Source organism: Epinephelus fuscoguttatus, linkage group LG15 (genome assembly GCF_011397635.1).
Source record: "Epinephelus fuscoguttatus linkage group LG15, E.fuscoguttatus.final_Chr_v1".
Lineage (NCBI taxonomy): Eukaryota > Metazoa > Chordata > Actinopteri > Perciformes > Serranidae > Epinephelus > Epinephelus fuscoguttatus.
The window spans coordinates 2,692,664-2,817,203 of NC_064766.1; the positions used below are offsets into that span (position 1 = coordinate 2,692,664).

General features: G+C 41.0%; 2 protein-coding genes across 4 annotated transcripts; both read left to right on the forward strand.

Annotated features, from left to right (window-relative positions):
* The first annotated feature begins 25,037 nt into the window (after nt 1-25,037).
* lg15h5orf22 (linkage group 15 C5orf22 homolog) lies at nt 25,038-75,110 on the forward strand. 3 transcript variants are annotated; one of them, XM_049599432.1, is made up of 10 exons: nt 25,038-25,284; nt 30,961-31,106; nt 32,018-32,167; nt 52,511-52,644; nt 56,214-56,503; nt 61,547-61,609; nt 63,839-63,960; nt 65,855-65,921; nt 68,899-69,038; nt 74,643-75,110. In XM_049599432.1, exons 1-10 carry the CDS (start codon nt 25,216-25,218, stop codon nt 74,797-74,799), a joined length of 1,338 nt encoding a protein of 445 aa, XP_049455389.1. In that variant the 5' UTR covers nt 25,038-25,215; the 3' UTR covers nt 74,800-75,110. The 3 variants fall into 3 exon arrangements, with proteins under 3 accessions (XP_049455389.1, XP_049455391.1, XP_049455390.1); XM_049599434.1 differs by lacking the exon at nt 74,643-75,110 and having other exon boundaries at nt 68,793-68,926; XM_049599433.1 differs by lacking the exons at nt 63,839-63,960; nt 65,855-65,921.
* A 16,995-nt stretch (nt 75,111-92,105) lies between these two features.
* LOC125902823 (uncharacterized) lies at nt 92,106-105,001 on the forward strand. Its single transcript, XM_049599450.1, has 7 exons — nt 92,106-92,368; nt 96,167-96,311; nt 96,417-96,512; nt 100,367-100,511; nt 101,774-101,919; nt 102,217-102,356; nt 104,311-105,001. Exons 1-7 carry the CDS (start codon nt 92,269-92,271, stop codon nt 104,457-104,459), a joined length of 921 nt encoding a protein of 306 aa, XP_049455407.1. The 5' UTR covers nt 92,106-92,268; the 3' UTR covers nt 104,460-105,001.
* The last annotated feature ends 19,539 nt before the right edge of the window (nt 105,002-124,540 follow it).

A 124,540-nucleotide genomic window follows, 5' to 3' on the forward strand; every position in this document is an offset into this window, starting at 1 on the left:
CTCGACAATATCTAATACAGATTCAAAGGCTGCTATAGTGCCTTGCACGTGATTATATAGCTCTTTTGTTTCCCAATCACTTAGATATCTTAACCTTGTTATTTGATTTACTAAGCACAAACTTTTACACTACAATGTTCAACAAATAATTTACAATTAAACTTGATAATGTGTAATAAATCATCTACATATAATTTATAAATGTTAAACTAGTATATTTACAAATTATGTCTTAATCCTTTATAAATGTATACAAATGATTAGTTCATTATTAGTGCATTATATTTATAAACACTTAATAAAGGCTTTATAAATGTTTAACTAGTATATTTACAAATTATGTGTTAATCCTTTATAAATGTATCTAAATGATTTGTTCATTATTAGTTCATTATTAATAAATACTTAATAAAGGTTTTATAAAGGATCATTATTGTCAAGTGTTACCTAATACTTTGTTACAGTACGTATTAAGTGTTTTTTGGGAGTATCTGTACTGTACTGGAGTATTTAAATTTCTCAAGTCAAGTTTTACTTTTCCTCCACTACATTTCCTAAATAAAATGTATACTTTTACTCCATTATATTTCCCTTGAGCATCTTAGTTAAAAAGTAAAATCAGAAGAAAATTGCTAGCCTGCAAGCAAGCAGTTTTGGTTAATCAGCGCTCCTAGCATTCAAGTTACATTAAACTATGCGAGGAATATGACCGCCTTTTCACAGGTGTAAGACATTCCTCAGCTGGAGGCTTTATGTGAGTATGGTAGTGGTGGTTTATGCTAAAATGACTTAGTGGCACATGCTTCTCTATACATATCACAAGAAATTAAAAAGCTATTTTTCTAGAATTGCATCTTGTTTTATTGTGGAATACTGTGGATTCTTCCCAGAAAAATTCTCATAGAAATAAAGCTCAATGGTATTGTGTCCAGTGATCAAGCAAAAAAGAAGTGGGAAAATCTTCAAAGAAGATACAGGGTAAAGCAAAAGATAGCTTTGAACTAATCTGTTCAACATGTGCTTGGTGACTCGGGCCCTTTTTCACTGATAGTTCAGTTGGGGTGGTTGGTGAATGTCATTGGTGTAAGAACATTGTTTCCTTAAAGGACCAGTGTGTAATATTTGGCATGGTTTATTGTCAATCTGAATCTGAATCTGAATCTTCTACCCATTAATATGTTTATACAAGTGTATAATCGCTATAAAATAAAATTTGTTTGGTTTTCGTAGCCTTATAGTTATGCTTTTATATATATATATATATATATAGCAAGGGCCTTGCTTTAGAGGTCGCCATCTTGTGCCGCCATGTATGTACGGCAGACCGAGCGGACAATCCAGCCAGCCAGAGAACGCGTTTCGCATGTATAAATGAACCAACGAAGACAGCGGAAGGAAGGAAGAAGGAGGAGGAAACAGCAGAGAGTGTTAGAAGTTCATAGATAAAGAGTAGTGAAAAGTTTTTTTAGTTATAAAGTTTGCGAATGGACCACACTTACCACGCAACAGGAGAGAATGAACCCGAACCGTCATCTGCGAGGAAAAGAAGACGCAACTTCACTCCTTGTGATGCACTCTCTGCGGCGCTTTCCCTCCTGATGATATATCTCCCCAAAGATGGTAGCAGTAGCACCGAATCCCATTCTGTGCATTCAGCCTCTCTTCTCGCCTGCTCAGCATCAAACACATGGAGTTCCTCATCTGTATGCTCCGGCTCAAACAGGTATGGCTCTGGGTCTGTGTCCGCTACAAGAAACTCTTCAAAATCGCGTTCAAAGTCGTCCATTGCAGCTACTATAGTCCGGAGATATCGCTAGGCTAAATAAACAGCTGAGCTCTGTTTACCGGCTACGCTGTCAGTTAGTGCGGGCTGGAGATTGAGCAGAGAGGGGAGAGGAGTCCCCACTCGGCATGGTAAACGAGTATGAGTGTAAAGTTATGAAGTGTGTCTGTTACGCCAGAAGAGTCAGAGTTTGGGACGGAGTCTTTTACCCCCTGGAGTGTTACCGGAGTTTCTGGAGTGCTCAAATAAACTGGCCTTTTTCCCGAACGCTCCTCTGGTCTCCTGCTCGTGAGTGATTCATTACAATATCGTAACATGGTTTAGATTTCTAAATAAACATACACCTCGTCGCTAGATAGACCTACTCTTGAAAAACTCGTGCGCAAGGCTTTTTGTCCCTACGAGGCCGCCATCATTTACCCGACGGGAGGGGTGAGCGAGTGAGCCCTGCAATCTAGAATTTGGCCACTGATGTCACTGTTTTCAACCCATTTTACACACTGGCCCTTTAATATTTTTTCAAAGGGTTTACTTATAATTTGTCCTCACTTTTTTTCCAATGTTCCATTTTAATAGGAACTCATTCTGCCAAGAACTGGGATGGGAACAGAGGGTGGTGAGACCACAGCAGCTACCTGGAAATTCTTCCATGCTATGCACATTGCCATGGGCAATAAACACAGCATTCAACCCCTAAACTTAATATCCAGTGTGAGGGATAAAACATCAGACTGTGAGGAAAGTCATCCTGATTACACACACTGCAGTCCTGACCCCTCCAATACTGAACACTCTCCTAGCACTTCACCAGAACCACCCAAATCACCATTTACAGCTACATCATCCAGCCATGCCTCCAGCAGCCATGCCTCCACCAGTCAAGGATCATCCAGCCATGTACCTTGTAAAAAAAGAGAATGTAGTGAGACACTGGATTTTCTCAGGGAGTATACTGAGCAGCAAATGAAAAGGCAAAAGGAGCAAGAGGACTGGGAGGAAAGGAGACCACACAACAAGTTGACAAATTAATTTCATTGTTTGCAAAAATTGCTGAAAAGAATAATTGACTGTCATTTTTTCAAGCCATGTAGTTTATTTTGATTTGAATTCAGAGCTGTCCTTGATCTTTATTTTGATCACCATTGTTTAACTTTTTTTGTAAGAAAGCAATAAAGGACAACCTACATTTTGTGAAACACAAAAATTAAAAATGTCATGGCATGAAACTAAGTTTGTTCCTTTTGGTTAAATTCGCATTCCATTAAAGGTGTAAAACAAAGAAATAAACTGCACAGAAAAATCACACATTTTACAAAGCTGCATAATCGTGGTCTCTCAGCATGATTGGCAACTGAACTGGTGCTGAAATCTGGGCAGCCAGTCTGTCCCTGATGTGGACACCACTTGTCTCCATGCTGTTGTGGTTCTGGTGGTCCAGGGTCCTCAGGAAGAATGTTCTCCTCAGTGGTATCTCCCACCGTGATACAAATATTGTGCATGAAAGCACAAGCCAGGACAACCTCAGAGCAAAAAACGGTTTCCACCTCCAGAGCTTTAAAGAGGGTTGCCCTCCACCTTGTCTTCATGACTCCCATGGCCTGTTCAATCACAGAACAAGCCCGAGCATGGTATTTGTTGAACCTCTTTTGGGTTCTATCCTTAGTGGCTACCTGAAAGGGGTTATGATTGTGATGGGACTTTCAAGACATGGATAGCCTCCATCACCTAAGAGGAAATAGCTGGGTGGAGGATAAAGGGCACCAACTTACACTTAATAAAGAGGATGCGTGTATCGTGTACTGAACCGGGATAACCAACAAATATGTCCAAAAACAGCCCTGAAGCGTTGCATATTGCTTGCATTTGAATTGAATAATACTGTTTGTAGCTGCAATAGGAAATGCAGTTAATTTTTGGTGGCTTTATTCTAATGTGGCACCCATCTATGGCTTCCACAGCTTTGCAAAAGGCATCATTATGTGCCAGGTGTGAGAATCCCTGACCAACATCAGCAATGGTATTGAGGTTTGGAAAAAAGATGACCTTGTGTTTGTGCTGTCTGATATCTGCAGCAATTCTGTGTATGATAACACGTATAGTGGATTTTGGGACATCAAATACTTGAGCTATGACTTTATGACACTCTGTGAGCAAGCCACTAAAGAAAAATTAGGAGCTCTAAGTGGTATCCCCAGCCACGATCTTGGTGCGCATTGAGGGTGGTGAGTAACATGTTGAAGGCTGCCTGCCCTGGAGATTCGGAAAGTTGGTTTGAGGTCTTCATTTTCATCCAAATAGATTTTCAATAACGATGTGTTTGTATTTAAAGTTGTGTAAGGGGCCCTTGTCTGCAACGAGAGAAAAAGAATAAACAAAATTACCAGCTAATATAAAGCTTTAAAATTGATTTTGCAATGCAAATTATTATTATTATTATTATCATTGTTATTGTTATTAATAACATCATTGCCATCTGTGAGACCCCAACAGCCATAGGCTAACACAAACGTCATCATAGTAACTTTTCACAATCACTGCCAAACTCACGTGTGTGTCTTGCAGAGCAAACACCTGAATAACTGGATCAGGTAAAACAACCCTCAGCCTCTGGTATCTTCTAAGGAGTAGAACAATCACGTAGGCGAGTGCTGCAGTGATCACCGTATACATGATGGTCTCCTAAATGTTCCCACGGAAACAAGTGAAACAGACTCCAAGCCTGTCTATTAGCTCATTTTATAATGCTGCAGACTCCCGCTCTTGCAGACTTTATGTGATGACGGTAAAGGCGTCACAGTATATACGCCTGAAGTCCGCAAGGGCTAAGTTCTCAAGTCCAGAGGGTGGACTTTTGGTCTCAGCCAAAGAAAGAGGTCACCTGCCCACCTGGCTCTAATCATCTGACCTCTCTTCCGCTACCAGTCAGGATCTCTCCCTGACTCCTCACTACTGCCCTCTCATGACTCTCATTCTTTAACATAGTGCAAATCTCCTGCTGTGTTTTTGTTTATTTTCTTCTGTCTTCCCACTCTTTCTTCAGTTCCCCCCACCTACAACAATAATGCTGCTATACTTTTAATCTGGCTTTTTTCTCTTTATTTCTTCCTTACTGCACTCATCACTCTGTCTGGGTTGCTACCTCCACTCATCATCCTGCTGTCATCTCCTATGGGCTACAGTCCAAACCAAAAGGAAGAGAGATGAAAGGCTCCCATTGCGCTCAGAGGCCACCAAGATGGATACGTCCCACCAAGGGTGGATATATATGCACACGCTCTCTCTATCACACACACACACACACACACACACACACACACACACACACACAGATAGACATATACTGGATGAATCCCATCACACATCTATACAGAAACACTGGTCCAACTGATAGAGGTGGTCTAAGATGATAGAGAAGAAAATGTTTTCAGCAGTTGAATTTCGTGTGTGTGTGTGTGTGCCTATTTGATGAGTTACTGATCACACAAGCTGATGGGAAACTTTTTTCTTTTTATGATGTATTTTCTGCATGTTTCCTCTTTGTCTCCTAGTTTGGAATGACCAATTCCCGTTGCACTGTGGTTGGTATCACCACCAGCTCTGTAGGCCCAGAGAGGGTGTACACAGCCATCTGTCTCCTCTGATATATCGTCAAATTTCCTCAGTGTTAACTTGCTGAAAGTTTTGCTTAAAATGGATTACGTTTTCTACAAATGACAGAGTATTTGTGACATTTGTTTTAGATTATATATATCTGTGTCATAAAGGTTGCAGCATTTCATTTATTATCAGGACTGGTCAGGATTGGATTAAAACATTTTCAGGTAACCTATAGTCTTAAAGGTCTGGTGTGTTGGATTTAGTGGCATCTAGTGGTTGGGGATTGCAGCCAACTGAAACTTCTATACGCAATGTAGGAGAATTATGGTGGTCAACGCATAAACGTGAATGGCCCTATGAAGATGTTACAAGCCTCAGCTGAGCTATCTGTCGACAGAATATGTGTCCTGTTTTACACAGGAGAAAGGGAGACAGGAGATGTCAGTTGTTGTCATTCAGCAGGCTTTATTAAACAGAATTTAAATGATCCTCTTTCGTCTTCATTTGACCATTTTTTCACACTATGTCCAAATAACAAATGTCCATTTCACAGTTCATATTACACATGAACATGAAGGTACAATTTCTAATAAGCTGGCATAATATAATCCACAATTTACAAATATATGACTCTGACATAAATCTGTGCTGCTTGTCAGCATCAAAAAAGTATATTTGTTCAGCTTCAAAAATACATTTTACCAGTGGCTTTAAAACTGTACTTAAGCTTTCTTATCTAACATTTTTCCTATAAACACAGTAACAAAATATAAACAATACATCCCTTACATAAACACTATTGACCATGTCACATTATCAAAATGTATCAACAACTCATTTCCAACATCATTTTAATAACATGACCAGGATGACTGACTATAAAAACTTACTGTAAATCACCTTCAGTACGGTATTTCAGAACTAGTTTTAGTAACATAACTGAAGTAAGGGCAAGGAGCTGCAGTAACAATGCATGAGGTTATCAGTAAGGCCGCCATCTTGCTACATTATCAATATAGGAGCTAGCAAAACATTGCAGTGGGCAAGGAAACTTTCTCATAACACCAAACGTTTAAAATGCATTCTGATGAGTTAACACACACTACTAACCTGTTTCACATAAGAGAAAGGAAGACAGGAGACAACCTGTTGTTGTTCAGCAGGCTGCTTTCTGTCTGCAGGGTAGAGGCCCTTAGCAACCACACCACAACCAGCACTCACCTCTGCAGACACTCCCCCTTGTGTTGCAACTAGGAAACTGCACTTTTAAGTCTACTTGGTAAAACCACTGTGCTATTACATTAAAATGTGGCCTTTTTCACAGAAAGTGCATAGAATAATTTAACAATTGTGACAATACATTTGTAGGTGCCACATAGAGCCAGTTTTGGTTTGTATGTTCTGGGTTCTGTGGAAGAGGACCTAATCCGAATGTAGATCATGGATTTACAAAGAGAAATGGATAGAGTAGTGAAGACAGGGCCACGTTTTTTGCTATGAAAGTTGTTCAGTTCCTCATTATATATCATATATTCTATATTATAGAATAGAGTGATTTTAATTAAATATCACTATTTTAAGCTCAGATTTGTTTTTAGTTTTTTTTCCTGGCGTAAGCGTACATCACACATGATGGGTCTCGTTCATGAAACATGAGCGTACCGAATTTTTGTGTAAACTGCAGAAGGAAATTTTCTTGCATTTCGGCATTTATCAGTATGTTAGTAACTCTGATCTTTTTGTAGTTACTAATAAAATCTACACCTGCTTCTGACTGCTCGTACTGCTTGTGAAAATAAGGAATGCACATAAATAATGCTTGTCATTATTTGAAATTACAATTTTAATTCACCCTTCGCTAAGGCTTGGTCCCCTTAGTTACTGCTGCTAAGTCCAACAACTTCCGGTTTCGGAGCTAGACTGGCATGGCGCTCCCACTGTCGCTAACTGCACTCCCTGGAGAAATACTCTCAAATTTTTGGAAAAACAAAAAGCGATTTCAGACAGAAGCAGACAGAAGGGTCTACAATATGCAGTTGAAGGATATATTCAGTGTGTCAGACTGACACAGCAGCAAAATCTAGGTAACAAAATAAAGATTAAAGCTAAAGCCTACAGATCACAGAGTAATAGTAAACCACCACATCACTGCTGATCACCACAGAAGACAATGAATATAAAGGGAAACTTTGCTGATATTGAACCAGCTGTGTGGCATCACAGTAGCCTGGAAATCCAGACCCAGATCTAGAAAGATTTAGGGTCTGGCTATGAGTAATGCAATTGGACCAACTCAAGGGGCGGCACCAAGCATACATTTGAAAATATCGCTGCATGCAATTGGATAACACTATGACCAATCAGAACAATACATGGGGTGACATATCCAGATCGCTACCAGCAGAGCTAACTGGTAGATTAGACTCTTGCCGTATCTGGTCGGCAAAACAGCAAAAACGTCCTTCTTGCAAAGGAAAGACTCGAGTGCCTTTTAGAGAAAAAGCCAAGTCTAACTCGTTCATTGTAGCGGCCAAAGCTGTTTCAAACAACTGGTGTTCATCCATAGCCATCTTGCAATGTTTACTGACTGATTCCGGACTTTGTCGTCGCAGCGCTATCGTCATCTGTTTAGCTCGCCTCTGGCCCGCCTATATCAGATACACTGATGTGATTGGTGCAGCTCGGCTCCAACAGCATGGGTAATGAGCAACATTACTGATTGCCAGAGTGACTCGCTGAGCAAATTCAAATTGTGCTCTAGCAAGAACTCTGGATTTCCAGGGTAGTATCACAGTGTGAGCAGATGAACAGTGTTTAGTTTCACCCCCATGCTGTTCCCAGCACCCAGACTGGCAGCTGGACTGTCAGGGGGCTGTGGAAGAAGTCAAACAACGTTCATCTGCGCACGATGCGTTGACACACAGCTAGTTGAATATCAGCAAAGTTTCCCTGCTTCCCTTCACTGGTTCCTGTACAGGAGGGTCAGCCTTTTTTTCACTGTTATAATCATTAAAAAGCAAAAGCAGCATGTGTATACATTCAGTAGGCTATATCTTCAGTAGCTAGCTAGCTAACCCTAGGGTGACCATATTTTGATTTCCAAAAAAGAGGACACTCGGCCCGGCCACAAGATAGCCTACTTAAATGATACTTGCAGTTTACTCAAAGATGCCTTATCATTTTAATATATTTAAAGTTTATATGTACGGATAGAAAATTCAGTTATATTACAAAATAATATCTCTCAAAGACAGAAATTCAGATAGCCCCTATAGATAGGGGACACATACACACACTAGAGTGTGGCTACCCGATCTGAGCCCGATGGGTCAGGCTGGGGTCGGTCAAAAATGTATAAATTGTATTCGGGCTCGGGTCGGATTCGGTCAGCTTTCAGTGAAAATGTAGTGTAAAAATAAAATAAAATCCTATTGTCTTTTATTGCTTGGGGACTGTTATTTACGTGACAATACCTGCACATAACGCACACACACATTGGCTGTTTGTTACCTCTCCCCTCACTGGAAGCCTCGGACCTTCCGTTGCCTGCCTCCGCCTTGACTAAACGCTGAAAATAAAATAAAAGAGGGATACAAGTTTTCCTATTTTATCTTATTTTGTTATATTTCTCCCTCTCCCCTCGCTGGAAGCCTCGGACCTCCCGCCGCCCGCTCCCGTCTCAAACAAGGAGGTCTCCCTCTCCACGTGCGGGGAGATCCAGAGCAGGCATGGTTTGGTGGTGTAAATGTGGGGCTTACTGGCCACTTTATTAGGTACACCTGTGCAATCTAATACATTCCAATACAACAGCTCTGCCACACATTGTACGTTTACAAAGCTTTTACATTTTCATGTCCCCCTCAATTAGACAAAATGAGGAGGCCACCCCAGTACACCACCACCATTCACTATGACCTCAATAATAAACAAAGTAGAATCACCACGTTCTAGACGATGTCAACAATAACCGAAAATTTATAAGCTTCGGGGAAAAAATCATGGTATAGTCATTCTACTGGATTGCATTAGATTAGACTGGTGTACACAAAGTGGCCATTGACTGTATGTTACAAACATACAGTATTTCCTCAAATAGTAGCCGGGGCCACTATTAACAAAAAAATAATTTGGGACCAGGCTACAGTAGGGGCAGGCTACTGCTTGAAGGAGGCTTTTAATAAAAGAAAAAAAAAAATCACAGCCAAATTTGAAAATACAAATACTGTATTTTTTTTTAGTTGAAACAGCAGAAATATGTAAACTTGTCTTTACAATAAATTTTTTTTTCTAGTATTATAAATAAAGTACTGTATTATTTACAGTAACAAACTTTACTTTAACAGTAAAAATAGTTTTTGGTGTTTTTGTAAATCACCACTATTTACTATTTACTACAGCACAGTGTACTAGTTGTCCTGCCTTGAATCAGTGAATCATCTCATCCTCTGTCCCATCTGCAGCCACTGTGATGCCACACACCTTACAAGACAACATGCCACAAATTAATTTGAAAACTAGGCTACATTCATAATTATGATTTTTTTATCTCACATTTTTGATTAGGATTGGCAATTTTTTTCCATTACTGGCAAAAATGGGCTTCCATAGATAAAAAGATGGTTACGGTAAAAATATCAGTGCCAGAGGCGGTCCTGGCTAGTTTTACGCCCTGGGCGAACCATCCCTTGGTGCCCCCCAACTCCCCAACCCCCCACCTCTCCCCACACCCCACAGTACGATACCAGTGAAAGTATCACGGTTCTGAGTAGTATCACGAAACCACGGCAAGAATGAGGCAGATGTGCCTTTTGTCATTTATAAAAAGATAAATCACTTTTCTATAATATATCAATGATATTTCAATGGAATAAATTAGTTACTGACTTATTCATACTTCAAAAACAGCATCAATAAGTGATTAACCCTATGGGCCCTAGGAGTTTTTGGGGTATTTTTACTGCCTTTAATTTTAAGCTCATATCACAGTCATTATAAAGGCTACATACACATGCAATATCTTGTTTTTTTTTCAGGACAATCTGGGCTATCCAGATTTGCTATCATTTCATGTCCTTCTATGTGCCTGTATTTTATATAAATTTTTATATCAATGAAAAAAACAAATTTGTGTTACTAAATTCTTACATTTTTACATGTATCTCAGCAGAGCAAGTTGGAAAATGACATATTCTGCCATATCTGAAGAGGGGAGACTCTCTGGAATCTGGCATTGATATGGTGACTACGGCCCTGTCCTGCATGCATAGGCTACTGTTGTCTGGGTGCGCAAAGGTGAAGTGGCTGGTCTTGTCATACAAAGTTTGATGGAGTGTCAACTGGACAATATGGAGATATCTGCATCTTGAAAGCCGGACTACAAATGTGGATAGACAGGGAGAAACACACGCAAGCCTAAGACATGGTAAGATACGATATTCCTCACTATATGAAGTGACTGATAACAAGATCTGTATAATGGATTATAAAGAAATTTGTCAGGTTTTTATTTTGTAGACAATTAATCTGTATTTATAGCATGATAGGATGATAGCACAATGATGTGTGTGGTATCACTGGAAAGTTCTGCTCCTGCGCATTCATGTGATATGTGTGGCATTTCTGTGCGAGCCTGCATTCGCAAGTAATCCATCCAACAGTAATGTGTGTGCAAAGCTGTATAAAAGCTCTGTTATACATCATTTTAGTGTAACTTTATCTTTTTTTCGCTGAAAACATTGGACTATCGACAAGTGCTTGGCCTTGTCGGAAAGCTACAATTCCGCTGTTTCGCGTGTTTCTCGCTATGATGCACGGTCGCGGAGAAAATCAATAGAGAAGAACAGGTGTGAATTTGGACGCACTATGCGTTTTTCGGGCCCATAGGGAGGGGGGATCAAAATAAAATCAAAAAATAAAATACAAATCAACCAGCCACCCTCCTCCCCTGACCAGTAACGAACAGTCCCTAAAGTGCAGTGAGGTTTGTGGGCCGTTACTGACACAAAGACAGAAATGTGAAGGGCTCGTTTCTCCTCTGACACGCCACATACCTGTGTGCCGCCACTGCTCGGTTGCCCAGGTACTGGGCAGTCATGACACCAACCAAAGAGGAAATTACTGGACCTGGAGACAGGCTTGTGTGTCGCCGATAAGCCGTTATCTTGCGTTTGTCAGCTGCTCTCATGTTCCCTCCTTTTGTGAAGGTCTTGTTGCCGTCCTCTGCATACGAGGCGTCATATGCCTCGTGGCGTATTCTCCTGACATTTGTTCAGAATATTTCAAAACTTCTAGCTTTAAATTAACACTGAAGTTGCGTCTTGTCGCCATCTTATCTGTTTACAATCAGCTGAGAGCGCGCAACTGCGCATGTGTCTGGATGGGGGTTGACGTGTGTGGATGTGCCTCTCTGTGTCTGTGGATGTGTGTAATCCGGGTCTAGCGCTCTATAAATGACAAAAACGTCACATAAACACCACCAGTTTATAGAAGAGGCCGGCGTTTATTTATTAAATTTTTTTTTTAAGAGGCCGTCTGCTAATAGGGCCCGGTAACGTTAACGTTGCAGCAGAGAGATGCTGAGCACAATTAACATTACACAACGATCACTTACCACGTCTGCTCGTTTTGTGATGCCGACAGATGAAAAGACAGTATCTTTCAGGAAAAGCACTTGAACCATTCCTGAGCTTCTGTGCTCCATCCTTTCACTGTAGTCCTCGTAAACAAACATTTTCCGGACCATTTCCACAGGCGTGTTGGGATCGATGTCCAGCACAAATAGCAATTGTTTCATCCTGTCCTACGTCACTCTGCTCCACGTCTTCGGCTTATTACCGCAACCTTTTACAATACGTGTGTAAACCACGATTAACAACAGCACTCTGTAAACTTTTCTCAAACTTTCTGCTGCGTCCAGCTGATGATACCGCAAATGCAAGGCTGCAAGCAATAACTACGGCACTGTCTCAGGTACGAACTGTGTCACTCCGCCCAGTGGTTTACTGAAGAAAGTAGTTCCGAGTATTTGCTTCATGTGTTGTAATGTTACTTAATTGTACATTATTATTTCATAGCGTGGGGAATGCGCAAGCCGTGTGTTTTCCACTAGAGCGTTTTGGAGTCATTTGATGGTGTAATTAATTAGTTTTGAGGGAGAGAGGGGGCTGTATCACTTCCATTTCAGCTGACAGCTCTGTCCCACCGATCTAAAAACAGCAGGCACTGACATTTAAAGGTATCAGAATCAAGAGCTCGCCATTCTTGACCTGTGTATCAATTTTCATGAGAATATGATGTCACTGAAGCCATCAAAAAGCCAAACGTATTTGATGGCGAGGGCGGCGCCATAGCGGCCACGCCCCTTGACATAGATAAAAGCTTTTAATAACTTTTGATCAGCATGGTCTCAGGGTGATCTGTACCAAATCTGAAGTTGACTGGACAAAATCTGTGGGAGGAGTTCGTCAAAATACAAGGTGTCGAAATCACAAAATCGCCACCAAAATCAACTGTTTAAATCAAAATGGCCGACTTCCTGTTTGGAGTAGACCATTGGTGGCAGAGACTTTTTTGTGCGTCTGGGTGACATACACATATGTACCAATTTTCGTCTTCCTACTCCAAAAAAAACCCTATGGGGAGGGTTTTTTGGAAGTTTCAAGGGGGCGCTATAGAGGCATTTTGTCCCCCCCATTGGCGGCGCCCCTATCAGATGTAAGAGCTTGCCATTCTTGACCTGTGTATCAATTTTCATGAGAATATGAGATCGCTGAAGCCATCAAAAAGTCAAACGTATTTGCTGGCGAGGGATCGATAGTCACCACGCTGCCACATGGACACCATTAGACGTAGCTTCACAATGTTCATAAGGTAGCTTCATCAACTTGTTCTGCATGCATTAGAAGTGGAATGAAGTTGATGCGGTCAAGTTTGTGTCATCAGTACATGTTAAAGTAAAAACTGGTCACCTCCTGTTACCACCAAGGGGCGCTTTGAGTAAGGTGAGATATTAATATATCTGGCCATTCAGGGCGGAGCCATTATCATGTCCAGCAAGTTTGAAGCTGCTGAGATCAAGTATGTGGGCGTGAGGGTCGTTCCAAATTCGATGGCAAGAAAATGATAAATTGCCAAAGTTTGTCACGCCCTAGCAGCCACGCCCCTTCATATAGAGTAAAGCTTTTAATAACTTTTGATCAGCATGTTCTCAGGATGATCTGTAGCCAATTTGAAGTCGATCGGACAAAATCCCTAGGAGGAGTTCGTTCAAACATGTCAAAACTTCAAATCAAAATGGCTGACTTCCTGTTGGGTTTACAGCATGGGTCCAAGAGGATTTTTTGTGCGTCTTGACATGTTCTAGGAGCCCACCAATTTTCATGCGTGTAGGTGAAATTCACAGGCGGGGCTCGAGGGACAAAATTTTTCTAGGGGGCGCTATGTTGCCATTTGGCCCCGTCCACATACAACACTGCCGAAATATCAAATTAAACACGTGTGCCAAATTTGGTGCGTTTTTTAATTTGGGAAAGGGGCCAAATTCGGGATTATATTCTCGTAAGAATAATAATAATAAATAATAGCTAGAACTGCAAGCAGTTATGAACGGGGGCCAAGACCCCCGTGCGACTCAGTCCCCGCATCCCGCGGAGCCCATGGAAGTTGTCCCCGAAGGACGACGGGTTCTGGGCGAGCGCATGTTTATGAATGTGTCATTTATAATGTGGAAGTTACAGGCAAAACTGCCTTTGCATCCGTTATAGTGCCACCTATAGACTGATTTGCGACGAATTTGGCACAAAGCCTCTGGATGACCTCAGGAACGAGTGACTTAAGTTTGATGTTGAAAGCATCTACTTTGAGCGAAATATGAAACAATGTGTGTTTTTTAGCTAGCAAAAAAGATTGTTTGGTTGTAACAAGCGCATTTTTTGGAGTGCCAAAATTCTTTTGATAACTTTTCATCAGACACATCTGGAGATTCTATGTGCAAAGTTTCTGGCATCTCGATATAACAAAGATTGTTTTCTCGTGATAACAAATTAATTATCTCGTTATCTCAATATAACAAAGATTGTTTTCCCGTGATAATTGTCAAGTCTGATGATTGCGCACTGGTTAATGTGATCGTCTTGATTTCAGCCTACAAGAGTTGCTGTGGTCCTGCCAGATGCCTCCTGCTGCTGCTGTTATCATTAGTCACACTTTTACTGTTATTATACACATATGATTATTGTCACATACTGTATATTTCCAAATAGTTGCCCGGTGGCAAATAGCCACCGGGCAACTAATAGCCGCCAGGGGTTTGACCTCATTTTGCATATTAAACGCCGGCCTGATTAAACGCCGATTATTTCCTCATTCATTGCCTCAAGGAGGGACAGCCCTGCCTGCCTGCGGTGGTGAAGTGGCGCACATGACTCCTGCTACGGACGGACAGACGGACAGACAGCCACGTATCTAAAACAGGTAATACATCTGGCTACATCTTTCCCACATCAAATATCCGTGATTACCTACACCCGTGTGCGTAAAAGCGCACACAATTCCATGTCCTCTCACCGCGGATGCTGTGATTTGATGGCCCAGTACTCATTGTAGCCCACTCTTATAAGACCCAATAATAAAAAATAATATTAATAATAATAACAGTAAGCTACTGTGGACCTATATGCCATGCCTTTTAATAAAATTACCAGAGGAGCTCGCTGAAAAGCAGGTAATGTCAGCCTGAATTACTCGCGTGCATCCCCGGTGAAAATCGTTGACATACATGGGAAATACGGCTTCTACAGGCTCGCTATAGCTCACTGTCAGGACTCAGGGACCAGAATTCGGGATGGTGGACCGTCGGGATGGCGATATTTCGGTGTGGTGGCCTGTAACTGTTGGTTAAATGGCCCGTTCGGTTGGTATTCGGATAACTGGGGCTTTACTGGTATAATGCAATAGCACCACCCAGCGTTGAAACCCGTGTACACGTGTACAGGAAAAAAATGACCCACTCTAAACGTTTAGAGATTTTTGTACACGAACTCACCCCTACCTTATACAGTATTTTTGCGCTAAAAACAAACTGGACAGGAACTGTAACCAAATAACGGCCTGGTGCAGGTTGGTGCAAAAAAATAAAAATAAATAAAAGCCTTCAGCAAATAGGCCCTGGTTCTTTTAAATGCCTGGGGTCAAAATCGATATAGTGAAATAAACACCCGGGCTGCTATTTGGAATTCAGGCTGATTTTACCTGCTTTTCAGCAAGCTCCTCTGGCAATTTCATTAAAAGGCATGGCATATAGGTCCACAGTAGGTTATTATTATTATTATTATTATTATTATCATTATTATTATTATTATTGGGTCTTATAAGAGTGGGCTACAATGAGTACCGGACCATCAAATCACAGCATCCGCGGTGAGAGGACACGGAATTGTGTGTGCTTTTACATACGCAAGTGTAGGTGATCACGGATATTTGATGTGGGAAAGATGTAGCCAGATGTATTACCTTTTTTAGATACATGGTTGTCTGTCCGTCCGTCCGTCCATAGCACGAGTCATGTGTGCCACTTCACCACTGACCCGTGCGTAAAAGCGCAAACAGTCCCTCAAGGAGGGACAGCCCCGACTATTTGGAATTTGAGGCAATGAATGAGGAAATAATCGCCCCGGCGTTTAATCGGCTATTTGCCACCGGGCGACTATTTGGAAATATAAGGTATGTGACAATAATCATATGTGTATAATAACAGTAGAAGTGTGACTAATGATAACAGCAGCAGGAGGCATCTGGCAGGACCACGACAGCTCTTGTAGGCTGAAATCAAGACGATCACATTAACCAGTGAGCAATCATCAGACTTGACAATTATCACAGGAAAACAATCTTTGTTATACTGAGATAATGAGATAATTAATTCGTTATCATGAGAAAACAATCTTTATGTCGAGATAACGAAATACTTAATTCATTATCATGAGATAATAATCTTTTTCATATCGTTATCACGACATAACAGTGCACAAAAAAAAAAATACATGGCCGACTGTTCCGTCGTCTATGTCACCTCACATTGCCTCACGTCGCCCTGTGTCAATACATTTGAACACACTGCACAGACTACATCTGATGGCCAACCGGCCAACAGCCAGTTCTGCACATGCATGAGAGGAAATAGCTCAGGAAACCGGAAGTTCAAACGAATGCATGAAATATAAACAAAGAAGCTAGTGGTTGCTTAGCATTTTCACGCCACTCTCGCTTGCCACAGACGGTTTCGTGTAGCTGATAAAATGTCTGATAAGTTGCAAATGGCACTGGCATTGTCAGCCCTTGGTCTTTTGCTTGTGGAAGAAGAGAGGAAGATGCAGAGAGGAAAAATAAGGAGAAACGGCACGGAATGGGTGAAATCATGGATACTGCAGCGACAGGCTCAAGGGGCTTTCCCGAACCTGTGTCGAGAGCTGGAGACAAATGAAACCTCCGATTTTAAAAATTTCGCTTGGCTCTTTCCTGTCCAGTTTCACATGTTGAAGGAACTTGTCAGTCTGATCATCCAGAGGCAGAACACTAACTACCGGGATTGTAATAATAATAATAATACATTTTATTTATACAGTGCTTTTACAGCTCTCAAAGACGTTTTACATTTAAAACCAAAGAAAAGAAGTACATCCATGTATGTGCAAAGACATAAACAGAAGACAAGGACAATATAAAACAACATGGTGCAAAAGCATAGTGGAAAACAAAGAAAAGGAGGGCACATGAGGAGCCCAGAACGAAAAGCTTATGTTAAAGGTTAAAAGCGGATTTGAAAAGGTGGGTTTTGAGGAGTGATTTGAAGGTGGATGGATTTGGACAGTCACAGATGTGTATAGGGAGGGTGTTCCAGAGGGAGGGGGCGGCTATGGAGAAGGCTCTGTCGCCCCAGGTTCGGTGCTTGGTCCTGTATCTCTGTATCTCCGTTGGGGAGCGGCTGATGATTACACTGCACTTCTTGGCAACAGGTATGCAACACGAGCCAAGCAGCACAGGGATGAACTATGCTGTTACTTCATGTCTGATATCAGTGCAGTGCCTTTTAAGTGGGGCAAATGAAATGTCTATGCCTATTGATGGTATGCTATTGTAGTGTCTGACAAGAAAACAGCTTGGCTGTGTGTTTCAGGTCTATGGCTGTAGTCTAAAAAATACACAATAAAGTTATTTTGCATGATACATTCTTGTCTGGAGTTCAATCTATTGAAATTACACTCTCTCAAAGTCAAAGTGTTTTATTACCAAAATGTGCAGTACAATGAAATGCTTGTAAATGTAACAGTCAACTACATAGCACAGCATTAAAAGGAACTATTTACATCTGTTACAACTTCCACATCCAACATTACAGATTGCTAAACTGTCTGTCAGAGGTTTCTGATGCCAGGTTCTGGTCCACTGAATACTTGAAGAGGCAGTTGTCCACATCGTGCTGGAAATATGGCAGTAAATGTGGGGGTAAGTTCCGCATTCTGTGCTCAATATTCTTGCAGTAGGCATGGATGGCATCATTGCTCTCTTCCTGAGAAGCTAACTTCTCCAGGGTTTGACCAATGGTGTGCATCAAGTGAAATGACTCCTCACTGACGGACTCGTCCAGCATCTTCCTGCTGGGCTTCACCTGAGGCCTCAGAGTACTTGACTGGTTGGAGGTGCTTGGCAATGGGTCTTCTCTGGTGGGTGTAGCTGTGGACTCTGCTCCACAGATGGTGGATTCTGCTAGGGGAGTGCTGGGTCTGTGTTCAGCAAAGAAGCAGGGCTCCTCTGAGGTGCTGGTCCATTCTGAGGGTGTCTCAGAATCAGCATCAGCTGAAGGTTCCTTATAAAAACAAAAAATAAATTCACAATTGTGGAAGATAATGGGAGAGTGAAACCAAGTTAATGTACGAAAGGATACATGTGGAAAGAGGGGTACAAACTAAGGCTGCTCGATTATGCCAAAAATCATAATTGCAATTATTTTGGTCAATATTGAGATCACCATAATTTAACACGATTACTTTTTGACTCCTATTATGCATCCAGGTGTTTCCTCCGCAGGCTCCACTTCACTCAGCTGCCTGCTGCTTCTTCCCACTTTAATCTAAATAACAACCAGGGCTCGGTGCTCCGGTTGGATACAAACAGCTAGCTAATTCACAGCTAGCCCCGGCTCTCAACGGAGAGAGCCGCAGCACGACCGGAGGGAAACACAATTAGCTTCCTCTAGCTTCCCAGGTAGCCCCGGCTCTCCGTTGAAATGACAGAAGAAACAATGTTTTCTTTTTACTCAACAAATAAAAGGGTTTAGTTTAGTTAGGTTGGAGGAGGTTTCCTTCCTTTTTGTGTAGGGCTCCAAAAACTGCAGCCGGGTCAGTATCCACTGCTGCCTGCCAGTCTTCTGTGCTCCAACACTCCCCAAGGGTGCAAGTTTCTTGTACCGGGTATACTGGGTTCGCAGAGATTCCCACCTCTTCCTGAGCTCTTTCTGTGACAAAGAAAAAGAAAGAACTTATTCATCGTGCGTGAGCTAGCAAACAATTACAAACAGTTCCTGCTAAAGAGCTCAATGGCCAGAAAGAAAATCTTACCCGATATAACAAGTTTATTTTCAACCTCACGCCAGAGCTCTCTTTTCACCACTCGGTTGGCATAGCATTTTGCTGTGATGTCGTACAGAGCTGGCCTCTCCTGAATCATTGTGATCAGCTGGTCTTCAGTGTCTTCGTTCCAGATGGCCATGGCGTTGTGAAAATATTCACGAAAGTTCAGATGAAATGCAGATCAAAAATAAGCCTTCTGTGTGTGCCCTCTGTACTTTATCATTTGTTTTCTTTCGTCACTTCCGTTTCTCTTCGTGTGCACTGATTCGCAAAGCTGAACAGCCAATCAGAGTGATCGCTCTTGTTGGGAATAGAATGATTTTATGTGTTTTACTATCAGTTGTGTTTCACTATATAAGTTTTAGATATGTGAACAATGAGAATACTGAGATGATTTCAGCTGATCTGAATGTGTTTGCTTTGCAGAAGTGGAGAAGTACAGGAGAGGAAGAGACATGAAGTCTGAGGAGCACATATTGCAATGCTTAGATAATTAGTTTCATATATGGTAAAAAGAATAGAAAGTGATGTACAGATAGTAAGGTACAGCACGTGTAGGGAGTTGTGTTGTTCTCTTGTCTTTCAAAACAGGAACCACGCCCCCACCGCCAGCGGGAAGGAGTCAGATTAACACAAGGCAGGGGCGTGGTGTGGTGAAGGAGGAAGTGGAACTGCCAATGAGAAGAGGACAACGCCTTGCGTGCACAATGACACTCTGTTACGCTCAAATATACTGGGTCAGGGAAAGGACAGGAGGTCAGACTTCGTGAACTGACACACCTTTGTTGTTCGTCAGGGACGTGAAGTTGAGACCCAGAGCTCTGTAATTTTATTCCTTTACTGCTTAATAAACTACATTAACTGAGACCGAATATCTTCTCCTATTGCTTCATTAAAGAACACGCAGGACTGAGCTCACACATAGCACATTAGAGAGTAGGATGAGACTCTTAGTCCATCACTCTCACCTGAACAGCCAATCAGAGTGATCTCTCACCGACAAGCCCCGCCGCTGATTTTACAGTCCTATTGACTTTGTCGTTTGCTTTCTTTTGTCATTTCCATTTCTCTTCTCGTGCACTGATTTGCTAAGCTGAACAGCCAATCAGAGTGATCTCTTTCACCAACTAGTTCCGCCGCCGATTCAACATGCTCAATCGGCCAAAAAGCTGCCGACGCTGACGCGGAAATGCCGACAGTGCAGGACACACCGCAAAAACTAGGCTGACAGACGCTTCACCGACGGCCTGACAGCCGACCGTCGGCTTGGTGTGTCAGGACCCCCCTACTTTGGATCAACTCTACATTGTGTTGAAAGTGCTATATAAATAAAGCTAAGATTAAATGAAATGAAATGAAAGTAATGAAAAGTACCATTCTTTTATCCATAAATTTGTTGACTTTTTCTAAAGTGACCCAAAATACACAAAACTGAAATTATTGCTATATTCTATACTTTGGTACATTTTAAATTCTTTGTACACTGAGGCTGTTTTGGGTCTAATGTATTGGGATGGATTTTAGGTCTATCTAAGTGTGATTATCCAAATGTGGATTTTTTTTTTTTTTTTTTGTGATCAAATGTTTTAGGATTTGAAGGACATCTTCATACATTCAACAGCTCAACACAATAATAATAATAATAATAATAATAATAATAATAATAATGTAAAAATAAATCAATTAATTAATTAATAAATACAAGTAACAAGTAAATAAATAAGATAAAATGTTATAAAAGCAAATAGATAAAGTGCTAACTATCTAATTTTACCAAACTGTTAGATGCCATTAATAATTTGTAAACGACATAATACAAAACCCAAACAGGGTGCGGGTCACATCAAATGGCCTTTGAGATCCACCACTGTTTGAGTCCAGCACATTATCACTTCCTCCTTGGCCCCATGGATGTGTGCTGTAAAGTGTGGGTCAAATTAAGGAAAAGTGTGATTTTAGGGAGTCTTGAAACTACGAGACAGCTATGTTTGTGTGTGTCTTTTACAACAGTGTTGACAGAGTTGAAGGGGGACCTCAACACTGTCACAAGAGCTGTCTGTTTTCACACCAAGTTTACCCAGGTTCTTTCAGATACAGATTTGTCTTTGAAGGGGCTTGGGGGGATCTTGAAACAGTGCAGAGATCATGGTAAACAAAGGGGACAGGAGTCATTCAGAGGTCAGAGGGTGTCTTGACACCACAGACTGTATCTGCACCTGCAAGCACAAGCAACAATTTAATACAGTGAGCTACAAAGTAAAAAATCTGAATCAATTCAGGAGGGTGGTGGTGGGTGTTCCTAACATTGTAATGGTACCCAAGCTGACATAATTGGAGCAAGTCAAGACTGAGTGTGAAAAAGGCCCTTGATCTGATCTCCCAAGATGAGGAGATTGATAGTGCCTTGGAGGAGGATGTATCAGTGCAGGAAGACAACATGAAAGAAAACTGTGAGACCACAACCAGGATTGTTCAAATAGCAATAGACAAACAAAAAAATCAAAAAAATAAAATAAATACTAAATAAATACATAAATAAACACCAAATACCAGATCAGTGTTGTTAATGACATTTTATTTTTACATGACGTCATAACTATTGAACTGTGTGCGTTTTCTGTGTGTGTGTTAGTGAGGACTGAACATTTGGCCTGTGATTCAAAGATCCTGTTTGTCCTTTTTTCTCCTGGGCAGAGTGAATTTTTCCTAAATACATGTGTTAGATGGCTTCTGAAACTCACTTGGTGTGCGTGTATTTAATCATTGGACCACAATAACACTCATATTAACTGTTGCATAAAGACAGCTGTTAAAGACCACTGTGGCCAGCTGTACATTGCTATCTGATGGTTATTTTATGTTAATCATAATGTACATGGTGCACAGTAAAATATGACAGTTCAGAGGGCTTTTTTTCTGAAATGCTACATCAGATTGACCTGATTTTTTCTGGGTGTCATCCTGAGGTCGAGTTCAATCAGTCTGAAGTGCAACGGTTTAGTAATAACGGGTAATTTAAAAAAATAAAAAAATTAATCCTATGTACATAATGCACAGTAAAATATGACAGTTCAGAGGGCTTTTTTTCTGAAATGCTACATCAGATTGACCTGATATTTTCTGGGTGACACCCTGAGGTCATGTACTATCAGTCTGAAGTGCAACGGTTGAGTAATAATGGGTAATTTAAAAAATAAAAAAATTAATCCTATGTACATAATGCACAGTAAAATATGACAGTTCAGAGGGCTTTTATTCTGAAATGCTACATCAGATTGAGCTGATATTTTCTGGGTGTCATCCTGAGGTCGAGTACAATCAGTCTGAAGTGGAACGGTTTAGTAATAATGGGTAATTTAAAAAAATAAAAAAATTAATCCTATGTACATAATGCACAGTAAAATATGACAGTTCAGAGGGCTTTTATTCTGAAATGCTACATCAGACTGACCTGATACTTTCTGGGTGACACCCTGAGGTTGAGTACTATCAGTCTGAAGTGCAACGGTTGAGTAATAACAGGTAGTTAAAAAAAAAGAAGAAGAAGAAGAAGAAGAATCCTATGTACATGATGCACAGTAAAATATGACAGTTCAGAGGGCTTTTATTCTGAAATGCTACATCAGATTGAGCTGATTTTTTCTGGGTGTCATCCTGAGGTCGAGTATTATCAGTCTGAAGTGGAACGGTTTAGTAATAACGGGTAGTTTTTTAAAAAAAAATATATTAATCTTACTGTAGATGGAGCACAGTGAAATATGAAAGTTCAGAGGGCTTTTATTCTGAAATGCTACATCAGATTGACGTGATATTTTTTGGGTGACACCCTGAGGTCGAGTACTATCAGTCTGAAGTGCAACGGTTGAGTAATAACGGGTAGTTTTTTAAAAAAAAATATATTAATCTTACTGTAGATGGAGCACAGTGAAATATGACAGTTCAGAGGGTTTTTATTCTGAAATGCTACGTCAGATTGACGTGATGTTTTCTGGGTGACACCCTGAGGTCGTTTTGGAAGCTTGCTTTTACTTTGAAATCAGTCCTTTCTCACTCTTGCCGTAATGTGTGGTGTATGCGCGCACCGCAAGACAACGTGAGGGCTGGCTTGACCAAATGTTTCAAAGTGAGCTGCAGGTCAGATAACTTGCAGCGCTACAATATGCTATGTTGTCATGTGGTTTTTTCCACCTCTTTGCACACCTTCCTGATGAAAACCTGGGGGCAGCACTAAATTGTTGATCCTGTTTGATTTCGATGCTCGAGACCGTGACGTGATGTCGATCGATTTCAATATAAAATCGAGATTGTGAAACCCCTGCTGAGCACTAGATATTTTTCAGGCATACATGCTTAATTATGTCAGAGCTGACTGGTATTTTGCATGTTGCAGGGCCAGACCCCCGAAAAGTCAGAAGATCAGGAGGAGGGAGAGGACACAGAAGATCTGGAGGAGGTAGGTGCCACACATCAAGAGTGATGCCACAGATTCAAGCAGGTTCTCAAATGGGTAGAGGGAGAGAGAGAGTAAAAAACATGTTTGGTGGTAAGCACAATGTTACACAGGTCTGTTCACATATTTCTTTACTGTAATATATCTTTAACTGTATGTAGCCTACATTTTTGTTTTTTTTCCACACTTGCTTTGGCAATGCAAACATATGTTTCCCATACTAATAAGCCTTAGTAGCTCAGTCCATAGGGACTTGGGTTGGGAACCGGAGCGTCTCCTGTTCAAGTCCCCTTCCGGACCAAAATATGGAGCGTGAACTGGTAGCTGGAGAGGTGGCAGTTCACCTCCTGGGCACTGCCCCCCAACCACTCAGAGCGCCTGTCATGGGCAGCCCACTCTGACATCTCTCCACTTAGTGCATGTATATGTCCAGTTTGTGCATGCACACCTGCGTGTAATTGACAAACAGAGTGAAAAAATTTAATTTCCCCTTGAGGATTAATAAAGTATATAAAATTAAAAAATTAATTAAAATTAAATGTATTGTACTGCACACAAAAAAGTCAAAATCATGGAATAATGTGAAAATTTGCTTGAAAAAAGATACATTTGTCTAGAAACAGGTCACTTTTTTTTGTTACTAGAAATAAGACAAAATGTACTTTTACAGTGTAGCAGTCAGACGAGGAATGCAAACACTTAAATGAACAGCAGTGAAGAGAGACATGAACTGTAATTTTCATTTGTGTCATAGCGGTTCTAAAGCACAAATAATATTATACATCTCTCTCTGGCTCTGTCTCTCTGGCTCTGTGTCTCTCTTTATGTATCATTTTGACATATGGATTACTGCAATTCATTATGTTGATCTGTTCTGTACTACATCTATTGCATGTCTATCCGTCCTGGAAGAGGGATCCCTCCTCAGTTGCTCTTCCTGAGGTTTCTACCATTTTTTTTCCTGTTGAAGGGTTTTTTGTGTTTTTGTTGTTTTGTTTTGTTTTGTTTTGTTTTGTTTTTTTCGCAAATCCACTTCCATTTTCTAACATTTCATAAATGAGACATGAGATGTGTCCAAGGAACGTCAGGAATTTGAAAATACAATAATAATTTCTGTTTTTACACTTTCTGAATGTAATATCTCGTGTAATTTTGGCAATTTTTGAAGAAAAAATGCCTTCCAAGGGCAGGATTGTAAGGCATGTTTTCTTTTAAAATCTGTAGTACAACAAACAAAATCCAACCATTTAGATTCGAATGTCCCTTCCCTAAGCCTATATATATATATATATATATATATATATATATATATATGTATAAACACAAGCCCCATCCCAGTGCTTATGAAATTTTTTGACATGCCTTTTATGGAGTGTCTTATTCGCCACAAGTCTCTGAACTAAACAGATTCTTTTTAGTAATGCTTTACAATCTGCCAAGTTTAATAAACCTTTTTTTATGTCCCCACTTTTCATTCTAATATATTTACGAATTTCGTCTAACACAAAGAACTATTGTTTTTCTCCTGCCTCTTGTTTCTACCCGGACATTAAAAAAAACCCACCAATGCTTAATTGGCGTTACTTCCGGTGGGTGAAGGGCTTCAGCTGGATCTGCCGTTAAACACTTTGTCACGAAATGGGATGAACTATGTGCTGCAGAGGGAACGATGTGAACGGGACGTTAATTATTTAAAGTCCAGTGTAATAATAATACCGTTACTGTCACGGACGGAATAGACGTAACGTCACACTTTAAATATGAGCTGTGTGCCGCTGAAGAGGTCCTACAAGGAGCTGCCGGTGTGGATAGTGGAGGACCACCACGATGTAAGTCTGGCCTTTCTATAAAACTGCTGTGATATTGCGTTATCTTTCGACACTTCAACTTGGGATCACCAATATTACTTCCTGTGTGTTTACATACCGAGCTAGCTAACGTTACAGCTACAGCGCTCTTGAGTTTAGAGAGAACGTTGTCACACATGTAACGTTAGCTACAGAAAAAAAAAATTAATATGATGACACATTTCCATATTTTTGCTCATTATTATGAAGTGTACATACTGTTACTGTGACAGATCCATTTGAGTTTATCTTTAATTGACTGAATTGAGATATTGTTTTTCTTGTTGTTCTTGTTGTTTTCAATAAAGCGTGTTTTCTGTCTGTTTTACCTTCAGTTTCACAGTGATAGATTTCATTTGTGTCACTATCAAGTCAGTGTTGTTGTCATCATACCCTACCTGTCACCTTTTAGCCAATCTCCACCTTTTAGCAAGCACTGCAGTGACTGTACCAAACACAGACCGTAGCACTGGTCACATATCAGACTACTAAAACATGTTAGAGGTCACAGTCCTCTTTCTTGAATATTTTTAATGTTGAAGAACCCCAAACATACAGTCATACAGAACATGATTAGATTCATGAGCCTTTATTTACACTTAACTGTCCATCAGTCCTGTAGGCTACAGTACACTAGAGTTCCCCCTATCCCCCAGTGAACTGATAATGGTTCCTTTCAGAAGACAGAGGTGTCACCCTCTATATTTTTGCGAATATTAGGCAGGTTTAAATTACAGACCTGCTGTAATGTGAGCCCAGATGTATCTCAAAAACTCAGCAATCAAACTGTAAACTTCTGCTCTGAAAAGTTTGGCACCTGTAACTGCTGTCCCAATAGAGAGACAGTTACTGCTCCTATTAATTCTTTAAAGCATTAATGAAATATAGCTGCAAGCGGCAGTCCAAGGGTTGAAGCCCTCTCAGCAGGAAGCAGCTTCTGTTGGCCTCAGCAAGTGGGTTTTCAGCTCCATGAGGCTGAGCAGAGTCACTTCAGCTAGTTTATTTCTGTCTAAAGAAGGAGTAAGTCCAATCACAAAGTGTTCCACCATTAGAATGTATGCAGAAGTTGAATAACAGCACACTCAAAGTCCCAACATTTGCCCTCACAGAATTTAACAAAACTTGGTGTGCATGTTCCGATGTTAGTACTTGAAGTGTCCATTGAGTTTAATAAGGATTGCACAAAGGAAACTCAAGTTGTGCCCTATTTCTTGCTAAGCCTCGCCCTTGGCGAGGTTTTTTTCATTAATAGCAGCCATGTATTTGAACGATTTTATAATGGGAAGGTCTAGGCTATATTCATCCAATCACGCTGTATACCATGTTTCGTTTTGATAAACTCAAAATTCATCAGGTTCTATTCATTTGACTGTTTTTAAAGCTATTAAAAATGTTGGAAAATCTGATAGATGGACCCTAACTATAGGCCATAAGGTAAATCAGAAAAAGTCTCACAGAAACTGATTTCCGCTCCGACATCTGGGGACTACACGATCTTTACTACATAAAAAAGATAGATACATGTTCAGCTAATCAGCGGGAGTTTGTAGCTCATAAGCCCGCCAGAGTCCTGTGAATGGGGTGGTAATTCGGGACTTGTTCGTCTGAACGTAATGATCAGTTCCGCCTGAGCGTAATGAGATTTGGTACGTGAGTGGTGGCACAGCCGTCACGTGATCGCGCTACACCAGTAAGGTACCCACATTTCATGTCGCCATGGTTTCATTCAGCAGAGGAAAATAAACCCGGAAGTTCTCAAAAGTGAGCAGAAATGAGCTGAAACAGCGCTATTCACATTGCCGTGTCCATGAAACACGATGAGACAAATAGACAATAAGGTGAACTAAGCAAAAATGTCTTAAAACACATTTGATTCAATACCTGGGCATAACCAACGTATTGTTACATTGACAACATAGCTGTCCAGTACGGAATACGAGAACGGCCATGTATTTTTTTTTTTGTGCACCGTTATATCGTGATAACGACTTATTATTTCGCTATCTATCTATTTAGCCCACTCTTGTAAGACCCAATAACAACAACAACAATAATAATAATAATAATAATAATAATAATAATAATAAGCTACTGTGGACCTATATGCCATGCCTAAAATTACCAGAGAAGTTCGCTGAAAAGTAAAGTCCTGAATTCCAAATAGTAGCCCGGGCGTTTATTTCACAAAATCGATTTTGACCCCAGGTATTTAGAAGAACCAGGGGCTATTTGCTCAAGGCTTTTATTTTGTTTTGGGGTTTTTTGCACCGACCTGCACCAGGCCGTTATTTGGTTACAGTTCCTGTCCGGTATGTTTTTAGTGCAAAAATATTGTAAGGTAGGGGTGAGTTCTTTTACAAAAATCTCTAAACATTTAGAGTGGGTCATTTTTTTTGTGTACACGGGTTTCACTGCTGGGTGGTGCTATTGCATTATACCAGTAAAGCCCCAGTTATCTGAATACCAACGATTGGGCCATTTAACCAACAGTTACAGGCCGCCACACTGAAATATCGCCATTCTGATGGTCCACCATCCCGAATTCTGGTCCCTGAGTCCTGACAGTAAGCTATGGCGATCCTGTAGAAGCCGTATTTCCCATGTATGTCAGCGACTTTCACCGGGGACGCACGCGAGTAATTCAGGCTGACATTACCTGTTTTTCAGTGAACTCCTCTGGTAATTTTATTAAAAGGCATGGCATATAGGTCCACAGTAACTTATCATCATTATTATTATTATTATTATCATTATTATTATTATTATTGGGTCTTACAAGAGTGGGCTACATTGAGTACCGGGTCATCAAATCACAGCATCTGCGGTGAGAGGACACGGAATTGTGTGCGCTTTTACGCACGCGGGTGTAGGTGATCACGGATATTTGATGTGGGAAAGATGTAGCCAGATGTATTACCTGTTTTAGATACGTGGTTGTCTGTCCGTCCATCCGTAGCACAAGTCATGTGCGCCATTTCACCACCGACCCGTGTGTAAAAGCGCACACAGTCCCTCAGCCCTGCAGGCAGGGAGAGAGCAGCCCTCGCGAGCTGCTCTCTCCCTGCCTGCAGGGCTGTCCTTCCTTGAGGCAATGAATGAGGAAATAATCGCCCCGGCGTTTAATCGTACTGGCGTTTAATGCGCAAAATGGGGTCAAACTCCCGGCGGCTATTAGGAAATATACGGTATGTGACAATAATCATACGTGTATAATAACAGTAGAAGTGTGACTAATGATAACAGCAGCAGCAGGGAGCATCTAGCAGGACCACAGCGGCTCTTGTAGGCTGAAATCAAGACGATCACATTAACCAGTGCGCAATCATCAGACTTGACAATTATCACGGGAAAACAATCTTTGTTATATCAAGATAACGAGATAATTAATTCGTTATCACGAGAAAACAATCTTTGTTGTATCGAGATAGCAAAATAATAAGTCGTTATCACGAGATAACAGTGCACAAAAAAAAAAAATACATGGCCGTTCTCATATTCCGTACTGGACAGCTATGTTGTCTATGTAATAATACGTCGGTTATGTCCACGTATTGAATCAAATGTGTTTTAAGACATTTTGCTTCACCTTGGTTCACCTTATTGTCTATTTGTCTCATTGTGTTTTATGGACACGGCGATGTGAATAGCGCTGTTTCAGCTCATTTCTGCTCACTTTTGAGGACTTCCGGGTCTATTTTCCTCTGCTGAATGAAACCATGGTGAACGAAATGAGGGTACCTTATTGGTGTAGCGTGATCACGTGACAGCCGTGCCACCACTCGCATACCAAATCTCATTACGTTCAGGCGGAACTAATCAATACGCTCCGACAGAACAAGTGCCGAATTACCACCCCGATCACAGGACTCTTGCGGGGTTATGAGCTACGAACTCCCGCTGATTAGCTGAACATGTATCGATCTTTTTATGAATTAAAGATCGTGTAGTCCCCAGATGTCGGAGTGAGATGAAACGATAACTGTGTTCACCTTACGGCCTACTATCCATTTTTGTAGAGCAAATTGAGCTGGACTTCTGTGTCAAATTTCAAATCATTTGGGCTTATGGCATGAGGGGCGTGAATTAAGGCCAATATTGGAAAATCTGGCCAATTGGGGTTATTTTTGGTAGACATTTTCAGTACACCACTACACATGTCTGCAGTGAGTTTCATTAGGACTGGTCAAAGTCATCTTGAGTTAAAGGTTAAAATTTAATAGGCCGCACCCACTTTCACCAGTCAGTATGGCACTTCAAATTTTGGTTAAAACTTGGCCCCAGAGCTTGCATACTAAATTTGGATAAATTCTAACCACTGCTTTTTGGAAAACACTTGTTTTCATTTGATAGGACAGATATACCTAGAGTGAAGGGGGGAGATAGAGGGGGCATGTCATGCAGCAAAGGGAACAAATGGAGTTGCATTATGGCAGGGAAATTTTCATTTGCTGATGGTGCCGATGTTTTTGACTAATTTTGCTCATTTATGATAGAAAGTTGTACTTTCACCATAAGATGGTAAATACCAATTTTGATGATGATACACTCAAAATTCAGTTTGATTCATTTAACAGATTTTCAAAAAAAATCTAAATGGCAGAAAATCTAGTAGGGAGAACTTAATGGTATTGAGGCTTTTTGTAGAGCACATTAAGCTTCATATGTGTGCCAAATTTAAAGTCAACTGGACTTAAGGTGTGAGGGGTGTGGCCTTTTTATTTTATTTTTTTAAAAGTTACTTATAGCGCCACCATGTGGCCAACTTGGGTCATGTTTCTTGGGGAGCATTTTCGTATCAATTCCAGTAATGGTGTCACGTTTCATGTTTCTAGCTCATTCCATCTCAGCAAACTCACAGTTTTGGTGTTAAATCCTAAATTACATGTAAAGTCCAGTACAGCCCAGTGATTTGCGACGAGACAAAACCATTTTACAATGTTGCAGAGAAAAGTGGCAGTGGTGTGAACTGGCTGGTCTGAGCTTGACTCAAGACGGCTGATGGTGTCACGTGCAACTCAGCAGATCAAATCGCCAGCGGCAGGTTTTAGAATACAAGGCTGGTCACCTGTTTAAGCAGTCAACTGGCTTGTAGTAAAGTCCGCTGGTCAAGTTAAAATGACTCCAGTCAGTGTTTTGACTGCTGGTGCTCTGTCTCCACCGAGCTCTCTGTTTCCGTATTGAAATTATTTGGGCATATTTATTATGAATACAGTCCATCTGATGCTTGTTTTGTTTCTGTTTTTCGCTGTTTCATCACCTTTACAAATGCAACTGTAGCCAGTATCTCACTGTCACTATCCTAATTCATATTTTAAGGAGCTACAAATTTAATTTAGCCACAAAATAAGCTTGAAAAGATGGAAATCAGAACCGAAGTGCAGTGTTGTTGCATAGAGATGATACACTGTTTCATCTAGTTGGTGTGAACCAGCAGATTTTTGAACCGCTTCAGAACAGTGCATTGCTAGTATTTCCATGTTTCAACTCATCTTATCTTTGGTCTGAACTGGACTTAAAGTGTAAAGGAGAATTTCTTTGAAAGATTCGGTGCTTCCAAAGACTGGTATCCAAAAGAGCTCACACATTAAACCAGTTTTCTCATTACATAAGACTGAATCAAAGATCTTAAAATTGCTTATTTTACTGTATCTTCTCCAGGTGGTGCGTCACATATATCGTGCCATTGCATCAAGACACCTCCCACTAAAGAACATAAAGATGGTTCATTTAGACTCCCATCCTGATCTGCTCATCCCTGTCAACATGTCTGCTGACACTGTCTTTGATAAAGACAAACTCTTCAGGTACGTTTTGTGTCAAACATACAGTATGTTACAGTCCAAGCTTTCCCTTCAGTCTGCTTCAGAGGGCTAGGACAGTCCCATCATGAAGCTGTGGCTTGTGTCTGTCCGAACTGAGGATTACAGCTGATAGATGTTAACTAGGCTTTACTCAATTGAATTTAGGTTATCTGTGATCACTGCTATTGACATGACCGTGGTTTCATTTACCTCTGTGACATGTTGCAAAAACTGCCTAAATCTATACGGTTATATGGTTACACATCATACAGCTAACATGGTTGACCGAGGTCACAGCTGAGGCTTCTTCACAATAAAAGCCCCACCATGGCTGGCCCATTAAAAGGCTTTAAAGAGTTGGATGCCCAAAATCCAAACTACCCCCTACAGAAGATTGTCACTAAAGCTGTTAACAGCATGTTCTTTGAATTATTCAGACACAGCCTCTAGATAGACATATTGCTGTTAAGTTTCCCAGATGTTTTTTTTTAATGCTGGAAGCACAACAAAAAGTCTGCAGACATGAATCTCCAGGAGACCTGTCAGTCTGTTTAGTTCAGACAGGCTTTTGTTTGTACAACACCATTTAATGCACCTGAAAGTACAACAAAAAATCATCCAACCTGGAGAACAAACAACCAATCAAGTTGAGTCGTCTTTACGCCACACAGAACAGCAATTTAAATCCATGTTATTGATCACGAGTGTCCTGACTAACTCTGATAGAGAAGGAGAGATAACAGAAACTCTCCATGTGACATATATGTATAATATGACTTATTTTTGTAATACAGTTAGTGAAATATAAGCAGGGTTCCCCTAGTCATGGAAAACCTGGAATAGTCATGGAATTCGAAAGTCAGGCTGTTACATTGTATTGGACTTCCCCAATCACTGTATGTTTTTGTTTTCAGTGAGCTGAGTATAGAAAACTGGATAATGCCCATGGTATATGCTGGCCATGTGTCATGTGTGGCATGGCTGCATCCATACTGGGCCCAGCAGATCAGAGAGGGGGAGCACAGGATGGCTGTAGGACGAGACTCTTCCACCACCACCATCAGGTAGGACATAGACTAAAGAGAGTCGTACTTCTTTATGAAATCCTCTGTTGCTTTATTAAGTGTATATCTTGACTTAAAACCTCACACATTCATAGTCTATGCACACAGGTGTTTTCAGTTTGTTGCCTAATTAGACTTTACTGAACTGATTGAACCAGCGTGTAAAAGCTGGGCTTGATTGACGGCTCCCCCACTTTCCTATTAGTTTGCACTAAGTTGCAACCTCCAGGGCTAACAAAATGAGGCCAACATGGAAGTGCCAAAAACTGCAGCTCCTTGAATGGCCACTTGAGGCTGGCTCTTGAAGCAACTCACTACCTGTATAGACCCGATCACAGTTTGTACACAATGATGATGTAGTACGTATGCGTGCGCATTTTGGCAATGGAAGTATGGCAGAGATCAACAGCTTGTCAAGCTATGCAAGGGGATTATCAACAAAAGATCGGGAATGTTACCTTAACAAGTTGACTTTGACAAATGGTGTCTGACTTCCAGATCCGTGTGCTATTGATGAGTTGGTTGAAGACGTTAAGTAGCCGAATATACAGTGGCCAGATATACAGTACAGGCCAAAAGTTTGGACACACCTTTTCATTCAATGAGTTTTCTTTATTTTCATGACTATTTACATTGTAGATTCTCACTGAAGGCATCAAAACTATGAATGAACACATGTGGAGTTATGTACTTAACAAAAAAAGGTGAAATAACTGAAAACATGTTTTATATTCTAGTTTCTTCAAAATAGCCACCCTTTGCTCTGATTACTGCTTTGCACACTCTTGGCATTCTCTCCATGAGCTTCAAGAGGTAGTCACTTGAAATGGTTTCCACTTCACAGGTGTGCCTTATCAGGGTTAATTAGTGGAATTTCTTGCTTTATCAATGGGGTTGGGACCATCAGTTGTGTTGTGCAGAAGTCAGGTTAATACACAGCCGACAGCCCTATTGGACAACTGTTAAAATTCATATTATGGCAAGAACCAATCAGCTAACTAAAGAAAAGCAGTGGCCATCATTACTTTAAGAAATGAAGGTCAGTCAGTCCGGAAAATTACCAAAAACTTTAAATGTGTCCCCAAGTGGAGTCATAAAAACCATCAAGCGCTGAAACTGGCACACATGAGGACCGACCCAGGAAAGGAAGACCAAGAGTCACCTCTGAGGATAAGTTCATCCGAGTCACCAGCCTCAGAAATCGCAAGTTAACAGCAGCTCAGATCAGAGACCAGATGAATGCCACACAGAGTTCTAGCAGCAGACCCATCTCTAGAACAACTGTTAAGAGGAGACTGCGCGAATCAGGCCTTCATGGTCAAATAGCTGCTAGGAAACCACTGCTAAGGAGAGGCAACAAGCAGAACAGATTAGTTTGGGCCAAGAAACACAAGGAATGGACATTAGACCAGTGGAAATCTGTGCTTTGGTCTGATGAGTCCAAATTTGAGATCTTTGGTTCCAACCGCCGTGTCTTTGTGAGACGCAGAAAAGGTGAACGGATGGATTCCACATGCCTGGTTCCCACTGTGAAGCATGGAGGAGGAGGTGTGATGGTGTGGGGTGTTTTGCTGGTGACACTGTTGGGGATTTATTCAAAATTGAAGGCACACTGAACCAGCATGGCTACCACAGCATCCTGCAGCGACATGCCATCCCATCCGGTTTGCGTTTGGGGCGATCATTTATTTTTCAACAGGACAATGACCCCAAACACACCTCCAGGCTGTGTAAGGGCTATTTGACCAAGAAGGAGAGTGGTGGAGTGCTGCGGCAGATGACCTGGCCTCCACAGTCACCGGACCTGAACCCAATCGAGATGGTTTGGGGTGAGCTGGACCGCAGAGTGAAGGCAAAGGGGCCAACAAGTGCTAAACACCTCTGGGAACTCCTTCAAGACTGTTGGAAAACCATTTCAGGTGACTACCTCTTGAAGCTCATGGAGAGAATGCCAAGAGTGTGCAAAGCAGTAATCAGAGCAAAGGGTGGCTATTTTGAAGAAACTAGAATATAAAACATGTTTTCAGTTATTTCACCTTTTTTTGTTAAGTACATAACTCCACATGTGTTCATTCATAGTTTTGATGCCTTCAGTGAGAATCTACAATGTAAATAGTCATGAAAATAAAGAAAACACATTGAATGAGAAGGTGTGTCCAAACCTTTGGCCTGTACTGTATATACGTATTTAATTGAGAAATCGAGCGTGTACACCACAGAGAAATTACGAGCCTATAAGTCACTGGATGAGTATGTTGTCTGTGGTCATGTACAGAACGTCAAATACCATGACATAGACTCAAAGTTTTGTGTGCTGAAAACAGAAATTCTCCCTAGTCAAAGACAAGTCACAAGACAACGATGTATGAGGCTTGGGTTATTTAAACCTTTATTTTAACTCGTTGGTCACTGAGGTTTCCCTCATTTACAGGGACGACGAGTTTACAACAGCAACAAAGCATTAATACAATTACAGTGAAAAACAATCACAAGGCGATTTACAAAAGTCAGACACCATACATTTAAAATCAGCAAGAGAGGGTATATTCTCCAGCCCCAAAGCATGTTAGAGAATATTTCAAGAGTTTGGAGCGTCAAAAGAAAAAGCTGATTTGCCGAGCTCTGAATGTACAAAAGGGACCTTAAGAAACATCAAACCACTGGATCGAGTTGAGTAAGATCCAGAGTGCCATTCTAGTAGGGGTGAAATGTATGGAGGCTGCTTACCAGTAAGGGCCTTGAAAATAAACATATACCAGTGCTTCATGCATCTGTCAGAAAGAGAGGACCCACCAACTTTTTTATATAGTATACAATGTAGGGCTGTCAACGAATATTCTAAATTCGAATTTAAATTCGAATTTGAAAAAAAAAAAGGACCTTCGAATGTGAAAATTGATATTCAATTGTGGAGAGAAAAAAAAACCACCACCGCAGCTGTCCTCTTTGCGAGTGGGCGTTGGCATCAGACGCGCATTTCTCCAGCCTGGTCGACAAGCGGTTCTGCTCCCAGCTGTTGTCTCCGTCACCCGGCTTGACACATTTGCTCGCGGCTCACACAGAAAATAGACCAGACGCTAAAACGATCGCTGCAGGGCGCAAGCCGGTCACAGTCCGGTGCTTCGAGGCTATTCACAGCGCTTCTGTGGGCAGTGTGGCCATGGGTCAGAGAGGGGGGTCGAGCGAAAGGTCCGTGGTCGTTTATAACGTAATGTTATAGATAATTGTTTTATGTGTTTTAATGTGTAGGTATGTAAATGTTTTCAAAGACGTTTATGTTGAAATAAAAATACCTACAAGTAGTTACGTTCCCTTGCATTAATACATATACAAGTATGTTTCCTTGTATTAGTTTGTCCTCTTGTGGACATAATGTGGAAAAAAAAATATTCGAATGGTTCGAACCTATGAGTTATTTTTAGAAGGAATATTCGAACGTCATTTTTGAGAAATTTGACAGCCCTAATACAATGATGGGTGTCATATCTATCCCTGGTAATAAATCTAAGAGCAGAGTGATAAATGGAATCCAGAGGTTTGAGGGTTGTAGTTGCTGCATGTCTGTAAATAATATCACCGTAGTCCAAAACTGATAAACTGACTGACTCAACAATTCTCGTCCTGCTGATTAATGGGAAGTAAGATTTGTTTCGGTACAGGAAGCCAATCTTCTGTCGCAGGGTGGAGGCAAGAACATTAATATGAAACTTAAAAGTTAATTTTTCATCAAGCCAGAGGCCAAGATACTTATATTCAGGGACTCATTCTATGAGTGAGCCATCTGTGGTTGATAAAAGTGTGTTGTTGCAATCCAGGTTTCGAGATCGAGAGAATAGCATAAATTTGGTCTTTTTTACATTTAAGACCAATTTCAGGCTACTAAGAGCCTCCTGGAGAACATTAAAGGAGAGCTGTAGTTTCTCGGTGGCCAACTGTACAGAGTCAGCAATACAATGCAGAATTGTGTCGTCTGCATACAAATGGGCATGACAGTCATTCAGAGAAGAAAGAATATCATTGATGTAAATGGTAAAAAGGACAGGACCCAAGACAGAGCCCTGCGGCACACCTTTGGTTACAGATAAGAATTCAGAATTAAAGTTACCAGACTTTACACACTGGCGCCTAGAAGATAAATAATCAGCAAGCCAATCACAGGTACTAGCATGTAAACCTATGTTGTGTACTCTATTCAGCAGAATTTGGTGATCGACTTTGTCGAATGCTTTTGACAAGTCAACAAACAAAGCAGCACAATGTTTGTTTTTTTTTGTCAAATGCTATGATTATGCCATTGGTAACCAGAGTGGTGGCTGAAATTGTACTATAATTGGCTCTAAATCCTGATTGATGGGGACTAAGTACTGAATAGGTAGAAAGAATCCCTTGAGTTGATTGTTTATCAACGTCTCCAGAACCTTAGCGAGGCAATGTAACTTAGAAATGGGCCGATAATTATCCAGGTTATCCCTGTCACCTCCCTTATACAGGGGAGTCACCTGGGCAGATTTCCAGACAAGGGAAAATTTACCAGAGGAAGTGGAAAGATTAAATATATATGTAAGTGGCTCAGCAATAAATGGGGCTGCCAACCTGATGAAAAAAGGTTCTAAGTTATCCTCACCAGTAGAGCACCTAGGGTTGATTGATAGTAACTGATGAAGTACCTCTTGCTGGGAGACATGGTTAAAAGAAAAACAAACAGAAAACAAGCAATCAGGGCTGACAACTGATGGCGTTACTGTAGACTTGAATTTCTGATCAAACAGAAGGCCATGTCTGTTGAATGCATGACAGATATTGGCCTCACCTGAAACGTCACGATTATTTACACATATGTGTGTCAGCAGAGCAGTGGAAGCTTTAGGTTTAAGTAGATTTACTGCACTCCAAAATTTAGCTGGGTTGGAGAAAGAACTGGAGATAAAATAGTCATAATACTCGGTGTAAGCTTTCCTTACGGCTGCACTACAGCGATTTCGAATTTGTCTGAAAGTGAGCCAATGGTGAGGGTTACCAGAGTGCCTGGCACGAGACCAAGCTAAATTTCTGTCTCTGAACATGCTAGACAGTTCCTGTGAAAACCAAGGTGTTACTCTGTTCTTAATTTGAATTTTTCTAAGGGGAGCATGTTTATCCACTAAAGAGTTAAATGTTTTCACAAAGGTGTCTGTAGCAACCTGGACATCAGTGGCTTGAATTATGGAATGAATATTAATGGAAGCCAGGTCACTGAGGAAAGCTTGGCTATCAAAGTTTTTGAAATTCCTCCTGTTAACAGTGTGTGACTTTGTTTTTGGCAATTGCAGACACATGCTGTGGGGCAGTGATCACTTATACCTTGGGCAAAGACCCCACAAGCAGAGATTCTGTCACTTGAAAATTTGAAAAAATCAGATCAATACGGGTAGACCATGAATAATTGTTAGGATTTGGCCTGGTAAGCTCAGTGACAAGCTGACATAGGCTGAGATTCCCACTAACCTCCTTGAGATAATTTGAGGCACCACTTAATCAATTGAGATTAAGGTCACCCATTACAATCATTTCAAAATCTAAGTATAGTGAAAGTATCTCGGCCAGACAATCAATAGAGCTTGAATCAGCTGAAGGAGGTCTATATACACCAACAACACACAAAGTATTATTCTTCCCCAAAGCAACCTTTAAAATTAGCAGTTTGAAACATTTTGGGATGGTGACAGATTTTAGGACTGAAACCTCAAAGTTGGATTTGACATATATTGCCACACTGCCTCCCTTGCCAACCCTATCACATCTGAAAATATTGAAGTGATCCAGAGCTACTGAGGGGGTCACTGACAGATTCTTTTAGCCAAGATTAAGACACAACTAAGATATCAGGATCAGTCTGTGACAGGAGAATTTTAATATGTTCTAATTTATCATGATGTAGAAAGCTTCTTATATTCAGGTGAATTAATCCTAAACCTTATTTTTTGCTTGAAGGTTTGTGGATTATTAAGTAGGATTGGGGTATGGACTGTGTATGGTGGCAGAGATATGGTAGGTTGTGCGGACACTGGTAATAGGTTAAAAGGATTAAGAGTGAATAAGCTAGATGAGTATGAAATACGTTTCCTGGCAGTGATCACAGTAGTAATCTGTGAGACTGTTGGTGGGGTAGGAAGATTCACAACAGCAGGGGGCATTATCTTAATGTTATTGAGCTGGAGTGAAATAGTGATTTGATGGAGGTTCTGTTAATTCACAGCTTTAAAACTGCCACACAAATGAGGAAACCTTTCAGACACAATAGTTTGAATTGGGAAACCAACAATAGAGGGTGTGGGCAATGTAGGTTTGCACATGACTGGGGAGGAGGTAGTTTGCACTCCAGACCGCAGGGAGGAGCTAGAGGGAGAAACAGTACTCGGGGCTGCCGCGGCATGCAGAGAGGAAGAGAGTGTGTAGTGGGTGAATGTTGACAGTCAGGCATATGGCGAGTCCTGGACACTGATTTTGAAGTTAGTTTTTAGCATAGTGGTACCAAGGCAGTTTGGGTGAATACTAGGCATGTAACGATATATTGAATTTCGCGGTGTCGTGATAAAATAAATTCTCGTTACCGTCGTGGGAATGCCACGGTAGTTATATAGCTGCGTTCTCCTACAGAGCCGGTAATATGACTGTGTGACTACATTCCCCATAATCCTTTGCATGCAACTGTGTGCGCAGGTGAGAGCAGACTTGTGCAGCTCAGCCTCTCCGACTCTGACATGTGCGTGACCGGAGGAAACAGCGAATAAAAGTAAAGAGATTGATAGTTTTTCTCCGTGGATTTTCTCTGCGACTGTCAAAGCAAGAAGCCACACATATCACGTGAAACAGCAGAATCGTGGCTTTCCGACAAGACCAAGCACTTGTCGGTAGTCCAATGTTTCCACAGCGAAAAAAAATTGATAAAGTTACACTAAAATAATGTATAACAAAGCTTTCATACAGCTTTGCACACACATTACTCTTGGATGGATTACTCGCGAAGGCAGGCTCGCACAGAAATGCCACGCATATCACATGAAAGCGCCGGACCAGAGCTTTCCTCTCCTCATCCCCTGTTCTGAGAAAGTGTTGATGTCAAGATTGTCAACCTGGCGTGAACAAACTGAGTGAATGTGTGTTTTTGAGTTTTCCTATGACTTCCAGAGAAATGGCTGGGCTTTATTTATTTTGGTTTTCTTTTACACACATCTCTACCCACCTCTCTCTCTCTCTCTCTCTCTCTCTCTCTCTGTATCTGTGAGTGAGGGATTGTGTGTTATTTAGTTAGTTTACATTAATTCTAATTTGTTAATTTTGTTGTTGTTGCAGGGTCTGATTGTTCTAAGTTCAGTATATTTGATGAATATTAAGACTACTCTATCCTAATAATTTGATGTCATTCAGATGACTTTCTAGTAATAGTCCTACACTAGTAGTAGGGGGGAAATGAAAGCACATGTTCAACTGTGTGTTGATTTGTTTATGATACGCTTCGAAGTTAAAAATAACATGCTGTACAGTGTACATGCACTATTGTTGAATAAAATAGCTATTTTTAACAATAAATTTGCTCTTTTTTTCCTCTTGTATAAATATTGTGATATATATCGTATCGTGGTCTCTTTATCGTGATAATATCATATCATGAGTTTCTGGTATCGTTACATCCCTAGTGAATACCATCAGATGTGACGAAGGCTGAGTGGCTCCAAAACAAATTGAAGTTGTCTATAAACCCTAAATTGAGTTCTTTGCAAGTGGAGAGCAACCAGGTGTGGATATAAAAGACCCCGCTGAATCGCTCCGAACTGTGTGTCAGCGTTGGAATAGGTCCTGAAATGAACACAGATTTGCCGGTGCTGTGCAGGAAACTGAGGAGGTGTTTAAAGTCAGCTTTTATCAGCTCAGATGGCCTGCAAGTGGTGTCATTTGTTCCAACGTGCACTATGATTTTGGAGTCCGTGGAGGGAAGGGAGCGCAGAAGCTCAGGGAGTTTTTTTAAAATGACAGGAACTGTGCATCCAGGAAAGCAGCGGGTGATTGCATTGAAATAATGGATGTGTTTGATGATTGAATTCTCCCATGATGAGAGTGGTGGGCAAGAAGAGGGGATGAGGAGCTCGCCGCTGTGCCCCATGACAAGTGGATGGCGAGGGAGGAGTGCACTCATTTCCAGGAAGCTGAAGATGTTGCAGCTGAGGCTCTGTGGACTGGCCAGGTGGATCCACACCAGCGTCAGGTGGAGGAGAGACGGCAGCGGCGGGAGGTGTAGCCGCTCGATCCACACCAGCGTCAGGTGGAGGAGAGACAGCAGCGGCGGGAAGAGCATCCGTCCGATCCACACCAGCGTCAGTTGGAGAAGTGACAGCTTCGGTGGCAGCTGGTGCTGTGTAGGCATTCGCAACAGACCCTGTCTGCGAAGTGGACGGGTCTGGTGGTGACAGCTGCAGCAGCTTCAGTGGACAGGAGCCCATAGCAATCTGAGAGCTCCAGACAGAATCTGGGAGCAGATGGATACCTTTTAGCACCCTGAACCACATCTGTCCAGAGTGGCTGGGCTACTGGCTGGTTTGGAGTCAAGCAGAGGACCACTGGGACCTTTGGTTTAGCTCCAGCTTTTGGCGTTGAGTAGCCGGACGGGTGTGGACAGGTAGAGGGTTCCCAGGGGACTGTGTCTTGGAAGGCTGCGGAGAGCGTGGAGATCTTCCATGGCTGGTTGAGAGCCAGATCTATAAACTGTCACTGCAAGGATTCACTGGTTTTGAGCTCTGCTTTCTTCAAGCAGGTAAGCGATCCTTTTGTTGGCTTTGGTGAGCAGTGGGTTTTCTACAGGTGACATGGATGTGGCCATGGAGGCAGCTGGGGAGACAAAAACAACTGCCGCAGCAAAGGAGTAGTCTAACAGAAGTGTGTGGCTTGTTAACTGGTGGTGCTTCAGGGGCAAGGCAAATAAAAGAGACTTACGCACGAGGACTCCAAATGGAGTCCACGGTGTCGGGATGAAGTAATTCAGAGAAATCAGCTTTTGATCACCCAGGAGTTTCAAATTTACAGGCAAGAGCCCAGAAACTGGGCCCGGTGAGATGTCTAGGCGTCTGGTAGCTGTGGAGCTGTCACGCCAGCACAGTCATGCAGAATTATACAAAAAAAAAACTTGTGGCCGGTCCGTCCAATGATTAAGAACAACAGCCCAATTGAATGGAATACTAATTAAAAAAGCAGGGCTTGAGCTTAAATTATTTTAAAAAACTATAGAAATTAGTTAAAAGGGTATATTTCTATGAGCCAGAATGACGGAGGTCTGTCAGACGCCACGAGGTCTGTCCTGAGACAGAAATAACAACAATTGGTTATAATCAACCAACGAGAAAACTACGTCCTCACAGCAAATTGCACCTGTATGGCAGGGTAAGTAGCCTATTATTTGGTGTTGTGGGCTTGTAGCTAACATAGTTCAGAGCTCTATGATATAGTTGTTATGCAAACATGAATTATGCTTCTGTGTTACTGTCCTTTGAGGTTTAACTTAGGCTGTTTCTCTCCTTTCCATATCAAAAGTCGTATGCCTTGCCCCTGTAACTTTCTCATAACCAGGGTTTGAAACTAACATTTTCATGAACTACACACTGTGGCAACAGGGTTCAAAATGTCAGCAGCCAATATCATTCAGATACATTCAAAACCTGATTAAGCTTAGGTCGGATACTTGCTCACATGTCTAGTAAGTCAGATGTTTACCTACTTAATAGCCAGAGCCAAAATTTGGCTGAGAGCAAATGTTACTTTCAAGCCCCGGTCATAACATTATGGATCAGCCAGTATGTTTATTATGTTTTTGTGAAATTTCAGGCTTGGGTCATGCTGCAGCCATGCAGCTGCAATATTATTCAAAGTTGAGCTCTATGTTAGGATGGGAAGGACAGAGAAAGCAGCGCTTACTTCTGGAGTGTGCATGTGGAAAGACATCAGCAGGAAAGAAGTCAGACCAGCTCCACTGAGGGAAATCAGCTTCCACAAACCAAAGAGGCTAGGCAGGCAGCTTCCAGCAGCTTCAGCATCTGCTAGGAAGAATAGTATCACACCCAGAGGCATGTAATAGTTGACAGAGCCTAGATAAGTTTCCTTTTGCCGTAGTGCATTTAATTAATTCTCAAGATTTCTCCTCAGTGTTTTGACACCATAATGTAGCCTGAGAAAGGTGTTACTTGGTGATGCAAAGATGAAAATCCTAAAGGCCTACAGACACAGTTTGAATAATGTCAGTATCATTTGTTATGTTAGTTTGAATATGTCTGTGCATTTGTCTTCAGATTACTGATTCTAGAAATTAGATTGTTTGTTATCTATTGTACACCTGCGTGTTTAAAGCTCTGCATAACTGGTTTAAGAAGAATTCAGTCAGTATTCTTAAAATGTGAATATTATGCAGCACAATAATTGTGTCTTTTTGTTGCTCTATCATCAGTGTTGACAGATGATGATCTGGGAAGTGCAGGCTGTGGACCTAGGTGCTGCAGTGTTGACAAGCCTGGAGAACAGTGACACTGACACTGCATCATCTGACACTGATTCAGAGGAGCATCCAGACTTACCTGAGCCCTTGATCTCTAGTTTTTTATCTTTTGATACCCCTCTAATCCCTGGCCCCTTCTCCTCAAGAGGCTTTTGCCTTTTGCCAGGCCGCTATTGTAAATAAGAATTTGTTCTTAATGACTTGCCTGGTTAAATAAAGGTTAAATAAAAATAAAAATAAATAGTTTCCCAGCAAGGCGCAGGGTGGCGAACCCTGCGCAGAGCTAGTTTTGAGCAGCACAACCGGAGGCATGCTCGGTTTGGTAGCTTGGCAGACCGAGGTGTGCTGAGATGGGTGTGGCAGCGCAGCAGGGGGAGGTGTCGACAGATCCAGGGCTTCGCCGAAGGTGTGCTAAAAGCTCGCCAGCTGAAACCAGGTCTACTGTCATCGCAGGCGGAGCGCAGCCATTGTAAGCCGAAGTTTGGCTGACCGGCGGACAGTGCACACGTCAGCAAAACCTCACAGGCAGGTTTCCAGAATATCAGGCACATTAATAATGCAATAAATACCCAAAAAACACTATTCAATGCAACTATCTGCAATCAGCACATACGTGTATCTTTATATCGACTGTCCCATCACATCTGACGTCAGATCAAAGGGGACTGGCACCGTTTGGCACGTTTGGCACGCGTAATGGAAACCCAACCTGATTTGATTAACACAGCTGCAAACTAATGAGTTCACACCCCTCTCAGCCAACCACAAACAGCCACAGCATCAGATAGGGAGTATATATTCAGCATCTGTCATCTTAGAAAAGTCAAAAGAAAAGAAACACAGTGAGACTGCGAGAGAGAAAGAGAGAGCGCACGCACGAGAGAAACGCAACATTGATTTACAAATGTGGTGACCTCTTCCCAGGCTACCTTTGCATCATCAGCCCGTGGAGGTCTGCTCGCAGTTCGTATATTCGGACACTGCGAGCAGACCTCCTGGACCAAAACATCAGTTTCCTCCTGGGAGAAGTTTGGCTGTCTGATGCTGTTGCTCTCTTCTGCCGTGGCAAATTGAGTAAACTCTCCTTACGTCTTTGCGGGGCGCATTTAAGGGCGAGAAGAGGGGCTCATTTGATTGGTGTGATGTGTGTAAAACCCACTCCATGCCTTCTCTCCTCCCTCTTTCCGACTTGCGCAGGTAGGAGGGACGGAGGTGGGAAAAAGGAGTAGCTGCGCCAGCGTGCACGGTGTGCCAAACTTGCAAAATCCGCCTGGCCTCACCCAGTTGGCGAAGCGCAGTGCACCGTGCCTCTGCCTCACCCGGTCTGCGACACTAGAGGCCCTTGACTGCTTTATTTGATGCAACACTCAGGGAACTCTCACCACAGGAAATGCAGGTGAAATGTGAAGATACATTTCACAGACTAAAAACTACACTACAACCTCATCAATGTGAGAAACTGGAATTTGTGTCACAGCAGTCACAACAGTCAACGTCAAAGGAGTGGCACACCTATAGGGCTGGTCGGATCACAAGTACCAAATTTCACAATGCGAGCACAACTGACAAGATCAGCAAAACATACCTAAATGATATAATGCAGTACAACAAATCAAAAATGTCCCATCTGTGCTCTGGGGTAAAAACATGGAGGAAACGGCAAGACAAGCCTAAACTGCATTTATTTCCCAAAGCCATCCAGATTTCAGCATCAGCTCACGTGGCTTAGTAGTGCAACCTTCTGAGCCACACCTTGGATCATTGCCAGACGGGATAGCAAGATGTACCTGCTGTGGCAAAGGGGTGGTAGAGATAAAGTGTCCCTACAAATACCGCGATAGCCTTCAAGGATGTATAGAAGACAAGCAGTTTTGTCTGGACAAGTCATTCTCATTGAAACATTCACACCCATACTACTATCAAGCTCAACTTCACATGTTTGTGTGTGATGTTAGCTACTGTGACTTTGTGTTGTGGACGAAGGAGGAGTTCATTGTGCAACATATCCTAAGAAATGAAGAGTTTCTGCAGGAGGCTTTGCCAAAAGCACAAGACTTCTTTATCTCAAGTGTGTTGCCTGAACTACTGACAAGAAGACGTGACCTTGTCTTGGTGTCACAGAGAGCCTGCAAATACTGTGAAAGGCCAGATTTTGGCAAAATGATAATCTGTGTCAAATGCAACAACCGCTCTGACTACAGCTGTGCACAGATCAAAAGGAAGCCAGCAACATGGTCATGTAGGAAATGTCTGAGAGTTGAGGCCTGAATGCCTTCATTTAGAACTGGGCAATATATTGGTATTGTGATATGAGACCAGATATGGTCTTAGATGTTGGATATGGATTGTCTTTTCCTGGTTGTAAAAGTTGCATAACAGTTAAATGATGTCACCTACCAGACCTACCAGACTGCTCTGTTCTATTATTATCATTCTTCTTCTTCTTCTTCTTCTTCTTCTTCTTCTTCTTATTGTTGCCTTTAACACCTTAGTCATTATATCCACAGTACTGATTATTATAGATCAAACATCTCATTGTGTAAATATTTTGTGAAAGCACCAATAGTCCTCCATATTGAGGTATTTTGGTCAAAAATATCAATCTGAATGTGGTCCATATCACCCAGACCTACATTTATTAAAGTCTGAAACAATGAATTCATCAGCAGCCTTTTCTTTACATTTTATGTTGTTGTTATTGACTACTGTGTGTAGATGCACTTCAGTGCAACAAGACATTTAAAGTTTTATTCTGTAATGCTATATATGTATCCAAAGAGATAATTTGCAACCTAAAATTATCAAGGAATATTTGACAGATTTGTTTATTTGCACTACTGTTTACAACATACAGAACCAGTTTGATTCTAATATATTGTACATATTCTTACTTTCCATGTATGCACTTTAATGGCACCTATGTTGTTTGCATACATTTCTCAAATGGTTATTTGGGAATTAAACTCTGTTAATAACATCATTACAAATAAAAGTGATACTGTAATTGTTATAGTCTGAGATGACCTGGGGGGAAAAGGACCATTAGACACATCAGTGGCAGCCAATGTTGGGAGGTTTATTATAATTCATTAAGTTTTAGTACAGTAAATACATGTTTTACAGATGTAAATCACTTTATAACTCATACATGGTTATGTGTAACTCATTTGGGAACAACACTCTTACAGAGGTTTGTGAGGGCACCACATACAGTCACAACATCATCTAGTATGTCAACCTGCGACACTGGAATAACTGTTTGCAAAATCTTAAAGTTCTTCCACCGACCAATAACTCGTTCCACATGGATCCTCACACGAGAAAGTTGTCTAGATGTGTCCACTTCCTGTGCAGAAAGCTGCTTTTTTCCTTTTGTGAAATGAGGGATACGAAGGGTTGCACCATAAGCCACAACCTCATCTCTGATGAGAAACCCTCTGTCTGCTAAAACCTCATCCTTAGGCTCCAAAAGTTTGAAGAAACCTGACTCTTTAGTGATCTGCTTCTCTGAAACCCGTCCACCCCACCCAGGAGACAGAAATGAAATGAAGGCAGTCAGATTACTGGGTCTAGCTATGAAAATTTCAGTGCAATCTGTTATGCACCAGCATCTTTTAAAGTTGCGCTTGAATATTTTTGGCATATTTTTAAGTATTGCCCCCTTACTTGGCCATTGAATGAGTGGCTTGAGGAGCACAGCCTAGCAGAGACCCAGCTCCGCAAAATATTTGATATGCTGGTTTTTGATACCTTAAATCTATATGCCAAGTCAGTATTACTTAGGCGCAACCTTAATTTCATCAATATAACCAATAGGCGGTCCTCTACTTTTTGGCTAATTCTTTCTACGCTGCCCGTTATTTTTGTAAGCAGCCACTCAAAGATCACGGAGGTCAGTCCTGTGAGAAAAATCAATTGTCCTATGTTGCACTTAACAGTGGTGTAGATTTTTGCAGCTCCTCTTTCAGCTTTACATTTTCAGCTCGTAGTGTGTCAAACTCCTGTCGCAGGTTGACATAGTCCTCCTGAAGTTGACTGTGTCTCAGGTTCAGATCATCGTACTCTTTCCTTGGAACTGGGATATCCTCCTCAGCTTTAATAGAGAAAAGTGAAAAATTAGCATGTGCTGCAACCAATGCAGACAAGTTCACAATCCAGGGTTCTCACACATTTTTACCAATGAATTTTCAAAACTTTTCCATTATGTTTCCATTATACTTTACCCCATTCCCATAACTTTATTTAAGTACATTAAAATAAGTAGGCCTATATTGTAGTATGATTACAAGGAGAGTATGAGAACAGGAAAAGAGGAGGAGTAAGAGGGGAAGAATAAGAGAGGAGGAGGAGGTGAAGCGTGGGAGAAACAATACCCAAAAACTGTATATTAAAAACTTTTCATAAACATTGTTAATTCCAAAACCAATTCAAGGCCTGGAAAACTGTTCTAATTTAATAACTTCTCCTGGAATTTCATGACGGTGGGAACCCTGACAATCAATCAGTTAATTGTAAGGTGAAATATATTCATACCATGACAATGATCCATGCTGCATTCTTGTTCTGGAGTTTCAGAATGAGCAGGTTGATTTGCTGCAGTGTTAGGTCTGTTATCTCTCCTCCTTTTCCTATGGTACCTACAGTAAAAACAGCAGAAATTTACAGTTAGACTGATCCATATTACAAAACAGCAGCTGTAGGCACCAAAGCTTATGCCTCAGGGTTCTGGCTTTGTTTTGTGTACACAAACACAGAAGGCACAAAATCAGGACTACTAGAGTCCAATGACGCCTCACCTGCAAATAAAACACACATACACACACACACACGTTTGTTTCAATTCAATCAATCAATCAATTTTATTTATAAAGCCCAATATCACAAATCACAATTTGCCTCACAGGGCTTTACAGCATACGACATCCCTCTGTCCTTAAGACCCTCACAGCGGACAAGGAAAAACTCCCCAAAAAAACCCCTTTAACGGGGAAAAAAAAAGGTAGAAACCTCAGGAGCAACTGAGGAGGGATCCCTCTTCCAGGACGGACAGACGTGCAATAGATGTCGTACAGAACAGATCAGCATAATAAATTAACAGTAATCCATATGACACACAGAGAGAGAGAGAGAGAGAGATGCAGGTAATGACAGTAGCTTACAACAACATTAATGAAAGTAATAATATTATAGTTATAGTTCTGGTTACTGCGGTACAATATGTTGAAAGTATGTATTAATACCTGGCAGTATACATGTGTGACAATAATCATATGTGTATAATAACAGAAGAAGTATGACTAATGACTAATGATGGCAGCAGCAGCAGGAGGCATCTGGCAGGACCACGGCAGAAGCACAACCACACACGTCACGCTGTCCAGGCACCGCTGTGATATGAGTTAATCTGAGAGACAGTGGAGCACAAAGGCTCCGGAGAAGAAGCCGAGTTAGTGACATCCAGAATGGCCGAGTTAGCAAGATGCAGTAATAGAATACGAGAGAGAGAGAGAGAGAGAGAGAGAGAGAAGGAGAGAAGGGGCCCGGTGTATTATAGGGGGGTCCTCCGGCAGACTAGGCCTAAGTCAGCCTAACTAGGGGCTGGTACAGGGCAAGCCTGAGCCAGCCCTAACTATAAGCTTTATCAAAGAGGAAAGTCTTAAGTCTAGTCTTAAATGTGGAGACGGTATCTGCTCCCGGACCGTAACAGGAAGATGATTCCACAGGAGAGGAGCCTGATAGCTAAAGGCTCTGGCTCCTGATCTACTTTTGGAGACTTTAGGGACCACGAGTAACCCTGCGTTCTCAGAGCGCAGTGTTCTGGTGGGATAATATGGCACTATGAGCTCTCTAAGATATGACGGAGCTTGACCATTTAGAGCTTTATAAGTTAACAGTAGGATTTTAAATTCAATTCTGGATTTTACAGGGAGCCAGTGCAGAGAAGCTAAAACAGGAGAGATATGATCGCGTTTCTTAGTTCCTGTTAGTACACGTGCTGCTGCATTCTGAATTAGCTGGAGAGTTTTTAAGGACTTACTAGAGCTACCTGATAATAGAGAGATACAGTAATCCAGCCTTGAGGTAACAAAAGCGTGGACCAATTTTTCTGCATCTTTTCGGGTCATGATAGGCCTAATTTTCGCAATATTACGCAGATGAAAAAATGCAGTCCGTGAGGTTTGTTTTAAATGAGAATTAAAAGACAGATCTTGATCAAATATTACTCCGAGGTTTCTTACGGTAGTGGCAGGGGCCAGAGCAATGCCATCTAGAGAAACTATGTCATCAGATAAAGAGTCTCTGAGTTGTTTGGGGCCAAGAACAATAACTTCAGTTTTGTCTGAATTTAACATCAGGAAATTGGTGCTCATCCAAGTTTTTATGTCTTTAAGGCAATTATGGAGTTTAGTTAATTGATTGCTTTCTTCTGGCTTCATTGATAAATACAACTGAGTATCATCCGCATAACAATGGAAATTTATAGAGTGATTTCTAATGATGTTACCTAAAGGAAGCATATATAGAGTAAACAGCATATATAGAGTAAACAGGAGCACAGAACCTTGCGGAACTCCAAAACAAACTTTAGTACGTAAGGATGGTTCATTGCGAACGTCAACAAATTGAAAACGATCAGATAAATAAGATTTAAACCAGCTTAGTGCTGAACCTTTTAAGCCAATTAAGTGATCCAGTCTCTGCAGTAGAATTTGATGGTCAATTGTGTCAAACGCCGCACTAAGATCTAATAAAACAAGTACAGAGACGAGTCCTTTGTCTGAAGCAATCGGAAGGTCATTTGTAATTTTAACTAGAGCTGTCTCAGTGCTATGATGCACTCTAAATCCTGACTGAAATTCCTCAAATAAATTATTATCCTGGAGAAAATCACACAGCTGGTCTGCGACTACTTTCTCAAGGATCTTTGACATAAAGGGAAGATTAGATATTGGTCTATAATTGGCTAACACCTCTGGATCCAGGGTGGGCTTTTTTTAGTAGAGGTTTAATTACAGCTATCTTAAAAGACTGTGGTACATAGCCTGTTAATAAGGATATATTGATCATATCTAATATATGAGTGTTAACTAAAGGAAAGACCTCCTTAAGTAGCCTAGTTGGGATGGGGTCTAAGAGACACGTTGATGATTTGGATGAAGAAATCAATGCGGTCAATTCTTGAAGAGAAATTGGAGAGAAGCAATCTAAATATATATTAGATTTTACAGCTGTGTTTGAGGTTAGATAGGTACTATCTGAGGGCAAGAGGTCATGAATTTTGCCTGTAATAGTTAGAATTTTGTCATTAAAAAAGCTCATAAAATCATTACTGCTAAGGGAATACAAGGCTCAATAGAGCTTTGACTCTCAGTCAGCCTGGCTACAGTGCTGAAAAGAAACCTGGGGTTGTTCTTATTGTCTTCTATTAATGCTGAGTAATAGTTTGCTCTGGCATTGCGGAGGCCCCTCTTATAAGTTTTGAGACTGTCTGTCCAGATTAAACGAGATTCTTCCAGTTTGGTTAATTGCCAATTCCTTTCAAATTTTCGCGATATTTGTTTTAACTTACGGGTTTGACAGTTACTAATGTAAACCAGGCTTTCCAGTAAAATCAAAGAGTAGATAGATAACCTTACCTGATATAAAATGGGTGCTGCAGACACGAGCATTTTTGATTATGTCCTCATTCCAGTCAACACGTTGAATCGCTTGCAGCCACAGATGCCGCCGGTTGCTCTGAAATGGTCGTGATCCTGTCGGAATCCTGTAAAACTTAAGTCCGCCGGTGGAATATCGATTCTGACTACCGTATACTCAACAACCAGACATTTTTGATGCTGGAAGCAGTTTTTATCCACTTTTAAATGCTTGCTACCTCGTCTGTGTCGGTCAGAACGGCTGGGGAACAACACCACTTGTTCCATTGCCAAAGTGCGCGCGCAACTATATGATGACGTCGGCTGTGAAGGGGTCTATAACCACACATTATAAATGCCCAAATTTACTGCAGAAACTACAGACTACCAGGCACGCACATCAAAGTAGGCTGGTACGATTTGATGCTCTAAAGGTACACATATTGCTCGATCTCACATTTCGCCGGTTTAAGGCTATTGGTCTATGCAAGTTGTCACTCTCAAGTTGATGCCCGGTGAGCATAGACGCGTAGGCAGAATGACAAGATTTCGACCAATCAGAGCGATCACAAAATTTTGGATTTCTCATACGAGTGCTGTCGGAGGGCTTTTATTTTGAAACAGGAAAGGTAGAGCAAAACAGAGGTATTTATTTCTTCGTGTATGTGACAGATATAGACATTGAAACTGTAGTGAAAGGTAGTGTAATGTCATGATTAATGTATAATGTATGATTATCAAAAGACAGTTTTCACTGTCTATTTTTGCCGAGAACTGCATGTGTCACACGGAAAAAAAACAATGCACCTATGAATTTCTATATGAGCAGCAGCCAAGCTGTGCCTTAGCAGCACTGCTCACACAGGCAATGTGGCTGCTCTAACCTGTTAACACAGGCACTGAAATAAAAAACAAAATGTTCCGCCACACACAGGTGCTGTTCACAAAGGCACTGTGGCTGCTCTAACCTGTTAACACAGGCACTGAAATAAAAAAACAAAATGTTCCGTCACACACAGGTGCTGTTCACAAAGGCAGTGTGGCTGCTCTAATCTGTTAACATGGGCGCCAAAATAAAAAAACAAAATGTTCTGTGACACGTGCTGTTCACGCAGGCAGTGTGACTGCTCTAACCTTTTAAAATGGGTGCTCAAATAAAAAACAGAATGTTCCCTGACACATATGCACTGTTTACACAGGCAGTGTGGCCTGGGCCGAAGGCTCGCTGTTTTTTAGCCCAGCCAATTTCCAGAAAACTTGCAGCCCCTACCAGCCAGTTTAAAGGAGTGAGGAGTCAGCAGTCAATGACGGAATAAAACTATAAAACAATTGTGAATCACCACAATCACCAGACGTCCTTGAGCTATCAGTCATAATTGTACACACAAAATATGAGACTGATAGGTCGAGTACTTTGTGAGATTAGCTGATGACAGACGGATACACACACTCACCAATGCCCACACTCACTTAAACACACATACAACCAAACGCTCAATCCCTTTGAGTGAGTGAGTTGAGTGACAGATGGGTGCCATCCGTTGACAATTTGCTACCACAGCAAGCAGTATAGGCGTAGCTGTCACTATTTCAGTGTGTTTTCATGAAGGTTAATTGTAAATGTAATCGTCTATAAAAAGTCTTGTTTAGTATTTGATTGACCTAAAAGACATTATGTTTTTTCCATCAGTATATTTTGTTTTTAATTGTTTTAAGCCTGTTTTTAGCTAGTGAAAATAGCTTTAGCATTTAGCATGTCACAGTTTCACCTACCATAGCTGTAAATTCACTGTTCCAACCAAGCTAGCAGCTAGCATTAGAGTTACTTTCACACACTCATCCAAATATGGTCACTTCTGGCTCCAAAAATCCAAGATGGTGATGGCCAAAATGTCGAACTGAAGGCTTCAAAACGGGAGTTCACAAACCAGTGGGTGACGTCATGGTTGCTACATCTATTATTTTATACACTCTATGGGTTGCACCTGTTAGGTCATGTAACTCCAGGACAGCTCCACCCAGCTGCAGCCTGACTGGAGGTCTAATCAGCCAGAGTTAATAAAAACACCTGTATGGGGGCACAGGACCTTTCAGTGCAGAGCTGATTTTTCCTTCCTTCTCTTTGGTTGGTCATGAAATTCACTTCCTCTCTGTGTCTTCTCTTTCCTTTGTTTCTCTGTGTTTCTGCAGGGTGACCAGTACGGACAACTACTTTCTCAGCGATGGCCTGTATGTTTCAGAGAAGCAGCTGGAGAACTCTAAGCCTCTCAGGCTGAATGTGGTCAAAGTCAATCCTGTGAAACCAACTCACGGCTCACTTCCAGGTGTGTACTTTAGTCACTGAGGGTGGGTGGGTAGTAGACAGGGGCTGTGTCCAAAATCAATCACTCATTCACTCCTCCCTACTCACTATGTAGGGAGTTCTCAGTAGAGCACTACATAGTAAGCTCACCTGTAACATGAAAAAACACTTTCGCACACTACTCAGATCAATTCTCTGCGCCGTTAATTACGTCATTGCCGTCCAACAATTAAAACATGCCATGTCAACGTCGACTGGTGAACCATATCCAACAAACACCCACATCCATATTTGAGATAAATACATTATATTTTACTGAGTGGATTATTCCCAAATTAATAAATAATGTTACAAAGTACTTTGTGGCCCTTTGTGTTGTGATGCTGCTCTGCTCACATTAAACTGTACCCTATTAATAACATTACACTGGCAGACAGACAAGAGGCGAGAGGGCAGCACCATTGCAACCTCTCCCACTAATCTTACTGTAATGACGAAAACTCTGTCTGTGGGTGTGTCTGTGTGTCTGTTCCACGTTTTTCTCCTCACTGACTTGGTCAGTCCATGTGAAATTTGGCACAGTGGTAGAGGGTAATGGGAGGATGCGAATGAAGCAATATTGCATCAATTGGCCAAAGGGGGCGCGATAGCAACCGATTGAAATTGCAAACTTTGAAGGGGCATATCTTATGCCCTGTATGTCGTAGAGACATGAAACTTTGCACAGAGATGCCTCTCCTCATGAGGAACAAATTTGCCTCAAGAACCCATAACTTCTGGTTATATAGATTTTCCGCCATTTTGATTTTTTTGAAAAACACTTAAAATCGATCTCTTCCTAGGAAGTTTGGTTGATCTTCATGAAACTCTGTGAACATAATCTAGGGACCAATATCTAAAGTTCCCTCTTGGCAAAAGTTGGAAAACTTACTAAAACTGAGCTTCTATGAGGCAATGAATATTGCGGAGGGTGTGGCTCCTCACATAAAGGTGTATAACATCTCAAGAGTTTCACCGATGACCAGGCAACTTTGTAGGCATATGACCACACATAATCTGAGGGGACCCCTCCATTATTGACCCCATCAAACAAAATGGGGGCGCTAGAGAGTTCATTTCCTATCTAGGCCTAACAGCCATATCGATTTTTACCAAATTTGGTAGATATGTAGAACAGGATGCCTCAAGGTGACTGGAGAAATTTAACTCTAATTGGCAACTGGGAGGCGCTACAACAACAGAAAAATGCTTAAAAATGGCTCAAATGCGACTGATCGCTGTGGCTCCCCCTGTGGCCGAATGTTGTTTTTTTTTTTTTGTTTTGAGTTTTGGTATGACTAAGTCATGGCATGGTATGCTGTACATAATCACGGAAACTGTCAGTGTGTCATTCTGTCAGTCAGTCATTCTGTCTGTCCCACGTTTTTCTACTCACTGATCTACTGTACTTTCAATAAAGCAATCATACTATCAAATTCACAAAAACTCTGTCAGAATACATTGCTCTTCTTAATGGGTTCACTTGACTATTTAATCTGCAATTTCCTATGACCTGTATCCCAAACACACACCATGTGAAACTCTACGTGGGCAACTGTGCACTCAATGGGTATGAACTAGTTTAAGTAATTTTTGGTTTTACATTCAATATGTTGAAGTTTGTTTTACCAGTTAGTCACGTAATAGGCTACCTGTAGATATAATGTGTAATGTTATGTGCCATTACAGCACAAATTACAGCTAGTAGTGACCTAGCTCATTAATGTTAGCTAGCGTTAGCCCTTCTTTGTACATTGTTAGGCGCTAGATAAATATTAATTGCCAGTTTATTTATAATGTCATCAGAGTCTGACGATGTACAACAGTTTGTAATCGAGCTGCTCTCTCTCCTCTCGTTTGTCTTTTTGTCCGTCCCATATAGTCCATCTGAGCCTTCTGCGCAATGCATGATGGGATGTATTGCTTGGTTAGTGACCACCTATTGTACACTACATTTTACATTGCCATGTGGGATACCTCGAGTCCACTATATAGGGGATAATAATTCCTATCATCCATTCAGACAGCACTACAAAATGGCAAAGCCACTATACAGTGGACTATGCAGTCAGTAGTGAGTGATTTGAGACACAGCCAGTATAGTAGATTTAGCCACATTGGCAATTGGATTACTTTAACATCCAACTAGAAATGGTTTTGTGCCTCAGTTTATTGAGCTATGTCAGAGAAATGTTCTTTTAAAGGGGACTGTATCTCGCACACACACACGAGAATGCATGTACCCAAGTGCATGGCAACGCATGCACTTTCCTGCTGCCAGCTTAAGGCTGTTCACTGGCTGGGTTTAGTCTATAAACTACTGAAAAATGCTTATTATAATTTCACAAACCACAACTGACATCTTCAATTGTCAGACCAGCAGTGCTACACTCAAAGATATTCAATTTCCAATGAGATAAAGCAGACTTTTTCAGCAACTCCTTTAGAGTTTTAAGAGTTACTTGGTGGTGCCTGAACACAGCTGCTGTTGATAGTTTTTACTAATGCCAGAACTCAAGTGACTCCTCTCTCAGTGTCAAAACAACATTAGGGCCAGAGCTGCTCATTTGAGTTATACTTTGCTTTGAAGGCACTCTTTAAGGTTGATCTTGGTGATAAGAAATCTGTTCAGTCAATCCAGGCCTCAGCAATAAACATGCTTAATAATTACCTTTTCCTTGCAAAACATGGGATTTTCAACAAAACAATAGCACCACCTTTTGGAATTTAAAAGGTCTATCAAAATACTGAATACTTCTTCTGCCTCATTAAATATTTGCTTTTATGGAATATTATGGAATATTCTAAACCTTGATTGTGTACCTTAATTGTGCAGTGGGTTTTTTCTGCTCTTTAAAGTGTTGGCATGGTGATGCAGTGGTTAGAATTGTCGCCTCACAGCAAGAGTGTGTCTGGTTTGAACCTGGGGTTGGGGAGCCCTTCTGTACAAAGTTTGTATATTCTCGTGTCAGCCTGGGTTCTCTCTGCATACTGCGGCTTCCTCTCACAGTCCAAAGACATGCAGGTTAATCGGTGACTATAAATTGGCTGTAGGTGTGAATGTGAATGGTTGTCTGTATCTGTGTGCCCTGTGATAGTCTGGTGACCTGTCCAGTACCCCACCTCTGGCCAATGTGAACTGGGACAAGCTTCAGCCCCCCATGACCCTCAAGAGATTACAGATTATGAATAAATGAAACAATGAATGTATCACAATACCACACCCCAAATTCATCTTAAACAAATTAAGTCCTTGAATTGAATTGGTTTCTATTATTCAGTTGTTTGTGGTGTTTACCCATGTACATTTATTAACTCATTATCTTTCATTCATATATATCTACATCTATATATCTATATCTATATCTGTATCTATATATATATATATATATGTGTGTGTGTGTGTGTGTGTGTGTGTGTGTGTGTATGTATGTATGTATGTATACACAGACATACATATATAGTCTTTCATCCATTGTTTTAATTTTGATTATGTTCCATGGACATGCTTCCATTTAACACTGTTCTCTGCTTTTCTGTGTGGCATTGCAGGAGAGAATGTTGAAGAGGACATAGAGAGGTGGTTTGCCAAGAGAGCCCATACAGAGTATAATACAGATGGGGAAGCCAGCTGCTCTGAGCCCCTCTTAACATGTACTGACACACTGCAACCAGCAGAGGGCAGCTATAGGACAGGCCTGGAGAACGATGATGAAGAAGGATCCACCACTTATATTATTAAGAGAATATCCACATTTCTAAGTGAGACAGAGCCATACATCTTGGACATTGATTTGGATTTCTTCTCATGTAAGAATCCCTTCAAGGAGTTGTACACACAGGTATATACCCCACTGACATACCTCATATTTTACTTCTTTAGCAGCACATGTGATTATACTTTTTGAATCATAATCATATATTTAATCAAACATATGTTTAGAGAATGTAGAGATTTTTTTTAATCATTTTGATCATTGTCCTTGGTTGGAAACACTTTCTAACAGTGAGAAATTTTTGCCTTCCTGAAAAACAGGAAGTTACATTTACAATAGAGTTTGGAATCTCTCTGGCTTAACAGGAAATTAGTCATATCCAGAAAGACTCGATGGGGCTTTTCAACTAACAATCCAGTATCCAAATAGAAACAAAAGGGTTGCTACCACAGAAATAATGAACACAGGGCTTGAACCTGATACAGTGCCATCCTCAAAGTGTTGGACAGGTCCTCCACACAGTGTCAAAAGCCCCTTTAACACTGCCAGATTTTCGGCAAATGTTGGGCCGTTTTGCAGGCCAGCTGCGAGCGTTTAGACACACAGAGCCGGATTGGCGAGTTGATCCGAGGTGCCCAGTTTTCCGCCGCGTAGGGGTAAACATTGGTGGAACCTTTTTGGTTTAAAAAGAACGAGGCGCCCTTCGGCCGCGGGAGGAGCTGTTGATGAAGTTGCACGTGCGACCCACTGGCGGTAGACTAACAGGAAACAGCTGATAGCAGGAATGAGCAGCAAGTAGCGAGAGGGAAACACAAACCTGACAGACACTATAAAGATGAGCAACTGGGGAGACAAGGAATTGCACGCCCTCCTTGCCGTCGCAAATGTAGAGGCCGTTAACCGTCAAATAGCGCGAACGGTGAAAGACTGGCCAACTTATGAGAGAATCGCTGAAGGACTGACTCACTGTTTACATCACATGCTGAGCTACACGTTTTGTTACTTGCTCACGCCCCCCATAGCCCGGAAAAAGGCACATTCTGTATGATCAAAAGTAGGCAGGCGGCATTTCGCTGCACTCCCCGATTTTGTTTTTATATTGCTGAACGAAGACTGATTGGGCTTTCCTGCAAATTTGCACAATTCCCATTTAAAAAGGGCTAAAGATGCATTAAATTAATCATATTTTCTGGTCCTTGGTTTTTATCAGTGATTTAAGTGGCTGTAGCTCAGGTAATAGCATGGGTCTGGCATTGATCAAAGCACCGGTTCCCAACATGGGGGTTCCGAATGTCATTAGGGGTTGCCAAAGCTTCACGGGGGATTGTGAGGCCTTCTTGATTTCAAGTGGTGGAAGAAAACTTTTTTATGCTTCTGTGCCTTGATAACTGTGGCCAGAGGCACTGTGTTTAATGGTTGTCCGTCCGTATGTAGGTACATTTGTCCCATGCGTGTGAACACAATTTCTCAAGGGAATTTCTTCAAATTTGGCACAAACGTCCACTTGGACTTAAGATGAAGTGATTAGCTTTTGATGGACATAGGTCAAAGGTCAATGTCACTGTGACTTTGTCATTTCTCTTGTGAAAAGCGATATCTCAAGAACACAGTGAGGGAATTTCTTTACATTTGGCACAAACGTTCACATGAACTCCAGGATGAACTGCTTAGATTTTGGTGGTTAAAGGTCAAGATTATTGTGACCTTGCTTCCATCTCATTCTCATAAATGCAATAACTTAAGAACTCCTTGAGGGAATTTCTTCACATTTGGCACTTATGTCTCTTGTGAATGTGATGTCTCAAGAACACAGTGAGGGAATTTTTTTCAAAATTTGACACAAATGTCCACTTGGACTCAGCAATCAACTGATTAGTTTTTGATGGTCAAAGATCAAGATCACTGGGACCTTGTCTGTCTCATTCTTCTGAATATGATATCTCAAGAGAACCTTGAGGGAATTTCTTAAAATTTGGCACAAACATTCACTAGGACTGAACAATAAAGTGATCGCAATTTTGTGGTCAAAGGTCACAGTCAGTATGACCACACAAAACATGTTTTTGGCCATAGCTCAAGAATTCCTATGCTAGTTATGACAAGACTTTACACAAATGTCCAGTAGTAAAAAATTATTAAGTAAGGACATTTAATGTCCGAAAGGTGAAAAATCAACTTAACTGTGACATCACAATGTTCTGCAAAAACACTTTTCTAGCCATTATTCACTGTCATATCATGGAGACATTTGGTCAGATACTGAATTGGTGACACTAATCTTGAAACTGTGCTGATTGTATAGATATTCTGTGCTGTCGGCGGTAAGATGTTTGTGAAGCATCCTTGTTTTCACAGACATGGATGTAAACTGGAAGAGAAACTTGAGTGGTGCCCTGGGGCATACATCCGGTGGTAATTCTAGTTTAAATATACAGTAAGCCTTTATCTCAGCATTTCATTAATTTCTGTGAAGAAAACTACGTTAAATTGTTATTTTTAAAAGTACCTTAGTATTCAAAATATAAATTAATAAAAAGTCTTACAGGAAAAGGGCACAGTGAAGAGCTGAACACCAGCTATATTCATTATTTTTTTTATCATTATTTATTTATATATTGTTATCATTATTTATTTATATATGTGTGTGTGTGTGTGTGTGTGTATATATATATGTATATGTATATATATATATATATTTTTTTTTTTTTTTTTTTTTCTTTGGTTCTCCACCCTCATTTTTTCACTTGGATACACCTGGTGTCTGGCCAGTGGGTGTGTGCCTTAATAGGGAACTTCCCGCCTACTCAACTCATCAGTGTAACACAGCAGAGGTGTGCAAGTTACTCCTGTCTGACCCTGATGAAGACCTATGTTGGTCGATACGCGTTGGTCATTTTTTAACACCTTTTTGATTCATTTTGCCATGTAAAATAAAGGCATTTTAACTTTACAGACTTTACAGTGTGCCTTGGTGTGTTTTTGAAGGAGCCATGCATTTTTTGATTTTTTACTGAGACTGTTTGACCCATGCAATGAGCCCTTCACCTGAGGAATAAGTGCAAAATACCTGAAGTATCCAAAGAGCACCTGTATTGTAACCAACAGAAGGACCCAGCAGCGCTTCCACATCTGTTGTCTTCATATTCATAGAGCCTTCACTCTCTGCTAAACAGCTTTGTCATGCATAAGAGAAGTATGCAATTAAAACAACCAAGGAGCTAATAAATCAATGGTCAAGTGTCAGGGAAGAGAAAACACTGACTTTGTCAAAAAAGAAGCCTGTCAAGTATGTATGATTGTTGGATGAAAAAAAAAATAACACTGAGAATCGTACAAAACCATCCTTAAAATATCAGGAAAACTCATCTCTGACGCATTCACAAGAAATAATCTGCTCAAAATTCACCAAATCGCTCCTTTAACACAAACCTCCTGTGGTTCTTGTGATCACTTTTTGGGTCAGTTGTAGAGTTTATCTCATCTTCTGTACTGTTATACACTTAATATAGTAAGAAATATACACAAAAAATTTTGTATAGTTAGAGGTTGTCAGTTTACTCACTAAAAGAAAAGGGGTCCCTTAAGGGAAAAAGTTAGGAACCACTGGATTTAACTATTGGTGTTCTGATGTCCAAACTCCACCCATTGCTGTGATTTATAGGTAATGTATGTAATTGTTGTTTTCACAGGAGTAAATAAAGCCTATATTTTTTCAGTAATAATCAGCTGAGAAACACAAGCAGGTCCTCAGTTACATACCTTAATATATAAGGTTCATTAATGAAACTTAAAATAAGGGTACCAAGCCAACGGTCTGATGCCTGACATTGCCAGACCAAATCGCAAATCTGTGTTAGTCTGGAATATTTCTGTTCATTTTTTTTATTTCTGGGGGGTGTTGTCGATGGCTGGAGACCAAAATGCTTCTGGATGCAACTGGATAGACCTAGATTCAATCAGAGCAGTGAAATGTGACGTTGTGCTGAGCGACGGGCAAATGTAAACAGGCTACAGCTTGCAGAGATGAGCTGTGATAGCATAGCACCAGTATGTCTATGAAAAAGTGCTGACATTTTTGCCATCAAAACTTGAAAGTGAGTTTTTAATCACTTTACTATAATACTTGAAACAACTTGAAAGATTTTGATCACCAACTCCTTCAAAAATGGTTTGGGCCTTTCCCGGATTCCTCACCCTTCAAAAATGCCTCAGTGGCGCTCCTTTTTACAGTCATCGCCTCAAACAACGCCCCGTATTAGATAAATGAATGTGATCGGCTCGTCAGATCTCAAGTTGCCATAAATCTGTCCAGAGCGGACACAGAGCAGACAAGTCTGCCAGGACAAATAAAACACGAGTTCACAGTTTGGTGTGGTTCCCAGGCAACCCGTGTGCACCACATCATAAACAAAGATGAGGAATGCATTCACTCTGGTGATTACGAAAAGTTCACAGGTCTATTGCCTACATAGTTTGCAATAAACACAACAACTACAATACATAATTTTAGTGTACTGCTTTTACTGTATAGAAAAATTGTATTTGAAATGTAAAAAGGCAAAGGTTTAATAAAATAAACCTTCTGGAGTAACTTTTTTTGGTTGTGAATAATTCCATGTGTAAATGTTTAGCTACATTTCCCATCAGTTAGTGGACTGATGGGATATGTAGCTATACAGTTAGGTGGACAGTTAGGTGGACTAGTAAATGTCTTCAAAAACAAGTATTTTTACCAGTGGCACTATTTATCAGTCTAGATAGTTTTGATGTGAGTTGCCAAGTGTTGGAGATATCGGCCTTAGAGAGTCTCGCCTCTTTCCAGTATAATGGAACTAGATGTCACTTAGCTTGTGGTGCTCAAAGTGCCAAAAAATACATTTGAAAAACTCAACAGCAATGTCTCTCCCAAAATCATGACTTGGTTACTCAAGATAATCCACAGACCTTGTGAGCAGTTCCATGTAGGAACTATTTTCTTTCTTTGGTTAGAGTGTGAGGTGGTATGAAGTTCCAGATAGACTCCTTAGTTAATGACACAGAAATCTAATCCTCCATGACCTCCTTATGATGCTTGTCATTTACCTCACATACACAGTTTAAATGCAAAACATGTTTCCTTGAATTAACCTCTGCTCCATGATGTCTGTCTGTCTGTTCGTCTGTTTCAAGGAAGAGTACGCCATCCTTAAGGAGCTCTACAACTTCAGAGGACCCAGCCTCAATGCTGAGGAGGTCAGACTTTGTTTTATCAACGGTTTCCATCCTAAGATTATACAGTGAGTGAGTGAGTGAGTGAGTGAGTGAGAATATCATTTTTAGGTACAATAAAGAGCACATATAAACAGATATTTCAGAAACACTTCCAAATGTGACTCAGTCATGGTAAAGCACGAGTTTACTTAGACTAGCACGTTAAGGGTTTAAAATAATTTCATAGAATGCGCCAAAATATCCAGGACTAGCTTGACTTAAAGTGTACTCCTCTGAAGAAGAAATCTAATTGAACTTACCTTACTTATTTCATTTTACCTAAAGTATCTATACTCAATTTCACTTTTAACGTTAGCAGGACATGTACCCTGGCATGCAATAGTATGAGCACCCCAAAATTTATTTTACTGTGACTAGTTAGATAAGTAGATGAACTAATCTCCAAAGGGCAAAACATTTAAGATGGAGCATGCTTTTCAACATTTTAGGCAAGATTAGTGTATTATTTTTGTTTTGTAAAACTTTATAGCGAAAAAAGAAATGGAGCACCATGCAAAAGTTTGGGCACCCCAAGACATTTGAGCTCTCAGACAAGTTTTACCAGGCTCCCAGACCATAATTACCTTGTTAGAGCTCTGGCTTATTCACAATCATTATTAGGAAGGGCCAGGTGATGCAAATTTCAAAGCTTTATAAATACTCTGACTCCTGAAACCTTGTCTGAGCAATCAGCAGCCATGGGCTCCTCTAAACAGCTGCCGAGCACAAAATTAAAAAAAACGAATTCCCACAAAACAGGAAAAGGCTTTAAGAAGATAGCAAAGTGTTTTCAAGTAGCTGTTTCCTTAGTTCGTAGTGTAAGATTATGCTTGTAGGATCGTTAGACGGGCAAATCATAACCCCCATTTGACCGCAAAAGACCTGCAGAAAGATTTATCACACTCTGGAGTGGTGATGCACTGTTCTACTGTGCTGCAACACCTGTACAAATATAATCTTTATAGAAGAGTCATCAGAAGAAAACCTTTTCTGTGTCTTCACCATAAAATTCAGCATCAGAAGTTTGCAAAGGAACATCTAAACAAACCTGAGGCTTTTTGGAAACACGTCCTGTGGACTGATGAAGGTTGATAAAGGCTGAAGGTTTTGCCATGGCCCTCACAGTCCCCTGACCTAAACATCATTAAAAATCTGTGGATTGACCTCAAAAGAGCAGTACATGCAAGACAGCCCAAGAATATCACAGAGCTGGAAGCCTTTTGCAGGAAGAATGGGTGAAAATCCCCCAAACAAGAACTGAAAGACTTACCTGGCTACAAAAAGTGTTTAGAAGCTGTGATGCTTTCCAAGAGGGCACTAGTAAGTACTGACCATGCAGGGTGCGCAAACTTTTGCTTCAGGCCCTTTTCTTTTTTTTTTTTTTTTTTTTTCTTTTTTTGAGACTGGAAAAGATTGAAAAAATGTTAATGTTTGGGGTTAGAGATTAGGGTTAATTGTAATCTAATTTTAAATCTTAATCTTGCTTAACATATTGAAAAAATGTGTCATCTTTAACTTTTTGTTTTTTGGAAATCAGGTCATATTCCCATTTTGGACGGGCATGGGCTGGCTTGGCTTGGCTTAGTTTGGTTTGGTTTGGGCCATCAGATCAGCACAGTAGGGATTTGCATTTCCATTACAACAGGGCTACCTTCTTGTGTGTCTTAAACTGATGACGGCTGTTCTTGTGTGATGATGTTTTAAAGTAGTGGGCTGATCCATGGTTAAGGTTGCCAGTTATTTTTGTTGCATGTGTTTTTCCACAGCAGGGCAGGTAAAAGACGTTTACCTGTTGGAGGTGCAGTGTGTTTTCAGAGGTGCAGTAAGAGTAAGAGGTGTTGTCTGCTGCTCTTAATCTAATTTAACTTAACCTAGCTTTTGACCTACTCCTGAGAAGATCCATGCGTCACATGGTGTGTCTAAACTGGCAATGAAAACAAAAATTGGTGTAGTGTGACTTTTCTTGATAAAGCCAAGAGTGGCAGTGGAAAAAGAGTAATATTTTACTTGCTCACCTACTCATAGTAAATAGATTTTGATCAGGGGTGCCCAAGCTTTTGCTTGCCACTGTACCATGATGACAGCAAAGAAAGCTTGTAGTGTAATAGCTGTTTTTTGTATTTAAATAATTAAAACAATCAAAACTAATTAACGTGTGTGTGTGTGTGTGTGTGTGTGTGTGTATGCGTGCATGTGTGTGTGTGTGTTCAGGAGGAGCTTGATGAGTGTGTGGATCGCCGTGTTCGTCAGTTAGAGGATCTGGAAGCAGCATTCGCTGATCTGTTAGAGGATGATGGGGATGAGACAGTGACACGCTGGGCCAGCCACCCCGGGTAAAGTTTCTCTGACTTTGTTTCACTTTAACAGAGAGACATACAGAACTGGACAGCATGCTTCCTTAGCACTGAAGTGAATGTTACTTTAAAGGGGCGCTCCACTAGGGCTGTAGTCAACCAAAGAAAATCTTGGTCGACTAAAGTCGTACATAATCTTAAGCTAATTGATTAGTCGTGGGGAAAAAAAATATGCACGTTATTTTTACTACTGCGTTGGTGTGTCTGTGTCACTCTGCAGTTACACCTCCAAAACGCTAGTCGGTGGTGGAGGACTGTGTTTAAGTGCTGTAAAGTTGATTCAAAACACACATTATATATGGCTTAATAGAGACAATTTAAAACACAAGTACACAGATTGGCTTCACTTAAAATCGCAGAATTGACAGACAAACACTTGTCTTTATCTGGACCACCATACAACATGCTAACGTTATTAGCACAAGTCTATGGCATATTACATTGTATAAATTAGCCTAGCGTCTAGCAATCTTTCCCTCTTCTCATATAAAACCAGGGACAACAGCAACATTTAACAAAAGTAATGGCACATAATTTGGCTCCATTACAACTCACAAGATTCACCGACAAACAACTGTCTTACACTAAACATGTTTTCCAAGCAAATACAACATGCTAACGTTATTAGCGCCAGCCTATGGCAATTTTAAGATATATTTTTGGGGCATTTTTACCTTTATAGATAGGACAGTTAAGCGTAAAGGGGGCATTTTACATTGCCCCCTATGGCATTTTACATTGTATAAATTAGCCTAGCAACGGGGATGTCTTCAAAACACCCCCGTTGTTGACAGAAATTTTCACAGGTAACTTAGCCTGTCCCCCCCACCACAGGAAATAATGGATTAATCCTGGAAAGCTATTGATGTAGCACTTTTCTCCTTATGAAAATAACACAGCGATTATTTGACCATTGAGAATTTTGTCGGACGAGAGCATATCAACCAAATAATCGACTAGTCAACCAAGAGACTACAGGCCTACACTCCACAGATTTCTTCTTTAGTTTATTTGTCAATGGGGATTGTAATTAATCTGTGAAGACAGTTGTTGCTTTCTGTGTCTCGGGTGTACACATCTTGATTGAGGATTGACTGTGTATTCCACCATTACACCCCAGACAGTGAGCAAAGCTAATAAAATTTAGCAACAGAAATCCACCCATAGGCCGTGTTCACAGCAGTGTTTTGACATGTCATAGCAGGAAAAGCAAAGATGGAACAGATTGATAACAATGGCTCTGTTCCAGTTAAGTGTCTCAGGAAGCACACCTGTCAGCTAGCATGTACAGTACCAGGGTTAGTGCTCTATATTTGTCCTTCTCCACCTTACTGTAGCCCTTTTTACACAGAGATAGCACTATAGGGCCACTGCCAAGTCCTTTCTTTACATTTTTTACACAGAACCAAATGACAGTAGCGTCATGTCTCTCCACTGTATATTTATAGACAGCAAGCTGGCATCACAAAAGCAAAAGAGGCATGACATGTAACACAGCAGCAGCAGGTGCAACAAAACTACCAACAGAGTCACATTCTGTACACACCCACAGAACAGGTCTAACACCTCCAACAGTGAAAGCACTTGTGTTGGTGTACCGTGTGTGATAGGATGATTATCTTGGGACTTTACTCCTTATGTAATAGACACACTCCAGTGCAGTTTATAATGTTTATAGTGAGCAGTGACTTTGGGATATCTGACAGATATTAATTCTGATCATGTTGCATCATCACTGCCAGATGAAGTGTGGCACACTTTATATTGTGTGTTAGCAGAAAGTTCATGGATACTATGTTTCTGTCCATTGTTAGAATCTTTAAGGGAACAGCTAGAGTGCATTATCTTCCTTTTTTCTTCCATGTCTTCTCAGCATGGCTTCATTAGCCCAACTGGTTTCCAGTTTGAAGTCAAGAAATCTGTGCCCTGACTATGAAATGGTAGGAATGTAAATGCACTTATGTACTGTAACTGTACTGTAACACTAGTAGACTACAACTACGACTACTATAAATATTTATACTATGTAAATGTATAACTGCAGTTACAACAGACATATCTGTACAGTTGTGTAAATTTATGTACACAGATCATTTTGGGATGATGGGTGTGTTTTCAGTCGCAATCTCCTGATTGTAGGTGCAACTGTCATTAACATAGTCTGCTACTTACTTAAATGGATTTTCCCTGATGAAGACCTTATGGAGGTGCTCATTCAAAATTACAGTTGCACATTCAGCTCTTTATGTGATGTAAATGAAACATTTAGAAACGATTTAAACCTTTAATAACTGACATCCCGCAGACAGCAGCAGGAGATAATTGTTTGCATGATCCTGATCTAAAGTAAAAACCATAACAGCTAGAGCATTCATTCCTGTTGCAACAGAAAGCTAGGGCTTCTGTCTTCCCCATCATTGCATCTTTACCTTATGTTACCTTACCTTACATGCAGTACACGTGTTGTTTTTAGCTGTAATTATGCAAGAATTTCCCCAGGAATTTTCCTGTAATGGCGGTGGGAGAACGTTGTTTGGATAATCCTGTACATATATATCAATCTAAAATAAAAACCATAATACCTAGAACATTGATTATTTTTTGCAGCAGAAAGCTAATGCTTTTGTCTTTTGTGTCATCACATTGGGCCTCATTCACTAATATGTGCGTGGAAATGTTTTTACTTTGCGCACAAAATAAGTGCATACACAAAATCACCGTGGGATTCATGACACCTGCGTACCGGCCAATTTTGTTCTCACCACCTTGCGTATGTGTGTGAATCAGAATCATTTTAAATTGACAGGCGTGTGCTCACAATTTATGATTAGCATACTACCACGCCCCCATTTCTCCATATAAGGAAACCGCTTGCCTAGAGTTGATTCATGAATGAAGGAAGCGGTTACACAAGGAGAGAAGTAGTAAATTTCACAGTTTGTTAGAAGCGATGGCGCTGGGTCTTACAGGAACGCCATGGGTCATTGCAAGATTGTGGGGGACACAGCATGCCAGGATGATCTTGCACACCTTCTCAGGGGTATGAAGTAGTTTGCCACTGGCTGTATCCGATCCAAACACATCCAACGGCCCTTAAGCACGCCAAAAGTGCGCTCTACGGCACGTGTGTGGGCATGTATGTTATTATAGTGCACCTCTTGAGGGGTTTCAGGGTTTGCGTATGGTGTCATCAGTCATGTTTTAAGGCCATATCCCCGGTCACCCAAACAGTATAACATTTTAGCATTAACGGAATGGAGACTTACTAAAAATACTAACTAGCGGCAGTAGCCACTGCCAGAGGGTCGCCTGTTCGAGTCCCCGTCTGGACCAAAATATGGCGTGGACTGGTGGCTGGAGAGGTGCCAGTTCACCTCCTGGGCACTGCCGAGGTGCCCTTGAGCAAGGCACCGAAACCCCCAGCTGCTCAGGGCGCCCCACCAAGGGCAGCCCCCTCACTCTGACATCTCTCCACTTTGTGCATGTATAGGTCCTGTTTGTGCATGTGTGTGTCTTTCGGACCTGTGTGTAATTGACAACAGAGTGAAAACATTGAATTTCTCCTCAGGGGGATTAATAAAGTAAATAAATGTAAACTTAAACTTAACTTAAAAATAATTGAAATAAAAGAGTAGAACAAAAGATCACCAACAAGCCATCCACTTCTCACAGCCCCTGCCTCCAAACGCATTCCCACTATACTGTTTTGCAAAATAAATGAGTCATGGGTGCCTCCTGGCCAGCGGGCCACAGCGTTAAGGATATGGCATTCGGCATTACAGATCATCTGCACGTTGGTGGAGTGATAGTTTTTTCTGTTCATGTTGTTGTTAATATTTTAATTGTCACAATGATGCGGGTGAACGTGTATCAATTTCATGGTTACTTAATACATTTGGCCAATATATTAGTAAATTAATGATTTTAAAAAATGTTAATTAAATCTCTTTTTAATGAATGTGGCTTTATAGACTATGCATGTACTTAAAAGGTATGTGTTTGCATTTTCTAAGTCAGTTCGGCCATCCTCATTTGTGCGTAGGCATGGTCTGAGGCAGTTCTAAATTTGTTCGCAGAGTAAGAACAAATTCGGGTAAGAAAATATTGATGAATCCCGGATTTGTGCGTCAAACGATCGTACGCACAGTTTAAGCACAGATTTGTGCGTACGCACTGTTTGTGAATGAGGCCCATTGTACGCTCGTGATGAGATAATTGTGTTACATTACGTTTCGTGTGGTACAAAACCACACATAAATGTGCGGTGGTACCAGAGGAATGAATGATTAATGTATCACAACCCTTTTGCTCTCTGCGCATAAAAATAAGTATATCTTAAAAACTAAATAGCATACATGGGTCAAATAAGGAATGGAGTGACAAAAAATGTGTTGCTTATGTTACTATTTTTAAAAGTCTATTGGATCAATTTGTTTTGTGTTTTTATTTTGAAATATCTGATGGAAAAAACACCCAAGTATACTTTTTTTTTTAAAAAATGACACAAATTCAATACTTTTATCAATTATTATGGTTTATTGACTTACAAAACCTTTGAGCGTAGGTTGTACAGATTTTAGTGGTATGAAGCATTTGAGGATACTCCAAGAAATTACATGACAATGAGCAAAAATACCGATATAATTACTGGCAAACCATTTCTCTTGCGGGGTTAATAAAAATGATAGTACAGTGCCTTTCAAATTTATTTATGCCTTTCAAAGTAAAGGCATAAATAATTGTTCAAACTCTTTTATGACCTTTTGTCTGATGTCATTGCTTCTCTCCTCTTCCATGTTTTCTCCTTGCAGCCTCTCCTCATCTTGACTCATTCTTTTTTCCCCTACTTTCCCCTATGATTTTTCTGTCACTATCTCCTCCTTCATCTCTCCTTTCTCTTCCTCTACTCTCTCACAGGTCCATCAGGCAGGGTTAACCTGTGACTCTGTTGAGCTGCCTCACCACATCAGCACTGACAAGGAGATCGACACACTCATCTCAGCTGTACAGCTGTTTCTGAAAGCTTTGCCCAAACCGACACTGATTACTATGTCCAGGTAAATAATACAGAGTGAAAGGGATTGAATTTTTGAAGTGGGACTGTATGAAGTACTTATCCATAGACAGTGTATATAGTAGATGTCAGTCGGCACGCCTCCAGTTTGGAGAAGCAGCAGAAAGGCAGACACAGACACTAAGCAATGTGCTGCTGTTAAGGGGTCACTAGCATAATGTATTTTAGCCACCTCAGGGCTTGACAGTGCGAGCGTTTCACTCGCATTTGCGACTAAAAATAGGTGTACTGTAAAAAAACATTTAGGGGCACATGTGCGCATAAAAAAATCAGCCGAAGCAGCCTATATTTTTGTCAGTAAAAAAAAAATGATAATCTAACCGCAAATGTTTGAGGAACTCCAGCCGCCTTCCCTCTTCCCTGTTCCCCATGTGACACAGTTATGGGTGGTTTTCCAAGCCACTGTCGGCACAATGAATATAAGTCCTACTGTCGGCAGCGTGGAAATAAGTCAAAGTGTGGAGGAAACGGACCGGGAAAAGCGGCGGACCTCCAGGGAAGCCTGTTCCGTTCTCCCCGCAGTTAGGGACTGTTCTCCACGGCCAGGCTGTTGGCTGGGTGGAAATAAGTCAAAGTGTGGCGGAGACAAGGGACCGGAAAAAGCGGTGGACCTCCGGGGAAGCCTGCTCCGTTCTCCCCGCAGTTAGGGACCGTTCGCCACAGTACCGCTGCTGGGCAGGGTGGAAATAAGTCCTGCAGAGTTTCAGAGGACCTGGAGAATGTTTCAGGATAGTAATAACATTATATAAGATAATCATATTGCAAAGATAATATATATAAGATAATAACATTAAAGACAAAATTAAATTGCAATACTTTTTCAAAACTTGATGATTTTACCTTTCTGTACATTTTGTATACAAATTCATTAAATAATTTTACTTGTAAATGTCTATTTGCATCACGTTTATTACGGAAAATACATTATTTGATCAATTTACATTGTGCCCCTAAAGTTCTTTGTGCACTCCTTACTTTTTCAACTTAGGAGCACATGTGCTCCTTGGGAAAAAAGTTAGCATCAAGTCATGCACCTAAAAAAAGTCCCACTTCAAAAAAATATAAGTTTAAGTGTACGCTATATTGACAGACAGACAGGGAAGCCATTAACAGCTTCAGATACCCATCTAGGCTCTCATCAAAGCCACTTCCATTGACAAAAACAATTATTTTTGCTTGTTTAACGGGGGAGCTGCTGGTCTAACACTACCTCGATCTGTTTGTTTGTGTTATTGTGTGACTTTTATCAATCTCAACTACAAGGGCAGCTGGCCAATAGAGGGCGATAGGGTGCCGCCCCTCCCTGAGCCACAAAAGAAAAGAAAGATGATGATAATAAATGTATGATTATCATCTTCATTATTGTCATATATACACACAATATATTAATTATTCTGATCATTTTCACTTGAAACAGCTCGTCCTGCCTCTGAATATCCAGTCATCCACAGTGTGAAGTCGCGTTGTGACCCTTTGGGGCGATATCAGCCTGGCTGGAAATTGCCCTGATTCACTCTCATAGACTTTCATGTAAAAGGCTTTTTTTTTCTAAATGCAGGCACTCCAATGTAATCTCTGTGGGTTCCGGGAGGGCTTGCCCCAACGTGTTTTCGTCATACGTAAACCACCAAGTATCATTCATGTGCTCCTCGGATGGTCCGATTTCCCATGTTGGGAAGTCGTTCTTACTTCATTGTGTTCATGAGCGTTTAAGTCGTAATTTGGAGACAACATGGACATTACAAAGAAGATTAGTTGTATTTTATCACTCAAAATGTTTAAAAAAAACACGTTGTCAACCGTTTCCATTGAAATACTGCTTTACAGTCGGAAACTCATTTTTCCGATTATTCTGACATCACATGAGGCAGCGCCACTGCGCAGCAGTCACACTCAAGGTCAACATGGCTAATGATTCCAGCTGATCCAAGAGGCTTTTTAACCATATAGGTTATAAAGTAGCGACGCATAGTGCATCCAAATTCACACCCGTTCTTCTCTATGGATTTTCTCCACGACCGTTAGAGAGAAGCCACACATATCACGTGAAACAGCGGAACCGCAGTGCAGGACCGGAGCTTTCCAGTGATACCACACACATCATTGTGTTGTCATCCCATCATGCTATAATAAATCCAGATCAATTGTCTACAAAATAAAAACCTGACGAATTTCTTTACAACCCATTATACAGATCTTGTTATCAGTCACTTCATATATTGAGCAATATCGTATCTGGCTTGCGTGTGTTTCTCCCGGTCTATCCACATTTGTAGTCCAGCTTTCAAGATGCAAATATCTCCATATTGTCCAGTTGACACTCCACCAAACTTTGTTTGACAAGACCAGCGCACTTCACCTTAGTGCACTCAGACAACTGCAGCCTAATTATGCATGCATGACAGGGCCGTAGTCACCATATACATTGAGGGGCACACGTCCCCCAATTCCCAAAATGTTTTTATTTGTTTTATTTGATGAATGGTAAAACAGCTCTCTGTTCACATTCAAAGGTATTTGTGTGGGCAAACTGATGAAAAGTAGTCTGTTGAGGACCACAGTGGATTGTTCAGTCATTGTAGAGCCAAATTAATTCAAATTTACCATTTGAATGGGTCACCTCAGCCATCATCACAACAATTGCCCCCTCCTGAGAAATTTGGCAGGAGCCGCCACTGTTCAACTAACCCTTTTAAACACCAAAGTCACACAATAACACAAACTAACTAACAGATGTAGGCAGTGGTAGACCAGCAGCTCCTGTGTTTAGCAATGTTAAATTACTGTTTTTGTCAATGGAGTCTGGCTGTAAAGAGAACAGTGTAACAAATTAATTACCCTTTTAGAAATCACTGTCTGAGGTTAACGCCAGGTCCACACCGCGCGCGGAAGCGCCGCGAATAGCCTCGAAGCGCCGAGAAGAGAAGGCAGTTTCCTTTTGGCGCCCATGTTAACCGACTGTGTCGTCCACACTGGCCGCGCCGCGCCGGGAAGCTCCGCAGCAGGCTCACGATTTGCAGCGATCAGTTCGGCGTCTGGTCTATTTTCTGCGCGAGCCGCGAGGGAATGTGTCAAGCTAGGCAGGAAATCAAACAAAGTAACAACAACAGAATCCGGTCAATTTTCAGAATCAAACGAATTTCAAAATAAAATACCACGTTTGCGATGTGTGTGTGTATATATATATATATATATATATATATGTGTGTGTGTGTGTATATATATATGTGTATATATATACAGTACAGGCCAAAAGTTTGGACACACCTTCTCATTCAATGCGTTTTCTTTATTTTCATGACTATTTACATTGTAGATTCTCACTGAAGGCATCAAAACTATGAATGAACACATGTGGAGTTATGTACTTAACAAAAAAAGGTGAAATTACTGAAAACATGTTTTATATTCTAGTTTCTTCAAAATAGCCACCCTTTGCTCTGATTACTGCTTTGCACACTCTTGGCATTCTCTCGATGAGCTTCAAGAGATAGTCACCTGAAATGGTTTCCACTTCACAGGTGTGCCTTATCAGGGTTAATGAGTGGAATTTCTTGCTTTATCAATGGGGTTGGGACCATCAGTTGTGTTGTGCAGAAGTCAGGTTAATACACAGCCGACAGCCCTATTGGACAACTGTTAAAATTCATATTATGGCAAGAACCAATCAGCTAACTAAAGAAAAACGAGCGGCCATCATTACTTTAAGAAATGAAGGTCAGTCAGTCCGGAAAATTGCAAAAACTTTAAATGTGTCCCCAAGTGGAGTCGCAAAAACCATCAAGCGCTACAACGAAACTGGCACACAAGGACCGACCCAGGAAAGGAAGACCAAGAGTCACCTCTGCTTCTGAGGATAAGTTCATCCGAGTCACCAGCCTCAGAAACCGCAAGTTAACAGCAGCTCAGATCAGAGACCAGATGAATGCCACACAGAGTTCTAGCAGCAGACCCATCTCTAGAACAACTGTTAAGAGGAGACTGCGCGAATCAGGCCTTCATGGTCAAATAGCTGCTAGGAAACCACTGCTAAGGAGAGGCAACAAGCAGAAGAGATTTGTTTGGGCCAAGAAACACAAGGAATGGACATTAGACCAGTGGAAATCTGTGCTTTGGTCTGATGAGTCCAAATTTGAGATCTTTGGTTCCAACCGCCGTGTCTTTGTGAGACGCAGAAAAGGTGAACGGATGGATTCCACATGCCTGGTTCCCACTGTGAAGCATGGAGGAGGAGGTGTGATGGTGTGGGGGTGTTTTGCTGGTGACACTGTTGGGGATTTATTCAAAATTGAAGGCACACTGAACCAGCATGGCTACCACAGCATCCTGCAGCGACATGCCATCCCATGGCGCGTTTGCGTTTACTTGGACGATCATTTATTTTTCAACAGGACAATGACCCCAAACACACCTTCAGGCTGTGTAAGGGCTATTTGACCAAGAAGGAGAGTGATGGAGTGCTGCGGCAGATGACCTGGCCTCCACAGTCACCGGACCTGAACCCAATCGAGATGGTTTGGGGTGAGCTGGACCGCAGAGTGAAGGCAAAGGGGCCAACAAGTGCTAAACACCTCTGGGAACTCCTTCAAGACTGTTGGAAAACCATTTCAGGTGACTACCTCTTGAAGCTCATGGAGAGAATGCCAAGAGTGTGCAAAGCAGTAATCAGAGCAAAGGGTGGCTATTTTGAAGAAACTAGAATATAAAACATGTTTTCAGTTATTTCACCTTTTTTTGTTAAGTACATAACTCCACATGTGTTCATTCATAGTTTTGATGCCTTCAGTGAGAATCTACAATGTAAATAGTCATGAAAATAAAGAAAACGCATTGAATGAGAAGGTGTGTCCAAACTTTTGGCCTGTACTGTATATATGTATATATGTGTATATATATATATATATATATATATATATGTATATGTGTATATTTATGTATATGTATATGTATATATGTATATATATATATATATATATATATATATATATATATATATATGTATATATGTATATATCTTATTCCTGTGAGCGTGATATCCCAAGATATGGCCATAACTAAAGAATTCATATGCTGATTATGACAAAACTTGACACAAATTTGGAGGATAAGGATAAAATAAATGAAGTGATGACACTTTATGTCCAAAAGGTCAATGGTCAGCTGCACTGTGACATCATAATCTTTTGCATAAAACACATTTTTCATGCAATTATTCAATGTCACATCTCAGGAACAGGACAGGAGACATTTGGTCAGGTACTGAATCATTGACACTTATCTTGGGTGTCCACCTTGAAACTGTGCTTATTGTATAGATCCTCTGTGCTACCGAGGAGAAGATGTGTGTGTGTGTGTGAAGCATCCATGTTTTCACAGACATGGATGTAAACTGTAAGAGATACTTGACTGGTGTACAGAGGCATACAAACGCGGGGCAGTAATTCTAGTTTTCTGTGTGTAATACACTGACTATGGATAAGTACCTCATATTACCTGGCTTTAAAAGATCCAAACTATCCTATTATGGGAAGGGTATAGTAGTAAAGAAAGAGAAGTCTCATGTGTTTGTTAACGTTTGTGTTTTCAGGTCCAGTCTAGATGAATACTGCCCAGTTGAGCAGGTGGATTCGGTCCAGAGCAGAGTACTTGCTGTACTGGAGAGCCTATATGGACCACTGGACTTACACAAAGACTTCGAAAACAGCTGCACAGAGACTCTGGACTGCCAACCACAGGCCTCTTAACAAACACACATATATGCATCACTTTTGGATTTAGTCTACTACCATTTGATAAAGACAGCCACATGAAAAATAAAACATCAGAATTTTGAAGTAAATTTCTATCTTATATCCAAAAGCTAGATGTTTTAAGGCTCTTTGTCATGATAATTTATGTAATGTGTTCACATTAGAAGTGGCCATAGAAGTTGTGTTTAATGTTTTCTTTCAGTCAACAAATCCCATGTGCAGAAATCTAGCTGTGTTGGCCTCTTTTTCTTCATCACTTAATATGATAAATAAATGGAAGAAGTGTTGGACTTATTGAAACACAACTGGTGTCTTTCCACATGTTTCTTGACCTGCTTTAACCTCCTCTAAACTGACAACAGATGTGTGCAATGCTTCAGGCTGTGTTTCATCTAAAATCATTCTTCAGCTGTCTTAAATATCTCAGACCACAACTTGCAGTTGCAACACAGTGTTTTAGCTCCTCTGCAGGAGTCAGGGTTTACTCCCCCCCCCCCCTCCTAAATTAAAGATAATGTTGGTATGTGTCTAGAGAGAAATTTACACACAGAAAAGTATTTCATTGGCAATTGTAAATCATTTCATGTCTTAAGTATTCTTGAGGGTTGTTTGCAAAAAACCCAAACTTTATAAAATAAACCTGGGGTTTATATATATTAAAGGAATACTTCACCCACAAATTCACTATCATTTACTCACTGCATGTTACTTTGAATTTGTAAAGAAAACTTTGTTCTTCTTTCATGCCTCCACGATGAACGAAGAATCCAAAAAAGGTGAACATTCTTCATGAATTGAAGTAAACAGGGACCACCTTTAACAAAAGCAAAACTTTATCAAAACATGGTCCCTGTTTATCCAGTGGTATACTTAGTACTTCCCAAACATGTATTTCCACTAAAACCTTAGTATTTAAAAACACTCACACCTACGAGTAGCACATCCTAAGCGTGCCTGGATGCGCATGTGTGTGTATGTATGTAAGTTTTAAGATATCCACTAAAAGAAAAGTGTGGTTCTCATTATTGTAGTGTATTATGGAACAGTTCTCCTAAAGGAAAACAAATGAGTACAATTCTGTAACACATGTATGACATAAATATTAGTGTAGTGCCAGTATATGGGTATTGGAGTATATGGCAAATGGTAAATAATAAAAAATGGCAGAAAAGAAATGGCAGAACTGTATTAGAGGCAAGCCCCAACCTCCAGGGGAGACGAGTGGGGGGGGCGAGTGAGACCAGCTTATATTATTAAGCCTTTATTTAATACATGTAAAATCACGTTGATACCGGAGGTCTCATTTTCAAGTGCAACGTGTATCACAGCAGCAACATCCACATCAAGTTACAGAGCCACAGACAGCACAACACAAGCTTAGCTCGTTAACTAGCTAACCAGCCAGCTAATGGTTAGCCTTCGAGCAAGACGCCAGTCCGGGGATGCATCGAAGTCAGAGCCTGACAGAGAAGTGTTAGGATGTAGGCATTTAGGGAGAGAATATTTTGAACAAAGGGCTGAGGCTGTGTGAGGTTTGAAAATAAAGGTCCACCATGTTAGTTAGCTAACGTGTTGCAATGATAACGTCATATGAGCAGTGTAAAGTTAACGTAACATTAAGGTTATAGTTGTGTATGTAAATTAATAAGTGGCGAACTGTGTGAAATTACAATAAGGTGTGTAACGTAATTTTAAAAAAACAAATGTGACGTTTGACTGTCACATATAAAATATTAAGAAGATTAGTTTAGGATATAGGCCTGTAGTTACACAACAATAGATAATGCACAGACAGAATATGAGGACTGTGATGGCCAACACCTTTTTGTTTTGCTAAAATAAATTGATTATGATCTGTTGAACATTGAAGTAATTTAAGTTGTATTGTTTGCATGTAAAGGTGTCTGTGAAGTAGGTAGCCTAACACATATATTACTTTAATATCTATTTGTCTGTGTAAAGTTTTCCTCTAGGTGACCCAGACAGACTGGACCAGTGGACACTCAACACGAGGAGACAGAACTGGACTCCAAACAAGACTTCCCATCTGTGCAGTGAACACTTTGAGAGTCATCACTTCAGCACTGACTCCAGGATAAAGACACCTTTTTTTCATACAGTACCTCACAAAGAGTCAAGAAACTTATTAGTTTAAAATGATGAATTATTGTCCATAATACATTTAAATGCATTACATAAATTACTAATTGTCATACATTACTAAGTAATCGATTAGGGCACAGCTTGCTCCGTACTATTACTGATAAGGTGAAATTACTGACACACCAGTGCAGTTTAGTGTTCCCCTGATGCAAAAGGCTAAATAAAGAGTTTATCAATCAAGGAACATGGCATGTATTTACTGACTTTAACATTTTAGTGCCTTTTATGCAAAGACCCTTTATCAAAGTGAGAACTACTACCTTTTTCCCCACACACAGTCTGTGAAGAACCAGTGGAAAAAATATTCTCATAATGACACAGCTGAACATAGCATGATTCCACAGTGGCAGTGAGCTTTGAGAACAGTTCAGTTTCCTTTTGATAGCAACAATTATTTTAATGTGGATGAATTGCATATTGTACATTCATACTCCAGTTGTCTTGATAGTACAGTTAAATTTAAAATCACATTCAAATATAAAGTCAAATATCTACAGAAATTAAACACAAAACTATTTTATGAATGACAGCCACTTACTCAGCAATAAGATCATTTTGGTGGTGAGTGGGCTTTTAACCAAGACAGGCTGTTGTCAGTGTTTTCTACCTGTGTTTTTAACCTGTCATCTTTCTCTCATGTAGGACACTTGAGTAAAGTTACAACGCCTCGGCCAATGTGATATTTACTCCACAGTAAAGAGGTTGTTTCACAAGAAATTAAGATTTTGCAAATTATGACACTGGGTCCTAATCCATATGTTTTATAATTACTGTTATAAATCTTTTCATTTATTTCATGTGTACTTTTTGTAACCTTATAATAGTGATGATTTCATGAATGCAAGCTTTGACTTAATTTTGTTAAACTGTTTGTGTAATGGTTATAACTTTTGCTATATAAAATGGATCAGACAAAATTTACTTTAGAGTTAAAGCAAATTTTCTGAAAGCTGTCTTTCATCAGTTTCCTGTGATGATTGGAAATATAGTGATGATTTAAACCATTAACAACATATAATTGTTATTAATGGCATCTTAATGTTTTCATTTATGTCTTAACATTTACCCAAGTTTGCATTTGTCTTAGCAGAATGTAAAAAAAATGAAAAGCTGATGTTATGTGCTGGTTTTGTTTGAACATTTCTTTAAGACAAATGAAGAAAATTCACTGAGAAACTCTTCTCCTTTTGTGAAAAACAAGGAAATATCTGCACACTGAATAGTTTTAAGTCCCGTAGGAGGTTTTATTTATCTGTGACGTTGTGACACATGAGAAGGTTCTGTGGGTATTGCTCGGTATTGAGGCTTATATAGTGAGGCTAAAAAAAACAACACATAATTGGCTGATTATCTTTCTGTTTGCCTCACTACAAAAAAGTCACAATACCTTTGCCTTAGGAAGACCCTCTCAGAGTTGGCAACATAGCGAACAAGTGATACCTCCTTGGGGGCTTCAAAACTATTGTGTCCAGCTAATTCTTTGTTATTCACTTTGAGCCCTTTTATCCAGTCACATTCTTCTGTGTTAAAACTAGACTTCTAACAGAGCAGCAAACAAAGGTTACTCTCCAAAATCTTCACAGGCTCTGCTGCTGGGTGTAAGGTGCTTAGTTATCTTCAAGTACAAAGTTAAAATAATCAGGCCCACACAGAAATGGACAGCTTAATTTTTTGTCAGTGACAATGTTAAACATTAATGCTTAATGTTTTATCTGTAGTGTAGGATTTGTTTGCCCTTTCAATTGACAGTCAGATTTGATTGTGAAATACAACATTCAGTCAGTAACAAAGACAAAAGGAGTGCAAATATAAATAGAATTTATTGAAATTTTAAACAAGTTATAGATGAATATCAAAAACTCAACATTAGCCTTGACAGCCTGGGCTATGATCAGGCCTAACAAAATGTGTCCTAAAGGCCAAATTCAAAAGCAGTGACACTGCCAACAGTAAGCAGTTCACTGCATTTGGAGGTGGTCCTTAAGACAATTAACTAATTTACTTAAAAACATATAATTTCTAACTGTAAACACATTTCCTGGCCTTATCAATCTTTGCTGGATTGCCACCAGCCTCCCACCTGCACCTTTGGGCCAATGAAGAAAATATTATCTTAATGCCAGGATGCTGGGGATAAAGCTGGTGCAGGTCCTCCTCCATCATGCTGACCAGCTTGACACTGCTGACCTTCCCCATGTCACTGCCGCCAAAGTGGATGATGAGGACATCTGGTGCTGCGCTTCCTCGCAGGGGGTGGGAAAAGAAGGAGAAAAGGCCTCCCCACTGCAGTCCACCCCAGCCAAACCAGCAGACACGGACGCCCGGCAGTAGGCATTAAGAGGGTGCCTCCCAAGGTCTCTGCAGCTCTCTGGACACCACGCCGGACATAGCTGTCACCAATGCTCTACACTGTGCGTATAAAATTAAAATGAGTGTAATAAAAAATTAGCGTTATATATTAAAAAAAAAAAAAAAAAGTTGAAGCCTTTTTTAAGATAACAGCTGAATCATTGTTTCAAGGTTTGTTGTATAACGTTAGTTTCAGCTAAACTCAACTTACCTCAAGTTTCGTGAGGGAGCTGGCAGGGCTAGCCAAAGTAGCGTAGCTTCTTAGCTTAGCTTGTTAGCCTTAACTAACTTAGCAGCGCCGAGCGAGGTGGGCGTGTTTAAACAACCAGGCTTCCTTTGGCCCGCCTCTTTGCCCATTTTTGATTATCCGGGAGTTGGGCGGAGTCAGGCACTGCCAAGATGGCGACGTCCAGAGCGGAGTATTTTGAGCTTCAAATCCACCCTGCGTTCCAATACCCATACTACCATACTATTTAGTATACCAGAAAAAGAATTAGTGTGTCCCAATACATAGTATGTCAGATGCAGTATGCCAGAAGTACCAGGATGTTCTACTACATCCGGTCATATTTCTCAGTATGCATGTCATAGACATATACTGTTGGGAATAGAATGATTTTATGTGTTTTGGTTTTACTATCAGTTGTGTTTCACTATATAAGTTTTAGATATGTGAACAATGAGAATACTGAGATGATTTCAGCTGATCTGAATGTGTTTGCTTTGCAGAAGTGGAGAAGTACAGGAGAGGAAGAGACATGAAGTCTGAGGAGCACATATCGCAATGCTTAGATAATTAGTTTCATATATGGTAAAAAGAATAGAAAGTGATGTACAGATAGTAAGGTACAGCACGTGTAGGGAGTTGTGTTGTTCTCATAGACTGTATAAAATAATGTACGAAAGCATCCTGTATCATAACTACATGTGTGCCGTTTGTAACAAACCAAACCGCGTGAAAATCAGTTGAAAATTCAGTGAGTTATTGTATTTTACTTGTGCATACAGCTCCTTCCTCAGTAGACGTGAATGCACTGTGGAGGCAAAGCAAGACCCATCCAAGATGGCGGCCGGCGAGGACGTCGGCTCCAATAGGCAGCGGCAGTCAATGCGGCGTCTATGTATATATGTCTATGTATGCATGTCAGCATGCTTCTTTGGCCATTCTGACCCACAATCGTTTGCACAGCGAAAGTTACGTCGCACTGACCGAGCTGCGTGTACAACCAACACCCGCACTTCCTTTCATACATGGTTTATTTAATTTGAGATACTAAGACACTACATATTAGGACTGCAATGATCTGATTATATACTGTCACATACATCATACAGTTTTGCAAGAACACGGTTACAACATTCAACTTTATTGTGATTAATCAATGTTAGGGTTCAACTATGACTATAATATAGAAGATTCTACCAGTATAGGCAGTGGTGTAAGTGTGGTATAAATAATGAATGAATATGACTAAATATGAATACACTATGGGCCAGGTATGAGCAGTATGGACTAGTAAATATATAAATAGTAAAAGTCAAATACATATTAAGTAATGTAGTAAGAATGTGCAAGTATGTTACACTGCAAATGAAAGTAATGTGAATGAAAGGCTGCTTCACGTGCAGACAGAATATAGTGCCAGCAGCTGCATAGCTGTAAATATATTTAACAACAAACATCTGCCAGCAACAGAGAGCTATGTGTGAAGGGGGTTAATATGCCTACTGGTGACTAGTTCAATAGACAGGTCACTAATAACAGGCTTGGAACTGTTTATGTGAACACGTCAGTTTATTAGAAACAACAACATACATTACGACATAACAGCAACAGAGCTCTCCGGCACCTACGACGGTATGCACGACTCTGGCGAGCTCGACGAGAGGAGATTTGCTGCATCTCCGAAGTACAACAAAACAAAATATTCAAATGTGGTGCTACAGACGGCGGCGGAAGTGAGCAAGAAGGTCGGAGTTCAGGGAGCGATGTGATGGCGGATGTAGTGTATCCCAATAGTATGCATACTGCATGCATACTGCATACTACACTACATACTTTTTAAGGGCAGCTGCAGTACATACTAAAAGTATATAGTAGAAGTATGCGATTTGGAACGCTCTTCAGAAACGGATGGATGACGTCACGGTGACTACGTCCATTATTTTATACAGTCTATGATTAGAGGTCATTAAGAAACAGTCTTCCATCACATAGTCTACCAGAGAGCACAGACATATGTAATTTGTTCATATAAAAATATTATATCAGACAGTACATCATTATCCTTTTTTTTTTTTTTTTTTTTGACTCTCAACTATCAGTATCCAATCTGGTTTGGACTTTTTTTTTAGTTACCAGTCAAAACATATTAGTCTTTATTAGTATTAGTCTTTTTAAATAGGGTTCAAAACAATTGAGTAGTGTCCAAGAAAGCCTGACCCAGTTTTCCAGTCTGTTTTGTAATATACTCACATATTGTTGGAGCTATTTATTTGTTGATAGTATTTAGTTGTTTGGCTAATAATATTATTTGATTATTCTAGATATTTGATTTCATTATGATTATGTTTGCTAGTATTGTGTTTTGTTAATTATTCATTTAGTTTAGTTGTTTCTTGTTTAGTATTTGTTCACTATTTCATTTCGTTTTGGGCATACTGTGGGCACCAAAGTTTATATGTAGGAAAGCAGGTAGGCGACCAGAATGCACCTGGGTGGGCATATGGTTTTTTACCAGAGCGGGAGGGGCATGCAGGGATTTCTTTGTTCTTTGTTTGCTTGCTTGTTTTTGGTTGAATAAACCACTGGAAACGCAGAAAGTTTGCATGGACAATGACTTTCTTTTGCCTGCGTACACTACATGTCCATGGTGCGGCAGTGGTCCTTTGTTTTGTTTGACACGAGTTTGATTTGGATTACTCAATCGAACAAACGGCCACTACAGCAAGTAAAAAACCTGCCCTTGGACTCAAAGGAAATACGCTTCACTACTGGACTTGTTGCATCGTTTGGATTATGGACGAATGGACAGCTGAGATTGTTTGATCCCTCTTTGGATTCATCGTCGGCGCACATGCTGCTTCTGGCCCAGATCGACAAGACGTTCAACCTTCTCAAAAAAATGGTATGTGATATAACTGTAAAAAGCTGTAATGGAAAACGGCCAAACGAGTGGAGTTTGACAGACAGTATTTCACAATGCAAGCTTCATGGAAGGGAGTGCAAAGTGCAAACAAGCCAAAAGGTGCATGGAACATATGAATGCGTTGATGGCAGCAAAGAAAAATGTTGATTCAATAAAGAATGAGCTTGCTGTGTTCATGAAGTGTTACCAAGACGCAAATGACACCCATAAATCCTTTATGAGCCTACCTTTGCCTAAAGATGAAGTTGAAAGGCAAAGTAAATACTTCACGGAAAAAATGACAATGTACTGTGATTTCACTGAAAAGATAAAAAGCTGGCTCTCTGACGCGGGTCATCCTTATGTTGCTGAGCCAAATAAAGATGATCCTGATGATCGATATGTTGCTGATGGAATAAATCCTGAAGATAGTGCCTCCAATGTTTCAAGTGTAAAAGCAAGCTCTATAAAAGCACACTCTCAGCTATCACGGATTTCCTCGACATCATCTGCACGCATTAAAGCTGAGGCCGATAAGGCAGCGCTTGAGGAGCGCATCGCTGCGCAAAAAAGGAAACATCAAATAGAAGCACAACAGGAAAAACTAAGGAGAGAAATGGAGCAACTTGAGCTTGAAACGGAACTGGCAGCAACAAAGGCAAAGCTTCAAGTCTTGGAAAACAGTTCGTCACAGTGTGGCTCAAAACATTCAAACGGCATGAGAGTTGAAAGGAACAACTCTCGTGGTGCAAGTGAATTAAATCCCAATGCCAGCATCCTTGTTCCAGATAAAATGGACAAAAAAGATTGTGCTCTTGGTTTGTCTGCTCCTGTACCCAAACCACCAATGGTTAAGCCTAAACAAAGACAGATGAAACAAATGGATGAAATGACATTAAAGGTTGATGCTCCAGTTCATGTGATGCAAACTGTAAATGGAACTCAAATGGGACATGCTCATCATCAAACCCAAGCTCTGACTGACACTTATCAAAATGACATTGTAAACATCATGCAAAGACAAAATGACATCGCTGCTTTGCTTGTCCAACAAAATCTGTGCTCTGTCCTCCCATCTAGGAATATCCCAGTGTTTGGTGGAGATCCACTTCAATACAGGTCTTTCATCAGAGCTTTTGAAAATGGAGTGGAGGAGAAAACAGACAATTGGAGTGACTGTTTACATTTTCTTGAACAGTACACCAGGGGGCAGCCAAAAGACCTGGTGCACAGTTGTCTGCCCTTACCTTCAGAGCAGGGATACCACCAAGCCAAAAGTCTTCTTGCAGAGCACTTTGGAAATGAACACAAAATTGCTGCTGCATATATGGAAAAAATACTTAACTGGACACCTGTTAAAAGCGAGGACATTAAAGGGTTGCAATCATTCTCCTTGTTTCTTCGTGGATGCTCAAATTTAACAGAGCAACTGATGCACATGAAAGAACTGGACTTACCATCCAACATGAGGAGCATCATTTTGAAACTTCCTTACAAGTTGAGGGAAAAATGGAGAAATGTTGCTTGTGATCTGCAAGAACGAAGGGGTGAGAGAGCAATGTTCACTGATCTTGTTGGTTTTATTGAAAGACAAGTCAAATTTGCTTCAGATCCAGTTTTTGGCAACATTCAAGACTCACAGCTCACCAACTCCAAAGCTTCCACTGCTAGTCACTTCAAACAAAGGAAAAAGGGAAGCAGCTTTGCCACCAATGTCACTGCAGTAAAGGAAGGAGTCATAAATCAACATACAGGAAACAGGACCAAGTCCTCCACTCTCAACTGCCTGTTCTGTTCACAAGGTAATCATTCAATGGATCAGTGTTTACAGTTTAAAATGAAAGTACACAGGGACAAGATTAATTTCATCAAAGAAAAAGGAATCAGTTTTGGTTGCCTGAAAGTAGGCCACACAAGCAAAGACTGCAGGAGTCGTTTGGATTGCAACGTGTGTCACCAAAGGCACCCAAGTGTCCTTCATATAGAGCGGCAGGATAAAGGAACATCCTCTGATCAACAGTCTGTGAGCTCTTCAAATGTTTCACCTGCAGTGTTTCAGACCTGTGGCCATATTGGGGCCGGTCATGAAGATGGCTCCATTTTTTCTATTGTTGCAGTCAAAGTCAAGAGTCAGAGGAGTAACAAAACTGTGCAGACATATACCTTTTTGGACCCTGGGAGTTCAGGAACATTTTGTACAGAGAACTTGGCAAGAAAATTAAACTTGAGGGGTAAAAGAACAAGTATTCTGTTGAGAACAATGGGTCAAAAGAAGATTGTGAATGCTCATGTGCTGTCAGGTCTTGAAGTGTCTGGTATGGAGTTGAATGACTTCATAGAGTTACCTGATGTTTTGACTCAGAAGGACATGCCTGTCTCAACACTCAATATCCCACGACAAGAGGACGTTGATCAGTGGTCTTATCTCAAGGATGTTCAACTTCATGACATTGACGAAGGTGTTGATCTGCTCATTGGAACTGATGCCCCAAAAGTGATGGAGCCTTGGGAGCTGATAAACAGCCAGGATGAGGGACCTTATGCTGTCAGAACCAGATTCGGTTGGGTCATCAATGGTCCACTTCGTGGTGGGAGCAACAGGAATAAGAGTGACTGCTCTGCTGTAACATCCAACCGGATCTCTGTTGAACATCTTCAGGAAATGCTGGTTAAACAGTTTAATCATGACTTTAATGAGAGGTCATCAGATGAACAGTTTGAAATGTCCAGAGAGGATGTCAAGTTTATGAATGTTATGAACAACACCACAAAGTTAATTGGAAGCCATTACTGCATTGACTTACCTTTCAGGCAGGAAAACCCTCACTTGCCAAATAATCGCCATGTTGCAGAACAGCGCCTCCAGAGCCTGAAAAGAAAATTTGTCAAGAATGGTCAATTTAAGGAAGAATACATCACATTTTTAAACAACATGGTGGCTCAAGGATATGCCGAGCTTGTGCCTTCTGATCAACTTAAGCAGAATGATGGAAAAGTGTGGTATATCCCTCATCACGGGGTTTATCATCCCAGAAAAGGCAAGCTGCGAGTTGTTTTTGACTGTGGAGCAGCATACAAAGGGACGTCACTGAACTACCAGCTGTTGCAGGGCCCTGATTTGACCAACTCTCTAATTGGAGTCCTTGTTCGATTTAGACAAGAGCCTGTTGCAGTCATGGCCAATATCCAAGCAATGTATCACCAAGTTCATGTTTCTGAAAAGCACATCAACTTTCTCCGTTTTCTCTGGTGGCCTGGTGGAGACACTTCACAGTCTCCACTGGAACATCGCATGAAAGTACATTTGTTTGGAGCTGTGTCGTCACCAACTGTGCAAATTATGCATTGAGGAGAGCTGCAGATGACAATGCCCAACATTTCCCTCATGAAGTGGTTAATACAGTCAAATTTAATTTTTATGTCGATGATTGTTTGAAATCAGTGGCCTCAGAGGAGGAGGCAGTGCAAATGGTCAAGGATGTGACTGCACTTTGTCACAAAGGAGGATTTAATCTTTCCAAGGGGATCAGCAACAGCCGAACAGTGCTGCTGTCAATTGCTGAAGATTGCAGAGCAAAAGAAGTGATGGAGCTGGATTTGGATGTGGACCAACTTCCAATGGAGCGGGCCTTGGGGCTACAGTGGTGCATTGAAACTGACAAATTCAAGTTTAGGACCTCAGCACAGGAACAGCCACAGACTAGAAGAGGCATTTTGTCAGTGGTCAGCTCACTTTATGACCCTTTAGGATTTTTGGCCCCATTCACCATGCCAGCCAAGCTGTTGCTACAGGAGCTTTGTAGGAGAAGATTGGGGTGGGATGAAGTTATCCCCCACTCCCTCTCTAAGAAGTGGTTTGAGTGGTTGGAGGATCTCCAGAAGGTGGCTGAATTCAACGTGGATCGCTGTGTTAAACCCAGAGACTTTGGAGACCCTGCCACTGCACAGCTTCACCACTTCTCTGACGCTAGCCAAGTTGGATATGGAACAGTGTCTTATTTGAGGCTGGAAAAGGATGACAGAGTTCAGGTTGCATTTCTGTTGGGAAAGGCCAGAGTTGCTCCATTGAAGCAGACAACAATTCCTCGACTGGAACTCACAGCAGCAGTTCTTGCAGTTCGAGTTGATAAAATGCTTCAGAAGGAGTTGCAACTTAAGCTGGAGAAGTCAGTTTTTTGGACTGACAGCACAACTGTTCTAAAATACATCTGTAATGAAACCAGACGATTCCAAACTTTTGTGGCAAACAGAGTCTCCATCATCAGAGAAGCAGCAGATGCTGATCAGTGGAGATACGTTGGTTCGAAGGAGAATCCAGCAGATGATGCATCAAGAGGAATGAGGGCAGAAAATTTCCTGAAAGGCAGGAGATGGATAAATGGGCCAAAGCTTCTCTGTGAGCCAAAGGAGTTTTGGCCTAAATTGGATGCTGATCTTGATGTGATTCCTGCAGATGACCCAGAGGTCAAAAGGGATCTGACAGTAAATTCTGTTGTTGTGGATTTTGAAAGTGCCACAGATCGCGTGCTCTGTTACTTTTCATCTTGGACAAGACTAAAAACATCTGTTGCTTGGTGTCTGAAGGTCAAGAGAACTCTTGTGTTATTGGGACAGAAGAGAAAGGAGTTGTGTGCCTCTGCAGACAAGCTGGAGACTCAAGAACATGCAGTGGAAAGAAAAATTCAGAACTTTTAAAGCCACACTCAAAGGAAAGAGCTGAACTCCTGAAGATCTTGAGAAAGCAGAACAGTCAATAATTCAGTATGTACAAGAACACAAGTTTAAAGCTGAAATTGCCTCACTGAAGAATGGCTGTAAAAATGTTTCCAAGAGGAGTCCGCTGTACAGACTGGATATGGTGATGGATAATGGAATCCTCAGAGTAGGTGGTCGGCTGGATAAAGCAGCACTGCCAGCAGAGTCCAAACATCCAGTCATTTTGTCCAAAGATCTGCATGTATCTGTACTGATTCTACGCCATATTCATTATCAACTGGGACATGCAGGAAGAAATCACATGTTGTCCAGGCTGCGGCAGAAGTACTGGATCATCAATGCAAACTCTGCTGCAAGGAAAGTCATATCTGACTGTGTTGTTTGCAGACGCAACAGAGGGAAACTTATTGAACAAAAGATGGCAGAATTGCCTGAGGAAAGAGTGTTGCCGGATAGAGCCCCTTTTACAGATGTTGGAGTCGACTATTTCGGGCCCATCAATGTTAAAAGAGGCAGAAGTCTTCTTAAAAGGTATGGAGTGCTTTTCACCTGTCTGACCAGCCGTGCTGTGCATTTGGAGGTGGCATACATGCTGGATACAAAAATGCTGTTCGGAGGTTCATCTGTAGACGAGGCCCAGTCTCCACTATCAGGTCTGATAACGGCACAAACTTTGTTGGAGCCAACTGGGAGCTGAAAGAAAGTCTGGCTGGTTTGAATCGTGGCAAAATTCAGAGAGCTTTGGTCCAGGATCGCATAAAATGGAGCTTTAACACACCAGCAGCTTCCCATCATGGTGGTGTTTGGATCGCCTGATTTGCTCAGTGAAAAGTGTTCTCACTTCAGTTCTCAAACAGCAAATTCTGGATGATGAAGGGCTTCAAACTGTTTTCTGTGAGGCTGAGGCCATATTGAATGACAGACCCGTCACAAAAGTTTCTGATGACCCGGATGACCTGGAGGTGCTCACACCTAATCACATTCTGATGTTAAAGGGCAAGCCAATCATGCCACCAGGACTGTTTGATCACAGTGACCTGTACATCAGGAAAAGGTGGAAGCAAGTACAATACATGGCAGAACTCTTTTGGAAGAGATGGAATTCTGAATACCTGCCAATGATGCAAGAGAGACAGTAATGGACAAGACCAAGGAGAAGTCTGATTCCTGGAGACATCGTCCTCATTGCAGATGCTGCAGCTCCAAGAGGATCTTGGCTGATGGGGAAAATCTTGGATGTGAGAGCAGATGCAAAAGGCCTGGTGCACTCTGTGCGCCTTCGAACCAGGACCAGCATTCTGGAGAGGCCTGTGACGAAGCTCTGCCTGCTGCTGGAGGCTGGAGCGTGACATCATGGACTCTCTTTCTCTCTCTCTTACTCACTCTCTCTCTTTCTTTTTCTCTCTCTCTCTCTTTGTTGTTGCAGGTTCATCACAAGGAAGAAAGTGAACCGAAGCTAATGCATGAACTTTGTCTAGTCATAGGTTGGGTTGAGGGAATAGCTTCTTTGAGAAATTAAAGTAATTGTGACTTAATGCACAATTAGGGGCCGGAGTGTTGGAGCTATTTATTTATTGATACTATTTAGTTGTTTGGCTAATAATTAATATTATTTGATGATTCTAGATATTTGATTTCATTATGATTATGTTTGCTAGTATTGTGTTTTGTTAATTATTCATTTAGTTTAGTTGTTTCTTGTTTAGTATTTGTTCACTATTTCATTTTGTTTTGGGCATACTGTGGGCACCAAAGTTTATATGTAGGAAAGCAGGTAGGCGACCAGAATGCACCTGGGTGGGCATATGGTTTTTTACCAGAGCGGGAGAGGCATGCAGGGATTTCTTTGTTCTTTGTTTGCTTGCTTGTTTTTGGTTGAATAAACCACTGGAAACGCAGAAAGTTTGCATGGACAATGACTTTCTTTTGCCTGCGTACACTACATGCCCATGGTGCGGCAGTGGTCCTTTGTTTTGTTTGACACGAGTTTGATTTGGATTACTCAATTGAACAAACGGCCACTACAGTTATGTTGAACACAGCACTTAGATCCAATAACACCAGAAGTGAGATGTTGTTATAAACTGTATGTTAAGGTCTTATAAAGCCTTGACAAGCGCAGTCTCAGTGCTGTAGTGTGTATGACATCTACACCTGAGAGTATCAAATCAATGACTGCAACAAAGGCAGTTTTGAAAATAGATTTTTTTTTTAAATTTAAAACAGTTTGAAATATTCCTGCATAGCAGAGCAAAACACCTAACATATTATCTATCACCTTGTAAAGTTGTTGTGTGGACATTTTTAGCATACAATAAGCTATTCTATCAGGCAGACAGGGAACAACATTAGCATTTATTAGGGTCCGGGCAGCTTAGCTGCCAGGACACTATTGTAATCCTAGTTATTCTTCTACATCTTCTTCTTCCGAGGAAATCATACTTTCCATGGGTGAAAACTCACCAAACTTTGCACAAAGGTCCAGTCTCATGCCAGATATCCTCAGCTGTAAACTCAAGCCAATAGTCCTGATGGTGGCGCTACAGCAAGCGTCTAAATTTCAAAAATTTTAAAATTCATAACAAATCAACAATACGTGCTACAACTTCACAACTTTCATCAAACTGTAGCCCCAATACTAAAGAAACTTTTGTACACTTAAACCTATTAAAAATTATGAAGTTCTTCACTGTTTTTTTCAAAAACTGTAAAACTTCTTAAACCTATCTCCTCCCACAATTTTTGCTCAATTGACACCAAACTTGCTACAGAGCATCTTCAGACTGTCCTACAAAAACTATGTTTCTCCGATTTTTGATTTATCAAAAATTGAGCCTACAGTGCATCAAAATGTTTGACTGTAAACGGTACTGTAAACATATACATTCAAATTCTTGCTAAATAAATCTTCAATGTTCATTTAAAAAATGACAAAATTCTAGAGTCATGGTAGATGATATGTGGCAAATTTCAGAATTTTATCTCAAAAACTGAATTTTTGACAGCATTTTGAATTTTGCTCTAATGTGAACAATTGGAGTCAGTGTAAAAATGGCGATTTTAAACATCAGTTTTTCACTTATAGAGCAAATCAATCATTGTTACAAACAAATTACCAACATCTCCATGCTGTCTAGATGCAACATGTGTATTTTCAGATTTTTGTCTTAATAACTGAATTTTTTACAGTGGTTTCAAATCTGCCTTTCCATGCACTGATGGCTGCTTTCCTACACAACAGTGAATGGCTTACCCAATTTGTGAAGCCACTGTTGAGTTGCTACTTGCCAATTAGCTCAGAGTGGTAGATGACTGTCTTAGGTTCCAGAGGTTGCGGATTCAAGCCTCAACTGGTACAGAATCCACATTGTAATGTAAACATTGTCTTGTGCTCCAGCTTATTGCTTAAAATTGTCTGAGCGTGACTGATCACTGTGCAGCATCTTCAAGTCTTTTTCTGCTAGAAAATCTGCCTTCTCATGCTTGAAAATAAACCAAACTTTGCACAAAGATCAAGTGTCAATACTTCAGTGTGAAACCATCTGAGGCTTCTCACTTTGCACATAGCTCAACTAGTTAAACATCAGTTTTTCACTTATGAAGCAAATCAATCATTGTTAAAATAAATTCCATGCATGGACGGCTGCTAAACCTGCACGTCTGGCTTAGTCAATTTGTGAAGCTATACATGAATTGTCAATGACTAATTAGCTCAGTGAGATAAAAATTGATTCTTAGTCTCAGAGGTTGTGAGTTCAAGCCTCAGCTGATGCAAAAGGCAGATTGTGTTACTAAATTCCTAAATGTCTTCCAGTTCTTCTGCTTGTTGGTCAGAATTGCCTAAAAATGACCGGACCTGACCCATCGCTGCACAGCAGCTATAATTTGGAGTCGTGTTTCCACCTGATGAATGCAAGACCAATATTCCCTCTCCTTTTAGCTCTGGTATCTGTAAATATTTTGCGTCCGTTTGCTGCTTGGTGCTGGGCAGGTACTGTGCAGTAGCTTTATTGGACCGTTGTAGCTGAAAACAACACTGCTGCTGCTAGAAACAGGGTTAATGTGACTTAAGATCCACAAGCAGACAACCCATTGCAGAGGACAATCATACTTGCCTCAAGTGACCGCCTATGATGATTTTATTTTTTTATGGACATTTACATTTCCCACTCCTCATGGGATTATTCAAACACAGTAACCAATAACAAACCAAATGTTGCGGTATGTTAATCCGCCATCATCCAACAGCGCAATGCATAAATATCATCCAGATGTAAACACAAACATTATAAGGCAAAACAGACATAGGCATCCCCCAAACAATGCGTCAAGAGATATCCAATAAATATAGAGCACAAACACAGCCCCCTTAGTAAAAGACACAATACAAAAATCTTAACAAGACAAAATCTACATCTACATGACTCACAGCGAAAAACTATTTGATCCAGTTCACAGACCAATAGTCCAAACATCACAGAGTTAGAGGAACTTGTCATGTTACTTTTCTCCTCTTAGCACATGCCTTGAAAAGATACTCAGAGAATGCCAAAACATTATCAAAAAAGGTATTCAGTATTCATATTTGCTGATTGAACTTACTGCCTGACCTGGGTGTATTTTACGGCTTCTAAACACGAACAAATAACTCATTGTTCTGTCATTACAAAGTGTCAGCCAACATGGATGTTATGACATTGACATGATTTTTCTTTTCCAGCTTTTTGTTAGTAACAGCTGTGGTGGCGCCTGTATTTCCACTATTTTCCTATGGATGCCGCCTTTACGCCTTAAATGCGTCTCACATCTGGCTAAAATACTCAGACCTCACATAGGTATATGAAAATAAGGAAGTATTTTCATTGTCTTTATGTCCAGTTAGTGTTGTCACATCATAATGGGTATAGTCATGTGAAAAGTTTGACTTCTAGTTAAGAAACCGAGCACTTACTTTTACTTCGACAAGGCTGTGGGCGTCTTCACAGAGCACGTGAAGGCATCAGATGGACAACGTGCGCGTATGTTTGTCCCTCCGCCCTGACGGTCAGTGACAGCCCCAGCAGCAGACCGAAGGAGACCTCACAGACGAAGCAACAAAGGAGCAAACATGAAAGACAACAGTTTGCCTCGAATCGTAGTTATTATCGTGTGCACGGTGGTTTTTGTCGCTGTTTTAATCGTTAACGCTTTGGCTGGAGCGGGCAGAGGTGAGTTAGATAACGTTATTCATACGCTTTATTGTCTCGTAGTTCGCTAAATTAATTACGTCACAGCTAAAGTTAACTTTCCTATAATGTATTAGACACTGGCACATTTACATTGTAGCGGTTCATCTGGCAAGATTAGATAACGCTATGATGTGTTTTGTCTTTGCTTTATTCAGCTGTGTTTTGCACTGGTTACGAAACAGTTTCAACTGGGAGGAGGGCTACACTAGATGGTCTGTTGCTGGGAACTCATTATGGTTGTTGCACAAAACAAAGACAAATCATTTCCATGACCGTGCTTGTGTAACGTTAACATGAAGTTGCCATGTTTAGATAGGAGTTGCGTAATTAGTTCGAGAACAAAACATGTTAAAAGAAAACGACTCTTTATTTGTCGAGCTGGTGTTAAATAGTCGGTTCACCCAATTTAACCCCACTAAAAGAAAAAATTCTGTGGCAGGCCCTGTATCTAAATCCCATCCAGCAGTTTAGCTCAAAGCATGTTTTTTTTTTTTTTTTTTTTTTAATGAAAATGACTGTTGTGTGTCCTGACATCCACTGGCGCACCTAGAGGTAAGAAGAAATTTTAAAAGAAGAAAAGAAATGACGACATCCATGGGCATCCATGGGTAGGGTGTGGCAGGAACACCCAAAATCTAGGCTTCCCTACTGTTTCAAGTGCTGGTATGTAGTGCTGCATTTCTTTTCTTCTTCTTTTTTTTCTTTTGTTGTAATCTATATTCATAAAAGGCTCTCTCTCTGAAACCACCCACTCTAGTGCCCAGAATTGGATTGGTTATGCCACATCCTACCCATGATTAAAAACGGCCCTTAATAATAATACATTTTATTTATAGAGCCCTCCTCAAGGTATTCAGTGACACTTTACATAAGTCATAATGATCAAGAGAAAGAGAAGAAGAGAAAAGAATATACACAAAAAATATAACCCATAACAATATTCACACATTAAGAGCATTTTTGAAAAGGTGAGTTTTGGTTAGTGATTTGAACTGGGACAAGTCATTGCAGTCTTGAATGTGTTTGGGGAACAAGTTCCAGAGGGAAGAGAAAGCCCTTTTGCCCCAGGTCCGAGGCATGGTCTTGAGTGGTGTAGTCAGGAGGCTGGCATCGGAGAAGCGAAGGCTGGGGGAAAAAGAGTAGTAGTGGAGCATGTCAGTGAGGTAGGAAGGGGCCTGGTTATGCAGGGCTTTGTGAGTGAGGAGGAGGACTTTGAATTGTGGGACAGGGAGTCAATGGAGGTTCTGGAGGATGGGGGTAATGTGATCACAGGAGCAAGATGGGTGAGCAGATGAGCCACAAAGTTCTGAATGTACTGGAGTTTATTTAGGACTTTGGATGATGTACCATAAAGAATGTTGTTGCAGGCTCAGCGTTTCAGCAGCAGAGAGGGAGACTGATGGACAGAGACGAGCTATGCTGTAAACCCCAATTCGCTTGCTCAACTGGAAACACCTTGCATTAAAAACTTTAAGTACAGCACAAAAGGTCTTGAGGCCACCAGACACAAAATGAATGTGGCACATGACTCTTGTCTGACAGGAATTATAAGTCAGTTTAACATAACATTTTTGTTGTTTAAACGTTAAATTTACTTTTTTTTTTATTTCATCGAACTATAAAGATATTTTGTGGCGAGCTTAGGTTTGTTGATCACAAGAATAAGACAAAGAGATGACTTTTAAATCAGGAAGTGCTCTTTATTTCACCTCAGCACAACTGTATGTTAGACACTGAAATATCCATACAGGCAAGAGGTCACTAACTGTGTATACAACTTAACTCATGGTGCAAATTGTCTTTACCACAACGTTAAGTGTAACCCATTAGAACCTCTGTAAGATACATAAACATTCATTTCTTCGTAATGGGTAACATGAGTGATTTATAACACATTTAAACACAATTTTCTTTGGTTTTATATCATTTTGACAATCTGGGGCATTTGTGTAAACTTTACAATAAAATTTTATGTCATGGATGGATTGGGGTTTACAGTGTATTTTTTTTAGGTGGATAAAGGCACTTCTGGTGATGAAATTGATGTGGTGTTAGAAGGAGAGGTTGCTGTCGAAAATAAGTGTCTTTGTGAACTGTTTACACCTTTACCTGTAACTCTTCAGACAGAAAATTGACATGAGATGTGTACAAAAATCTTATGCAGTCAATGTTTAGCATTAATCAAGTGGTTCCTGGGGCGCCGGTGGCTAACTGTGCGTTCCCACCAAAAGATTCATGAGCGTCATAAGCAGCCAGCAGCCATTCATTTTCAATGAACACTCGCGACGAAGAGCGTCACTCACGCCGGCTGCAGCGAGCGACCGCGAGCAGCGCGATGCCAGCAACCTGAGCGTCAAGCTGAAGTTGAGAGAAGCTGAACTTTATGCAAATGAGCAGCGCCGCCACTGAAGCAGCAGCGAGCAGCAGCCAGTTGCAGACCGTGAATATTCTGGGAACTGCCCATTGGTTCGACAGCCCATTGGTTCGACATCCCATTGTTCCAACCATATTAAACCCATTGTTCCGAAGTCCATTCCGAAATCATCATGATGCCCTGTGGTTAAGGTCTGGTTAGGTTTAGGCACAAAAACCACTTGGTTAGGGTCAGGAAAAGATCATGGTGTGGGTTAAAATGAAAAAGAAAGTGACAAACACATAAGCCGTGAGCCTGCTCCGCCTCAAGCCGGTCGCGGCGCACCATACGCCCGCTGCGAGCCGTTCAGCACCGCGGACAGTCGGGCTAATGGGATGTCGAAACAATGGGTTGTCGAACCAATGACATGGACCCAATATTCTCAAGGCGGGACAGTGAAAGAAAGAAAGAAAGAAAGAAAGAGATCTTCTGCAGCGCAGCTTGAAAGCCCCGTCCCCTTCAGCCTTCTGCAAGCCCTGCCAGAGCTGCCAGAGCTGCCAGGCAGCGCGATGCCAGTGACCTGAGCGACCGCTGGCGATTTTGAATCTTTTGGTGTGAATGCACAGTTAGTGGTAGAGCAGGCGCCCCACGTACAAGGCTGTTGCCGCAGCGGCCCGGGTTCGACTCCAGCCTGTGGCCCTTTGCTGCATGTCACTCCCTCTCTCTCTCCCCCTTTCACGCTTGTCTGTCCTATCCATTAAAGGCTGAAAAGGCCCCCAAAAAATATCTTTAATTTCCTGATCTTTTTGGCTTCTTACAACAGAGAAAAACAATGTCTAGTTGGGGCTCCTTGTCACATGTCAAGGAGTTGTTAGTTTCACCAAAGAGAGATTTCCCCTCAACCTTTCTAACATGGTTTCATTAATAACCGTTCAATGCCCAAAGAGCTAAATTTATCCAACATTTCACAAAAAGCACAATGCAAAATGCTCTAATTCTGTGAAAAGAAGTTAAAAGTAGCTCCTAGACCAGCTATACCAGTAAAATGCTGCTTGCACATTAATGCATCAGTAATAACAGTCTAAGTAGTATTTTGAATCAAGCAGTTTTACTTGTAATGGAGTATCTAAAGATTGTTGAACTTGTACTTCAGTGAAGGATCTGATTACCACTGTACTGAATGTGGAGCACAGTTTCAGGAAAGAAATGTGGCTATTAAATGTTTTTTTTTTGTTTTTTTCAACCAAGCCAGCTTCACAAGGAATTGGTTCCCAGTTTGGTGTAGAAGAACTTGACTGGCCTGTGTAGAGCTCTGACCTGGAGCCCATCTAATCTTAACAATGACTGAGAGCCAAGCCTTATAGCCACGATCACTTCTTAACCTCATTATGGTCTCGAAACTGAATGTCTCAGTTGTTTTCCAGGTCCTTTCCATTCCACCACAGGTAATGTGTCGGGCCGCTATGAGACAGGCATCACTCCAGCTGGCTGGACCTTCTCTATCTGGGGTGTTATCTATACCTGGCTAACCCTGATGGTCATATACCTCACAACATACGTATTCCGAGGGTAAGCTAACTACAGAATAGTCACATTTACAGATTTACTGTCTGATAGGATTCATTGGTCAGAGCAACATGCTGCTGAAACTGCCATTTCTCTTCCTGTGAATAGATCCTGGGCTCAGTGTCTGCTGCCCTACAGCTTCTATTTTTGCTGGCTGTCCAACATGCTGATGAACATGATATGGCTGCTGCTGTGGGATAAAGAGTATGTCTGCTACTACTTCTATTTTTACTTCATTTATTTACACATAACTACTAAAAAACAGTAATGAAAACAAAAAAACAAATCTGAGTGTAATGTGGATTTGGGTTAGGTACACTACGATCAGGAGGAATAGAAACTCTTAAATGAGCCATAATTAAACATTAACCCATGTCTGCATTGACACTGACAGAAAAAAGTGGAAGAATTAAAGTATGAAAAGAGTCAATTGTATGTGTATGTATGATGAAAATTGGCTTAGATTTCTTCCTGAAAAATAAAGGTATTGGTCTTGTAGTTTTCTGCATCCACCCAGTACTATGGAAGTGATTGGAATTTAATTTGTTAAGCTTGCAACATTACAGATTGGTATTTAAATACACATTTTAAAAATTAACCATTTACGAAAAATATTAATAATAATTAACCTCCAAATAGTGGAACTACTTTACACAGTCCATCCCGTGGCAACACGACCAATCTATATCAGCACTTGAGACAGCACAGAGAAAAGTAGGAAGAATGCATGCAAGAGAAAGCCAAGCCGAGTGACGTTAAAGACAAAGAGACAACTGAAAGCCACCAGAGCCTCATACAACAACATCCAAGTAAAGTTACGCATACATTTGTAAGTGTCACTTGGAAATCACGGACTCCATAACTATATAATAACAAATTAAAAATTGAGCAAAATTTTGCTCGGGTTCGGCCCACTCGACATGCTGCTGGAATTTGTCATTTATGTGACAACACCTGAATGCAACAGGCTCCGCTCCGCTGTCTGTACAGTGCCGTGCTGCGCTGCTGTGCGAGCAGCGTGTTTGACTGTGCGTAACAGCAGCCTTTAGATTGTCATTTACACACTGTCCATAACAATAACTATGTCAGGTCAGGTCAGGTCAGTGCCCCCCTAATATAATGTAGGGGAAACACTGAATCAAGCAAGAAGACTCATAATACCATTTATGTATTATATTGTAATCGCAATCGCACATTTTTATCAAATTGTGCACCCACGTAAAGGAGCATTATCGCCATCAAGTGGGCTGGAGTGTATAACGCTTCAGGGTCAAAAGAACGATCAAGCGGAAGTTTACACGCAGGTGTGAGACAGCTGAAAAAACAGTTCCACAATTGAGATGAATAGCGAAAACATGGACGGAAACTACAGTTTGCCATGACTTTTATGTCAAAACATCAATGAACACCACTGACCACTCGGTGAGTTTCATGGCTTTGAAAACGAACGTTTAGGGTGGTTTTAGGACAGATTTACACATGGCCATAGGCAGTACTGTTAAGCCAGGCAGGGGAAAGCCAAATTCTCCGAAAAGGAGCAATTGTCACAATTTTGGTCTTAACCATTCTATTTCATCATAAACAACCCAGAAATGGGGCTCAAAGTGCAAAATTCCAGACTTCTCCTTTAACATGGGGGTCTGTGGGGATTGACTGGCTTGTGTAGCCAGCCTCAAGTGGCCATTAGAGGAACTGCAGTTTTTGGTACTTCAGTGTTTGCTTCATTTTTCAGCCCCGGAGGTTGCCGCTTAATTTTCGCCTCGCTTGATTTATTTATTTATTTTCAGCACTGTGTCCGCGATTTTTGTGGCTTCCTCTTGGATGCATGCTGCTACTACCTAGTCGCCACCTTTTTATATAGTCTCAACCTGACCTGCACGCTGTTATTGACTGAGGGCTCAACACCACTGCCCAATGGATGCAGCCCAAATACGTCCTGAACAGAAAAAAAATAACATCTAGACAGAGGTCGGAGTCTCTGCAGATAAATGTGCTGCCACACACTTCTAATGTGTGATAAGTGATGATTGAAAGGGATTACTACGATGAGTCTACCCTTTTTTTTTTTTTTTTTCTTAGGAAAATCCTGCAAAGTATACCTCTAAAATTTAGAACGAGTTATGTGGATAATATACATTTTCTATGAAGCAAGGTGGGACATGTCAACATGCGTGAACGAGACAGATTTCTCAAATGTTCCCAAATGATTTTGTTCTCACTTGCCTCAGTTGTGCTAAATTAGTTTAGAAAAAGTTTGTAGGTAGGTTTCATCAGTTATTACACAGTGGAATTTATTTGACTGCTTTTGAGAAGTTCCATAATCAGTTATTTTACAAATCTGTTAGTGTAATCAGGTTGAAGATAATTTAATATTTAGTTTGCAGAGGGTGCGCTAGACTTTTTCGTCGCCGGTCATTTTGACTGACAGGGTCATAAAAATACGGTTATAATCTATTTTTACCGGTCATTTTAATTTTGTTTTTAAATGATAATAAAGATATTCAAAGACATTTAGTTTTCATTCGTTCGTTTGTAATAAATCTAACAAGCAAGTTATAAAGTGTGCACTAATAAGGACATGAACGAAAAGATGAACAGACATCCACACACCGCAGCGCTTTAGTTCGGCGTCTGGTCTACACGCGAGCCGCGAGCGCTTCTGACAAGCTGGATAGAGCGGATCGTACCAAACAGGAAGAAGGACACAGAAAAGACGAGAGAATCCGGCCAATTTTCAAAATAAAATAACAACAGCATGCTCTGAGGAATGTGAGGAGAAAATACCGTGTTTAGAATTTAAAATAACACAACAGTGCATAACCGAACACATTTTTTAATACCCTAATCACTTAATTACAATTTTAATTTTGTGTCACCGAGCCTACAGACTACATAAATAAAATGGTCAGAACAATAGGGTCCATGTCATTGGTTCGACAGCCCATTGGTTCGACTGTCCGCGGTGCTGAACGGCTCGCGGCGGGCATATGGTGCGCCGCGACCGGCTTGAGGCGGAGCAGGCTCACAGCTTATGTGTTTGTCACTTTCTTTTTCATTTTAACCCACACCATGATCTTTTCCTGACCCTAACCAAGTGGTTTTTGTGCCTAAACCTAACCAGACCTTAACCACAGGGCATCATGATGATTTTGGAACGGACTTCGGAACAATGAGTTTAATATGGTCAGAACAATGGGATGTCGAATCAATGGGCTGTCGAACCAATGGGCAGTTCCCGAACAATATGCCCTATTCATTCAGTGTTAATCCAACACGCTCAATACATGGACCTGCAATGACAAATTGTCATTACCTTATTACGTTATAAAAAAACGATTAAAATATGGACTTACCCATGTTTAAAATGACCTGTTGAAGTGAAAAAACGAGTACTGACGGGAACAGACGAGTGGAGTCGATGTTTAACCGGCACGGAGAGCGCAGGAGAAATGCGCTGCCTGTGTGGACAGTCAAGTGTCTGTGAGTACAGTCGCAGGACTTCTGCGGCACTAACGCATCTGGTGTGTCCAGGCCGTTAGGTTAACAACGCTACATGAAGCAGATGAATGACTTTTTCTCTGCAGTGTGAAAACGGCAGCCACTTAAACCACTGACTGTGCACTCTGCCGTCAAGTGGGCAGGGGTGGTAATTGCAACTGGTCAAATGACCGACAGCCTTCAGATTTTCCGGTCAGTGTTGTAGAAAACCGGTCAATGACCAAGAATATCCGGTAAACGCGACCCCTGAGTTTGTTAGCATCATTAATAATTCACAATAAGTTTTGAGGTGATAAAGTTAGTGTAGCCTTTAAATGAAACAAAGGCTTTTGGTTAGGTGGTGAAACACAGTCATCAGTATAATTCTGAAAGAAGAGGGGTGTCCTGTGGTCACTGAGTGGAGAATCCATAAAAAATGTAAATTACCTCATAATATGTTATGACTGATCATATCAATGTTAGAGAAGTTATTTTGTTAGCTGTCTCTGAAATGTGCAGCTGTAATGAAACAACTGACCCTGAGACTGCTGCCCCTCTCTTTTTCTCTCTCTGTTTTGCAGGTTGATGCTAGCAGCTCTGGTTGTATTAATCCTGATAGTGATTACCAACTACAGTGCTTTGTTCCTTTCTTGCTATGCAACAGATTACTATGGGCTGTGGTTAAAGACATACCATCGCAAAGACCTGGCCTGTCTCAGAGTACTGGTACGGCATACTGTTTGTATCATGGACAAACGTTAAATAAACGCCCAGACACACCAAACCGACACTCCAAGCCCGCCCTGCTGCGTCGCTGCTGTGTCTCAGCCAAAAAGTTGCACATTAACACACCACAAAGACTACAGTGGACGGTCAACCAACATGTACATTCTGTGCCTGTGTGAGAGGAAATAACTCTCACAACAGCAGATGGCGGCCATCTGTAATTGTCATCCAAAAACAGAAACCAGAAGGCAGTCATGATGCTAGTTAGCCAGTTAGCACATTAACAACACAATCCAATGTTTAAAGAACAGACCACATTTACCATGCGCCAGTGAGCAATAACATAGACCATCAGGAAATGTTTCTGTTAAAGAGCTCAATGGCTAAAGAAAAATAATCCTACCATATAGAACAAGTTTGTTTTGGTCTCACTCTCTCTCTTGACTTAAGCCCTTTGTTTACTTTCCTCACTTCTGTTTCTCTCCTTGTGCATTGAGCTGAACAACATTTACAAATCAGAGTGATTAATTCACCAGCCAGCTCCACAGTCACTGTAGCTAATTCCACATGCTAAATCTGCCAAAAAAAGCAGACGGGTGTCAACAAGAGACAATGGTGCAGGACACAATGGGGCAACTGGGGCAACAGAAGCTCACTGATGGCCCAACTTTGACTGATGGCTGACCGTTGGCTTGGTGTGTCGGGGCGATAAGACACTCTGAAATGTTTTCTCTTTATTACCAGTTGTGACAGTAGGGCTGCTATTGTTTTTATTTTGTGAGTCTGTGTGTGTCTATCTGTCTGTCTGTCATACAGAAATGTGGTTCTGGTAACACCTGTTGTAAGCGGGAACTACTACAAGTACTACGAGTACTTTGCCAGCTGTTAATCTGTCTGCCTGTCTATCTGTCATTTTGTAGACAGATTTTTTAGATAATGTCAAAACTGTACAAGATACAGTCACGAAACTTTACAGATGTGTAGGTTAAGATCACAGTGAAAACCACATTAATGATGGGTCTGGTCTGAGCAATAGGGCAGGAAGTAGGATGTTATGGAGAAGGGAAGGGGCCACTGGCCCCTCACTTTATGCCCCTGGCTGACACTTATTTTAAGTCTCAGATCAGCATTGCGGCTGGAGTGATCCCATAACAAAATGGTCCCCAGTTCACTATAATGCTGATGAGTGTCGGTGTTTGAAACCACACTCTTTCCCATGTGAATGATGCAATCTTTGTGTTCATTAATGTTGATATGCTCAGGTCCAGAATGGTTTGGCTCTCTACACCACATGGACTTCTATCGCTTCCTTGATCAACTTTTCACTGGTTCTCCACATGTGGGGAGTGGACAGGAGCACAGCAGCAACAGCTTCTCTGTGCATCCTGTTTGCAGAGGTGGTGGGATGGTAAGTTTTGATTGGACAAAATTATATTATTTTTTTTGTTTGTTTTTTGAAGAAAAATCTGAATATATGTAAAACTTTGTCAATCTTTGGCATGACACTTGATAAATGTTACTAAAGACAGCAGCTGCTGAGGGAAGCTTCACTGCAGAAATTCTACTATCCATATCAATTTTGTATTTTCTTATTCATGTCATCTGCAACACTACGAGTGATCAAATTTCTGGGAGCACTTTTAAATCATCACTGCACTCTTATATGTTTTACAGTTGGCTGATGAGTGTTTTCCTGTGTGTGCAGGTTCATTCTTGAGAACTGGGTGCTGGACCGTTGGGTGCGTTATATCCTGACAGTGTACCCTGTGGTGATCGTGGCTCTGGTTGGAAACATCTTAAGACATTTTAACCCAGATGATCCCACTCCAAATTCTGTCTTCATGGGTGAGTTAGAGACAACCTCTGCTACAGCTGGATCACTGGAACTTTGACCTCACCAGCACCAGTCCTACTATTGTCTTTGTAGCAGAGCCTGACAGGCTAAATAATTTGCTGCTTTTATCTGACATTTATGGTATATGAATCCAAGTCTAAATCCTCACACGCTATAATTGTCACTTGCCTACAAGAGCGTCGAGAGTACAGCTGGACTGTTGCTTCCAAATATGATGTAATTATATTTACAATAAAAATCATAAGCCCCTTTTCCACCAATATTTCAGGAACTTTTATTACCAGGAATTTGTTTACTTGGGTAAAATAATTCCTGGTAATCTGTGTGGTTTGCGTTTCAACTGCACCTCAAAGTTCTGGGAAATTTATTCAAATTAGCATGATGACGTAGATGATTCGGCCTGTGCCCTGTATTTGGCTCCGCCAGTTTATTGGCTAGTTACATGCTGGTGTAGAGAGTTGGGACTGTTTGTCTCAGCCAGCAGCTAAGTTTAAAAGTATTTTAAGATAAGTGTCAAACTAAGTTAGTCTACAAACAGACAGCTGTCATTTGAGCTTATTAGTAACAATTCACTATCAGCTGAACTAGCGTGCTGTCCTTGACATAACGTTAGGGACGTTAGGTGGATGAGAGACTGGGGACGGAGCATATTGAATATCGATGTCTGCGTGTTTACATGTTCATGCTTGCTGAACACATGTATTGACAAAGTATTGGCTTCTTACTTGCTAAGGGTTAGTGTCACTTACAGTAACGAGTGTAGCTGCTGTCAACTCGAGTCATTTTTGAGCTATCTTCACTTCGTTACACTGCGGCCGCTCGGCTGTCACCGGTGGCCGTGTTGCGTCGGTGTGTGTGTGTGTGTGTGTGTGTGTGTGTGTGGAGGAGATCAGTGCCAGCACAGAGGGCAGAGGAGAACCGATACCGTTAGCGCTGATCAATACTACGGTCTTTGACAATGTAGCCCCGGGGCTAATTTAGTACCGGGTTTCAGTACCCATCCTTAATCAAAACACAAACGAAGTGGAGCCTGAAGAAGTGAAATAAAGTTTTCAGCGGCTGCCCGCACCAGGAAGTGTAATGCTGCATGTGTGTTCCATCGATCGGCGTTCTTCAGCACCCTCAAGAATTCCGGGAAATCTTTAAAGTCCTACCCCCGTACTAGGAACTTTTACCAGGGTAAATTTGGGGCTGAGGGAAAGTTTTTTTACCTGGGTAATTTCGGTGGAAACGTGCGGAGGTTTTTCAAAATCTCGGGTAAATGAGAAAAGTTCCTGAGGTGGAAAAGGGGCTATAGTGTGTTTCCTTTCCATACTTAGTAAAGTGATTTCCATTTTTAACCCTTTAAAACCTGGAGCAACATCACTTTTCCTGTGCTGCTTTCACAAATATTTAATCCTTTGAACCCTGAGAAAATTTGGAAAAAAGGCAATGACCAACTTTGTAAGAAATGTCCCACAAATTGCAAAAAATAAATAAATAAATAAATAAAAAACAATAAACAATAGATTTAGAAAATTATTTTTGGGGGAAAAAGCAAAAAGTTAGGAAAATATATATTTATAATAACAATAATAATATAATAATTATATAATACATTATTAAATATCTAAAATTATAGTACAGAAAAATTAGAATTTTTAAGCACTTTGTCCAGGTCATTCTGTCTTTGTTTGTAAGTTCCATTTTCTTTTCTTTCTTTACTTTAAAAAAAAAAACAACAACTAATTTTCCTGTTTATAATTTTCTCTTTTACAATTTGTTTTTGCAAATTTTTGGGGTCATTTCTTTTTTCGTTGCTCATTGCCTTCTTCCCATTTTTTGAAAGAAATCAAGCCAATTTGCTCAGGTTTCAAAGGGTTAAACTTGAACAAACACTTTGGATCTGGTGGCTGGCTCAGTCACCTACTGTTCCATTTATTTTCATCTTCTGTGTCCAACCAGTTGTACTGCTGGTGTTAGCATGTGTCCTGCTGGTTTCCCGAATCTGTACCGTCATCTGGAGAAACTACTGGCGACCTCTCCTCTCCCCGGGCTCAGCACGGCTGATGGTGTCCCCCCTTGATGGCAGAAAATTCAGGGTCTTTTCTTAATCATTGAGAACTTGTCTCATTGCAGCCTTTAAACTCTCAGGCCACTCTTATTTGCATTTTAATACAACCCACTGCAATGTTAAAAAGTAAATCTCACAGTTTTAAAAGCGGGAAGGTGTTTATCTAGTCATGGACTCGCAAAGACAATATGGATAAGAAAGGTGTCTTGATCAATGGAATGTTGAAATTAGCTTTTAAAAGAATGAAAATATTGAGTGAGTCTATAGATGGCAAACCTCTTCTTTCCTCTTAAACTACATTAATGGCAATGCAACAATGCTTTCACTTCTGAAATACTAATAAACTACTACAACTGTTTACCACTATTTCCCATTATACTGTCTATATGTAAAGTAAATTTGATACAAATGCATGCATGTGCTTTGATTATTAAGTTTTACATCGTTATTTTCGTATCCATGCAGTAACAATAGACCATACTGTCAATATTTGGCTTTTATACAGTACCATTTGATTAGAATAGTAATGGGCTTTGTTGAATTCATTGTGGTCTGCCAATTAAAGCATTTTTTCACATCTCATGTTTTCGTGTGTCCTGAAATTTGAAAAATCAACTTCAGAAAAACACTTTCTGACTGATATTTACAGTATGAGATTTACGTGACCCTGGAAACAGATCTGAAGATTGTTGAAACACAATGAGACCTCCCATGCATATAAAATGATTGACTATATGCAGATGTACAGAGCACTCCTTGCCTAGATGACAGGGTGAGAATAAAGTAAAGATATTTTAGTGTACTAATTCACAACAATTGAATCAAATTTATGTCTAAGTCTTGAATCCAACAAGACATTCATTAAACTGCCACTTATCTCAATATTCTTAAATGCAAATTCTACTGAAACTCTCCAACATCACTGCAACTCCCAGTGACAATGGCCATCAGTGGGCAGTGGTGGACAAAGTATATAACTCTAAAACTTGAGTCAAAGTATAGATATTCTTGGTCAAATATTCGCCCCCAAAAAATTAAGCGAACACTGAAATCACACACAGATCTTGAGGATCAAATTATTCAAGTTGAAAATCTGTACTGATGTGCATTGCATAATTTATTGGGAACAAAAATGACGCAACAACTGTCAGTGGAAACCAAAATCATCAACCCATTAAGGACTGGATTCAAAATCACACCGAAAATTGAAGTAAAAAAACTGAAATCACAGGCTGATCCAACTTAAGTGAATTTTATCATGGCAACTCATAATGTGACTCAGAAGTGTTTATGGCCCCCACATGCCTGTATGCACTCCTGCCAAAGTCTGGGCATGCTCATGATGAGTCAGTGCATGGTGTCCTGGAGGATCTCCTCCCAGACCTGGATCAGGGCATCGGTGAGACCCTGGACAGTCCGCGGCTGTACTTGGCAGCGTCAGATACAGCGATACGTAACATCCAATAGGAGCTCAGTTGGATTTAGGTCAGGGGAGTGGGCCAGTCAATGACAGCAATGCCTTCATCATCCAGGAACTGCCTACACACCCTGGCAACATGAGGTTGGGCAACCCAACTGGTCATGCTGGATGATGATACTGGTAGCTTAATATTAACCATGGAGTCTCCAGACTCTTTCACACGTGTCACATGTGCTCAGTATAAACCTGATCTCATCTGTGAAGAGAACAGGACGCCAATGGAGGACCTGCCAATTCTGGTGTTCTCTAGTGAATGCCAGTAGAGCTGCAAGGTGCTGGGCTGTGAGCACAGGTCCCACTAGAGGGCATCGTGCCTCATGCCACCCTATTGGAGTCAGAAACATGCACACCAGTAGCCTGCTGGAGGTCATTTTGTAGGATTCTGGCAGTGCTCCTCCTGCTCCTCCTTGCACAAAGGAGCAGATACTGGTCCTGCTGCTGGGTTGATGCACCTCTACTGCCCTGTTCAGCTCTCCTCATGTAACAGCTGGTCTCCTGGGCCCAGTATTTCAAAACTTTTATTCTGGATCAGACTGGTCTGGATAGGATTAAATCTCAAAATTGGGTATTTTAAATCAGGATACATGATCCTGATTCTAGTAAAATTCGGATATGGATTTTGTAATCCAATCCTACCCAGAATCCTGATCAAACGCTGTTTTTGGGTATTTCAAAATTCTAAAGTGGAGATTGGAATAGTTTTGAAGCACAAAATCAGGATTATCCTGATCCCACTGGAAGGGTGGATCAAGCATGGATTCAAGGTGGATGTAGAGAGATGTAGGACACATGGCACATTGCAGAGTGTACTAATGCCGACCGTCAGGCTGGACAGAGGGATACTGACACCATTCAATTTGTTTTCTTAACTTTACTGGGAAACTGAAGTTTGTGAAACCAGAATGTCAGATTACAAAATATAGCCTAGGCTACATTAATTCTCATCATAAGAGCTGCCGTACAAAATCAATCGTAAACAAAATACATGTTAATATTACACAAAGCGGGCGGCACGGTGGTGTGGTGGTTAGCACTCTCGCCTCACAGCAAGAGGGTTGCCGGTTCAATCCCGGGCGTGGGAGCCCTTCTGTGCGGAGTTTGCATGTTCTCCCCGTGTCAGCGTGGGTTCTCTCCGGGCACTCCGGCTTCCTCCCACAGTCCAAAGACATGCAGATTGGGGACTAGGTTAATTGATAACTCTAAATTGTCCATAGGTGTGAATGTGAGCGTGAATGGTTGTTTGTCTCTATGTGTCAGCCCTGCGATAGTCTGGCGACCTGTCCAGGGTGTACCCTGCCTCTCGCCCGATGTCAGCTGGGATAGGCTCCAGCCCCCCCGCGACCCTCAAGAGGATGAAGCGGTTAGAAGATGAATGAATGAATTACACAAAGCACAATAAATACCAAAGCACGTTATTGCATCCTAGATATTCCTACTGATCACTAGACCCAACCAATTCTCACATGTAACTCAAAATAATTTTACTTTGTTTTTTCTTTTTAACTCTTTTTTTATTTTATTCCAGACAGCCAAAACAAAACTCATCAACTGAGCAAACAGAAAATGTATAACTGCTGTCCTTTCATACATAGTTAACACCATACAAAAAAAAAAATCAACCAAAAAACACAACAAAGCCAAAAAGAAAAAGAAAAAAAGGGGGAGGGACAGTACCCACATGACACAAGTGCTTCACATAGGATAAAACAAAATAACTTTAAAGCAATAGTTAGAACAGACTAATGGTTATGACCAACTCAAATCAGGCAATTCTTGCTTTATATGTATTGTGTACTTTATAGTATTGTGTACTATAAAGCAACTAGATGGATATGAATTATTATGGAAACTGACTTATATTTCCCAACATTCTCACATCTGTGTCAATGAAATGTTTTGTAGTAGTTTGAACAACATAGACATTTCATTAGTCATTTAGCTGACACTTTCATCCAAAGCAACTTCGAATTGCTTTTGTAGTGAATTCACAATTGCATCTATTGTCTAAAACAAATGACAAACAACATAATCTTGTGCTGAAGGCAACATGAATAGCAAAATAAAAATAGATGAAGGGTAAAAATACAAGTGGGATGATCATGGTAGTCAGCCTATATCCAAAACAGAGGTTGCGCAAGACTTTTTCGTCGCCGGTCATTTTGACCGACAGATTCATAAAAATCCGGTTATAATCTATTTTTACCGGTCATTTTAATTTTCGTTTTTAAATGATAATAAAGATATTCAAAGAAATTTAGTTTTCATTCGTTCGTTTTTAATAAATCCAACAAGCAAGTTATAAAGTGTGCACTAATAAGGACATGAACGAAAAGATGAACAGACATCCACACACCGCAGCGCTTTAGTTCGGCGTCTGGTCTACACGCGAGCCGCGAGCTCTTCTGTCAAGCTGGATAGAGCGGATCGTACCAAACAGGAAGAAGGACACAGAAAAGACGAGAGAATCCGGCCAATTTTCAAAATAAAATAACAACAGCATGCACTGAGGAATGTGAGGAGAAAATACCGTGTTTAGAATTTAAAATAACACAACAGTGCATAACCGAACACATTTTTTAATACCCTAATCACTTAATTACAATTTTAATTTTGTGTCACCGAGCCTACAGACTACATAAATAAAATGGTCAGAACAATATGCCCTATTCATTCAGTGTTAATCCAACATGCTCAATACATGGACGTGCAATGACAAATTGTCATTAACTTATTACGTTATAAAAAACGATTAAAATATGGACTTACCCATGTTTAAAATGACCTGTTGAAGTGAAAAAACGAGTACTGACGGGAACAGACGAGTGGAGTCAATGTTTAACCGGCACGGAGAGCGCAGGAGAAATGCGCTGCCTGTGTGGACAGTCAAGTGTCTGCGAGTACAGTCGCAGGACTTCTGCGGCACTAACGCATCTGGTGTGTCCAGGCCGTTAGGTTGACAACGCTACATGAATGACTTTTTCTCTGCAGTGTGAAAACGGCAGCGACTTAAACCACTGACTGTGCACTCCGCCGCCAAGTGGGCAGGGGTGGTAATTGCAACTGGTCAAATGACCGACGGCCTTCAGATTTTCCGGTCATTGTTGTAAAATACCGGTCAATGACCGAGAATATCCGGTTAACGCGACCCCTGATCCAAAGACCTCAAATCCAGATTCTGTGATCCTGATCTTGTGGTATCTGGATCAGAATGATCCTATCTGAAAATTCTTTGAAAAACCAGGACCAAATCTACAAGATCAATTTGATCTGGGATAGCAAAAAGGAGGACTACAAAATCCAGATCATTCTGATCCAGATTAAAAGTTTTGAAATACTGGGCCCTGGTAACTCCTCCATGCTCTTGAGACTGTGCTGAGAGACACAGCAAACCTTCTTGCGACCACACATATGGATGTGCCATCCTGGGGGAGTTTGACTACCTGTCCAACCTGATTGCGGATGAGGAGAGAGCAACTGTCTATGGCCACTACATGTTAAACCATTCCCTTTTGGGGGATTGTCTTGCTTTTGCCTCTCCATTGAGCCTGTTGTGACTTTCATTTGCACCAAAGCAGGTGATTCACAATCACTTCAGATTGATGGACAGATTGATATCCTGAAATTTAACTGACTTAATGTTATACTGTGAAGTTTTAGTGTTCCATTAAATTTTCTTGAGCAGTGTATTACCCCAATACAAGTGAAAGTTGCTAATTCAAATTATTTCTTGAGTTAAAGTACTGGAGTACTTGCTTTTAAAAAACGTACATAATCAAAGCACTTTTTAATCTTAAAGCATCTTTTCTTCCGGCTTTCTTACAGTGCAGACGTTCTGCTGCTTGCGCTCCGCTTTGCTTACATTCTTTTGCTTTCATTCTTGTTTTTTCCTGCTAAAAGCTACAGAAAGTAGATCCTGGATACTTATAAAGCATTGGGACCTTAATTTGTGAGAGATACAGAGGACTACTGTCATATTTTCACCACTTTTCACAACTTTAGTACTGTGTGAGCAGTAGGGTGACCATATTTTGATTTCCAAAAAAGAGGACGCTCGGCCGGCCACGACATAGCCTACTTAAATGATACTCGCAGTTTACTCAAAGATGCCTTATAATTTTAATATATTTAATTCTAATATATTTAAAATTTATATCTATGGATAGAAAATTCAGTTATATTACAAAATAATATCTCTCAAAGACAAAAATCCAGATAGGCCCCAATAGGGGACACATACACACACTAGAGTGTGGCGATCCGAGCCCGACGGTACCCGAGGGGTCGGGCAAGTTTGGTCAAAAATGTAGCTATAAATTGTATTCGGGCTCGGGTCGGATTCGGTCAGCTTTTAGTGAAAATGTAGTGTAAAAATAAATAAAATCCTTTGTCTGTCCTGTTTATTGCTTGGGCACTGTTATTTACGTGACAACACCTGAACATAACACACACAGACACACATTGGCTGTTTGTTTCTACCTCTCTCCTCACTGGAACCCTTGGACCTCCAGCCACCTGCCTCCGCCTTGATTAAATGCTGAAAATAAAATAAAAGAGGGAGACAGGTTTTTCCTATTTTATCTTATTTTGTTTTATGTCTCCCTCTCCCCTCGCTTGAAGCGTCGGACCTCCCGCCTCCCGCTCCCGTCTCAAACACGGAGGTCTCCCTCTCCACAGCTGAGCACCCACGGCGCATGCCCGGCCTGTTAAATAGCCTGTAACCACTGTGAGACACAAACTCAGTGCTTTGGTCATTAAATAATGTCGGGCTCAGTTCGGGTTCGGACAGAAATGTCCTGCCTGTGCCGCACTCTAACACACACACACACACACACACAAACACACGGAAAACCGGACATTATCATCAGTTTATAAAATCCCCCCGGACGCCCCGGACAGGACGTGAAAAGTGGACATGTCCGGGCAAAAGAGGACGTTTGGTCAGCCTAGTGAGCAGGGCTGAGGCACAATGTAAGCCTGAGTGGAGCCGACTTGTGAAGCAACCTGTAGCAACTTAGCTTGGTTTGCTAAGCTAATGGCTACATCCAGCCCTCCCGACGAAAACCAGCAACTCGTTAAGAAAAACAGGATCTTTGCCAACCTCAAGGAAGACATAAGGCTGTCAGCGGAACTCAAGTCCCAATCTGAGCTGCTGACAAACATCCTGGACGTGGCTCACGAGCAGTCTCTACATATCGCCTCGTTAAAAGCTGCTCTTCAGGACACCGTAGCCTGGGATCCTACCTCCTCTCCTCCGCAGCCCAGCAGTTCAACGCCCTGTCGTAAGCCGCAATGGTCGGAGGTGGTGTTACAGAGCAAAAAAAGGACCTCGCTCGGCGTCTGTCTCTCATCCCACCTTAGCCTTTCCAACAGATTTGAGCCTCTGTCATCGCGGGTCGAAGCGCCGGTGTTGTGTCCCTACTGGTTTCCAATTTAACTGGTTTCCTTACCGAACAGCCGCAGATGTGCTGCGCCTCCGTCAGCAGATTCGTCACAAATTCACAAACATACACAACATATTACTGGCGATTTTAAAGTCGCAGCCCACATCTACCACAGCGAATATGCTTCTGTAAGTGAGCACTACGTACCAGCGACATTAAAAAAAGAAAGGAAAGAAAACATGATATACACAAATTTGCTTCAAGCTGGACTCGATATCACGTCAACAAAAGGCAATATAACACTAACCGCACGTCTACCTGTGTAAGCCACTGAGACACACAAAGTACACACCTTTCCTCGGGTATTAGTAAGTTACGTCAGCATCCAGGTAACATTTTGATTTGGACTGACCTGAGACAACTGGTTACCCTCGGCTTGCCTTGAAAATATCCAAGCATATTTATCAGTGTTTCTTGTTCCTTTTCCACGAGTCTACAAACATATTCAGTGCCACATTACAGTCTGTACAACACTGCACACTATGACAAAGCCTGTCATGTTTAAAAAGTGACGATCTAACTCGGAAAATGCTCTCCAAATACGCTAAATAAGATGTAAATAAAACGCATGCACTTATAGCCACTGGATCATTAGAGGTGAAAAGCAAGGACTGACATTTAGTTTTTTGTGTACTTGCACTTTTGAAAAACCTAATCTGAGTGTTACATCAGTATGTTTTAATTTAAGTAGGATATTATGCTTCGCTGCATTTTAAATGACTTCCGTGACCGAGTTTAAAAAATAAAATCATTTTTATGGGCTTTGTCATAGTGTGCAGTGTTGTACAGACTGTAATGTGGCACTGAATATGTTTGTAGACTCGTGGAAAAGGAACAAGAAACACTGATAAATATGCTTGGATATTTTCAAGGCAAGCCGAGGGTAACCAGTTGTCTCAGGTCAGCCCAAATCAAAATGTTACCTGGATGCTGACGTAACTTACTAATACCCGAGGAAAGGTGTGTACTTTGTGCATCTCAGTGGCTCACACAGGTAGACGTGTGGTTAGTGTTATATTGCCTTTTGTTGACGTGATATCGAGTCCAGCTTGAAGCAAATTTGTGTATATCATGTTTTCTTTCCTTTCTTTTCTTAATGTCGCTGGTACGTAGTGCTCACTTACAGAAGCATATTCGCTGTGGTAGATGTGGGCTGCGACTTTAAAATCGCCAGTAATATGTTGTGTATGTTTGTGAATTTGTGACGAATCTGCTGACGGAGGCGCAGCACATCTGCGGCTGTTCGGTAAGGAAACCAGTTAAATTGGAAACCAGTAGGGACACAACACCGGCAGCTCCCCTCCCGGCTAACAGCTGGCAGCCTCCCTGCGCGGACAGCTCTGTGTCCCCCCTTGCACACACCACGGAAACAGAGCGGCAATAGAGGAAACAGAGTCGTTTAACTCATAAAGGTGAGACTATGAAACTGAGCAATAACAAAGTTAACAGGTCACAAGCCAGTGCCAGGCCAAGAGCCAGAGAGCATTCTGCCAAAAACAAAGCTAAGAGGATAGACACTATTCTGATTGGGGATTTTATAACGAGGCAGGTGGAAATGGCCAGGACTGAAAATCTAACTGTGAATAACACATCAGTCAGAGATGTGGCAACTATGCTACCAGACATTATGTCTACACGGCCACATATTAATAAGATTGTTATTCATGCTGGCACCCTAAAGAAAGACTTTTTGTTTTTATTGGAAACACTTAAAAAACTTCACTCAGGAGTGTCTTTCATCTCTGGACCTTTCCCAACACTCGGCAGAGGTTGCGAGTCCTTCAGCAGACTCCTTGGCTTAAGTACCTGGCTGTCACCAGCCTGCCTCGAGCAACAGGTTGGATTTATTGACAATTTTAATATTTTTTGGAACAGCCGCTTCATGTCAGACGGGATTCACCCAAACAACCTTGGCTCCAGACATCTTGGCTGCAACATACGTCACACCATCGAGTCATCTTATCAGAACATATGCATTGATAAGCAGGAAGGTCAGCACACAGGGAGCAGACAGACAGTTACTGCTCCAAAAACAACAACCGCCTCCCATGATGATGACGTCACGGTCTGTGACTCTGTCCTCCACATTACAAGAAACCTGCAGAGATTGTCTCTGTCCCAGCAAGAATGTCAAGAAAAGAAGAGATAGGACAGTCACCATGCCGCTTTCCCCCTTATGCCGGCAATTTCACTCAGCCGGCGGCATGGCGAAAATAAAAACAACTGCAGAAAATCAAGGACAGTCAACCCATCAAATCTGATATGTATCTCATGTCAAACACAGTCTGTCTCTAAACTTATGCCAGATAACGTTTCACTTGATTTTATGTTTTTAACTGAAACTTGGCTAGGTCAGGAAAATAGTGCAGCAGTTTTAATTGAGACAGCCCCTCCACACTTTAGTTTCTTTAGTGAAGCAAGAATACATAAGAGAGGAGGCGGAGTTGCCACTCTGTTCAAGGACAGCTTCCAGTGTAAGCAAATGTTTTATCGTCAGTTTGACTCCTTTGAATATGTTGCCACTCAGTTAAAATCACCCTGTCGAGCAATTTTAGTGACCATCTACAGACCCCCCAAATATGATGCAAGGTTTTTTGATGAGTTTGCCAAATTGCTGTCTATTGTGTGCATGGATTTTGACTGTGTTGTTTTAGTGGGAGATTTTAACATTCATGTTGATGATCTTACAGATGGGTGTGCTAAGGAACTGTTAAATATTCTGGATAACTTTGGGCTTTCTCAGCATGTCACAGAACCAACACATAACAGAGGACACATATTAGATCTAATTATTTCCAAAGGTCTTAATATCTCTGAGGATGTGGTGAACGATGTCGCTTTATCTGACCATTACTGTTTCATTCAAAATGACCACCCTTGCTAATCCTATGAAAAGTGAAGCAGAAGTGATCAGAAAGCGTTATATAAATGATAACACCTGTGCATTATTCACCCTGGGTTTTATACCATCACAAACCGTGCCCTCAGCTCTAGTTGATGACCTTGTAAGCAGTTTTAGTTCCAATGTTATGACTGTTATTGATTCTATCGCCCCAATTAAGACCAAAGTTATGTCAGGTAGGAAAAAGGCACCCTGGAGAAATGCCACACTGGTTAAAGAATACAAAAGAGTATGTAGACAAGCTGAACTCAGGTGGCGAAAAAACAAACTCCAGGTATATTACGACATTTATAAAGAGAGTCTTCACAACTATAACCAGGAACTGAAGAATGCAAGGCAATCATATTTTTCAGAGATTATCAATAGAAACAGTAATAATGCACACACACTTTTTTCTGTAGTGCACAGACTGACCAACCCCACAGCATCACTCCCTCCTGAACTACTGTCTAACAAGTCATGTAATGACTTTGCAGCCTTCTTCACAAACAAAATATTACAGATAAGACAGGCAGTGTTCAGCTCCAGCTCAGGAATGATAACACTTGTGCCTTCCTGTCCTCCGGTTAATCTAGGACATTTTAGCCTCCTAGATTACACAACTCTAACAGAAACGGTTTCAAAATTAAAGCCCACAACATGCTGCCTTGATATTCTGCCTTCAAACTTTTTTAAAACCATTTTTAACTGCATAGCTCCAGATGTACTGCAGATAATAAATACTTCTCTTAAAGCAGGCCAGTTTCCCCAGGCCTTGAAACTGCAGTAATAAAACCTCCTAAACTCCTAAAAAAAAAAGTCAAATCTGGACACCACAACAATTAGTAACTATAGGGCAATATCAAATCTGCCATTTTTGGGGAAAATCATTGAAAGGGTTGTCTTTCAGCAAATCCATACTTTTATGATGCAAAACAATCTTTTTAACACATTTCAGTCTGGATTTCGGCCACATCACAGCACTGAGACTGTACTTTTCAAAATCTTAAATGATATTCATCAGAATAATGATGCATGCAAATCCTCTGGCCTGGTATTACTAGATCTCAGTGCTGCATTTGATACAGTTGATCATAATATACTACTTAGCAGATTGGAAAAGTGGGTGGGACTCACCTGCACTGTGCTACAATGGTTCAAATCTTACTTACAAGATAGGGACTTTTTTGTGTCAATTGGTAACCATGAATCTGAGCGAACTACGATCACATGTGGGGTTCCTCAAGGGTCCATTCTCGGACCACTTCTATTCAACATCTATATGCTACCCCTAGCCCAGATTATGGAACATCACAACATCTCCTATCATAAATATGCCGACGACACACAACTCTATATCTCAGTGTCATCACACGACTACAGTCCCTTACTCTCATTGAGTAACTGTATTCATCAAATCAATGACTGGATGTGCCAGAATTTTCTCCAGCTAAATCGAGAAAAGAAATGAAAGGGCAAATATCAGTGCCCACCTTGGCTCTATGTCATTGACAGCTACAAATCAAGGCAGAAATCTTGGTGTTATTATTGACTCAGACTTGAACTTCAGCAGCCATTTAAAGTTTATTACTAAATCTGCCTATTACCACCTGAAAAATATAGCTAGACTTAAGGGGTTTCTGTCCAAACAAGACATGGAAAAACTTATTCATGCATTCATTTTTAGTAGGTTGGATTATTGCAATGGCTTATTTACAGGCCTTAACAAAAAATCAATCAGACAGCTGCAGCTGATTCAGAACGCTGCCGCCAGAGTCCTTACAAACACCAGGAAAATGGACCATATTACACCGGTCATTAAATCGCTACACTGGCTTCCTTTGAGTCAAAGAATAGATTTTAAAATCTTACTGCTGGTCTACAAAGCCCTAAATGGTCTCGGACCAAAGTACATGCTTGATCTACTGGTTCCCTACGAAGCATCCAGACCCCTTAGGTCATCTGGAACAGGTTTGTTGTGTGTTCCAAGAACAAGAACCAAGCAAGGTGAGGCAGCATTCAGTTATTATGCTCCTCACCTGTGGAACAAACTTCCTGTAGATCTGAAGTCTGCTCAAACTGTCAGCTCCTTTAAATCAGGGCTAAAAACACTATTGTTTACTGAAGCGTGCTCTTAGATTAAATACTTACCTGCTGTATTCTACTGCCCGTACTTTTTAACTACACACTGCTGATTTATGCCTTTTATTATTCTACTTCTTTTCTTATCCTGACTGTTCAATGTATTGAGCCTGTTTTTATTTTATGTTACTGTATTTTCTCAATTTCTATTTCCCTTTTTAATCAACTGTTTTTATTGTTGTTGTCTGTTGTTGTTGTTGTCGCAATACATTTACAGAACCTAATGACTCTAAAACAACCCTCTGAATGCGCTGACTTACTTGTAGGACCTGTAAAAATAAAAACTTATTGAATTTGCTGCCAAGCCTATAGAAATGCCCACAGAGATAAAAAGGAGAAAAGGACAAAAGGGGGAATCTTCATCTCCTTCTGCTGCCATAGCCATAGTAATAGCCTCTCTACCAGTTTCTACTGATGAGCTGCCAATGAGTTGCTCACGTGTGAGGTGGAGGTACGGAAACACCACTTCGACAAATAAACCACACACAGAACTGCATGATCACAGTTTATGAAGTTTTGCATTTTAGAAAAAGAAAAAAAATCTGCTGACTTCAAAGCAAATGTAACGAGTAATGAGAGCCTTCACAGAAAAGTAGTGTAGTCAAAGTACAATATTTGTCTTTTTAAATGTATTGGAGTCAAAGTAAGACGTTTCCAAAAAAAAAAAAAAAATACTCAAGAAAAGTACAGGGGCCAGTTGCACATAGCACCTTTAAGTTAAGATTTTCCTTAAAGGTCCAAGGTAAGGTTTCATTGAGATAAAATTGGTTGCACAAATCATTCTTAAAGGGATAGTGCACCCAAAAATGAAAATTCAGCCATTATCTACTCACCTTCATGCCGACGGAGGCCCTGGTGAAGTTTTAGAGTCCTCACATCTCTTGTGGAGATCGGTGGGGGGAGCTGCTAGCACACCTAATGGCTGACAGTGCCCCAGACTAACGTCCAAGAACACAAAATCGAAGCCACAAAATATCTCCAACATGCTCATCCGTAGTGATCCAAGTGTCCTGAAGCCCCAACATAAAAAGTTGTTTCGAAAAACATCATATGAACTCTGTTTTTAGCCTCACTGTACCCTGTAGCTTTGACTGCTTCTCTGTGCTCCGTGCTCACGTGTGCACACTTGCGCAAGACCAGTGAAAGCATGAGCTTTGCTTACCTGTGTTTACATCACGTGACACGTGCACCGCAGGGGGAGACAACAGTAACCACAGTAGCTAAAAGATAATTTGCACTACGGTCTTTTAGCAAAGGACAGCCCAACATGTCTGAAGACTTTGAAATTGAAGAGAAACAGCATTTCTTTGTTGAGCCGTATTTGTTTGAGCCCGAGTATACGGATACTGGACGAAGCAGCCGCCGCAGCTCATGAGCCTAACCCTCAGTCAGCCGCAGAATACCGGAGTTGAGCATTGGAAACCTGGTGGTGTAGTTGTTTCAAATGCAAAGCAATGCCAACGGAAGAGGAAAGTCTTTGCTGCTCAGACTGGGAATTGGCGATGCCTGCACTTGAGAATCTGGACATCAGTACTGACGAGACTGCTGCTCTTCAGAGACCGTGCATCACCGATCACCCTGAGCGCGCACACGTGAGCACGGAGCACAGAGAAGCAGTCAGAGCTACAGGCTACGGTGAGGCTAAAAACAGAGTTCACATGACGTTTTTCAAAACAACTTTTTATGTCGGGGCTTCAGGACACTTGGATCACTATGGATGAGCATGTTGGAGACATTTTGTGGCTTCAATTTTGTGTTCTTGGACATTAGTCTGGGGCGCCGTCAGCCATTAGGTGTGCTAGCTGCTCCCCCCGCCGATCTCCGCAAGGGAATTGAGGACTCTTGAGCCAGAATACACTGACGAAGAGCTTCGTGAAATTGAAGAACGGAGGAGGAGAGAGAGAGAGGCACAACAGGTAGAGAACAACAGAGGAGGAATGGCTGCTGGAAGGCTTTAGCTCTGGAGATCGGTGGTGTAACGTTACCTGTGAATGCTGTACCCCAGTGCTCACAGAAGAGGAATACCTCTGTTGCAAGGAATCGGACCAGTTGCAGCCTTAGCTAAATGGTAAACAACAAACATGGCACCACACCGGTAAGGTAAGACAACACGTTTACATGTTGTTTTTCTATATGTTCTCTGACATTTATCCTAACGATATGAGGTGGTCTTTGTGGAGAAAAAGCTTGTTTAGTGGACTAACTTTGCACTTGAAAGGATGCCTGTTCAATTAAGTTTTAACAGGTCTGACGCTAGGGCTGTATCTAGGCTAACAGCTAACATGCTAACTATTATTTCTATGTCACTAGTGACTTGAAACAAATTTAGGACGATAGGAGACGGGTTGAAATAAACCGAAATTTCCCTTTAAGTACCTCTGACTCCATCTTAACTGCAACATGGCTGAGTTTATAGAGATAAGTGAGAAAGCATGAGGCATCCCAAGAAGAGAGAGTGTGTGCGTGCATGCGTATGTGTGTTTTCCTTCATTAATAATGGACATGCTGTTTATGAGTTCTCTGAATGAATACCTGAAGCGTTCAACTCTAATATTGCTTGTGTAAACAGGACTACAAGGGGTGATAGTGGAGAAAAAAATGGAGGTGAGCCACTGTGTGTGAAAGCTGCTCCAGCTCGGCAGCTTTGCACTTTAGCTCAGCGACCCCTCTCCTGAAGCCCTTAGGTCCAACTTGTGTTCTCTGCCAGGATCTGATCAGCTAATTGACAGGCTCTGCTGAATAGGTGAACTGTAGCTTGAATTCCTGCCCTCTGAACTCAAAGAAATGGCAGGCATATTTTTGTAATAAACAACAATATTAGGCCTCATCAAGGGGTACCATGAACAATTCTGGGCACCAAAAATGTTGTAAATTATACTGGTGATACTGTAAAAGAGGGGATACTATTGGTTGTGATCGAGTCACCAGTGCTATGTTTTACATGGCCACACCATTTGTTGGGACTTAAGCCTTAACACGGGTCTGACCTCGTAATAGAGCCCCAATTAAAGTAACAAATTGGCTATCTGAAATAATAACTATTAATAATAATTATTAATTATGTTCAATAATGTGACTTAATTTACATTAGAGAGAGAGAGAGAGAGAGAGAGAGAGAGAGAGATACATAGGCAGCTGTGGTAATCAAAGGGCCATTTGGTCTAAAAAACAAAATGGCTGACAACAGAGAACTACAAGATGGCGGAATCAAAGGTTGGCTTCAGATCAGGGGAGGTGCTTTTCTGACCCTGTTGTCAGGACAAAGACAAAGGAAGAGAAGCAGGACTTCGAAGTGCCTCTTTGGGTGTAGCTCTGTTGAAAGCCTATTTGTAAATGAGTGTATGTGAATGTGATTTGTGTTGCAAAGGGTCTGGATTAGTGCAGAGGATGTTTGTCTGTGTGCAAGACTGTCTGTGAACAGCATTAGCATACTAAACACTTTGGTAACGCTTTGGCAAAGCCAATTAACCAATGACCTAACTGCAAACAATCACAACAATGACTCAATGACAGCATTAAATCACATAAAACAAGTTAAACAGTCTTGCTTAGCCTGTACAGTTGTGATAAAGCTGTGCCCTGTTGCTACATTACCAATCTTTGAATGGATGGAAGAAAGAGTCGCTTTGTGGTGTGCTGCTTTTGTTAGCCGGCCGAGGAAGGCTGGAAAGAGCTGTGGTTCCAGATGCAGCCTTTGTTGTGTCCTTGTTCCAAAAGTGCAGGTCCTAGAAAGCCGATCACTCGGGGTCCGTGCAGAGTTAGACGCTGGGGTGCTAACTCAACTTGGTTCTCCTTGTTGCTGGAAAGTTAGTTGCAAACCTTGTGTTTGCATACTAATTTCTCTGGTTTCCAGGGTTTGCTTCTGCCGCAATGCAAGGGCACGTCGTGTTCCAGGAGAAAGAGTCTGTGAGCAATTGCCCTCCGTTTAGTGGTTTGGGGCATGGGTCTCTGAGTTGAGTCCGAGCCCAGGTGGAAGAGAGTTCTGTCTGGGTCGGTCAAAGGCCCAGGAGCAAGAGTCTGGGCTGATTGGCAGCCCAGGAGAAAGAGAAAGACTTATGAGCGAGCACAACTTTCCTGAAGTTTGCTTGGTGACATCACAGAGGGGCATGTCACTGTAAAAGTCTTGTCCAATCAAGTTTGATGACTGGTCTCACTTGGTGTGACCATGAGGCATCCTGTGGAGATGGGTGTCAAATAGCTTTCTTTGTTTCAAGAGCAAAAAGCATGCAGAGAAGAAGAGCCTTTACATATTCAGTTTAGATTTTAACAAATGACAAATCATCTGTGGTCCCATGAATCCCAACATTTTTCATCAGAATAACTTGGTATAAAGGTCTGTCAGCACTGAGGGTAGCTGTGGATCCGGATGTGATCCCAGAAGCTTTGGATACAGCTAATGCAATAGTCCACAGGGAGGAGTCACTGGATCCTTCAGGACATCAGGACACACACAGCAAGGTTTTGTTTCACCCAGCTAAATTCTTTCCTGTCATGTTCTCTTCTTAGTGAAGGTTAATGTCTGAGAGTTTCAGTTCCTTACAGCAGATAGATGCTGTTCTCCAATCCAAACCCAAACTGTTTCTACTGTTTTTTTTTCGCTTGCTGATGTGCTGTAAATTTGCACGTCAACTGTTGTGCTTCACTAGATATATAATTCTTGTTTTAAATTAGCTAAATTATTGTGGGATAATGATGGGTCCAAATGCTTAAACATTCTGTAACAGTAAAACAAGTAGAGAGGGGTAAAAATGTCAGCAACTGACTCGTAAATGTCTGTTATACAGCATTACCCAACCATCTAAAGTCTGCAAACACCAGCAGCCATAGCTACTGGAAATACCAGAGTGGGTGATGCTGTAGCAGAAACCCCCTGAGTGTACTGAACTGAGCAAGGTTGTGTTTAATTACTTTTTTACTTTTTACTTTTTACAAAAATACCAAAATCATTTGGTCCCTTTAAGTGATACCAAAATCTGCCTTGGCCCCTGGACTATTAAGCTTTGGTTTTCAAACCAATGAGATGTTAGAGTATGCATTAGTTGTGAGGGAGAGTGGACAAAACACTGTAGTTTTGTTGCTTTGGGTGGATGTGAATGAATAAAACATGAGAAGGAAGAACAAAAATAAGCATGAAGAGAAAGATATGCAGAAGTGGTCAGGAAAGTTAAGCAGAAACGAAAGCTGGGGCAGGAGCCAGAGGATGGAGAACTCCTTAGGAGACTGGAAATAACTGTGTTCAGGTGGAATCCTCCAGTCATGTGGTCTCTATCACAAATGTTATAGTTGTGTCATGTAAAAGTTGTGTCACTCATCAAATGAATTTGCTCTCGAAAGTCTTTTGTTCTAAAATCTGTAATAAAAATGTGTTTTGAATTGATACATTATTGAAACTGAACAGCGTTGAATTTAGTGTGGAGACAGCTTATAGTTATAATGATGATGATGATGATGTATGTAAACTATTGTGTAATGCAGTGGTTCCCAACTGGTGAGTGGTGGTCCAAAAGTGGGTTGCAGGTCCAATCTTAATGGTTACAAATGACCTTCTGATTGCTTCAGACAAAGGACTCGTCTCTGTACTTGTTTTATTAGATCTTAGTGCGGCATTTGACACAATTGACCATCAAATTCTACTGCAGAGACTGGATCACTTAATTGACTTAAAAGGTTCAGCACTAAGCTGGTTTAAATCTTATTTATCTGATCGTTTTCAATTTGTTGACGTTCGCAATGAACCATCCTTACGTACTAAAGTTTGTTTTGGAGTTCCGCAAGGTTCTGTGCTCGGACCAATCCTGTTTACTCTATATATGCTTCCTTTAGGTAACATCATTAGAAATCACTCTATAAATTTCCATTGTTATGCGGATGATACTCAGTTGTATTTATCAATGAAGCCAGAAGAAAGCAATCAATTAACTAAACTCCATAATTGCCTTAAAGACATAAAAACTTGGATGAGCACCAATTTCCTGATGTTAAATTCAGACAAAACTGAAGTTATTGTTCTTGGCCCCAAACAACTCAGAGACTCTTTATCTGATGACATAGTTTCTCTAGATGGCATTGCTCTGGCTCCTGCCACTACCGTAAGAAACCTCGGAGTAACATTTGATCAAGATTTGTCTTTTAATTCTCATTTAAAGCAAACCTCACGGACTGCATTTTTTCATCTGCGTAATATTGCGAAAATTAGGCCTATCCTGACCCGAAAGATGCAGAAAAATTGGTCCACGCTTTTGTTACCTCAAGGCTGGATTACTGTAACTCTATTATCAGGTAGCTCTAGTAAGTCCTTAAAAACTCTCCAGCTAATTCAGAATGCAGCAGCACGTGTACTAACAGGAACTAAGAAACGCGATCATATCTCTCCTGTTTTAGCTTCTCTGCACTGGCTCCCTGTAAAATCCAAAATTGAATTTAAAATCCTACTGTTAACTTATAAAGCTCTAAATGGTCAAGCTCCGTCATATCTTAGAGAGTTCATAGTGCCATATTATCCCACAAGAACACTGCGCTCTGAGAACGCAGGGTTACTCGTGGTCCCTAAAGTCTCCAAAAGTAGATCAGGAGCCAGAGCCTTTAGCTATCAGGCTCCTCTCCTGTGGAATCATCTTCCTGTTACGGTCCGGGAGGCAGACACCGTCTCCACATTTAAGACTAGACTTAAGACTTTCCTCTTTGATAAAGCTTATAGTTAGGGCTGGCTCAGGTTTGTCCTGTACCAGCCCTTAGTTAGGCTGACTTAGGCCTAGTCTGCCGGAGGACCCCTCTATAATACACCGGGCCCCTTCTCTCCTTCTCTCTCTCTCGTATCCTATTACTGCATCTAGCTAACCCGGCCATTCTGGATGTCACTAACTCGGCTTCTTCTCCGGAGCCTTTGTGCTCCACTGTCTCTCAGATTAACTCATATCACAGCGGTGCCTGGACAGCGTGACGTGTGTGGTTGTGCTGCTGCCGTGGTCCCGCCAGATGCCTCCTGCTGCTGCTGCCATCATTAGTCATTAGTCATACTTCTACTGTTATTATACACATATGATTATTGTCACACATGTATACTGCCAGGTATTAATACATACTTTCAACATATTGTACCGCAGTAACCAGAACTATAACTATAATATTATTACTTTCATTAATGTTGTTGTAAGCTACTGTCATTACCTGCATCTCTCTCTCTCTCTCTCTCTCTCTGTCATATGGATTACTGTTAATTTATTATGCTGATCTGTTCTGTACGACATCTATTGCACGTCTGTCCGTCCTGGAAGAGGGATCCCTCCTCAGTTGCTCTTCCTGAGGTTTCTACCGTTTTTTTTTCCCCGTTAAAGGGGTTTTTTTGGGGAGTTTTTCCTTATCCGCTGTGAGGGTCATAAGGACAGAGGGATGTCGTATGCTGTAAAGCCCTGTGAGGCAAATTGTGATTTGTGATATTGGGCTTTATAAATAAGATTGATTGATTGATTGATTGATTGATTGATTGATTGATAAACGCAACACTTTTGTTTTTGCTCCCATTTTTCATGAGGTGAACTCAAAGATCTAAAACATTTTCTATATACACAAAAGACCATTTCTCACGAATATTGTTCACAAATCTGTCTAAAATCTGTGTTAGTGAGCACTTCTCCTTTGCCGAGATAATCCATCCTACCTCACAGGTGTGGAATATCAAGATGCTGATTAGACAGCATGATTATTGCACAGGTGCAGCTCATGAAAAATGGGAGCAAAAACAAAAGTGTTGCGTTTATATTTTTGTTCAGTGTACATACATACACACACACACACACACAAACACACACAGATTCAAACCTCTGCCAGAAATGCATTGCATGTCAACATAATGTGTATTTTTAACAAAGTTGACAAGTTCACAAGCTTACGGTCCATTCAGAATGGACCTGCAACCCACTTTTGGACCACCACCCACCAGTTGGGAACCACTGCATTACACAATAGTTTACATACATCATCATCATCATCATCATCATTATAACTATAAGCTGTCTCCAAACTAAATTCAGCGCTGTTCAGTTTCAATAATGTATCAATTCAAAACATCACCCTCTCACCCTCTTAGGATGATATCTGTATCATCCTCAAGCTTGGGTCCTCTACCAGAGGCCTGGGAGTTTGAGGGTTCTGCGCAGTATCTTAGCTGTTCCTAGGAC

What these genes read in the sequence shown, in the direction of transcription:
- lg15h5orf22 (XM_049599432.1), top strand. Translation starts at nt 25,216, where the DNA reads ATGAGCTGTGTGCCGCTGAAGAGGTCCTACAAGGAGCTGCCGGTGTGG. An exon ending in GATAAAGACAAACTCTTCAG is followed by an intron (nt 31,107 to 32,017) that starts GTACGTTTTGTG and finishes TTTTGTTTTCAG; the next exon opens with TGAGCTGAGTATAGAAAACT. An exon ending in CCAGCCTCAATGCTGAGGAG is followed by an intron (nt 61,610 to 63,838) that starts GTCAGACTTTGT and finishes GTGTGTGTTCAG; the next exon opens with GAGGAGCTTGATGAGTGTGT.
- LOC125902823 (XM_049599450.1), top strand. Translation starts at nt 92,269, where the DNA reads ATGAAAGACAACAGTTTGCCTCGAATCGTAGTTATTATCGTGTGCACG. An exon ending in TTTGGCTGGAGCGGGCAGAG is followed by an intron (nt 92,369 to 96,166) that starts GTGAGTTAGATA and finishes GTTGTTTTCCAG; the next exon opens with GTCCTTTCCATTCCACCACA. An exon ending in TTTGCAGAGGTGGTGGGATG is followed by an intron (nt 101,920 to 102,216) that starts GTAAGTTTTGAT and finishes CTGTGTGTGCAG; the next exon opens with GTTCATTCTTGAGAACTGGG.